Source organism: Bos grunniens, chromosome 4 (genome assembly GCF_055505025.1).
Source record: "Bos grunniens cultivar Pamir isolate PY7600 chromosome 4, Bosgru_T2T1.0, whole genome shotgun sequence".
Classification (NCBI taxonomy): Eukaryota; Metazoa; Chordata; class Mammalia; order Artiodactyla; family Bovidae; genus Bos; species Bos grunniens.
In genome coordinates this window covers 26,486,618-26,617,352 of record NC_141168.1, presented here as the reverse complement: position 1 = coordinate 26,617,352, position 130,735 = coordinate 26,486,618, and the positions used below count along the sequence as shown (strand labels likewise).

Here is a 130,735-nt window from a genome sequence, read left to right as displayed (position 1 = left end):
GACTGAAGCGACGCAGCAGCAGCAGCAGAGACGAGAATGGAACTCTAAGAATGGCTGTCTCCTCCAGGTGGCAACTGGATCCCTCCCCACCTGCCTGCCTGTCCGCCAAAGTCAAGGGGGGTATAGTGGTCACTGTGGAGCTGGGCAGAGTCCTCAAGTTCTGTTGTATTTTTTCCCCCTCCAAAGACCCTCGGTCTGTGTATCCCAGCCCAACACAGGGTATCTGCCAGGGTGCAGCATGAGGGCCTTAGGAGAGATACCAAGCAGAACTTCCTGGTGCCAGACATCTGGAATGTAAGGAAGGGGCGGCATCTCCTCCCTAAGTTCTTCTGGAAAGGCTCTTGGGCCTGGGGAATCAGAATCAAACAAAGGGGTCTTCCCCTAGGGTACCCATGAATCTTCATGATGCCCCACCCCACCGGGTAACCTGAGTTGTGAGAGTCATGCAGATATTCCTCTTTAAAGGGGCTTCTCTGCTTTCAGGACATGAACTGCCACTTTTCTAGGTTGGGGGAGGTTACCTCAGAGAAGTGTATTATCGCCCCAGTGCCTCACTAGTGACCACTTTGTGTGTGTGTTAAAAACGTCATAGCAACAGCCCTTTTTACTCCCCCAACATCGCCCTCAGCACACGCACTGTTGTTGTACCTCTCGTTGGAGATCTGAGACTCTGGCGGGTATCTGGATGGTGGGCTGCCTGGTTCTTTGTGTTTCTCAACTGCCAGCTCCTTCCCCACCTGCCTCCAGCCTCCAGCTCAGAGAGAAGCTTGGCTGAGCTGGGCCTGGGCACCCTGCCTCCCTCCGCACCGCCCTGCACATCTCGCTCAGGGCCGAGGTGCAGAGGCCTGTGTGGCTGATGTTGGGGGTGGCTAAGGGGCTCTCCCAGCCTTCTTGGGGCTCTGGAGGGGCTTGGTCTGGAGGGACTTTTCCCTGGTCAGGAGGAGGGACACCCGGAACTTGCAGGGTCTGGACACCATGTCCCTCCCTCTCCCATCCCACCCCCACCTTTGCCCCTTCTCCGCCTTCTTTTTTTCTGTATTAGCATCACCAGTATTCAGAGGCTTCTCAGGCTGGAAGCCTGTGTAAACGACACCACCTTCCTTAATGGAACAGAACCCTGACTCTCCAAGGCTCAACCCTGAGAGGAGGCTTCCAGGAGGGCAGCCCATGTGCCTCAAGGAGCCAACGATGCCCTCACTTCCTCCACGTCAGGGCCTCACTTCGATGTCTGCTGACACCACCTTGGCACAGGTAAGCTGAGTCCCATCTGTTACTCTGGTCCAGGAACCAGGTTTTGCAACACAGCCAAGATGGACTAGAACCTGCAAAAGGGACTTTGTTAAACTCCAAAGGAAATGCAGCCAAGGAGTAGAACCATCACAGCAAACAAAGTAGAATCATCTACTCCCACCTTCTCTCGTCCCCGAGGGGTCCCTCTGCAGTCTTGCTGCATCTGAGGTCCAGCCCTGCAGGGAAGCTCCCGCTCGCAGGGTTCTTGCATATTTCTTCTCCTTAAAGGATGGTGTGGTGGGTTGAATGCTGCCTCCCCTCAACCCCTCAAAAAAAAAGAGATGTGCCCATCCATGGCCTAATCCCTAGAACCTGTGAATGTTACCTTATTTGGAAAAAGGGTCTTTGCTGATGGAAGCAAGTTAAGGACTTTTGAGACAAGGGGATCATCATGGATTATCCTCGTGGGCCTTAAATCCAGTGATGAGTGTCCTTACAGGAGACACAGAGGAGACAGAAATGACAGAGGAGGCAGCAGAGAGATAACAGAGGCAGAGATGGGAGTGACGTAGATACGGGCCACGGCAGGCCAAGGGCTGCCGGCCAACCCACAGGCTGGGAGAGAGGCGCAGAGCAGGTTTCCTCCTGGAGGCAGGGACCCTACCAACTTGATTTTGGACTTCTGGCCCTAGAACTGAGAGAGAGAATGTGTTTCTATTGTTTATATTTTGGCTGCTTTGCATAGCATGTGGGATCTTAGTTCCCTGAATAGGAATCGAACCCAGGCCCCCTGCATTGGAAGTGGAGTCTTAGCCAGTGAACCATCAGGCAAGTCCGATTTCTGTTGATCTCCACCCTCCAGTTGTGGTCATTTTTTATAGCAGCCTCATGAAATAAACACAGCGGGTGTCCTAGTACATTTTACCCAGAGACCCCCACCACCCTGGAGGCTGCTGACGGCTGAATCTGTCTCTCTCTGCGGGTCTCCATCCCACTCCAGTATTCTTGCCTGGAGAATTCCATGGACAGAGGAGGCAGGTGGGCTACAAAGATTTGGACACAACTCAGCAACTAACACTCACTTTTTTTTCACTTTACCAGATCTCTATTCCGGTGGCCTTGTGGACACCATCCCCTGCCTGTCTCACAGGAACCTCAAAGCCAACATGTTAAAAAACAAAACAAAACCCTATAGCCTGCTTCTTCTCCCAGACTTCCCCTCCCAGAAATGGGAGAGCTGCCTTGCTCCACATTCAGCCAAGGAGCTCCTAGGCCTTCCAGGTCTTTCCACCTCAAGGATGGCACCCTCGTGCAGGGCACCAGCAGTTCTCCCTGGGAGTAACCGCCTTACTGACCTCTTCATTTACACTCCACCACTGCATTTAAAAATAAATATCTATTTATCTGGCTGCATTGGCTCTTAGTTTCGGCATGTGGGTCCTTTAGTCTTGGTATGCAAACTCTTAGTTGTACCATCTGGAATCTAGTACCCTGACCAGGGATGGAACCCAGGCCCCCTGCATTGGGAGTGCATAGGCTTAGCACCACTAGGGAAGTCCCAAGTCCACACCTTTAAATTAGCCCTGAGGTCTGGGGAAGGTGACCCTCAGACACCTCTTTCTCATGTAGCTTACTATGTCCCATGTGAAGGAGCCAGGTTCGATTCCCAAGATACCTGCTGGTGGGATACTACTCCTCCAGGCTCCTTTCTTTGCCCTTGGCAGACATGTTCCACTTGGTGGCTACCTGTCAGCCTGTCCCAAATGAGGTTCTAGAGGAAGCCCCAAGTGGGGGCTTACCAAGCCTCTATCCCCCTGGTATGTCACCTTGAAACTCCAGCATAATTATTTTATATTGATCCCCAAACTGCCATCAGCATACTGTCACCTGTCTTGAAGGTTATGATTCTTGTTAGCATGTCACCAGGGTGTTGGGCTTCTCTGGTGGCTCAGATAGTGAAGAATCTGTCTGCAATGCAGGAAACCCAGGTTTGGTCCCTGGGTTGGGAAGATCCCTTGGAGAAGGGAATGGCTAGTATCTACTCCAGTATTCTTGCCTGGAGAATTCCATGTTCATAGGAGGCTGGTAGGCTACAAAGATTTGGACATGACTGAGCGACTAACCAGAGAAGGCAATGGCACCCCACTCCAGTACTCTTGCCTGGAAAATCCCATGGATAGAGGAGCCTGGTAGGCTGCAGTCCATGGGATCGAGAAGAGTTGGACATGACTGAGCGACTTCACTTTCACTTTTCATTTTCATGCATTGGAGAAGGAAATGGCAACCCATTCCAGTGTTCTTGCCTGGAGAATCCCAGGGACGTGGGAGCCTGGTGGGCTGCCATCTATGGGGTCTCACAGAGTCGGACACGACTGAAGCCACTTAGCAGCAGCAGCAGCAGAGTGACTAACACTCGCTTTTTTTCACTTTACCAAGGCCTCATGCCATGTCTGACGGTTCTATAACACTGGCCAGATGTCACATGGGCACAGTCCACTGTGACCAGTGACTGTGGCCAGCTTTGGATCTGGCTGCCCCCTGCATGGCCAGGTATCAGTGGGAGGGAACATCCAGCCCTTCTTAATCACTTCCCCTCTGCAGCCAGAGCGAGCTTCCTGGAACAGAGCTGACCTCATCTCTCTCCTCTCTGGGACACACAGTCTACATGAACTGGCCCTCCCTACCCCACCTGCCCATCTCTCCCCTCCCCAGTGCTCCCCATCCACCTGCTTCACTGAACTACTGCAATTCCCTGAATGAGGATGTACCTTTTCCGGAACACTTGGTCCCAACTCTTTGCCAGGACAATTCCTGCTGATCTTTCCAAACTCAGAGCAAGCATTGTCTCTGTTAGCAGGCTTTTCCTGATTTGCCCTGTCTCAAGACCCCTTGCCTTAGCTTGGGCTGCTTTTACAAAATACTATAGACCAGGTAGCTTAAACAATGGACACTTATTTCTCACAGTTCTAGAGGCTGGAAAGTCCAGGATCAAGGTGCTGGCAGATATGGGGTCTAGTGAGGGCTGTCTGCCTGGTTTGTGGACCATCACCTTCTCTGTGTCCTCATGTGGCAGGAAGAGAGAGAGCTCTGGTCCTTCCCTCTTCTTTTAAGGACACTAGTTGCAACTTTATACTCTCATCTAAACCTAGAAAGTATGTTAGTGGCTCAGTCGTCTCCTACTCTTTGCGATCCCATGGACTGTAGCCCACCAGGCTTCTCTGTTCATGGAATTCCCCAGGCAAGAATATTGGAGTGGGTTGCTACTTCCTTCTCCAGGGGAATCTTCCCAATCCAGGAATAGAAACCCAGTCTCCTGCATCGCAGGGAGATTCTTTACCTAAGATTCATCTAAACCTAATTACCTCCCAAATGCCCCACCTCCAAATACATCACATTAAGGATGCAGGCTTCAGTATTTGAATTTGGGAGGGGGGTGGGGACACATGCATTCTGTCCATAACACTCCCTCTGTTTGAACTGGGATCCATATGTGGTCCATACCTAGTTCTTGGTTGGTATGTCTCTTATCTCTTCTAATCGATCCTAAGACAGATTCCCCTTCATTTTCTTTTAAAAAAAAAATAATGTTTAGACACTATACTAAGCAGCCTTGCCAAGGAAATATAAGTTCCAAAAAGATACCATTTTCTATCCAACAGACTGGCAAAAAAATTTTAAATATTGGTAACATCAAGTGCTGTAAGGATAAGTCGCTTTAGTCATGTTCAACTCTTTGCAACCCCATGGACTGTAGCCCACCAGGCTCCTCTGTCCATGGGATTCTCCAGACAAGAATACTGGAGTGCATTAATGGGTTACCATTTCCTTCTCCAGGGGATCTTCCTGACCCAGGGATTGAACCCACGTCTCTTGGGTCTTCTGCACTGGCAGGCTGGTTCTTCCCCACTAGCACCATGTGGGAAGCCTGCTGGAAGGACTTAGGCAAATGAATAATCAAGTATTGTTATGCCCTTTCAGAAGGCAACTTGTCCTTCTAAATTTGGTATTCTTGAAAATGTGCAGTACACAAAACCCTCTACATAGGATTCTACTTTGAGGATTGTGGCCTACAGAAATAAAAGCATCAGTCTATACTCTGTACATGAAATTGCAGCATTATTTGTGGTGCTAACAAGACTGGAAAGAGCACAGATGTCCATCACAGGAGCTATGGTTGAATAAATTATGTTACACGCGTACCATGAAATATGCAAAAAAAAAAAAACAATGTTATTGGCTGATTTTTTTGGCTGCGCTGGGTCTTCAGTGTTGTTCGGGCTTTCTCTAGTTGCGGTGAGAGGGGGCTACTCTCTAGCTGTGGATGCGGGCTTCTCATTGCCTGGAACTTCTCTTGTTATGGAGCAGAGCTCTAGGGCATGTGGGCTTCAGGTATCTATCATCCTTAATGACATTCACATCATCTCACCTGTGGTTTCAATTTGCATTTCCTTGGTAACTAATGATGCCAAACAGCTTATTCAGGCTAGCTCCTGAGTTGTTTTGACTCAGTGACCTGTTGTTCTTGAGAGCATCTTTACTTACTGGTATGATGTGTTCTGGATTCACCTTGGACATTTTCTGCCCCGCCCCCCACCCTCACCCCCAGACCTGGAATCAATCAATTTCCTCCACAGATACCTGTTTCTTTTCAGTGGGAGGTAATATTCCGAGCCTAGAATCTGGGTGTCAGGGATCTCATTGCGACTGGATTGGTCATTATATCCGGTCCTTTCCAGTCGCTGAACTTGGAAATATTATTTGTCTTAACAGTTTTTTGGTTTTTTTTTTAATATATTTATTTGGTTGTGCTGGGTCTTAGATGCCACACTCAGGATCTTTGATCATCATTGCAGCATGCAGAATCTTTAGTTGCGGCAAGTGGGATCTAGTTCTCCAACCAGGGATTGAACCCAGGCCCCCTGATTTGGGAGCATGAAGTCTTAGCCACCGGACCATCAGGAAAGTCCCACATTTTGAAGAACAATTTTTTTTAAAAATAAATTCTTTAAAATTGTCTGTTCAAATATAAGACCCAACCATATTTTAATTAACCCTATCGATCATCTGTCTGCTTTCTTCCGTGCCAACACCATATCAGTCCTCAGTGACACCAAATAATTGCTCACTTGTTTTATTCTACAGGCCACACACAACACAGCTCAGAGTGACAAAGCCAACCCCACCACCAACAGCATGATTGCTAAATTTAAGTGTTTGCAGTTCTTTAGTCTGTTGAGTATTTTCTACAAGGACTATAAAGTCAAATTACGTATTGTGATTTAAAGTCGCTCATTGTGGGTATGCCCTTTAACTAGATACACAGATTCCTTTGTTTTAGTCCATTTTTGATGTTTAGGAATTTCTTTTTTTTTAACATTTCATTTTTAAATGGCATTTTAACTAATTTTGTTTTTTAAAAGAGGACACACACAATTAAAAAACCTTTCTGGTGGTTCAGTGGTTAAGACTTAGCACAGCAGGGGTCTCAGTTTCAGTCCCTGGTTGGGGAACTAAGATCCCACATGCATGCTGTGCAGCACGGCCAAAATAAGTAAATAAATATATGATTAAAAATTTTTTAAATAAAGATTAAAGAGATAATACGTTCATATAGTCAAACCCAAGACAACAAAAAAAGATAACAAAAAATCTTCCAACCTCTTTTTCATTTTCCCCTTTCCAACCATTTTTATTGGCATCTTGAGTATCCTTTGAGAGTTTGTTGAAATGTAGGCAAATATGAATATAGATTACATTCATTATTATATAACTGTGATTTATCTATACATCGTTCAGCACAGTGTCATGCCATAAAGTAACTAAAAGTCACCTTCATTCATTTTTACAGCTGCATAGAATTCATTTTATGAATGTAGCAAAACTGTTTTAACCAGTTCACCACTGATTAACATTTTAGTTGTTTTGAGTTATTACAAATGGTTTACATTTAATTTTGTTTTATAATTTTGTAAAATGTTTTGAGTTATTACAAATGGTTTACATTTAATTTTGTTTTATAATTTTGTAAAATATTTACACAGTTCCATAGCCAAATCTAAAAAAAAAAAAAAAAAATTAAATCTGGTGTCCATTCTCTCCACCCTATATAACCACTCTGCCCCTGTAAATAACCATTTAAAATTTTTGTTTAGGTTTTTCTTTCATTTTTTTTAAATGGAAGCATGTGCATATATGCACTCCTATTTCCCTTTCTTAGATAAATGAAGCATACAACACATACTTTTCTCTACCTTGATTTAATTTTTTTTTAATGTGAAATAATTACAAACTTACAGAAAAGTTTTCAGTACAGTAAAAAGAACATTTGTTCCCATTTGAGAATAATGGATATTCTAATGGTGAATACTGTATCACCTCTGAATACTTTTTTATATTTTCTATAGAAAGACCATTCTTCTACATAGCCAGAATACAAACATTAAAATCAAGAAAATATGGCTGATAGTCACTAAATCCTCAAACCCCACTCAGTTTTATCAGTTGTCTCAATGGAGTCCTTTGTATTAATTACAAAAGGCTCCAGCTCACACTCTTGCATCATATTTACTTGTCAAATCTCTTTGGTCTCCCTTAATCCAAAAGAGTTCTTTGGTCCTTCCTTAACTTTCATGACCTTGACAATTTTGAAAATTTCATGCCCACGATTTTGCAGAATGGCTCTTAGTGGGGGTTTGTCTGCTGATGGTTCCTCATGATTGGATCCCTCAGGTGATGCATCTTCTGCATAAATATCTCAAAAGTAGCTCTGTGTCCTTTTTGTTGCATCAGGAGGTGCAATATTCTTTGCTCCGATACTGATGATGTTCACTTAGATCCTGTCTGCAGGGCTCCCCCTCCCACGCCATGAACATACTCTCTTCCCCTTTGTTATTAATAAGTATTTTGTAGGAGATTCTTTGAGCCTGTGTGAGGACCCTGTGTGTGTAGGTGTGTGCGTGTGCTGAGTTGTTCAGGTGTGGCCGCTCTTTGCAACCCTATGGACTGTAGCCTGCCCGGCTCCTCTGGCCATTGAATTTTCCAGGCAAGAATACTGGAGTGGATTGCCATGCCCTTCTCCGGGGGAGCTTCCTAATCCAGGAATAGAACCTGGGTCTCCTGCATTGCAAGCAGATTCTTTACTGCTGAGCCACTGGGAAACCATGTAAGTACCCTGTCCCTCATCAAACTTTCAATTTGTGTGTTTATATCAGTAGAGTCACAGATTGATATTTTATTCAATGGATTATAATCTTTTACTTTACTATCATTATTTTGATGCTTATTGTCTTATATTTGGCCAGTGGGAGCCCTTTCAAGAGGACTTCTGGATCCTTTTAACACATCTCTATTTTCTTTGGGCACTTCCTTGTTTTTTGGTGCAAGATGTCTCAGACTCATTTGTACATTTCTTTAAAAAAAATTTTTTTTTTGGCTGTACCACGCGGCTTGTGGGGTCTTAGTTTCCTGACCAGGGATCAAACCTGTGCCCCCTCAACTGGAAGCATGGAGTCTTGACTACAACCAGGAAGTCCCATTTGTAACTTGCCCTTGGACTAAAATCAACCATTGCTCCAAGGAGTCCCAGTTCCTTTTAGTGGAAAATGTTACTTAGAACCAGTCTGGGCACTGAGGATGGCGACTGCTCATCCTAGGAGTATCGTGGGCACATCAAGGTGCAAAGTAACTTTTGCTATCACTGTTATCACTGATCCCATGCCCTTTTGGTGGGGAGTGCTAGGAAATATGTTTACATTTATATTTATTCTTGGATCTATCGATGCAAATATATATTTACCTAGAACCATATTTCTACACTGATGTACACATGACAAAATACCACAAGTTTTCCAACTCCATAGCTTCTCCCAGCTTTCCTTCTTTCCATATTTGTAGCTTCTCCTCCAAAAGTGGGAAATCTGGTTCCTGTTAATCTCTTAAAATCTTGACTTATTTGATCAGTTCCTCTGTGCAACCAATCTCAAACTGCAGTCACTTCTCCCCTACAGGTCCTCTTAGTGGAACAGAAGCTCTATCCCTAGAGTGGGGTATCCTCTAGTCGGATACAGCACTCTAGTCCACCCGCCTATTCCCCTGGATCTCTGACACTCCACGACGGGTGGGCCTCCCACGGGAATGTCTCTCTCACCCTGTTTGGGCTTACCTGACTCAGGGGCCCACCTCCACCATGTGCTTACCTCATTCAGCCCACTTCATGGCTTTGGGAATGAATTGTTCAGAAAGGGAAGAAAAAGAAATAAGAGTAAGAAGAAGAGATCTACCTTAAATTTTTTTAAAGTTTTATTTAATATATCTGGGAGGTCACTCTATATCCATTTATGGAAGTAGAGACATTTTTCATGCCTTTTATTTTTTAACCATTGCAATATGTAAATATATCATGGTTTATTCCATTGCTCCTTTGTGGTGGCCAGTGTTTTGCCGTTACAAATAGTTGTCACGTCTGTTTCTGAGGCACCTGGAAACAGTCAAGTCTGGTATTTTTAGAGGTTCTGTACCCTTGGCCCTGTTCTGTAGAAGCCACCAGGCACTCTTTCCAGAACATGTCCCAGATTTCAGAGAAGTCCCCCTCACTAGCCTGTCCAGGGCCAAGGATAGAGGCTTGAGCCACCCACTGGACCACAGACTGGACCTCAGGGAAGCCAAGAACATTTGAGGAGTTCTGGAGACACATTGGGCTTCCCTGGCGGCCCAACTGGGGCTCTCCACGTTGAAGGTGATCAAGGATCCAATCAGAGCCTCTGTTTCAGGAAGGAATTCCTTTAGCATACACGGAGGAAGGTCACAAGTGCTCCAGCTGTACCCAAATGGCCCTGGGATTTGTTCCTTCAGAGGAGTCTCAGGACCCAGGGATCAGCTGAGGAGACACTCTCCAGTCAGCCAGTCTCCCTGCCCTGAACTCTAAGGGCAACCTTGAAGAACCTTGTGTGTGTAATTCTCGTAGGATATTAAATAAGGCTTTGCCCCCCACCTCCGCCTTCAATTATGCTACTTATTTACACAATGCTTTTTTGCATGTAGGGTACAAAGGTACATTTCCTCTTAATTCTTGTTTTCGCAAGTGTCAAATTATGAATTAGAAATGTTTTATAGTAGGCGCTCCTGCAAAGTGCTTGATGGAGAGAGTGTGTGTGTATGTGTGTGTGTGAATGTCTCGCATTTGCATGGGCCAGAACCAAATGAATGATTTTATGAATGAGATTCTTATCAGGATGACACAGGCAGCTTCAGGAGATGAGATGCTCACACGAGAAGGAAGGAGACAGTATTTGGAGGGGAAGGAAGTTAAGAATTTTTGAACTCATGGGTCCTCCAGCTCCCAGGTGTGGATGGGGAGCTGCCAGAGGGAGATCAGAGAGGCCAGTGTTGATGTTCCAGAAAAGTGAGAAGAGGGATGTGGCTGGTGACTGTCCTGCCAGCCGGGCACGAATTATTCATGGGAAGGCATAGAGCCCAGTGGAAAGAACCCCAGGCTATCTATAAGGAGGCTGGTGTGTGACACTGGATGGGTTCTGCTTGGCCTTAAGCAAGTCATTTAAACTCTGAGCTGAAGCATCAGTGGCTGCTCAAGTCCCACAGGGCAGGAATCCACCCTCTGCGTTTCTCAGGATGCAGTAACTTTGTTACTAGGTACAAAGTGTCTGTGCCTGAAATCCTTTCTCCAAGGCAGAGTATAAACAAACAGACCAAAAAAACCCAAGGCATCTGGGTGCAGGGTGGACAGTGAGGCCCAGCCCAAGGATCCCAGGAACAGCATTGTTGTTGTTTTAATTGTTATTTGTTTATTTATTTTGGTCACATGGATTCCATGTGAGATCTTAGTTCCCGGACTAGGGATCAAACCCATGCCCCCTGCAGTGGAAGTGTGGCATCTTAACTGCTAGACCACCAGGGAAGTCCCCCTGGGAACATCTTGACCCTGGCTCTAGGGGGAGAGAGCTGCCTGGAGTGTGTGGGGGTGCTCTGTGGGACAGAGTGGCCTGTGGGGTGCCAGGCACCCCAGGAAAAGCTAGGACTGTCTGTCCAGAATCGCAGGTTATTTCCCTTGCAAAACGAAATTCAAATCTCAGGTTGTATCAGTCTAGGGAAGACAGCTGGGCACAGACGTGTCCAGGGAGGCTGTGGGGACAGGTGTGGACGGTGCTGTCACATGACGGCACTGCTCAGGGACTCTACCCTCTTTCTTGCCAGTCTGAGCTCTCAGAACATGGGGGCTGGCTGTTTTCACAGACCAGTCTGGCATTTCCCCAAGGCTGTCTCTGGGGCCAGAGCCAGGTGAACACAGGCTCCTGAACCCCCAGCCCGCAGGCTCCCCGGGCCCAGCTGGAGAGGCTGAGAGGGCCGCTTGGCCGCCAGCACATGCATTAGTAATGGCCACTGATCCTGCTGGCCCCACACCCTGTTTCCAGAAGGGGACAGTAACCGGAGCCCAGGTACCCCCTGCTTTCCAGACTCCTCCCTGTGGTGGGGTTATCGGACACCTCTTCTTTTCCTGGTCTTTGATCTCCGCATCAGAATGGAAAGCAAAGACGCTATTTTTCCTCTGACATCCTGAACGTTCCGAATTCATATTGTTGCTTCTTTCAGAGGCTTCTCCAAGGTGGAAGAGTTAGGAGGTGACCTGGGAGGCCTCTTAGGGGCACCTCGGCTCGGGTACAAGTCCTTCCCAGGCTGGACCTCAGTTTCCTCACGTGGACTGTTCAGTGTTCATCTCTGTTCTGAGGCTGGGCTTCCAGGGACCCTGGGATTTGGTTCCTGCCCTAATGGGGGTCGCAGTGGGTGGTGGGAACACAGCAGGGCCACCGTCAGACCACAGCAGATAAAGTATGTGTGCCAAAGGGCAGCAGCAGCCCAGCTGTGGAGGCTCCTGAGAGGGCGTCCTAGACCAAGCAGGTCTGGAGGGTGGTAAGATTCAAGGAGAGAGGCGGGGTCCAGGAGGCACTGCTCACACACCACTGTCCTCTGGCCCAGGAGGGAGCGAGGAAGCTTTGGGGGCGCTCCTCTCACCCTGGGCCTGCAGAAAGGGCCTCCTCCATTCCCAGGGCCGAAGTTCTCCCTGCCTCTCCCCTGCACCACCCTTCACCCCCACAGCAGCTCGGGGGTGTCCCCAAGGATCCCCAGCTCTGTCCTTGGGCCCGTGGACTGGCTCTGACAGCTGTCCTTGGGTGGGGGGAGGTTCTGGCCACCCTAAAATGCCTCTTCTAGGAGTCCTGTAGTTCCCCCGTGGGAGACCAGGCATTGCTGTTCTTATTGTTGCTGTTCAGTTGCTAAGTCGTGTCTGACCTAACCTGAACACATCACACTGGGGAAAGAACACCTCCAGGAAGGAGGCCATCAGTGAGGGATGGATAGGCCTGCGTAGGAAGGGGAAACTTTGGGGGAGGAGGTGGGCAAGTTGGGGCTCGGGCAGCCCAAAGACTGAGAAAGTGCAGACAAGAGGGAAGCAGGAGGGCGGGGCCAGCCCAGGCTCCGTAGGGGACCAGCTGTGCGACCTTAATGCCACCATGACCCTCGTCGGTCCACCTCTGCTCACCCACCCGTGGCCCAGGGTGTATCTCGAGACTGCTCCAAACAGAGCTGCCTCTACGTGCGGAGGCTGATGTCTGGGTCCACTAGGGCGGAGGCTGGGGGCAGAGATGGGTGTCAGGGCAGGATGACCAGAGCGGTCTTTTCTGGTTGGAGCTTTTACAAGAGCCCAGAGCTTCAACCGACTGCCCAACACCAGGCTCTGGGGGTCAGAGGCTGTGGCACCTGCCTAGCTTTGCCCCTGTGACCACTTTACCTAGAGCTTACCTAAGTGCTACCACCCTGGGCCTGGGGGTCCTGGTGGCAGAACTAGAGGGATCAGCAGATGGATGGTGGGGCCTGAGGCCCTGGGCCAAGGTGAGGACACAACCCACCCTCGGAGCTTGGTTATCGTTGGCCCACCCAGGACACCAGGCCCCTGGGCAGGAGGGAGGGTGTCAGAGAGACAATGCCCCAGCCTGGCCAGGCTCAGAGGCCCGGCAGCAGGGGAGGTGTGCTCTCCCTGGAGACCTAGGGCACTCTTGTCCCCAACTTCCCAGGCAGCCCAGAGTAACCTGGGTTTCCAGCACCAGCCACGGCCCTGGAGGGGGCACAGTCATGGCTGAGAGGCAGCTGCTGAATAATTCAGCAACGCTGGGTATCTTGATTCCTTGTGGGAGGCCAACTGCCAGCCCCTCAGCCCTCCACCTGGGCTCCCCAGAGCTCCTCCACACCGCCGAGGTCTCATCAGCCCCCTCACTAGGTTGAAACCTGCTTCTCCAGCCCTGCTTTCCCCACAGCTGTGACCCTGCCACAGCTGCCTCCGTCCTCTCCCTCTCCTCTGTGCCTGGGGGCTCAGACAGGTAAAGAATCTGTCTGCAATGCGGGAAGCCCGGGCTTGATCCCTGGGATGGGACGATCCCCTGGAGAAGGGAATGGCAACCCACTCCAGTATTCTTGCCTGGAGAATTCCGTGGACAGAGGAGCCTGGCGGGCTACAGTCCATGGGGTCGCAAAGAGTCGGACATGACTGAGCGATTTTCAGTCACTCACTTCCTCTCCTCTGTCTCACATTATCAAATCTTTCCAATTCCATCGCAGAAACTGCTTTTTATGAGATCCATCTGCCTGGACTCCACTCTGGTCCAAGTCAACACCATCCTGAAACCTCTGACAGCCCCTGGCTGGGCTCCGGCCTGCAGAACGGCACTGTTTGCTCTGCGCTTGATTGCTCACATCCTCCCCTGCTTCAGGCGAAATCTGCATCCCACGTCTTAGGATCAAATCCTGCTTCCTACCGGGGTTCGCCCCATCCCTGGTGGTCCCACCTGTACCTCCACTCCAGGCATTTCACCCCCCCTCCAACACCCTCCTGCCCACCCCCACCTCGCCACACACAGCAGGATCAATATGCAGTATGTTACCCTCAGGCTTAAATAAATGCCTCTTCCTCAGCCTGGAACATCACCCTCACCCTCAGCCTCCTCAGCTGTCACTCAGCTCAAAAGATGCAGCTCAAGTCTTCCTCCTCCAAGGAGTCCTCCCTGATTACCATGGCCCAGGCCACCCTAGCTGTGTCTCTATCACAGCCCCTTCTGCAGAGTTTATAACTGTCCAGTCCTGGGTCTGTCTTTTCCACCAGGGTATGGAGTATATGAGAGTGTTAAAAGTGAGTGTCAGCTGCTCAGTCGTGTCTGACTCTTTGCAAATCCACAGACTGTAGCTCACCAGGCTCCTCTGTCCATGGAATTCTCCAGGCAAGAATACTGGAGTGGGTTGCCATTCCCTTCTCCAGGGGATCTTCCTGACCATGGTTCAAACTTGGGTCTCCTGCATTGCAGGCGGATTCTTTGCCATCTGAGCCACCTGTATATATACTTCTCCTTGTGTGTTTATCAGGTATCTACCTTTTCTTTCTTTTTTCGTATTTTATTCATTTGTCTGGTTAAGATACATATAAAATATACTATTTAAACAATTTTGAAGTGTTCTATGCAGTAGTATTAAGTACATTCACAAAGTTGTGAAACCATCAGTTCGGTTCAGTTCAGTTGCTCAGTCTTGTCTGACGCCAGGCTTCCTTGTCCTTCACCAACTCCCGGAGTTTGCGCAGACTTACAACCATCAAGTTGGTGATGCCATCCAGCCATCTCATCCTCTGCAATCATTGTCATGGTCCATTTCCAGACCTCATGCTCCTCTTGTCAGATGGGCCTCCTCTCCTTATCAAGTCAAATCAAGGGCCAGTTCATCCCCTTCTCCTCATCCACGCAGCCCTCCCGCACACCTTGGCCTCACGCTTCTTGCCAAAGGAACACACACAGAACAGTTTGCCACCTATCCATCTCCTATATTGGCGTGACTATGCAGTGTGGGTGCTGCTGCAATTGGCAGTGTCTGCTCAAATAAATCACAAACTGTTGAGACCGGGCCCTAGGCCTCATATGCCTTCAGTGACACCCCTATCCTCCCCGACCCATAATACAAATCTAGGTACACAGAAAGATCCAGTAAGTACCAGGCAATGGGAGTGTCTAGCAGGTGTCACGCCTGGAGGGACATTAGAGCATAAGACACGCTGGGAACTGAGCTAAGCTGTGTGTCCCCAGACCTATTCCTTACTAATAGAGCTCCAAGGGTTTAGAACCCAAATTTTTAAAATATTAATATCAATGCTTTTACCTAATAGCAAAACTTTAAAGAAATTTCTTTTTAAAAAATTTATTTATTTATTTATTTATTGGGCTGTGCCGGGTCTTAGTTACGGCACACAGGATCTTCAGTTGTGGCATGTGGTATCTAAATCCCTGACCAGGGGTCAAACTCGTGATCAAAGCCTCGTATTGAGAGCTCGGTGTCTTAGCTACTGGACCTGCAGGGAAGTCCCAGAACTTTAAAGGGACTTCTAAGTACTTAAAAGTAGAGAGGGTTTCCCTCTACTCAGCTGGTAAAGAATCCACCTGCAATGCAGGAGAGGAGACCCAGTTTGATTCCTGGGTTGGGAAGATCCCCTGGAGAAGGGATAGGCTACACACTCCAGTATTCTTGGGCTTCCCTGGTAGCTCAGCTGGTAAAGAATCTGCCTGCAATGCAGGAGTCCTGGGTTCAATCCCTGGGTTGGGAAGATCCCCTGGAGAAGGGAAAGACTATCTACTCCAGTATTCTGGCCTGGAGAATTCCATGGACTGTATATCTATGGGGTCACAAAGAGTTGGGCATGACTGAGTGACTTTCTAAAAGTAGAGAGGATGGTCTAATGAATTCCCATGTACCAATCACTCAGCTTAGCTTCAGAAGTTGTTAATAAAGGGCTAATTATGTTTCATCTACTACATGCCCTCCCATGATTGGGTTATTCTAAAACAAATTTAAAAAATCATATTATTTCACCCATAAATTCAATATGTATTTTTAAAAGGTAGGTAGTCTTTGAACAAATATATACACACAGTATTAAACAATACATTTCTCACCTATAAAAAATAATAATAATTTCCCAATATGACATCACCAGGTGATCAATACTGAAATCAGATTAATTATATTCTTTGCAGTCAAAGATGGAGAAGCTCTATACAGTCAGCAAAAACAAGACCGGGAGCTGACTGTGGCTCAGATCATCAACTCCTTATTGCCAAATTCAGACTTAAATTGAAGAAAGTAGGGAAAACCACTAGACCATTCAGGTATGACCTAAATCAAATCCCTTGTGATGATACAGTGAAGTGAGAAATAGATTCAGAGGATTACATCTGATAGACAGAGCGCCTGAAGAACTATGGGTGGGGGTTTGTAACATTGTACAGGAGGCGGTGATCGAGACCAGCCCCAAGAAAAAGAAATGTAAAAAGGGAAAATGGTTGTCTGAGTAGGCCTTAAAAATAGCTGAGAAAAGAAGAGATGCTAAAGGCAAAGGAAAAAAGGAAAGATATGCCCATCTGAATGCAGAGTTCCAAAGAATAGCAAGGAGAGATAAGAAAGTCTTCCTCAGTGATCAATGCAAAGAAATAGAGGAAAACAATAGAATGGGAAAGACTAGACAACTCTTCAAGAAAATCAGAGATACCAAGGGAACATTTCATGCAAAGATGGGCTCAGTAAAAGACAGAAATGGTAGGGACCTAAGAGAAGCAGAAGATATTAGAAGAGGTGGCAAGAATACACAGAAGAACTATACAAAAAAGATCTTCATGACCCAGATAATCATGATGGTGTGATCACTCACCTACAGTCAGACATCCTGGAATGTGAAGTCAAGTGGGCCTTACGAAGCATCACTATGAACACAAAGCTAATGGAGGTGATGGGATTCCAGCTGAGTTATTTCAAATCCTAAAAGATGATGCTGTGAAAGTGTTGCGCTCAATATGTCAGCAAATTTGGAAAACTCAGCAGTGGCCACAGGACTGGAAAAGGTCAGTTTTTATTCCAATCCCAAAGAAAGGCAATGCCAAAGAATGCTCAAACTACCACACAGTTGCATTCATCTCACACGCTAGCAAAGTAATGCTCAATATTCTCCAGGCAAGGCTCCAACAGTACGTGAACTGAGAACTTCCAGAGGTTCAAGATGGATTTAGAAAAGGCAGAGGAACCAGAGATCAAATTGCCAACATCCACTGGGTCATAGAAAAAGCAAGAGAGTTCCAGAAAAACATCTACTTCTGCTTTATTGACTATGCCAAAGCCTTTGACTTGTGTGGATCCCAACAAACTGTGGAAAATTCTTAAAGAGATGGGAATACCAGACCACCTTATCTGCCTCCTGAGAAATCTGTATGCAGGTCAAGAAGCAACAGAACCAGACATGGAACAACGGACTGGTTCCAAATTGGGAAAGGAGTACATCAAGGCTGTATATTGTCACCCTGCTTATTTAACTTATATGCAGAGTACATCATGCGAAATGCTGGGCTGGATGAAGCACAAGCTAGAATCAAGATTGCCGGGAGAAATCTCAATAACCTCAGATATGCAGATGACACCACCCTTATGGCAGAAAGAGAAGAAGAACTAAAGAGTCTCTTGATGAAAGTGAAAGAGGAGAGTGAAAAAGCTGTGTTAAAACTCAACATTCAGAAAACTAAGATCATGGCATCTGGTCCCATCATTTCATAGAAAATAGATGGGAAACAGTGGAAACAGTGATAGACTCTATTTTTGGGGGCTCCAAAATCACTGCAGAGGGTGACTGCAGCCATGAAATTAAAAGACACTTGCTCCTTGGAAGAAAAGCTATGACCAACCTAGACAGCATATTAAAAAGCAGAGACATTATTTTGCCAACAAAGGTCCATCTAGTCAAAGCTATGGTTTTTCCAGAAGTCATGTACGGATGTGAGAGTTGAACCATAAAGAAAGCTGAGTGCCAAAGAATTGATGCTTTTAAACTGTGGTGTTGGAGAAGACTCTTGAGAGTCCCTTGGACTGCAAGGAGACCCAACCAGTCCATCCTAAAGGAAATTAGTCCTGAATATTCATTGGAAGGACTGATGGTGAAGCTGAAATTCCAATACTTTGGCCACCTGATGCAAAGAACTGACTCATCTGAAAAGACCCTGATACTGGGATGAAGGCAGGAGGAGAAGGGGACGACAGAGGATGAGACGGTTGGATGGCATCACTGATGTGATGGGCATGAATTTGAGCAAGCTCTGGGAGTTGGTCATGGACAGGGAAGCCTGGCGTGCTGCAGTCCATGGGGTCGCGGAGCGTTGGACATAACTGAGCAGCTGAACTGAACTGAATATGATCACTCGTTGTTCAAACTTCCCTGATTGTTTCATAATTTTTTTTCTTTGAAAGACTTATTTATTTTTGGCTGTGGTGGGTCTGTGCTGCGTGTGGGCTTTCATAGTCGCAGCAGGCGGGCGCTGCTCTTCGTTCTGGTGCACGTGCGTCTCACTGCAGTGGCTTCTCTCGTTGCAGAGCACACGCTCTAGGGCTTTCGGGAGTGGCAGCCCGTGGGCTCAGTAGTTGTGGCACTTGGGCTTAGTTGCCTTCAGGCATGTGGCATCTTCTTGGACTAAGGATCAAGCCAGTGTCCCTTGCATTGCAAGGTGGATTCTTAACCACTGGACCACCAAGGAAGTCCCTAAGATTGTTCAAAGAGTTGTCAGGTGGGAGATAAAGACCTTTTTTCCTTCTCTCCTTCCCTCTTCCTACTGCCTAGAACTTGGGATGTGATTTCTGAAGCTCCAGCAGCTATCTTGGACTATGAGGTGACATATGAAAAGTGGAAGCCAAAGTGAGGATGACAGAGAAGAGACAAGGAACCCACTTCACTGTTATTCCTAGTCTTTATTATAGCATAATTTAACATTAGGTCCAGTTGTAAAACATAGAAAACAAAACAAAAAGTTTTAAAGCAATGGGTTAAATATGATAAAAATTACTTTCCTCTCTCATGTAACGTAAGTCTTGAACAAGCAGTCCTGTGCTAACACAGTGGTTCCACAGGGTCACAGAGTATTAGATATTGATGGCTGTGTAACTTCCACCCCAAACTTAGGAGTTTAAAACTACAAACACTGCCTCTGTCTTTCAGTTTCTGAGGGTCAGGAATCTGGGATTCATGAGGCCTGGGCTGCAGTCATTCCTAGCTTGACTGGGTCTGGAGGAGCCTCTGGTTTAGGCTTCAATTCCCAGCCACGTGAGTCTCTCCATAGCGCAGCTCAAAACACATGAGCTGACTCCCCGCTCCTCCAGAGCAAGAGGGCCAAGATGGAAAGACAGAGCAAGACAGGGCACTCAAGGCGGAGGCTGTGGTCTACTTAGTCTCAGAAGTAACATCCTCAAGCCTCTCTTATCCTCCAGCCCCCAGCGCTCCTAGCCCCACCTGCCCCTGCAGCCTGTGTCACTGTCCCTCCTTGCCCAGTCCTCTTGCTGCTGGGGAATTCTTCAGGCCCCTGTCCACTGTTCTCTGTCTCCTCTGTATTTTTGTTTTGTGCCTCTGATGGCTGACTTGGCCCCAAGCCACCATTCAATCTCCTTTCGCTCCCTACCTCAAGGCCAGCCAGAGCTCTGAGACACCTCCTCTATCTTCCCCCCATATCTATTCCCATCTCCTTAGACACCCCTGGTCACTCCTTACCTGGGCCACCCTGGGCCTTTCTCTCTTTATACAATCCCTCCCCATCCAGCCAGGATGGATCAAATCCTCTCTTCCAGGAAGTCCCCTCTTTGTGGTTCTTTGGAAAGCTTTATTCCTCCCTGCCCCAAAGGTCAGCTGGAGAGGCGGAGAGTAGCAGAGGGTTTGGAGAGTGGCTGGCACAGTGGTAGTGTAGGTACCTGGCTTTTGGTGCCTCTGTGCTGAATTCCCTGGCTGCTCTGGGGGCTCTTTCCCTACAGGGATCACGTTTGAAGAGGTTTATATCCCTACCTCTGGGCCCCCACCCACTAGCACATGGTCCTGGCTTCCGCTGGGGCTTCTCTGTCTTCCGCAGGTGATGCAGAAAGGAGGGATGGTTAGATCCAGGTCGCGTGGCCGGGCCTTTTGTTAGGGAGGACTTGTTCTGGCCGGGTTGCTCTTGAGGACCGGTCTCCAAAGTCCCTCAGCTCCTCTCATATCCCAAGCCTGGTCATACAGCCCCCCAGGAATTCTGGGGTCCCGCCTTGACATTCCAACAAGCCGCTGCTTACTTAAGCACGTTCATCTGTCGCTGACCACCAGGAGCCACGGCTAAGGCAACAGTCAGGCTTCGAGGCTCTGGCTCCTACTGAGATGGGCAGGGACGGTCCAGGCCAGGGAAGGGGAGCCAGGGGCGGCCTCTGTGGCACCAACGGGGAACACCGGGGAGTGGGGAGGGCCATATCTAAGGCTCATATTTGGTGACCTCACTGCTTTTCTTCCTGACAACCGCAGGGCACCGCGGGTCTCCCGGTCCCACCCCGGCCAGCTGGGCGGGTACAGGGCCTGAAGGGCGGGTCCGCCCGAAGCCGAGGCCGCAGCGCAAGGCTCGCGCGCCCTCTAGTGCCGGAGGCGGGACCCGCTAAAATGGCCCGGGGTGGGCCGCGCCCCTCCGCGCCGGCCTCGGACCCCCGCCCCAACCGGCCCGCGGCAGCGTCCCCTGAGTCCCCAGAGTCGAGGAGGAGGGAGGAGGCACTTCCGTCCCCGCAGGGGACACCTGCGAGCCCCCGGAGTGACTGTAGCTTGGGGTCGCAGGCTCCAGCCAGCAGCGCGCGGCGGGGCGCACGGCCAGGGGTGCCCTCACGTCCTGGAAACTACGAACCCGTGGCCGCGGGCCCGACCTCGACCCCGACCTCCACCCCGGCCGCTGCTATGATTCGCCCACGATCCCGCTGCGGGGTCCGCACGATCCCAAAACACTCTCCGCGGGTCTGGGTGTGCGGGTCTGGGTTCTGCGCCCCGTGAAGTCTCTCTTGTGATTTGTTCTCTTGTCCTAAAAATTCCTTCTCCACCCCGAGCCGTCCAGGGCTGCGCGGTCCAGTGGGTGGCCAACCAGCCACTTGTGGCTCTTGAGCCCGTGCCAGGTGGTGACTGAGAAACTGAATTTTTCGTCTTATTTGATTGTAATTAACTATTTCAAAACCAGCAGGGTCCAGGTTGAGATGTGCTGTGTAAAACACCCACTGTATTTAAAAAGAGCACCGTAATAAGAATGCAGAATATCTCATGCATTTTTAAATAGTCATTACACACTGAAATATTTTGGATATATCGAGTTAAATAAAACATTACTTTTACTTTTTTTTTTTTTTATAAAAGAAATGTGGCTACTAGAAAAATTTAAATTATTGATGTAGATGGTATTCTATTTTTATATTTCTGCTCTAGGTTTCAATCTGAGTTTCCTGACTCCACTCCAGGGCCCAGAGGTTGGGGACACTGCTATCAGTGGAAATGGGGATGTATGTGGGGAAAGGCCCTGACCCTCACGGATCAAGCCCACAGGGTCTCTGGACAGGTCAGCTAGCCTCACCAGGTCAACCAGGAGGCATCCTGAAGGAGCCCCAGGTGGCAGGATGAGGCTCACAGAGACCCAGGTGCCCACAGACCCAGTTGAGCACAGAAAGTTGTCTATGACCTGAAAATATAGGTCCATCCAGCATGGGTCATGCCACACACTGTGTGCCCAGGTCTCTTGGCACCTCACAAGGAGTTAGTGCAAAGTGGGGCCAAGGCCTGGTTTACTTTCTGAGGGGCTTCTAGGGCCAGTGTGAGGATGGCATGGGGAAGCCCCCAGGGGTCACAGCTCATGGTGGTTATCTCTGCAAGAGAGCGCTGTGGAAGACCTTCATGGGTCTCTGGAATGTCCTTTTGTTAGCAGCACAGAATTCTTTGGAGGAAATCTGTAGAAGTACATCTTTTAAAAGCTTAGCTTTACTTTAATGTACACTTTTACTTGCACATTCGCAGGTACCTGACCCACTGTTTACAGAGCTGGGGAGAACTGAATTTGGCCTGAAGCTTCTCAAAGCGAGCTGCTTGCTCAGCGCTGGCTGACCTGGGTGACAGGAACCGAGGGAAGGGGAGCTGAGTGAGATCGGAAGGCCAGAACCCACCAGCAGTCCAGCCGCCCCTTCCCAAGTTAATCATCAATGATGGGGTGGCCAGAAGGGCCAATTTTTTCTTTTAGGGAGGTCAAGTCTGTTCTTGCCACCCCGAGTCATTTGACACTAGAAGCCAAGTTTGAGCCCCAAAGTGCTCTGAGGAGCCCAGGTTCACAGAAGTGCCCCGACCCTTTTGAAAAATAAACATCCTTCATTATATGGGTCTACACCCACACTTGCACACACACACCCCACACACACAGTGAGAGGGGACATGATCCGGCTCCTTTTTGTGTAACTGCAGTTCTAAGTTCTGAGTGCACAAACCCTGTAACGTGAGGCACTGGGGGGCAGGCTTGGCCCCAGGTAGATTGTCCCAGGCTCACTGGGGTGTCTGAATCCCTGAGAAGCCTGTGAGCTCCCCCTAAACAAGGCTGCTTGGTCTGTCAAGTGGCTCCCAGGACTGCAGGACCTTGCAGATCCAACGACTGTGGGAGCCAGACAAATGCCCTTTGCTGTGGTACTAGGTGGAGAGCAGAAAACACCAGGGTCCAGTGTCACAGAAATCTATTCCCTGAGGCAGAGAGCAGCCTTTGGAGATAAGAGTTTAAAGCAAGCATAAGGGGCTCTGAGCCCATAACTTTCTGTTCCAGGACAGTATACTTCCGAAACCCAGCATTCCCTTCTCAGGAAAGGGGCAGCGCCTCAGGCAGGCACCAAGAGCCCCCTGCCACTCAGGAAGCAACTGGACTGAGGCTGAGAAGTAAGTGATGCTGGGTGAGACTATGGCGGGCAGGGACCCAGCACTGGACGCTCTGAGACTCTCCTCGTGGCGTTTTTTACAGCAGCTGCCTGTGTGGTTATCAATAGGATGCTGGTTCACATCACCCTTAATTCTTTCAGCTCGAAAATGGGTGCTCTGAACTCCTGGTCTTTAGGTCCAAAACCTCTAACCTCTGGTCTTGAAACCTTGGTGTTTTCTCAGGTCGAGACATCTTCTTCTCTCAGGATACTAAGATATGATATCATTTCAGAGCCCAGATGGAGTTGTGAGTCATAAAATGTCAAAGCCTATTAGTTTAGGGACTTGATGTTACAAATGAACCTGAGGTCCACGGAGCTCAAGGCCACAGAGCTGGTTTCAACAGACGAGATGGGACCAGGACTCACAGCTGGTCCAGTTCTTCGGTCCCCTACTCCCCTGGCTGAGAAGTTAGCGAGCTGTCAGAGCCGGCTGTCAACTGTTTTGTCTCTGAGCACTGCGGGCAGCCAGGGGAGCTGGAGATGCTTGCTGGCACCAGAGCAGGGTTCCTAGGTGGTCTTGCCCTCCTCTCTGGTAGATAAAAAGCTGTGCCTACAGTTGAATGCACTGGGATGCAGTGAAGAAAAAAAGAAGTGTGGGGGAGATGAGTAAGGAGAAAACAGTGCAAGAGAGTTGGGGGGACAAGGGCATGTCACCAAAGGAAAACTCTTCCCTTTGTCTGAAGGGTCTTCGAACTTAATCCAGCACAGGACAAATGAGGAAACATCGCCACCTGCTGGCCGACGTGGGCAAGTGCTGTAGAAAAAGAGCTGAAATGTCCGGCTAATCCACTGATCAGCTTCCGACCCAACACCCACTGCTTCCTCCCTTCCTTGTTGAGGCAGATGAGCCCTGGCAGGAAGCTGTACTGCCTGTGAACTCCAGGCCAAGGGGGTGCCTTTTGCTCAGCATGAGTTAACAGGGTCTAGAGGTCTGGGCTGAAGAGCAACACAGGAGCCACGCCTGCTGAATCACGTGGGGTTAGGCCGGGTCCTCCAGCCTACAGAATAGATGGTTTTTCAAGACGTTAGTAGAGAAGCCTCAAAGACAGCCCCGTTTATAGCCGGTAGTCACCTGACACTCCAGGCGTAGGGACAGGGCTCTGTAGGCAGTTTCTACTGTCTACACACGACCCTCCCTTCCCAAACTAACCCAGTCATCTGCCTTGTAAGAAATTCTCAGTTAAAAAAAAAAAAAAAGTCAATGTCTGCTGCTCAAAGGAGCCAGATGAACAGGGCAGATGTTTTTTAAAAAACTGGGATCAGTAATCACAGGGGCTATTATCTTATTGATCAAGGTCCAGCCATTTGCCAAGGTATATACACATTTTATTTAAAAAAAGTTTACAGTTTTTCATTATACACAACTATTAAGAGGTTATAGTCAGAAGAGGCATTTGTCCTGTTGACAGACGTGCCCACTAGATCATCACAATGCAAGGAGAAAGGTGGGAGGGAGGACAGGGGGCAAGGAAAAAATAAGTGATAAAAAGCTTAGATTTCAATTAAGGGCTGGTAAATCCCTTTTATCTCTTCAAGTATCACACAATATGTACCAAATACAATCAGTAAATAACGGCCATTTCTTCCCAAGCCCACAGCCAAGACAATTATTTGCTGACTTAAGAGAGTCCTGGCCTTTCCTCAGGTGAGTGGAGAACCTGCACCCCTTCCCCAATGGGCCTCCACTCCATCCAGTCCCTAATGGAATCTCCAAGGTGTTCAGTGGCCAGAGAAAATATGAACATGGATTCAGAAGTCCAAAGAAACGCAGGTCTGCATCCAATCAGAAATGATTTTATTTCAGTCAGTAAGGCCGTGAACCCAGGCAGGAAGATATGAGATGAATAAAACTCTTACTAACTTTTGTTAATGGCTTTTACCTTTCTGATTGAGTCCCCAGAACACAGAAGGGTCATATGCCATTTAAAAATCAAACACGAGTTCCCAGAAAGTTGGTGTCTAACAACTTCATCATGGAGGCTAGCAGAGGATCTGTTTTTCATGATTCTCAGCCACCCCAACAGGACGCCTAATAAAAAGGAAGTGTCAGGTCAAGGCCAACTAGGGCTTCTGGGAGCCTTGTGAGGGGGAAAGAAAGATTGCTTCAGAGGGAGATACTCTTCTGGAGCTTAGATCAGCCTGTTGGCAATTAGAACCGCTTTTGGAGTGGAAGAAAAATGTTAGGTACTGGAGAGATATATGGCAACTTCTGATAATTATCTCACTAATATCAAACGCTGGTAACCTGCACAGTAACCTCAAGGAGGGCGATACAATTGACGAAAACGCATAAATGCCAGTGTCTAGGTTGGCTACCATAAAATGCAGCCCGTGAGGCCCCGGTGCTGGGGAGGCTGGAGGGCAGTGGGCCGTGGTGCGGCCATCTCATTTGTTGTGTTTGGTGAGAGATGGAGCTCAGTCATTTGAACAGGGGCAAAGAATGCTTTGTGCTGATAAACCACCAGGTAGGATTTCAAAAGTGAGGGGTACTAAAGAAGGGGAGGGAAACCTGCCGGAAGCAGCTCTGATCTACCACTACCACCTTTAAAAATGTGCAGCCTTCCTGAGGGGCTCTGGATGCTTCTCAAGAGTGTTGCGATGGGACAACGTGGAAAAAAGCTTTTGGTGTCATACCACCCCTTGCTCCAGACTCACTTGACCATCTGTTATTGGGGGCCTAGAGTCCTCAGAATCACAGCCAGACCCTCTTCCAGCTTCCTCTCCTACCTCTCTCAGGCACTGGGAAGGGACAAAAGTTAGTGTAAAAAGGGAGTCTGTTCAGCTTATCAAAAGGCAGTTTCCCCGTGGAGAGAAAAAGCTTCACACAGAGCCCAACACATGCACGGGACCCAGGTTAGTGCCCAGAAAGCACAGGCTTGAACAGAAGGCGAGGGGGTTCAGCGTGACACGGGCAGCTATTCCAGGAGCTTCCAGTGCTCACAGAGAAGCCTAAGGGCACCGTCACCACACAGACTTGGGTGGGCGCGCACGCACACGTGCACACACACACACTGCAGCCATACTCGTACCAGCTTCTGAACCCCTGCAGCCGCCCCCAACAAATCTCCAACTGGGAAATTCTGCACCACCAGACTCCTAGTGCCGGTGCTCTCAAGTGCAGCGAGCTGGTGTCTTTTTGTTAGATCAACATGGATTTAAGTTGGGGAGGAGAGCTGTGGCACTGCTCGCGAACCTTCCCTAAACTTGCTTCTGCTAGTTTTGTTTCTTTGTTTTCTGACAAGATTAAAAGCAATTTTTATCTGGACATTATTTTTTTTTTTCCGAAAGGTAATTAGAACACTATTGTTTATACAATATTGAAAAAATACAATTTTTTATTGTTTGAACTCAAATCACCACCCAGCACTTTTAAGCCTACCCTAAGTCGCACCTACAGATTACGGTTATAGCACAAGCAAACTGCTAATTCAGCAGGTAAGCAAGTTAGTGCCAGCAGAGACCCTCCCTCCCCCGAAGTAATGAGAAGACGACGTGCTAGATAAGAGTTAAAGCACACCATTACATGTTAAATAGTTACTACTACCCTTCCAACAAGCCACAAATGCTAGAGAGAGCTCAGTACGTGAACAACCACAGCCCTACTTAACTGCGCTTTTTTTTTTTTAAAGAAAACCTTTTGCTTCATGCCCGTAATTAACGTAAGTAAATTATTTGCTTTTTATTCAGGAAAATAATCATGCTAAAAGCAGGTTGTACTTTATATAGATTTTCAAAGAAAAGACTGATTGTGCTTTCTGAATAAAAAAGATAGGGTATCTTCCAACCTCAATGACTCATATCTTGTGGAATATAGCACTTCTAAAACTAAAAACACACATCAAAAAGAAAGATTAAATTTTCCCAGTAGGACATTCAAAAATCATCTTTAGAAGATTTTAGGATTGGCTGATTCTGCTATTGTCCTATCGGTTGTGGCAAAAAACAAAAGTCCACAGAGCTACTGTCTGAAGTTCTCCAAATTCAGCAGGCAACACTCGGATCTGAAAGAAACTCTGCCAGCAACCTGGACACATGGTTAGCTGAGTAAACATTTGATTAGCAGGCATTGAAACTGTCTGATTTCCTTTTAACATACACAGGAGAGAAAATTCTCTTCCCTCAAAACCTGTTCTACATCGTATTTCTGAATCCTTTCCTCCTATTCAGTCTCACTCAGGGGGAAAAAAAAAAAAAAAAGCTGTTTTTCCCATGGAGAGTCACTTTGGGTACAAGAACCTTTATTTGTTCCAATTATTACTCATTATAAATTTAGAATGTGTGCTGGGTCTACAATACCCGTTTCCCATTTCCACAGGCAGATGATGACCAGGCTACTGTCAAGAGTGCCAGCAGAAGGGAACATAAAGTCAAAGCGTGAGCAAGAGGACCCAGGAGGCACAGCCGCCAGCAGGGTCTTCTCCCGAGTCTAACAGTCCGCTGAGCGGCTGTCCAAGGGGGAGGCCATCTCTTGGAAGGTGAAGATTAAATGTGCAACCTAAGCACGATGCACACACACGCACACACACCAAAATTTAAAAAAAAAAAAAAAAAAACCACCACCAACAACCCGAAACCTTGAAACAAAACCCCCCACGAGCACCCTCAAAGTTAAAGCTCTTAGTCCAGGGCAGCGGTCTGACAGTGGCCAACAGCACGATGAGGGCAGACTCTGCCGCAGGAGAGGAAACTTCTTCCCAGTCACTTTTCTCCTCCTGTCCTGTCCTCTCAAAAAATGGTCTGGAATATAAGTTCTACCCCAAAGAAAAAATAATCAGATTCAGCAAAACCATTTCCAAAAGGTTCTCCAAAGCAAAAAAACACAAAACACTTGTGGCTGCAGGGCCTGGTAGCAAGAAGGGCAGAAATCTACATATAAAAATGTACTTAAAATCCAAGTCGAAAAAAATCGTTTTAAGTTTCAATACTCCAATGAGCTCCCTGTTTTATATTGTTACTCCACAGAAGTGGGGCCACCTGGGATGCACAGGAAGGAGCAGCTCTGATCCTAACGTGGCTGGCTCTAAATGCTCCCACAGCAGGCCTTTTCCTCCCCAATTTTTTCCTTTCCGTTTTGAAAAAGCACTATTCTATCTTCACGTCCGAGAGCTGGTTGGTTTTGGTTTGTTTCTTTGGAACCATCAATAAAAGAAGCAACTTTTTCCTGTTATTTTGACTCAGGCCTATCTATCAGAGCGGCTATTCCTTTTGACAGTTCAGTAGCACACAGGCTGACTTGGCCAAATGGACTTATCAATGCATGCATTCGGACCGCATATTGCTACCAAAATGGAATGTGGGAATATGCTATGCACCTCAGGTTGAGAAATGACCAAGAAATCAAGATCTAAAGGGTGATATATAATATATATATATCAATGCTATTATTCATAAAAACCTTGTTTAGTAATAAAAAAAATTGCTTTGTTTAAATATGAATATTATAGTCTGCTTCTCATGGTTAGGAAATAATAGTCTTTCTGAAAAGCAGGTGCTTTTTCTACTACAACTCCATATCCTGGGCCTCGTCTTCCGAAAAGTCAGACATAGAACTCTCCGATGAGCTGTCTCCAGTGCCCTCTTCCTGCTCTTTCAGTGCCTCCTCCGTTGCATATTTCTGGATGTACTCTGCACAGGGGGTGGGGAAGAGAAAACACAGTAAGCGGGCGGGCACGTGCTTCAGTGACCCCCAAAGCTGCCGAGTCCAAGGGAGCCTCACGCTCTCCCTGTGCTGCAGGGGTGGGGGGACAGACAGACAAAGATGACAGTTATTATAGTCACTAGACTATAAGCAAAGGGGAAAATTGCACAGGGAGATGTCTTTGGATGTTATGCATTTTGCCCCCTTGGTGAGAGAGGCAGAGCTGAACACTTGATTTGCAGGGGAGTAGACACTGCACCACCCTCAAGTCTCCCGTGGGCCATCACCTCCCCCGTGGGCATGTAGGAGATAGCTGACCACCGCTGGCATCGGCAGCAAGGCTCAGGACAGCTGGCACACGTCCCGGACCCTGTCCTCCAGCCAGGGTGCTCTCCCTCTCTCCTTGCTGTCTACTGATATGGCTGCACTCCTCCAAACTTGGTGGACCAGGGAAATGCAAACCCCACACTTTCTTTTTACTTCCTATATTCATAAAACTATTCACCGCTCCCCCCTTCCCCGGACAGAACAGGGCTAATTATGATTTCATAGTCATGTATAAGGAAATCCCCCATCATTTTTTAGGGTTGCAGTTATGTAATTACAGTCAGCCCAAATCTATTATTTTAGAAGTAGGTTTTAGTCTAAACAGATCCTGCCTGTCAGGTTTTGAAGCAGCGGGTGAAAACAGTCTCTCGATCTGCTCAGGAATGAGCTGCTATCTGGGGACACAGAGAGCCTGAGTGTGACTTCACCACTTATTCATTTATTTACCTGAAGATTTACGTTGTTGTAGCCTAGGCTGAATCTGCTGGTTCAAAAAATGTTAAGAAGTTTGAATAAACAAACTTTTCCTAAAAGCTCCAGGTGCAGACGGTTTTCAAGTAAACAGCCTACGCATAATGTGAAAGGGCAGGACAGACTCCCACCCAGAAAAACACGTCCTCACGTCCGTATGCTGGCTGTTCCCCCTCCGGAGTAGTGGTGGTGAGGAGAGAAGGTAAATGGGCCAAGTCTGAATGATTCGGTGCAGGGCCAGGGAAAAGTATTGTTTATATTTTCAAAGGATTGTTTTAAAAAAAAAGAAAAGAAAAGAAAGAAGAGTATGTGACAGAGACCGTATGTGACCAAATCTGGGCCTTAACAGAAAAAGTTTGCAGGGTTCTGACTTACACCCCTACAGATTCATTACAATGAAATTTCATGCTGAAAACAGGATTTCAAAAGCCCCTGGCTAGGTAGGAATCTGCCTTAATTCTTCTTAGTGTGAGAGAAACGTTTACTAAAGTCTTAGAAATTTTATTTTTACTCTCTGATGGGCTGGCTATTTTGTTTCTTTGTAGAAAGAAGTTGCTGCATAGTGACATTGCTCTCGGACACTGTAATTCCACACTATCAGTGCATTCAAGGAGACCATCCTGTATTAAGGGCTTACTGGGAGGAGGCTTTTCAGGAGACAGAGAAATGCAGAGCAAGGTCACTGATGAGCAGGAGACACACAAAAAAGCAGTTAGGTAGGGGGTTCAGTGCCAGGCAAAGGGATGCGGGAGGAAGGGACTGTGGTCCTGGAGAGCCAGGAAGGCAGTATCTGCCCTGAACCTTCAAGCAGCTCCTTGAAGCAGCACAGGAGATGCCACCCCAGGGGAAAGGCGTAGACAGCCCTGCCCCAAGCATGGGGAGGAGGAAGTGGCGGGGATGTCGAGACACATTCAGACAGAACTACGTTTGTTTTTTCTTTTAAAAAATCTGAAGCAAACAAGGCAAAAGGTACAGGTTTTGCTACAGTTGGATAGTGGGTACATAGTTAAGTTATTCTGCTTTTCTGCATGGTTGAAAACTCTCTGACCAACTACGGAAGCAGATACAGTTGGGTATCCGAAACTCTTCAGAAAGCTCCAGTGGTGCCCCGTCCTACAGACAGTTCAGTATCTACAAGATAAAACAGCACCAACTAACTATGAATCATGCACACGGTAAGAAAGGTTACACTTACCTACGCTGACTGAAGCAGTAAGGGGTGAATTAGCTTCCTAATGGGTAGGTGGAGTGGAGCGGTGAACAGAGACACCGAATGGAAGTCTGGGATGGGCAAAGTTCTCAGAAAGGCAAGGGTTTGTAAAAATACCACAGCTGCACGGAGGGAAATGTGTCTTGAGAAAAACCCAAATGATTAAGAAGAGAGGAGGTCACAGATTCAGCAGAAGAGAGGAAGAGAAGCTAAAGCTAGACTCCATGAGTTTCAGGGAAGGAACCGAGAAGTTTGAAAATTAAGGGAAATAAACAGCAGGACTCTAAAGGAGTCCACAGGAGCAGAAGAAGGCTTTTGACACGGGGAGACCTCTGACAGTCTGGGGATGGGGGGGAACCAGGAGGAGGAGGAAGACTAACAGTGCTAAGAGGAAGGGGATAAATGGAGAACAAGATCATGTTGGTGGGGGGACTGGGTCTGAGAAATAAGACAGGATCTCCTATTTCCTATAGGAGGAACCAGAAAAGATGGGGATATATAAGGTAAATTTATATACCTATAAATATATATATATACCTTTAAATATATATATGTATGAAGGTACAGTAGGAAGCTGGGGTGCACTCAGGTCTGGTAGTCATGATCTTCTCAGGTTACTAAGGAACACAAAGTGAGACTAATGTTTTGGATCTAGAGCCCCCTAAGCTGGAGCTTGCTGCTCAAAGATAAAAAAAGGAAGTTAGGTTCCTATAGCAGATATGTACTAAAACAGGAAAAGTGCTAAACAGAGAGGCATAATGACTGTAAGAACTATAGAAATATGCTCTGCAGAGATATCTGTGGGTTGCAGACACTAAGTGATTCTTATGTCAAAATAATACAGTCTCGTAACAGAATTTTATCTGGTTGAAAAGGAAAAACATGTTTTCTTGAAATATATGTTTCTTTGGCTATGTCAATATTCTGGCTACATAAATTAGATATTAATTGGCAAAGCACTTGAGGCTTAGGTAAGTTAATGAGAGTAGATTTATTTGTATTTTATTTCAACACAAAGTACCAAATACCCTAAGAGACTAGGGAAGAATGAGAAAACGAAGGAAAAATACTGTTCAACAAATAGCCCCAGATGAGCCCATCTGTCTCATACTTTCACATTTGAGACTGAACACCTATGCATTCTGGGCTCTCAAATTATTTCTACTGCCATCGCTTGCAAATGTACTCAGAGGGGCTGGCCACTTTGCAGAAGCTCCTATTCTGAGCAGCTCTGCAGATGAACAAGTCAAGCTAAAAACTGGGTAAAAACCAATGCCTGCCATTTGTTAAGAGCCTGTTTTCATGGACTTTGAAGGCCTCTCCTTTCTTGTAGAACTTTATGTATCTAGACCTTCCACTACGACAGTTCTCAAACATCTAAGAGACAAAAGAATGTGATGAATGCCAGTAACCCAGTGTGTCGCTTTAGCGGCTCTCTCACAACCCCACCTTCATTCTAATGAGACTCGTGTCCCGTTCGCACGTACGCTTAAGAACGGGAAAACAGGATTCTAAGTCTTGAAGGATGAGCCACTACCACTGGCACAGATCTCAGCTTCAACAGCACATTCTCAAGTTTTGATAGAAAAATCCACAGCACCAAAGCACTGGGACAAATCCCTGCAGCAGAGAGAAAAGTACCTTAGATGTAAACTTCCCCAAATGCAAGCAAGCCAGTATGGGAACAAGAAAAGAGTTCTTGGGTAGTTGGGTAATTTTTAATCAACGGGTAAAATGATATAATAAAAAAAAAATTCTAATGATGAATTCAATAATTATTCCCCAACTCTCAAAGTTAACTGATGTCCTGAAAGGCCAAGATGATTTCATGTATTTCAAAAATGTGAGATTATGCCTTTCAATTAATACTTTACCCTCAAGTAAATTTTCTAAATTACAAGACAAGAAGAAGCAAGTGAAGGCAAAAGTTCTTTCCGATAGGGGGTCACAGGGATTTCTAGCAGGGTTATGTCTGCTTCTACCCAACTGGTAAGTCTCCACTTCCTCATCCTTTGTTACTCTGCTTTCTCCTCTTCTTTGAAACCTTCCGCTTTTTAAAGGTGTCTCAGGCCCTTGAAGCTACAGAGGGTAGTGAGCTCTGCTTCAGCCCAGAGCTGTCTCTTTTTAGGCCTGAGAAAAATTATGAGTAACTAAGAAGGGTTTTTAATGATGAACACCTAACAGACTTAAGTTCTTCTGTCTCCAGGCTAAGCTATTTGCCTTACCTTTAATTTTCTGCTTGTATTCTTCTGGTCGATGGAGGTACATAGCTGCAGCGTCACCATTGAGAGGATCTATGGGGTTGGGATAGGCCAACAACTGGGGCAAGAAGGACTCAAATATATTGGTAAGATCTGAAAAACAAACAGAAGTATGTCATGTGCGTCAAGTATGCCAAGTTCACCTAAGATTCACTTGACTTCAGTAGTCAAAGCTTCTTACCTTCCAACATATTTAACTACATGGAAATTTTCCATAAAACTGTGGTCTATTACATGTGACTTATATTACATATTCGTTTCAACACCAATTTTAAAATTTAATTTGAAGAAACAGATCAAGGTACACTTGATATTCTCTATGAAAGGCAACTGTCCCAATTCTAATTCACTCCACTCTGTAAACTGTGAATTCAGAAATACTACAAGGTTTATTAAAACTTGTACCCCAACACCGTATAAGCACTCTACATTCTTACAAAGTGAGCAGTTAATTTCTTAGCATCGACATTTTCTATGATTTTGGAAATCCCCATTCTGAAAAGTATTCAAGCACCAGGTCTTATAAAAACTGAATACAATATTATGGGCCTTGACACTTACTTCAATTCTCCTAACTTCTAATGGAGGTAAATATAATCAGTTTTTCAATTATTCTGGGCAATGAGGGTAGGAACCTATATGGACCATTTAAAATCATAAACCATTGTAAGACAGGTAAGTACCAACTTCCTCCTTTTATTAATACTCACTTAAATAAACATTATTAACTCCCTCCTTGCCAGATTCAGCATGAGGTGCTGGGTGTACACGGATGACATCTACATTCACAGCAAAAGCAACAAAACCCTGCGGTTACCTAGCGCTTTATGAAGGAAGCAGGCCTTGAAAACTTCTTAGCACAGCCACGTAACTTTAGAGATGCTCTGACTTCCATCCTGTTCGCTGCTCAGTTAGCAGACAGTGGACTGTGGAACCTTAGCACTTCCATCTCTTTGCCCACTCTAAGTTAGTCACCATGTTTTATAAAAAACATTTCTGTTTCTGGAGGGAATGCTGAAGAATAGTAGCATAAGAACTACTTTTCAATTTATTCTGCTCTTTTCATGGATTTTGTTTTAGAGTGGGCGCTCTCATGCAGTATTATAAGTGAATGTTTTGTCAAGCCATGTCACTTTAGTGATTCCCAGCCAGGGGTGATTTTGCTTCCCAGCGGCCACTTTAGCAATGTCTAGGGAAATCATTGGTTGTCACAACTGTGTGGGGGAAGAAGTAGGGGAGGCTGGGGTGCCACTAGCATCTAGTGGCCAGAGGCCGGGGATGCTGCTGAAACGTCTTACAATACAGTGCACGGGGCAGCCCTCCACGATGATTATCTGGGACCAAAATGTCAACAGTGAAACACCCTGGTCTAGATAAAAGGGGTCAGCAAACTTTCGAAAAGGGCCAGAGCAAATACTAGTTTAGGCTTGGTGGGCCACACTTGGTCAGTCATAGCTACTCAACACTCAGCTCTGCCATGTAGCGCACAAAAGAAGCCATAGATAACTGATAAACAAATGGGTGTGGCTGTGTGCCAATAAACCTTTACATACAAAATCAGGCAGCCAACGTTTGCTGACCTCTGCTCTAGAAAAATCCTACAAGAAGCAGATTGTCCTTGTCGTTATAAGGTTAAAAAGCTGAGCACTCAAAAAACTCTATGACATCATGGATGGACTGGAATGGCATTATGTTAAGTGAAATAATTCAGACAAAGAAATACTGTATGGTTTCACATGTGGAATCTCAAAAAAAAAAAAGAAAGAGGAAGAAACAAATAGCGAACAGACTGGTGGCTGCCGGAGACAGTGGAGGTGAGGCGGGCAAAATGGCGAAGGGTGTCAAAGGCATGCGTTTTCAGCTATGGAGTAAACAAGTCCTGGGAATGTAATGCACAGCACGGTGACTACAGTTAACAGTACTGGATTGCATATTTGAAAGTTGCTAAGAGAGGGGATCTTAGAAGTTCTCATCACAAGAAAAAAAATGCTTTCATTTAGTATGTATGGTGGCTGACATTAACTAGGCTTAATGCAGTCATCATTTCTCAAATGTATAAAAACATTAAATCATGTTGTACATCTGAAATGTCATATGTCAATTATACTGCAATAAAACAAGAAACAGAAAAACAAAACAAAGCCTATAACTGCACTATTCAGCAGAACTTTCTGCGATGATGACAATGTTCTGGATCTGCTACTAATATGGTAGCCACTAGAAACGTGGCTACTAAGCACGTGAAATATAGCTGGTTTGACTGTGAGGACTTAGTTTTTCATTTTATTTAATTCTCCTTAATTTAAATAACATGTGGCTAGTAGATCCCATATTGGACAACTCAGGTCTGGAGAGTGATCTATGGAGAGTCCCATGATGGCCAAGTGTATTAGTCAGACAGTCGTATCCAACTCTTTGTGACCCCATGGACCCTGCCCACCAGGCTCCTCTGTCCATGGAATTCTCCAGGCAAGAATTTTGGAGTGGGTAGCCATTCATCCCCTTTTCCAGAGCATCTTCCCAACCAGGGGTTGGCCCTGGGGTCTCCTGCACTGCAGGCGGATTCTTTACCATCTGAGCCAATAGGGAAACCCCTAGCACAGTCCTATTCTCATGTACAGACACTGACGCAGAGCAGGTTTACCTTCAACCCCAAGTTAGGGACTCGGTATTACTGATGAGGCTAACTTTCCAAAGAACCACATTACAGTACAATTCTCACATACCAGAAAACAAATGTGGATATCCTTAGTCAAAAAAGAAAACCAAAATGATCCTCCAAGATAGCCCCAACCGTCCAGCAGGATTTTTCACTGCTGTTTTATTTTTTTTTTTAAGGAAGCAACATATTTAATAAACCAACTGATGGTACGAAATCATTGAAAACTATTTGTAAAGCTCAGGGACAGAGAAAAATGCTTATGTTCTAATACTGAATAGAGAAAGTCTGTAGAATATTATGTTCTCTAGAGTTACAATGAGGTACTCAGTATGATGCACAAGAATATTTTTAAAGTTATGTCAAATTACAACAGGCTTGTAATTTCTACTTTTCACACTTCAAATAACACTTTACCTTTTTTTAACCTTTAAAAATAGCCATTTGCCTAAAATATGTACTTTCTACTTTTACATATGTTTAAAACATTTAATAAAATATGACAAGTCTGAAAAATTTTTTCCTCTCTTTATCCTTTAGTAGGTGGGTTATCAAGGCAATGGTAGAAAATGTTAAAAGGTAGGCAAATTAAGGGTAGCTTTGCGGGTAGCTCAGCTGGTAAAGAATCTGCCTGCAATGCAGGAGACCCTGGTTCGATTCCTGGAATGGGAAGATCCCCTGGAGAATGGATAGGCTACCCACTCCAGTATTCATGGGCTTCCCTGGTGGCTCAGATGGTAAAGAATCTGCCTGCAATGCGGGAGACCTGGGTTTGATCCCTGGGTTGGGAAGATCCCCTGGACTGGGCTTCCCAGGACGTGCTCTAAAGAACCCACCTGCCAATGCAGGTAGACATAAGAGATGTGAGTTTGATCCCTGGGTCAGGAAGATCCCCTGGAGGGAGGGCACCCACTCCAGTATTCTTGCCTGGAGAATCCCATTGACAGAGGAGTCAGGCAGGCTGCAGCCTATAGGGTCGTACAGAGTTGGACACAACTGAAGTGACTTAGCACCAAGCAAACTGGGAAAAAAAACAAGGGGTGTGAACCTCGAGCTTTACAGCTTAAACAAGATCCCAGCACAGTGAAGAGTTACAATAACACTAATGATAGTAACGGTAATAGTACGGGCAGTAAGAGTTCACACTTACACAGCCCTTACTACAAGCCAGGCCCTGTAAACACTTTACATACATACTCTTCGTTTCACTACAGCCAATGAGGTAGGCACCATTACCATCTCCATTTTACATACAGGGGAAATGAGGCAAAGAGGGGTTAGGTGTCCATGGGACTGGGTTTCAAACCTGGGCTTTTGCACTATGCTGCTTCTGTTAGTGGATTAAAGGAACGTTGTTCCCAACCATGATGGCACAAGCTCCCTACATCCCTGGCCATCCCCCTCCCTGAAGGTTTTCTTTCTTGTATGTTCAAGGCCAACAGGATGGTCTCTAAGCAGAGAATGTTCAGGAGCTTCTTGGTTGAACTGTCAGCTGTTTCTTCGAGTAGCCCAGCCCCAGGAAGGAGTCATGGCCACTCACAGATACACACACATAGTAAACTGGGAGCCTCTCCTGCCACATGAGCATTCTAGGCGCCGCCCCCAGAAGAGTAACAGCTGAATGTTCCTATCAAATGGGAAAAAAAAAAACCAAAACAAAACCTTGAAGATTTTACTCTTTGTAAGTTCAAAAGTGTTTCAGGACTTGAGAAATATTGCAGACAACATGTCTCATATAACTAGGTGTTTCAAGTGTTCCAGGAAAGACTTTATACCCTTCCCCACTACTTTTAAAGTTTTTCAAGCTATCAACAGATGGCTTTGCCTATGTATTTGTTCCAAACAAATAAAAGAACAATTACTGCTTTTTCCTTCTTGTGTCTGTTGTCTTCCTATATTAATATACGTTTGGTCCATTTTACAGAGGTGCTTAGTCACACCTCTAAAGACAGAAGAAAAGAAAAGGGAAAGTATGCAGCCCAGTTTTGGGGACGATGGCAGCTTCTGGAGGCCAAGATGCTGCGGCCACGGCCACTGCAAAGCAGCAAAGCACTCCTGAGAGCGGCTGTCAGAGCGGCTAACCACTGAGAGGGCCCTCCCCAAAGAAACATCTCTCAAACATGCAGATGTGCACAATATCTTCAAGAGAAATATTTTGGCAGGAGAGACGTAAACCATAAACCAAGTATCAAATAAAGATACTCATCTTTGGAAAAATCCATCATAATAAAATTTTTTTCCCCTAGTTTTTTGATCAGTTCCAAAGTCTTTCAAAAAACACTGACCTTTCACTTTTTGAAAGGGAGAGAGCCAGACATGGATCACCCAATCTAGAGATTACAGTCATCTGGCTCCATTACTGGATACCTTAATTTTTAAAGCAAGTCCCAAGATCCCTGAGAAGTATGGTTTATGATGAGCAAACAGTTTTCCTTTTCCCTTGAACTAAATCAGCACTTAACAAAATGCAGTCCATTAGGACTGAGTCTTCAGCATGATCTTACAGTATTAATGTAAACAATATTACTACCTTCATAGGCTCAGTTCTGTTGTTCAGTCACTTAGTCATGTCCAACTCTTTGTGACCCCATGGACTGCACCACACCAGGCTTCCCTGTCCTTCACTATCTCCAGGAGTTTGCTCAGACTCATGTCCATTGAGTTGATGCAAGAATACTGGAGTGGGTAGCCATTCCCTTCAGGGGATCTTCCCGAGCCAGGGACTGAACCCAGGTCTCCAGTACTGCAGGCAGATTCTTTACCATCTGAGCCACCAGGGAAGCCATATAGCTCAGTTTAGGCATATAAACTAATGGTTTATAGCCATATTTAATTATAAGCAAGAGAGTTCCAGAAAAAATCTACTTCTGCTTTATTGACTACACCAAAGCCTTTGACTGTGTGGATCACAACAAACTGTGGAAAATTCTTCAAGAGATGGGAATACCAGACCACCTGATTTGTCTCCTGAGAAATCTGTATGCAGGCCAAGAAGCAACAGGTAGAACTTGACATGGAACAAAGACTGCTTCCAAATTGGGAAAGGAGTACATCAAGGTTATATATTGTCACCCTGCTTATTTAACTTATATGCAGAGTATATCATGAGAAATGCCAGGCTGGATGAAGCACAAGCTGGAATCAAGACTGCAGGGAGAAATATCAATGACCTCAGATATGCAGATGACATCACCCTTATGGCAGAAAGTGAAAAAGAACTAAAGAGCCTCTTGATGAAAGTGAAAGAGAGCGAAACAGCTGGCTTAAAACTCATTTAGAAAACTAAGATCATGGCATCTGGTCCCATCACTTCATGGCAAATAGATGGGGAAACAATGGAAACAGTGGCAGACTTTATTTTCTTGGGCTCCAAAATCACTGTAGATGGTGACTGCAGCCATGAAATTAAAAGGTGCTTGCTCCTTGGAAGAAAAGCTATGACCAACCTAGACAGTATATTAAAAAGCAGAGACATTACTTTGCCAACAAAGGTCCATCTAGTCAAAGCTATGGTTTTTCCAGTAGTCATGTATGGATGTGAGAGTTGGACCATAAAGAAAGCTGTCCACTGAAGAACTGATGTTTTTGAACTGTGGTATTGGAGAAGACTCTTGAGAGTCTGTTGGACTGCATGAAGATCAAACCAGTCCATCCTAAAGGAAACCAGTCCTGAATATTCATTGGAAGGACTGATGCTGAAGCTGAAACTCCAATACTTTAGCCACCTGAGAACTGACTCATTGGAAAAGACCCTGATGCTGGGAAAGATTGAAGGCAGGAGGAGAAGGGGACGACAGAGGATGAGATGGTTGGATGGTATCACCAACTTGAAGGACAGACTTGAATTTGAGCAAGCTCTGGGAGTTGGTGATGAACAGGGAAGCCTGGCGTGCTGCAGTCCATGGGGTCATAAAGAGTCAGACACGACTGAGTGACTGAACCGAATTATTAAAAACACTCAAATCATACTGATCTCTCACCAAAAGCAGCAGTTACCCAACTTGGTCTAGAGCAATGATTCTTCAGCGAGTCTAGGTCCTGGATGTCCATCCATTAGAATTACCCATGGAGTTTTTCCTATGTACCCTAGGGATTCTGATTTAGGATTGGTTGGCATCAGCATGTGTGATATGTGTACAGAAATGCACCACCTACCCTACCCGCAATGACCAAATGAAAACAGTTATGTGCTGGTGGGTTCTTCAGCTCAAGAAAATGTTTAGGTCTTGGCAGCTAAGCTGCTGCAGAGGCTCTAATTTAGCGGCCCTCCCTGACCCTCTCATCATTTTTTTTTTCCCTGCACACTGCTATCACCATCACTTCCTCCAAGTGGAAGCACTCCAAAAACTATAAGTAGGAAAGGCAGGTCTCTTCCTCTCTGCATCTCAATTTCTTCATCTGCAAAAAGAGAAGTATAATACCACAATTCCTTACAAGAAATATATATCTGCGGGGAGCGAGCTCCGCCCCTGGCAAAGGTCTTGAGGAAGGAGGCTTGGCATACGCAAAGGCGGGATCAAGCCTCAGGAGTCTCCCTGGAAATTCTCGAGCATCTACCCCCAAAACCAGAGTCTGCCTACTTTCTGCTTTGTGCTTTCACCTACACCCTCAGACTGTACGGGGGCTGTCCCCCACTACCTCTCTCTGAAACAAGAGTTAGCTTACAGCTCCAGTTAATTCCTGGGTGTGACAGTGTTTCAACCTACAAACTCCTTTGGAAATCCTCTAGCCTGCCTGAATAGGTTTTTCCAGCCACATGTGATTGCTCAGAGCCTCCCAACTGTGAGAGGCATGAGATGTTCTAAACTGTCTAAACACAGATTCCTTTGAGTAGTTAAAAGATTGATTAGAAATTGTATTGGTGAAGGATTTTCACTTTTTGGGCCAATGTTTGCTGCTAAGTTTCCATATCCCTTACCTGCTGTGTCCCTGGCAGTGTATTGATTAATATAATTGGTGTAAATAGTAGCTTTAATGTTTGTAACCTGGGACACTTGAGTTAATTCTTTTTCTTGTTATAGCCCACCACACCTTTGCTCTGTAGGAATGCAACTTTATCTAATGCTTTTGGAGGGTGGCGCTTGACTTATCACCTTTAGAGAAAAAAAAGTTTTCTGAAGAAAGGGTCTTAAAATGTTAACAGGCCTCTGGGCCAGAAGATGATGCAAATCACCTAAGCTTTTGCATATGATAAGTTTGCAGGAAGAAAGCCTGGCTTGCTGCATGACTCTACCCCTTCCCCCATTATCCTCTATGCATAACTTAAGGTATAAAAACTATTTCGGAAAATAAAGTGCGGGCCTTGTTCACCGAAACTTGGTCTCCCCATGTCATTCTTTCTCTCACCTTCTGGCTGAATTATTCAGCCTCTTTTCTCCACTGAATTTCCTCACTGAGCTATCCTTATTCTATTACTCTTTATATCCTTAATTAACATTTAATTAAGCAGTTGTTTCCTGATCCTCGCTGACGCCGTCCCCGCTTCGAATTCCCTGGATCCACCAGGGCTGGACCCCAGCACATCTCTAAAAATGACTGTAAAATAGTCTTTGAACTGCACCAAAATATTAATTTAGACTAAAATATTAATACAAATATGCTATCTTCCCAGAAGAAGTTTCAGTTACCTGCATCCCTCAAGTGATACGTATTAAAAATCAAAATGAATCACACGCACAAAAATGTACCAATTCTTAAAGTAAAGCCACCCTACTCCAGGTGACTCACAAAAAGATGGGTACGTGGCTTAAGGCAGAAGACACACAGGAGAGGATGAATCACGTATCTCACGTTTTATTCTTGGCTGTTTATGAACCAATGACCATAAGTTATTTCTTCTGCCTCTATTTCCTTTGAACATTAAAATGGAAACTTTTGTAAAGCATGCTGCTATCTTCAGGTTAAAACCCTGTGGATGCCAAAGCTTGACGTGGTCAGCCCCACCAGGAACCACAATTACCAAGCAGGCAGTCCTCTTAGAGACCTAAACATCATAATCTTCGTCTGTTTTTCATATTTAACATCCAAAATGCTGTGACTCAGAAAATACCACCACTGTACAGCACAGTCATGGACAGGTACCACCAACCGTAAGAGCCCGCCTCCATTCTCCAATGCCACCTCTCATGCCCGCTTTTCTCACCATCCTTCAGATGCCCAAGGCCCTGGGTTCCTTCTTATTCAAGCTAAACAAACAACACACAGAAAAACTTGTTTGGAAAGACATCAGCCACCTGCACAGCAATGTGAATTCTGTGGTCTTTGTATTAATATAAAGAGTGTATTTTACACTCTTATTCCAGGAAGTTCATCATCTCACAATTTTAAAGAAATTAAGTCTATGCTGATAACTACCAAACCATCTTTTACATTTCTGGTCTTAAACTCGACATGGCCTACAATTATTTCCCTGAATATGCCTTTCTCCTAATACCTACGTTGACTGCTCTAAACCTCTGGAAGGACCTTGGTTAGCTTTTTCCCCTTTATTCCATGTATTCAATCAATTTTCCAGACTCACTATTTACCTTAATGAAATGCCTCTAGTTCCTCTTCTATTTCCCCTGGCATGTAACCATATCAAGTCCAATATATCTCTCTGGCCACACCACGCAGTTTTGGGATCTTAATTCCCTTATCAGGGATTGAACCCGGGCCATGGTAGTGAAAGCGCCAAGTCCTAACCACTAGACCCCCAGGGAAGTCTCCCAGTCTATCTTTCTAGATCTGCATCAGGACAACCATCTCTGGCTTCAACCTTCCAGTCTCCAAACGCTAGCCTTTGGAACCAGAGAACATGTCCTTAAAACAATCACTCAGGTTATTTCCCATCAAGAGCAAGTTCCTCTCATTTTTCCTACAGTAATTTGTATTCCAGAAGCATGTTATCCAAACAAACTTATATTTTACTGACCCTCTCCCTCCAAGAGAAGGACCCCTGGCTTCCCAAGCTGAGAGTCACTGAGTTAGCCACAACTCCCTAAGGTGTTTAACTGTTTTGTAATTCAATAGGAAGCAGGGCTAAAAGAAGAGTCAAAAAGGAAAAGTACCCCTTACAATCAGAGAGGTAAAAAGATGGGCAAAAGCAACAGGGAATAGATTCTGGTGGCTTAGGACTCTCGACTCTGTGACCTCCTCTTTCCATGGCTTTAGGCCATTATAGTTGAAGCTGATGGCTAAATAAGTTGAGATCACCAGGGAATTAAAGCTATGTTATCCTTGATTTGCCAGAGAAAATCAGCAGCTGACCTTTTAAAACCCCACTGACTGACTCTGCTTATCTTATGAAGAATTAATTCAACATATTGCTAAGTAAGCTATGGATTTACAGTTATATGCTCAAAAAAAAGCCAACCATAAAATTCCATTTTGCTTACTCAAGTTTTTTTCTTTGGGGGGGAGGGGGTAGGTGGGTGGTATCTGTATGTATAAAAACACACTAACATACAGATAGTCAACATTTGTAAGATTGAATCAGGGCAAATACAATTTCCAGGTTTCCTCAGGTTATTTAAGAATTTGGGGTTAATTAATAGATCTTTACTTTTCTACTCTTGTCAGCTCCTAAGAAGCTGTACTACTAATGATGGATTTGAGTTTTTTTAAACTTTTCCTTCTGCTTACAGTCTGTGAATACTAATGCCAATCAGGAGGAATGCCCTCAGATAGGTAGGAGGACTTGAAAAAAGAAGTGGCTTTAAGATGAAACATTCTCTAACTAACACGAACCTAACTTAATATGGAAAGCCTATTTCTATAGCTGTTTGAGGGCACATATGTGGCAAACTGAAGCAGATTACTATGAAGACCTGCTGTGGTACTGTGGCACAGAACCAGCTGGCCACAAGGTTTGTATTTAGTACACCAAATGCTAACATGCTTTAATGGAATACTATATCCGGCACACCAAAATGCTAGATGACATACTCAAGAATGTATCCAATCACTTTACTGAGAGGGTCTCCTGTGTGGATAAATAGGAAAGGTCTGAACTCATTAGATTTATGCGTGTTCTCGTGTTAGACCATGAAAATGAAAGTCACTCAGTCATGTTTGACTCTTTGCAACCCCATGGACTGCAGCCCGTCAGGCTCCTCTGTCCATGGAATTCTCCAGGCCACAATACTGGAGAGGGTAGCTGTTCTCTTCTCTTGGGAATATTCCCAAACTCCTGCACTGCAGGCAGATTCTTTACCAGCTAAGCTACCAGGGAAACCCATGTTAGTCCATGGGGATATTTTAAAGATAGAATAAGGTCTCATGCATGCAAAAAAGCAACTTCCCTCCTCATACCTTCTACACAGAATTAGTAGGAATTAGTAAGAATTAATAAACACTTGAAGAATTTTTGAAATATTCATGATATACTTAATCTCATTATTGAAAGCATTACACTTTTTCAGTATTCCAAGCTAAAAACAAGTATTCCTGTCATATGTGGGAAAGAGCAATGTCAAGGACACAGGGTGCTAATTAAAACCTGGAGGAATACCAGATACATTCTGCCAAGTGTCAGATCACCAGGTCACTGATCAGAGGTGTAGTTTTATAACATGGAATGTTTTAAAACATTCTGCTATCTTAGAAAATCATCTTTCATCCACTGCCTAATTACATCCCTTCCCAATAATGTCTTTAAACTGCAGAGATCTGCAGAATGAAATGAATGCTACTACACAGATCAGAAGGAATAAAAGAGACCCTCGTTCAACAAAAACATTCCCCTTGTTGTCATATCAATCTCGAAACACTTTCCACCTTACCTGGGTGTTCTTTAGAGGTCATTCATCCTAGTTTAAACCTGGCATGACCCTGCTTGCCTTAAAAGATTGCAAGCTAAAACATGGTAATAGGATTTGTTATTAGCCTTCTAGAAATGAGGGCAGTTAATGTATAATTAGCTAGTTGGATTGGAAAAGGCAATGGCAACCCACTCCAGTACTCTTGCCTGGAAAATCCCATGGATGGAGGAGCCTAGTAGGCTGCAGTCCATGGGCTCGCTAAGAGTTAGGCACGACTGAGCGACTTCACTTTCACTTTTCACTTTCATGCATTGGAGAAGGAAATGGCAACCCACTCCAGTATTCTTGCCTGGAGATCTCAGGGACAGAAGAGCCTAGTGGGCTGCCGTCTATGGGGTCGCACAGAGTCGGACACGACTGAACCGACTTAGCAGTAGCAGCAGCTAGTTGGATATTCTTACAGTCATACTAAAACTCATTTTTAAAGTTTTAAATTACTAGGCAATAATTTAGTTTGTCTTTAATGTCAGAAAAGAACAAGATAACTTCATGGAATTATAAGGTAAGTGGCCATGGATGGGGAAAAATTTTACCTAGACAAAGTGATCACAAGCAAAGAAAGAGAAAACAAATCTATAAAGTCACAGTCACTTTCTTTGCAGCTATAGCCCCAAAGAAAGAAGAACATGGCTGTGGCTATCTTTCAGGACCATAGCCTGGTTCATGTCCCACGATCCACAAAGCCTGGACTACTCCATGGTTCTAATGCTGACCGTCAGCAGATGTGAATGTGGTGTTTTTAATGAATTTCTGCTAAGTTGTTCAACCCAAGAAGGCCCCATTTTTCTGTGCATAGCTAATTAAATTCTTGGGCCACAGGCCAACACCAAATCTAAATATCTACAAGCACACAAAGGAGGTGGATCATGAAGCTAGCACTGTAGAAACCATCAAATCCCAAACTCCAGCATATTTCTTTTATATCTGTTGCAGGTGACATTTCTCCCTTAGTCTAAGAAACAAACTGTTCTACCTGGCCTCAGTCTAGGAGACTCATTATGAAATCCAGCTGCTCCAAAAGCAGGATGACATTTGTGATTCCAACACGGATCAATACTGAGCTCTCAAGCCTGTTCAAACAGTAGTTGTTGGTGAGTCAATCATCCATGCAGACAGATAAATGTATCTCTTATCTCTACAACTACACTAAAATGTCTAGAAACATACCAAGCAAAACTCTAAAGCAGCCTAAAGCATCATTGTAAGATACAGTTACCCTCAGGTACAATCTGAGTAGTTTGGAAAGATTCACAGACTACCTGATTGAAAACAGGGGTGTAACAACAATGTATGTCCAATATGGAAAGGCTTAAATTCACTTAGCAGCTTAAAGTCCTTAAGTTATAGCACAGTACTATTAAGTAAATTTATGACTTAAAACTTTTCTAAATGCCTAGTAAAAGAAGCATTGTTTCTTCTGCCTAATTCCAATCTCAAAGTCCCCGAAGTACTCCTTTCATTGTAGTCAACTTCATTTGTCTGTTATTGACTCTCCAAATGACTCCAGGGGAAGTAATTTCCCAAATGTTGATTATTCTCACCAGCAAAATAAGAGGAGTATCCAGTCCATTGGCTAGCAACCCTAAGGGTGAGAATAAAATTATAAACTGCCCAATTTTATAAGAAAATTGTCTTCCACATTACTTGTTCACACTTAATCCACAAATAAGTAATTTATCAAGTCAGTCGAAAAATGAGTAAAAGGAAGGCTAGAGACTGAAACATAATTTGCGAGGATCAGGTATGCATGGGCCAGAAGAGTGAGAGAGAAACTCAAGTTGTATAATGCAGTAAAGGTACCTGACCTTCCAGGAGTGTGGGTTAAAAATACAATGATGGATAAAATATATTTTGGAGTAAAAAGGAAGACTGGACAACAGAAGAGGAGCTAAGAAAGCTACCTACGGCTTAATGAACTTTCCTTTCACCAGTCTTTAAAATTACAGTTGTTTTTCAAACTGAAATCCAGATTCCCTTGGCTGAATTGTAAGTTTTCCAAGCTTTTATCACTGCTGCCTGCAAGAGCAGAAAGGGATATAAAAAAAGGATGCTATCATACCGGACGCCAAAATGAAATCAATCTTGTGATGGCATATGCTACTTTCCTTTTGATGTTGCAAAGAGTGACAATAGTAACTCCAAACTCGTCAGATAACTTCATATTGATGACAAGCAGCATCTTTAGAAAATTAACCATATTACCTACTATAATTCGTTCTCTGGTGAGGTACATAAAATTCAAAATTACTGCGTGATTCAACTACAATTATACCAATTTTGAGCTTCTGAATGAACAAACTGCATGTACACTCGGTAAAGGAAAAGCAGGAGGAGAACAGAGGCAGTAAGTCAAATGGGCTGCCAGAAATCAGTTTTCTTTTGCAGGGTTGCAGGTGGTAGTCACGGTGGTAGAGGAATAAAGGACTAAATTTGCTACCAACATAAACACTGTTTATTATTAGGTAATGATGAGTATAAATCTGAAATTTCAACTAGAAATTGCCATTACAATAAAAATATGTATACATATTGCACAGTACATACCCAAGGCAGAGTTAATTGCAGGAAATTTCACAAGTACCTCCCTGCTCCTTACCATATTATACAGTAGAGGTGCTGAAACAAGTTTTGGTTACCAAGCTAAGCCTTTTGCTTTTCAGTTGAACATCCATGTTAACTTGCCAACTTTCTCCTATTAGTTGTTTCATATTCGATTAGATTTTTTTTGTCCTTTGAACTAGAATAAGAATCACAGCAGGAGACTGAGTGATTCAGAATTTACCAATTATGAACTAACCTTCAGCCAGAGGGTTTAGCAGTTTGTAATACAAATTCAGTTCAGATCTCAAGGTCAGATAAGTCTAAAAGAAACTTCAAGGTCACCTGAACCAATCCTTTCTACCAGTACTTTTATTAAATACATAAATTGTAGTTACCTGCTCCTAATAAGACTTTTCATAGAAGAAATGCTGGATTTTCTTGAGGAATAGTTTGGATTTGAGCAAAATATCAAAACAATTCTCCCGTGATAAGTATAATTTTGACTGTACTCTAAAAATATTTCCTTCCTGGTTTCCTACACTTACCTATGTGTTCATGTTCTTGTATTATGGAACACTTAAAGGTAACTCATACACATGTGATTGGGAAATCAAAATTTGCTTTGATCAATGTGGTTTAATCCTTGTTACTAAGTGCTTTGCAAGTTAATACAAGAACATATTCTAAAATTTTGTAGATGTGATGAAACCTTAGTCATATTGGCCTTATGCTTGAAACTCTATTATTAACCTCATATATTATGACTGTTGGTGGGAATCTAACATGGTACTATTTCGGAAAATAGTTCCTCAAATGGTTAAACAAAGTTATTGTATCACCCTAGACATATCCACATAGACTATGTGTGGACAAATATTTATGGAGGCATTATTCATAATAGCTAAAGGGCATAAACAACTAAAATGTCTATCATCTGACAAATAAAAATGGTATCTGTGCTGTAGAATATTACTTGGCCATAAAAAGGAATGAAATACTGATACATGCTACAATATAGATGAATCCTGAAAACACTGCAAGAAGTGAAAAAGCCAGTCACAAAACACCATATATTATATTAATATAATTCCATTTATAAGAAATTTCCAGAATAGGCAAATCTATACAAACAACAAGTAGGTTAGTTGTTGCCTAGGGCTGGGGGAGGGGCTAGGAAATGAGGGGGTGATAGCTAAAGGGTACAGGATTGCCTTTTGAAGTGATGGAAATATTCTATGATAAAAACGTGGCAGTGGTGTAGTGAATAATTGTGAATATACTAAAAACTATCAAATTATACACTTTACATGTGTGTATTTTACATATGTGAATTAAAGTTCAATAAAACAGTTATTTAAAAAAATCTATTCTGAGATGTGAGATGCTTGAGAATCAGCGAACCTCTTCCCCAAAGCTCCTCTGGTCAATAGTAAAAGAATTAGTCAAACTGAAGTCCAATTTACTTTATTGTAATTGGAACCAGCTTGCAGTATTTAGTTATGTACATTTCTAAAATGTGAATGCAGTTTAAGACAACACATCATTACATCAGATATTCCAGGCAGCCTGCCATGAGACATTTTTACCAAAAAATCCATCTTGAAGGGAATTCATTTAATAAACCTCAGAGTGTATGTTCTTTCCTGTTGCCTCATCTCCTTATAAGCTGCCGTTTCCCTAAACTCTCATGTTAGACAGTACTGGGCATGGTTAAGTCACTGACTAATTCAACAAATATTTGAACCCTTACTGTACACGAGGTACTGCTTTAGGCACTTGTACCTATGTGCATACACACACGAGACGAAGTCCCTGGTCTGGTGGAGCTTACAGTCTGATAGGACAAGATGAACAATAAACAAATTTTAAGGTTTTTAAAATAGAGGGTGCTGCACTATGGAGGGACGTTATTTTAGGTGAAGTGGCCAGGAAAGGAGGCTTCTCTAAGGAAGCATGTTTGAGATGAGAAAAGAAGGTGCCAACCACACAGAGATCAGGGAGGACAACTCCAGGGAGAGGAAATTATTTCTGAAAGAATCGGGAGGAGGGAAAAAGAAGGATTAACTGTGCTGCTGATGACCAACCTCTGTGGTTCTTATCACCAGGTCATTGCAAGCTGACTCACAGATGGAGTCACCAAAACCCCTGGAATAAGGGGTCTTGTGCACCTTCAGACCACCAGAAGGTCTCATAACAAGAGGCGGCCGTCTCTGCTTAACCCATGCCTGATGTGATCTTTCCCTCTCTGCACCTCTCAGTAAGTGTTTGCTGTCTGGACCATTCATTCTTACAAACACACTGGTGCGAGGCGCTGTGCTAGGCATGCCAGGACTTAAAAGACCAATCGGACGGGTGCCTTGCCAGCCCTTAGGGCAGCAAATAATCCAGTAGCACAGACAATGTCGGGGCAAACAACAAACACTAAGTAGAAAGCAAAAGCCAGCACCACCGCCCTCCCCCGCCCCCAAAAAAGAGCTGTAAAATTGAGCCATGTCCAAAGATTACTTCCAGCTGGAGCATCAGGGGATGCTGATGAAGTGGGGGCATGAGAACAGGGAGACTCTGGGAAGCCTGAGAACTTGGTCATGTGGGGAGAACACACAGACTGATTTGTTGTCTCCCTAATTAGCTTTAAATATATTTTAAAATATTTTTAGCTCCCCAACCAAGTTATAAGCTCAGGGAAATAAGACCTGATACTCTCTCTCTGTGACCTCAATTTACGTGCAGATTCACTGTGAGAGATGTCAGTTTCAGCAATGAAGGTAAGGCTAAATGATTCTTTGCTTCATAACAAAGTTTTGATTTTTGAAACAGATGATCTCCCAAACCTCCTAATTACATCATTTCATTTCAAAGGGACATTCCTAAGGGTTTTTCCAAAACTAAGGCATCAGATAAACATGTATACAATGTGCTTCAGAATAACACATATATGTTTCTGTTTGTATTTGTGTGTCTACATGTGAGTATCAGTATACCTTCACTTCAGAATCTTAAAGATTATTTCAAACTTTCACTGCTAAACCAAGTCTGTACTCATGAGAAAATATGTTTTTTCACTGATTAAACTTTCCCACCAGGCCTTCAAAATCCCTTCACATTCCCAACAAAACATCTTAAACCAGAGAAGAAAATCCAAACAATTTTTTTTAGGCATTGTCTCAACATCTCTAAAAAATATTCCATGGCCAAACTCACCATAGAGAGCTGTCCAAGTTTGATTAATTACATCTAGACACACAGTTCCTGACCTGAAACAGATGGAAAGAATGGCATTAAAAAAAAAAAATCAGAAAGTTAGTTGCATGTATCAGACAACTAATTTTATCATCAGAAATATTTTTAATAGATCATTGGAAAAAAAAAAACAAAAACAACTCCAAAGAATCCCAATTGGTAAAAACAAGATGAGGAGCAGAATATACATAAAGTCTTAAGTGTCTCTTTGCAGACTGAAAGGGAAAACCAGTAACTATACAGTGGAGAAACCAGACAACACCATAACCAGGTGATGAGAATTAACACTGTAATCAGGGTAGACAGACTTGTGTGCCGCCAAATGGAATACCCTGGGGAGGACACAATCTTATCTTTCGGTTTTCCGGTCTTAAGAGCATACTCTGAACCTAATAAGGGAAAATCAGACAATCCCAAATTGAGGGACAGTCTATGACATAACTGGTCTTTATTCTTCCAAAATGTCAATTCTGTACAAATCTGAGGAATGGTTTCAGATGGAACTACTTTAAAGAAACATGAAAACTAAATGCAGTAGATGATACTAGACTGGATCCTTTAATGAATGAAAAAGGTGCTAAAAAGTACATTACCAGAATATGGCAGTAGATGAAAAAGTACTGCATTAATATTCATATTCCTGAATCTTATGACTATATTGCAGTTACATAAGAGACTATCCCTATTAGGATGATTGACAGTTTTAAAAGACAATGGGGCATGATACACACACACACACACATATATATACATACAACCTCTCAGAGTTCAGAATACTTCACATGTATACACGTGTGTATATACGTAATATCAAAATTTAATGCTATGACAAGGAAAAACTGTGGGACAAACAGTACTCTAAATTGCCCTGGAAGTAGAAAATAGGAGGCACTTTTAGCACATTTTAAAATACCACTAAGAAAATATTGGGAAGAAAGGGGTAATTGTGATTGATTAATTGTTTGCTTTACTCTCAAGAACTGAGAAATACTTCAGGGGCTGAAAATAATACACTCTGTACAATGAAGACCAATCTCTGGACTGTGTCTATACAAAGAGATGGAGATGTGAAATAGTACAAATGTTAGCTGGATATCAAGGGAAATGAAGGACTCGTTTGTGACAATGGAAAAAACCAAGGAGTCCAATAGCAGACTTTGAACTAAGTGGTTTAGAATATCATATTCTTGGATTCTATAGTGTCAGTGACTTTTCTGACAGTCCTATCTGTTGATAAAATCCAAAAAGATAATTGAGACTTTTTTACAATACATAAACTCTAATCAAGAGCAGTTGCTGCTAAGATTTAAATATTTTAAAATAGTTACTTACGCTTCATCAATGTTGGGATGGAAAATTTTATTCATGAATCCTGTAAAAAGAGATGTTAATTAGCAGCAAAAAGTATCCAGAGAACAATTAAAGTATTTCAGTGTTGGAAATAATTTCAGTATTAGGATAACTCATTACTTTCAATCTTAGATCTTTGGTTACTGATTAGACTATATTCTCCTGACAGTGTCAATAACTTAAAATATATCAGTGTTCTATTAATCAAATGGGCAAACTTTGAGAGCAATGAAGCTTCTAATAATCATTAGATTATTAGAATAATCTAGTGAAGCTTCTAATAATCATTAAAAGAATTTTCTGAGTTATGATGATACTTGCCAAGAAAATGTATAGTATTAAATGATTTATAACTAGTGCCATGATAAAAGTTAAGAAAGCTACTCTGACTTTCCTCTCCGAAAGTTTTATTGTTCAATTTCTAAATGTGGAGGTTCTGCATTTGAACTTCTCCTTCTGAAGCTCAGTTACTGGCATCATTGTGCTACAGTGTGCGGAACATGAATGAAGCTGTTGAAACACTGAAGGAGTACTGCTTCCAAACCACAAAGGATTTCATAAGAACAGTGACCAAAATATTGCCTTTAACTTTAGTCTACTCATTCCAGGAAACCCAGTTTTGATTAAAATTGGGGCAACCAAGAAATTGGGCAAGGTGTTTAAAAAAATTCTGTAAGATGGCTATATTTGTCGGGGATTCAAGCTTTTTGATTTATTCCTAGAAAAACAAGTAGGTATAGACTTTTAAACAAATGTATTGGTATTTAACTTCTGAAAAGAAATTATTTTCTAACATAAAACCAGTGATTTAATAAATATGTATACAAGCAAATGACAGTCCTCTAGAGCAGAGAGCCACTGTCAAAGCTGTCATTTTGTCATCTTTACCGCCTAACTTCCTTTTAAGACTTCCTTATTCAGTTCCCTAGTTTCAATAAATTGAAGTTCCTTATTAAGGTGAGCATCACCACGTCCCAATCCCACCCTGCCTCACCCCATAGCTCACATTCACCTCTTTCATTCATTCAAAATATATTTGTTCAACATCTGTGTATCAGGCACTGTGCTTATTTAGGGTACAAAACCAAATAAAGACAGTACACTATTCTTGAGGAGGTCACGAGACAGGAGCAATGGGACAGGAGACATGAAGAATAATTGCAAGATGCACAAAGAGGTGACAGGGAAGCATGCATGAGGAGAGGAAGATTACAGGAAAGAGGAAGACAAGCGGAATCAAAGGAGGATTCTCAAGGATGAGGAGTGACAGAGGTCAGCGCCAAAAATCTAAGAAATTTCTCTAGACTTAGAAAATGGGGATTAGACTATATGAAGTTCCAGGCCTTCCAACCCTTACTTGCTCAAGCCACTCCAAGTACTAATCACGGTTCCGATTTTTGTTCTTTAATCTTTGGTATTAAAATAGCTTAATGCTTTATCTACCTACTATGAAGAAAGTCCATGCAATCTTTAAATTACTCTGATGCAAAAGGATTTGTGTCCAATTACTATGTCATATTAATTTTTCATTAAAGATGTCTCAAAGTCTAGATTCACAAAGTATGTGTTTATACGGAGATTACAGTAAGCCGATGGAAACATTCATGCTTTAATGTTAAGAGAAGAAAAGGCAGGATAGAAGTTCTACCTAACCTTAGAAAAACACTAATACATGTATACAACAAGACTCGTGAGGATATCTTTTGCTGTAGTATAAAAACCAAGAACTAAGTCCAACCCCATCACCCAGGGACTGGAGAGATGTTGCACATCCTTGTACTGGGAGTCCTATACAGCTGAGGTAATGAACTAGGTCGGTATGTATCAATTAGGATCGAGCCAAGGCTGAGGGGAAACAAAAAAACTGCAGGATGATATATATACGCATCATGACACCGTTCAGATAAATGAAAACAAAGCAACACTGCATATTCTCTATGGTAACAACAACAGAAAACTCTACTGGACCAGCATATACCACATTTACAAGAGCGATTATTTTAGTGAGGGTGCAGGGTCAAGGTCATGGTGGAAATGGGGAACAAAATGGGGAACAGTGATCAAGGATGAATTTAATTTATAGAACTACACTCCTTTAAAAAGGAGATGGTGCTTGCTTTGGCAGCACATATACTAAAAAGAGATAATGTGCTTACATATTATTTGCTCTTTTTTTTTTTTAAGTGTGCATACTGAAAAGAAAACTGGAAACAAAAATGTACAAATATTAACAGTGCTTCATTCTCAGGGGTGAGGATATTTTCTCCACAAGTTCTAGTGAGGTGGACACACCCAGAGCCTGTTACACAGAGTGAGTAAGCCAGAAAGAGGAAAACAAATATCGTATATTAACACACATATATGAAATCTAGAAAAGTGGTACTGATAAACCTATTAGTGGGGCAGGAATAGACACGGAGACACAGACAACAGACTTGTGGACACAGCAGAGGACAGAAGAGGGTGGGACAAATTGCGAGAGTAAAACAGCTAGCTAATGACAAACTAGAGGGTGTGGGATGGGATGGGGAGTGGGAGGGAGACTCTAGAGGGAGGCGACATATGTACACTTATGGCTAACTCCTGCTGTTGTATGGCGGAAACCAACACAACACCGTAAAGCAATTATCCACCAACTAAAAAAAAAAAAACCACCTCCACCTCTGTACCAGAAGTAGGACTACAGCAATGGAAATGGGCTAGAAGGAATGAACCTTCAGAAAACTAAATAAAGCATCACTGTTTAATCCAGGAACCCCACTCCTGGCTTATACCCAGACAAAACTCTTAATTCAAAAAGACACACGCACCCCCCATGTTCACAGCAGCATATTCACAGCAGTCAAGACACGAGACAACCTAAATGTGCACTGGCAGATGAAGCAATAAAGAAGATGTGGCACATATACAATGGAATACTGCTTAGCCATAAAAAAGAACAAAACAATGCCATTTGAAGCAGCATGGATGCAACTCGAGATTATCATATTAAGTGAGGTAAGTCAGAAAGAGAAAGACAAATAGATACCACATGATATCCCTTATATGTGAAATCTAAAATATGAACAAATGAGTCCATCTATGAAGCAGAAACAGAATTATGGATGTAGAGAACAGATAGGTGGTTGCCAAAGGAAGGCTGGGGTCAGCAGATGTAAGCTTTTATACACAGGATGGAGAGTAACAAGGTCCTATTGTATAGGATAGCAAACTATATTCAATATCCTATAAGCCACAATGGAAAAGTGTATTAAAAAAAGAAAATATATGTATAACTGAATCACTTGGTACAGTAGAAATTAACACCACATTGTAAATTAACTATATTTCCATAATAAAAATAAAAGAATGAAGCTTCAATAATGTGATGTCACCAGGGACCTCAAAAGTGTAAGTCAAGGAAACAGCCATGGTGAAACAAGCCTGAATTGTTTATCAAAACTATCTCTAAAAGAATAAGGTGCCTGACTCCTTGTACAAGGTCTGGAGATGACATTTGGCATCAATACAGTTTCCACACTATTTTTCAATTAAATCTAATTTTTGGTTTGGTTGAGTTCAAAACTACATAAAAAAGAGAACCAAAAAGGGCTCAGTAAACATATTCTTCAGTAACAAATGGGTTGGAGCCCAGTCCCCATTGTCCCTGCTGAACCCCATCTAGGTGTGATGTGGAGAGCAGAACCTGCCTGGAAGGGTCAAAGTGCTAATAGGGGCTTGGCTTCTAGTCCCAACTCTGCCTTTTAACTGCAGGCCTTGATCAGGTCACTACACTTCTGTGGGCCTGTTTATTTACCTGCAAAGACAGAAAGCTGGACGACATGATCTCCAAACCCCCTACTCTTATTTCTGTTTGTAAAAGGACGATCAGTTCTAAAATCTAGGATTTAATAACAATGGCCAGAGCTCTGAGAACAGAGAACTTAAAGAGAAATGGCCAATGGTTAAGTCCATTAAGGAAATTAATTCTGTGAGGGCACATTTTAGGTACAGAAGTATTCTGGAGAATGTAATACAAAGCTTCTAACATGCTAAAATACCACAAAGAGATACAAAAATCTGCTGACTATTCCAAAGTAGGCAGAAATGGCGTTTATAACCCTGCCACTGAGAAACAAGCACAGCCAGACCAACTCTACCAAAAAAACAATTTCCACAGTACAGTCATCTCCTCCTACACCAGTTTTTTCTATTGTTAGAAAAATTACCCGATGCAAATAAATGGAAAGGGGTATGTGTGTGTGTCTATATATACACACACACACACACATATACACACATATATATACACACACGTCCTTTACATTTGTTCTTGGACAAGCTGTGGGAAGCATTTCTGGCAAAGCTATTTACATTCTGGATAATGATGGCAACAGTGGAACTTTTGCACAAGGAGGGGAGGAGACGGATAAAGAATAAGCTAGGAATTCAGGGAAGGAACGTTCTCAGGACTGAGCGTGTTTGCCCTGGCACGTTTTCCTTCCTTTTGGCAAAGCTATCACCACCCTAATGAATTTGTCTGCAACAACAGAATTTTCCCAACACTTGTTTCCATTCGACCAGGAACTATTTTGAAGATATTTTAAGAGAACATGTTTTGAAAACTGCTTTTATGGAAACATGACAAGTGGAAGCAGCAAGTCATTTTTAATCCACGTAAGATTTTATTCACTACCAGACATGTTCTAATGGTACATTTCAGTGATTTGTTCAGATAAAATTCAGAACTCGTTCCAATTTTTTGGACAGTTATTCTCTGGTATGGCTCAAGCACTTATAAAAAGGGGGACAACAGGTACAAACGTTTAGCTGAACAGCTTACCCCCTCTGTCCTCTTATCTTTTATCAGAAGGAAATCAGATTTGTAATTCTGGAGGAGGAAGCCAAACCATGCTAAGCTGATGCAAAACTACACATCTTAGAAAATAAAAGCACAGATTATTAAAACAGAAAAATATGCCATGCTTTTGCTTGTTTCACTCACTCCAACACTCAACTGCTCTAGAGTTGACCCACAGGCTAATAAGCAGAGAAAGTAAATAATACCGTGCCGAGTCATGCTGAAAACGTTTTTTTTTTTGTTAATTTCAGACTGTTTCTGTATCCAATCCCAGGAGGGGATCTGTACAAAGTTGTACACACTTTCAAATAACTGATACTGGATCAATATGTAAATAAAGGAGGCAGAAATTAACCAAATTTCCATCTTTGTTCCTTTTATTCGTGGGGATATTTTTAGTGATCAAATTTGTGGATAGAATGAAATACCAAGGGCCAATCACCTATTCAGAAATTGCATCCAGAATAATCTTGAAATGAGAGGTCAAACAAGGTGACTCATGAAACAAGGTAAATCCACCCTAAGGTAAATGGGTGAAAAGCACGAAAGGCAGAAATGAGAATTTTATCCTAGAGAAGAAATGAACCTGGACTTCAGATGGGCAGCTGTGGCTGATACAATTTAATTATAAGCTTATGAATCTCTGTGAGAAAGTATTAAGTTACTCTGGTGTTCCATCTTCAGGACAAATACCCACATAAAGTAGACCATTCAGAATAAAAATGATCAATTCTCTATTTTTAAAGTAGATAGAATTATTTAAAATATATTTATTAAAGATTAAATCCTATCTTCCCTAGCAGTGTCTCAGACTATAAATTTTTAAGGGCAATAACTTGGGTCTTCATTCCTAGCGTGCAGGAGGTAACTGGAATTAGGATGCTCCAGCTGAAAAAGGGGTGTGGATGCTGCCAGCTTCATGGCGACAGCTCTGCTGCCAGCTTTGTGCATCAGTGCATCCTCAGATAGATTTTTCAGCTTACCTCAGACAGCCAGGCCCAGCCCGTGGCAGCCTGCACCCAGGCAGAAGTCTCTTCCGAGAGCTGAGCCTTTCCTACTCAGGACAGCTGGACCTGGGCCGGTCTCTTCTTGGGTGAGGAACCAAGCAAGGAGCTCACTCTCATTGCCCTGTGTCATGGGAAATTCTGAACTGATCTTGTGTGTGTTCAGGAGATCTAAACTCAACAAGGGGTCCTCTTTTCTGTTTCTTCCTTTCTCTCTGATAATATAGAATCTGAGGAATGGGCTGGATGGATAAGAAAAGTTTATTTATAACTAAGAAAAGGTGAAGTGTTATCCTTCAACAGTACAACTCTTCTACCAGCCTAGTAGATTACCAAAACCTACTCTCTGGCAGTTCCATTTTTTGGAAGATCGCCTTCTCTTTCCTGTCTCCACAGTTTATCTTTCACTCTCCTGGTCACTCATAACCACACTGACTCAATCAGGCAGGATTTATTTTCATGGTCAGAGGCAGGGGAGTATGAGCAGAACATCCTGGACATGAAATTTCAAGACTTAATTTCAAGTCTCTGCCACTTACTATACAAAGTTGGGGTTAAAATATCAGGCTCCAGTCAGGCTGCCTAAGTTCCACTTAGACCTACTGAATCTCTTAGCCTTTCTGTCTCCTTGTTCATAAAGCTGGGTTAAGTAATGGTATCCACACATCATAGGAGTGTCACCAAGATTTAATGAATATATGCAGAGCATGTGACCAGTAACTGGCACACAGTAAGTACTCAGTAATGTTACTATTAGCTGACAGAGTTCAGGCACATAATTTCATATCACTTTCCTCATCCTAAAAATGAAAGTATCTGCCCCAATATAACCTTCTCTTAATCCTTCAGGAATTGTCAAGCGCATTAGAAGGTATTTTGATTATGGGATATTAGTTTGTTTTTTTTTAATAACCCTATCACACTGGAAATGGAAAATACATCTACTCTAACATTTATTATTAAAAAGACTGTTCTGATTGCATTGGCATATGGCAAGAACACTGGAATGGAAGCTAGAAGGCAGACTCTGCAACTAGTCAGCAATTCTGTATCTCTGCCTTCCTAGGTCTCATTTTTATCATCTTTCAAATAAGGGAACTGGATGGTATAAAACACCAAAGTTCCTTCTAGCAATATGGTTTTCACCAACCATGGTATTCACAAGAATATGAACAAAATCTTCAACTGCATGAACAAGCTTTCCCAAGGGAACCAAGATATTATTTAGTTTTTAAAGTTTTAAATGAATTTCATTTAACTAAAGAAAAATGAAGCTAAGAATATATGTTTTCATTAGACCACCAGTCCTAAAGGGAAAGTGAATTTTATGCCCAGAAAATGTCAGAATAACTAATCAGCTCTAAAGCTAGAGGTTATCTACTATAGTTAAAGTAGGACCTGACCTAAACAGTGAGTGAGGTAGGATTTCTATGCAGCAAATGGAAAGACTATATAATCATAAATTGCCAAAGGTAGAATTAAAACTGACATCAGCCAGCTTCAGGAAGGAAATGGGTGAATCTTCTCACAGAGGCAAGCAAGAATAAAAGCAAAGCTACCCCTCAGAGGTGACATGGGAAAGGGAAATGAAACCGACTACTATTTTTACTCTGGCTATACAGCAAGATGAAGCTAAGTGGACTTAGATATTGCAAACTGTGCACAACAGGTTTTTCAATGAAAGGGCCAATTTGGCAACTGACTTCTGCCATCACTGAGAACTTCAGCACTTGGCCCCCAAGTTTCTCCCCCATCAACTCCTATCATTTTTAGTGATACAACTGCCTATACAGAGCATCCTCATCATACCCTAGCCTTTCAGTTATCTCAGCTTCTCCTCAATGATCTTTCCTCAGTTCTATCTCATTCACACTCCCAGGACATGCTTTTGAAGTCTGTCATCCCTACAGACGGCTTCACTTTCAAAATCACAAATTCAGACATCCCCTCTCCAATGACAGTCTCCTATCCTTGTCAAAGCGCTTCCCACCCCCATGAACAATTCTTTGGCCTGTGAACTCTAATCCACTGGCCCTCCCCTTTTTCTACCTGTGTATGTGCACGCATGCACATGTGCTCAGTCATCTCTGACTCTTTGCAACCCTATGGATTGTAGCCTTCTTCCTACCTACCACCCTATTTTCACTCCTTCTCCATACTAAGTCTAAAAGCTATCACCATCATCATTCTCTAGCACTCTACTAATTCCCTGCCCTCTCCCCTCCAAAATGCCCGTCTACAATGGAAGGACACCAATCATTCACAACTGTCTATACTTGGACTTGAGGATGCCACTAAATAGGCATTCACTCACTGACTCAAACAATATTCTTCTGCAGAACAGGCAATGCACCAAGTCCTGAGTTGGGGAGATAGATTTTTAGTGAACCATACCCAGGGACTGTCTTCATGGAGTTTGTATCTACTGGGTTGGCAGGGAGAAGAGATGTTAAGTAAACAAATGTACCAGTTTTTAAAAATACACTCTATAATCTCTTGTGGACTCAACATTCCCTATAATTTTCCTCTCTCCTTTTTGTAGTAGCTTGCTCCCCCATCCTCCAATGACTTGTACATTTTACCAGTAGGTTTCAAATCTCTCCTTCCCTTTGGTCCTCCATTTCTCACTTAATAGGACTTAATAGCCCTGTGTATTTTTCATGCGAAAGTGGGTGCTAATCAGCAGGACCCCTCATTGTCCCCAACAACCCCCCATGCTAATTTCTCCTGTCTGAACAGCTTGCTCATATGTCCATGGTCTTCTCAAGTACCAGTCCTATCTTGTCCCTTCCTACAGTGTCAAAGGCACCACTCCTTCATCCTCCTCCTGACCTCAAACATCACCAAGCTTTCCCTCTCTTCTAGACAACTCCCTACAATGAGCATATAAACATCCTTTGAAAACTCCAAGAAATAGAAAGCAAAGCCTTCCTTTTATCTTCCTCTAGGTACTAGCCTCCTTTGTATGCTTTACTTAATACAGACGGATTTCTTCAAAGTAACGTGGATCTACATCACAGATTTTCAACCTTGGCACCTTGATCCAACCCACTAGTACCTCTACTATTTCCCCACAACAGCAGAGTGGTCACTGAACCTGTTTAAAACACTGCAATGATCTTTTCCATTACATTAAAAATATAACTCAACCCTTTAATCTGGCCTACGAAGTCCTAATAGGGCCTCGCCCTGCCTACAATTTGGACCCTTTCTCGTATCTCGCTCTCTATCCAGCCTTCCAGCCTCATCTCTCTTCCCTGAGCATGCCAGCTAAGTTCCTGCCTTAGTGTCTTTGTCTTCACAGTTTTTCTGCCTAAAATGCTCTATCTCTGACCTTGGAAGATTAGGGCTGGCTTTTTTCCCCTTTTCATTTAAACCCCGGCTTAAATTTATTTTGTCAAAGATCCCTTTCCTGAACACCTAATCTAAGACAGCTATCATGACTGTCAATTCTATTACATCAATTCTCTAAATAAACCTATCAAGACATTAAAAATTTTGCTTTATCAGCCCCCCATCCTCATTTTCCCCAAAAGGATTTAAGGGTCAAGAGACCAATCTGTTCACTTCTGTGTCCCTAGCACCTAGAATAATGCCCTGCACATAGCTGGTAGCTGACAAATTTGTGGAGCTGATTTGAAGAAATAATATAAGCTGTATCCATTTTATGAGAAAGTAGGTTCTACCTCAGATGCCAAACATAATCTTTTCAAAATCATATCCCCAAAAATTTCATTTTCACAACACCAGTAAAAAGAGAGCTTTTAACAATGGCTTATGGTCTCATAGCATTAACATTTTTTTTAAGGAAATTCTTCTACTAGAACCTTGTTTCTATTGGAATTCAAAAAATATAGATCACTACACAGTAGCACTTAAGTAACTATTTTTAAACAGGAACTACATTCAAACCCAAAGTTATAAAAGTAGAGAAGTATACTGGTGATCTTAATGGACTTTAGCTTCCTCAGTCTAAGAATTCATTCTATTTGTGGAAATACAGTGGTTCAAATCAGTCTTTGTTAAATGACTGACCCCAAACCTCTCATGAATGACACTCCTCTCTATTTCAAATCCTGGTCCACTCCTGACTAAACATCACTCACTTAAAGTCACTCACACTAGTTCCTGAGGAAGTAACTATACAATGTTTCCAACCAGGAAGATGCAAAGGAAAATGCTAAGTATTCTAAGCTCTAGAGTTAGTCATACACCATATTACAGAACTCCATTCCAAAAATACTGTGAGGTAATTTCTGGCCATGGTGAAATAAAAAGTGTATTATGCCAGAAGAGTCTCCTAAATCTGTCAATGAAAAAGGTGAAACCATTTCCCTTAACCACTGGCACAAGTAAAAAGAACATGGTACACTGATCATCAGAATACCTTTTTAATTAAGAACTGGCAGCAGACTGGGAAATTCAGAAGGAAGTCTGAGAGGTTATCTAGTCTAGTTTCCTTTTGGAACAGAATGACCTAAAACCATTCTATTTAGATGATAGTCTGAACTAGTAAAGGCCACTGGTGTGGCTCAAAATAGCATTCTAATTTTTGTTATTGCCCATGACTTTCATTTTGTTTCTATTTACTTAAATGGATTTGACTACCTCCTGCCATATGCTATTGACATCAATTATACTGTGGAATGAGCTTGGTTTTCCCCTAGCCATTCTATCAACACTTGGCAAACCATGATGTGGTCTCTCCAGAATCTTGCTCTCAACCAACCACTCCTTTTACACAGTCAGCTTTGGTATCATCAAATTACAGTCCAGACACACAGTGCATGTAGCCTGCTCCTGGGAGAAGGTCCTCCTCACTGTTCACATGGAGATACACACATGTAGTACTTCGTACTCAGTTTCTAGACTTGTTAGCTGGCTCTTACAACAGTTTTCCATTTTAAGAAAGTATCAATGGTGACAGAGTTCTTGAGCTTGTCTTAAGGTTACTTACAAAAGATTCTGTAATACTCTATAGTTCTATCTGAAATCAGTAGAATGCATGTCTCTTAATATATTAGCCAGTAGTCATTTAAAAATAAGGTTCAATCACAACTTTAAAATATTCTCTAGAATGCTATTGTTCAAGTAACATAGGTAGATCTGATGGATACTAAGGTAGATCTTGAAGTGACCTTTTCAAGACCTTTAGAGGCTAAAAGCCTTAAATCCAATATTTTATGTCATATTTTATTAAAGACATAATTTTTACCCCTTGGGTTAGGTTTATCAAAGGATTACTGTTATTAATAGCTACAAAGGGGTCTTTTTGGTTCACATGAAGAGAAAAATGGAACAAAGGAGAACAAGTGGAAGAGTCAGACTGAAAAAAGCAGGTAAGAACTGCTCAAAGTAACAGGACAGGACAAGGGAAAAGGGGAAGGCCAAAAGGAGAGGAAAGGAGTGGAGAATGGTTACATGGAAAGGTGCAAAGATGCTCCAAGAGGGAGTAAACCAAACTGAAGCGAGAGAGACAAAGGACACAGCATGTACACTTACACGCTGCTGCTGCTAAGTCGCTTCAGTTGTGTCACACTTACATGCACAAGGAATTAAAACTGAAGGAAAAAAATTAAGGGGAGTGGTGGGAAACATGGGGGCCAGGAGGCCCTTAGCAAACTGAGAATTCTGACCAAGGACTGCTTGATGGCTTTCTGGAACAACAGACAGGTAAAGCACAGACTCAGACAAAGATGCAGACAGGACATCCGAAAGACACACACTTGCCCTAAGTTTCTTAAATACTTACTTTTATAATAAAAGGGAACTTCGTATAGACTATTTGGGAATTACAGGAAAATGGCTTTAATTCCTTTAACAGCAATGGATAACTATAGCCAAAATTTGGCATTCAAACTTGGTGTTTGCATAGAAAAAAATTATAGTTACACTATTTTATCTTTTTTTTTTCGTTGTGCTGTGTGCAACTTGCAGGATCTTAGTTCCCTGACCTGGGCCCCTGGCAGTGAGAGTACCAAGTCCTAACCACTGGACCACCAGAGGATTCCCTCTTGTGTGTTCTTTCATTAAAGATGGTGTTAACTATTTACAATAGCTAGAACATGGAAGCAACCAGACGTCCACTGACAGATGAATGGATAAAGAAGTAGTGGTACATATACATAATGGAATATTTCTCAGCCATAAAAAGGAACGCATCTGCGTCCTAATAAAGTAGATGAACCTAGAACCTATTATACAGAGTGAAGTCAGTCAGAAAGAGAAAGATAACTATTGTATTCTAACACATATACGGAATCTAGAAAAATGGTACTGAAGAATTTACTTACAGGGCAGCAATGGAGAAACAGAGAATAGACTTATAGACATGGGGAGAGGGGAGGAGAGGGTGAGATGTATGGAAAGAGTAACATGGAAACTTACATTACCATATGTAAAATAGATAGCCAACAGGAATTTGCTGTATGGCTCAGGAAACTCAAACAGGGGCTCTGTATCAACCTAGAGGGGTGGGATGGGGAGGGAGATGGCGGGGGAGGTTCAAAAGGGAGGGGATGTATGTATATCTATGACTGATTCATGTTGAGATTTGACAGAAGATGACAAAATTCTGTAAAGCAATTATCCTTCAATTAAAAAATAAATAAAAAATAAACATAGTGGTAAAAATATTAAAATATAAGTAATGGCTGTAAAACATTTTGTCCATTAAAATGTACTGTAATTTGGACATTCCTGGCAGTACCCAGTGGTTAAGATTCCATGCTTCCACTGCAGGGAGCATGGGTTCTCTCCTTTGTTGGGGAACTAAAGGTCCTACATGCTATGTGGCCTAAGAAAGGGGGGGGATAAAAGGAACCAAAATTTAACTACTTTATTTATCAACTGAGTCGTTAGGTTGCTTACAACTTTTAAGTTTTAAAAATAACACTGCAATTTACATACTCTTGTGCATTAATCTTAGTGTACAGGTCTGAATATTTCCTTATTTTAAGTAAAATCATTCAAAGGATATAAAATTCTATCAATATGTACTGCTAGGTTGGCTGTATCATAATACCTTTGCCAACAGTGTTTAACTTGCCAATTTACAAAGTCATATATTTTCTCATTTTTCAATCTTTGCATTCTTTGGATTGGATACAAAACTATTTTGTATCCTATGCTAATTGGTTATTTTTCATTTTTAGGAAAACATTGCTGTATGTGACGTCTTTATACATGGGATCACTCATCTTTATTTCCCCCCAGGCAGCAACTGCAAGTCTGTTTCCTTAGATGGGTAAAAGCTTTTTCTTAGTTGAGCACATGTGTAATGACTGAAAAGTGTGAATCTAGAGAAGTACGGAATATGACAGTCTCCGCAGCAATTTCTTTGGATAGAACAAAATCTTCATGGACTGGGCATTACTTGCGGTTTTGAAAGAGTATTTATAAAGTCCTTATGTTCACCTTCACCTCTCTGAAGCTTTGTAAAGACTCTATTCTCAATACATTAGATACAACTTGTGTAAACATCTATCTCCTCCATATATTCTCTTCCTCAATTGAGGTGCTGAGTCACACTTCTAAAAAGCAATGAAATGCTATCATTAGAGCAAATGCAATATTTTAAATACATTGATATTTTTTCCCTCCCATCTGGTGAAAGCCGTATATACAGCCTTCCTAAGTATCTGGTGGAATGCCATATATCATATATCCTGAATATTTAATACACCGATCAATACCAAACATGCACAGTCCATTTAATTACATTATCTCATTTTCTAGAAGAGGAAACAAAAAGCTAAGTATCACCAGAGTCAAGGAGAACTGGGGCCAGAACCATTCTTTCCTGATAACCCGTCCACTGACCAATCAGACCCTCCTAACTACACGGGGACACGCCCAGCAGTGCTGCTCTCACTCTAGTTTCTGAATGAGGAGAGCAAAGTCTGGACCTTCAAACAGACCAGAACTCAGTGATTCAAACATGATTTATATCAAAGCAGTCTCTCTGGAAAACGATGCAAATATTTCAATGATGTTACAACTGATTAAAGGAGTTTTAGAATTTCTTTCTGAAAGAGCCCAAAGGGCCAGTTTAAAAAGTAAATCATAACTCTTAAACTTCAGTCAGTTTCATAATCATATATCATTATAGACTTCAACTGATGTTACTCAGTTTTTCAATTCATCTTATTCTCTGGAATTAAATGACCTTTAGCCATTTCAAAAATTTATATCCAGCTTCAAAGCATCAAGACTTGCCATCACTCATGATATTCAAAGAGAATGTAAAATTCCAAAAGATGAGCTTATTAAGATGTTTGGAACAATGACGGCTTTGTAAGAGTAAGCTGGTAACTTCCCCAGGAGGCTGTTAATATTCCTTCTCTTTCCAAAGAGGAGTTAAGATGTAAGTAAATTAAGGAGTTAATTTACTTACTTAAGGATGAAAATTGTTTTTAAAAGGACTTTTTCAGTTACACGTCAAGCAGTCAGGTAACTATTGAAAACTCCCTTAAACTGTGTTTGGAGTTTACAGTCTACCTGTAAAAGTACATTGCATATACACTTAAATATTTAGAGAAAAATGTTTTAAAATACATTTTTACGTACTTTATGTAAATAATAATATCCACTGAGGGACAGGATTATAAGACATTTTAGTTTTTCTTTAGTTTTGCTCACCTGGACCTTCTTACATTCTTATAGATAAGGAGCATTTATACAACTAAAAAATATACATAGCAACATGAAACAAAAAAGTATACATAGATATATATTTAAAAACCCCAAGCAAGACCTAATCATCAAAACACTTAATCTATGGAGGCAGGGTTTAGAAAGAACAGTGAGGTTGGATTTATCTTATCTCCTCTTCTGTATAGTTCTGCAGCTATCTATACAATTCAAAAACAAACCCTTGCCTACTCTGCAGGACCCACTACCTCTCAAAATGTTTAAAGCACATTGCAACAGTAATTACATTGTTGATGACCTGAAAATGGGTCACCCCACATGACTGATTAAAACTCTTACACAATCTTCCTCTGGAGGAAACAAGGATAGCTTGTAAAATATTTCAACTAGATCTACTTCCCTAAGAGAAGATGGTACATACACATTTGTAGGTATCATCAAGGTCTAAAAGCACACAGAAAGGGAAAGGAAAAATTATCAAGAAGTTAAGTTAGCCTAGTCATTTGTCCTAACCAATTTCATGTTACATCATTAACTTAAGAAAGTACAGAGGCTTCTGTTGCATCACTAGTTAACAAACAATGTCTGAAGTTCAGATAGTTTTGCTTTGAAAGTTATGATGAAATAACTGTTACCTGGAAACAGGCTAAGATTTGAGAATCTTACATTTCTGTAGGATATGTAATTGCACTTCTCGGTTCATTGTCAGTTTCATCAAGCTATACTGTTTCCTTTCTGACTAGGAATCTAGGGTAACAAAACTAAATTTACTGCTAGATTTAGCAAGCAAAATTTCAGTTCTATAGGTAAATAGTTACTTATGAAATATACCTGAATGAATTTATATGGTTTGGATATTCTGTTTATAAAGGTTTAAAGATTCTACCTACATTCCACCACACTAGGAACTGAGAAACAGCTGCTGTCCCACCTGTGCTAAGGTATTAAGTCAGATACACTCAGGAATTGTCTCAAAGATTCAACACCTCAGAGTACCCTTCCTATATCACCATCTGATAACTCTACAGTTTGCAGGTTCTGATAGCAATGGGAGATTTCCAATTCAATTATCCATAAACTATCTCCTCAACTGTTGTTTAGTTGCTAAGTCATGTTTGATTCTTTTGCGACCCCATGGACTGCAGCTCGCCAGGCTTCTCTGTCCATGGGATTTTCCGGGTGTGAATACTGCTGTGCATTGCCATTTCCTTCTCCAGGGAATCTTCCCGACCCAGGGACTGAACCTGTGTCTCCTGCATTGGCAGGTAGATTCTTTACCACTGAGCCATCAGAGAGGCAAGCCCATCTTGTTAATTACCAAGTTTAAAACTCAGCTAAGGGCCCTTCAGAGGAAATCACCAGTTTATTCTTAAAATGAACATTAAGAGTTCCCAGACTAAAAAGGAATTATAGATGCTCTATAGTATTTTTATAGCCTTAAATTGTAAAACATATAAAGTAGCTAGATGCTAGGGGGACAGGTCACTGCATTTGATTGGGAATTACTAACATTTTCACATTATTTATCCCAGACAGAAATATGGGGGCTTAGAATTAAAACACAAAGCTCGGAATGTCTTTGGTTCACCTCTTTTAAAAAACCCTTTTTCGGGGGCAAGGGAGAAGTGTAAATTCCAAGAGTTTTGGCATTAGCTCTGACAATTCTGAATAAGTGATTCACTGTGACAGAGAACGCTCTAAACATACTCCAATTTTATTTTCTTCTTCCTTCTTAAAATTGGCCAGTTCTTTGTAATATCTAAAAATCATCTACAGAATGAAAATTTTTAAAGCTGGCTTAAGTTAGCTAAGTTACTACCATTCTACAGTCTCAAAATATTTAAAGGTATCAAGCTCAACCAAAATATATCCCCGCAGCATCTGATGCTAATACCTAAAGTGTTAATGCCTTAATGGGGGTGATAAGTTAATATCACTAACTATGGCACAAGATGAAGGTGAGGAAAAACTGCCCCACTGAGGGTATTTTATGTAACCCTACTGAGGTTTGTTTCTATTCTACTTTCTTCAGCCGTTTAGAGGGTTAAAAAGATTTGGAGTGGAAAGAATGGAAAAAGGTACACAGAGTTGGAGTGAACAAAAACAAAAGTAGGGAATAAGGAGGATTTTTAAATGACAGAACTAGAATAGGCACTATATAATATTCATTTCAACAATCTGGCATTTAAAATGAGATTTAAGATGTTTATTATTTTACTGCTAATAGCCTGAATGGACAGTGGGTCTTAAAATTATTTAATCTGACCCTAAAAGACAGAAAAATCTAGAGTTACAGTCATTATAAGCATGCAAAGGATATATTTAAACACCTTTTATCACACTATGGAAGTCCCTCCTTAAAATTACTAAATAACCTAAGCCAAAAAAAGGGGGAAAATTCAGTTGAGCAAATACTTCTGGAATTAACTAACTCCCATAAAATGTAGGCTTGTTGTTTTTTTTTTTCCCTCCATTTCAAAATTCTCTAAGGAAAGAAAATGGGTAGTTACATACCTATAGAAGGAGATTTGAAAGGGTATTTATCAGGAAGATCCACTCTAACTTTCCATACTCCGCCTTCATACGGTGCTGAAATAAAAGCAAAAATGTTAAAACATCAGAATTGTCTCCAAATTAGAAAACAGAATCCAACTGTAAGTTAAACATTAAATTCTAATCTCTTTTGAGAATCTTGCAAATTAATTCCTTCAAAAGTCAGGGAACTCTTATAACTAGTAGGTACTCTATGTTCAAAGGTAATACTTTCCTTTAAAAAAAAATCTAGAATTAGCATAGATTCATTTTCTCTCTCAAATTTACCTGATTCTTCAAACACTGTTCAATTATTTGGTAAGTAATAGCTAACTATCTCAGTCTATCCTGTGCCTAACCCACCTCTCCCCCCAAACAACAAAAACATTTCCACAAAACCCAGAATTCACAATTTATGTTTAATACTGTCTCATAGGGCTTCCCTAGTGGCTCAGATGGTAAAGAATCCACCTGCAATGCAGGAGACCCAGGTTTGATCCCGGGGTTGGGAAGACCCCTGTAGAAGGGAATGGCTACCCACTCCAGCATTCTTGCCTAGAGAATTCCAAGGACAGACGAGCCTGGCAGATTACAGTCCATAGGGTCGCAAAGAGTTGGACATGACTAAGTGACTAAGTCACACTAACACAGAGATAAGAGAAAAAGCATATAGAATATTTATCCTAATAGCAAGATTTCCTTACTGGTTCTAGAATTCAATTAAATTTACTTTTCAAGAACTATACATATCACCATCTATCTTGATATTCACATTGTCTATTAAGGAATATAAGTAAAATAGAAAAACACATACCAACACATATACTTACTTCCTTGTGGTCCATAAAACTTCACTACAAATTCATTGAGTCCTCCTAGGATAGTAACCTCATGCTTACTCTCAATACTAAGGTGGAAGGTAAAGGAAATTACACAGGCTTTATGTTACCCAAAACTAAAGATGGTACCCCTAAGATATGCCAATGAAAGTGTTACCAACATTCTACAAGAAACCAATAAAATATAAAATATGATAATAATTCTGGTAGTTTAAAAGGCAATATATAATCCTGTGAAAAGAATATGAATGAGCTTTAGATTCAGAGAGATTGGTGCTCAAATCCCAGGACTGCCATTTGGTGGGTTTGAGGCTAGACAAAATAATGTAAACTCACTCCCTGAGCCTTTTGTTTTTGGCAAATCAGGAAAACACCATTTTACAGACCTCTGTGAAGAATAAATGGGTTAAGTATGTAATATGTGTAAGACTACATTGTGTATGTAAGTAAATGAAAAACAGGAACTTAATTTTAGCTTTTCTCCCCTCTGTTCTCTCCCTACCCCAACCTCTCCCCAATGATCCTTTAATATAAACCCAGTGTTCCCTTTAGTCAAATTCAAGCATTCAGCAAAACGCTGATTTTCTTGAACTGGAAATGCGTGCCTAAAATTACAGATTTTCTAAGGAAGTCCTGATAATTTCCTCCTGGCTTAGAGAATAATTGAAATGACTAGTGATGTAACTGTGCTATAAGTAGCACTGCCAAATGCAAAAAAAACAGCAAAAAAAAAAAAAAAATATATATATATATTTTAAACTTTGTCTGTAGTATTTATTTTCAGCTATTCTTTTCCTCACTCACAAAACTCTATCCTCCTTAGGCTGGCCTCTAGTTCTGTGTGTGTTTGGGGGCTCGAATCACAGAGCACCGGCACTTCTGTGTTCTCTTCCTCGTCAATTTTATGTGTCCTGAGACTCATTCTTTTAAGCTCCTAAGATTCAATTACAGAAACCAAAACAACCCATTTCCAGATGATAGGGCTTCTGGTCTAATTTCTGTTTTGTCTCTGCTTTGTGGTCTACCCCAATAATGACTTTAGTGATAAAAATTTTAGGTGGTGGGGGGCTTTGGGGAACTCTCAAATCCCACTGGAACATTAAAAAAAAAAAAAACAACCCACCACAAGAAGATATGGCCTCATCTTTCTCAATCAGAAGTACAAATTACATTTTAATTATGTGTACTATTATACAAAAAGAAAAATGCTAAATAAAATTTAAGTGATCTCTTAAATAGAGAAAAATGTTATTTTTTAAGGCTTGAAATTTGACTCTCCAAATCCTCTGTCCTGTAGGTCACAGAACAGAGGTCAGGTGTATTTTTGGCAAAGTCCTTGCTTAAGAGCAACTAGAGATATTAAGTAAGATAATGTAGTCTATTTGATCTCATTCTTTTCTAAACAAAAACTACTTTTAATAACATGCACATTGAAAGGATTCAAATAGCAACCACATTGGAAAATTGGCTTCATTTCTCATGGTCAGATGACACATGAATGTAAGTTTTGGTGTACTAACTTCTTCCTGGCCAGTCACACTCTTACACCCCTCTACAAATATTTCAAAGCTAATGCTAATGTAGTAAGTTAAAGTAAGTGCTTGCTTTAAAACAAAAACAACCAAAAAAGCTCCCTTGCATTAGTGAAAGAAAAAGTCAAATCTAGTTACAATAAACAAAATTAAATACAAACAATTACATTCTCAAAGAAAACAAACCAAAAAATTTTGGAGATAAAAAGGTTTAAGAATGACACCAAAGGCAGAAACCACAGGGGGAAAAACTAGCAGATGCAAGCACACATACACATTTAAACTTCTTTATTATAAAAAACCAAGGACAAAGCACAAACTAGGAAGAAAAGGCCAGAACAGCCAAGTTAAGAAAACTGAAATTAAGCTATAAAAAGCCCAAGTCATCAAAGTAGTTTAAAAATGAGATATTTTCCATTATTAATTGATAGAGATGAAGGAGCTGGATAAAACCCAGTGTTCAGTGGAATATAAATTAGCATTCCTGAGAACAAATTTAAACACTATACTCTAAAACTTAAAATGAATTTACTCTTTCACTTAAATTTCACTTCTCTGAAATTATTAAAAAAAAAAAAAACAAAACACAACACTGCTGGCAGGAGTGACACAGTTTCAACCACGTGAAAACTGCTGGCACGGTGAGCTGCACACAGATACACCCTATATCCATCAGCACTATTGGTAGTAGACAGGAAGAGCTATGTTCACCAAAATACATGTTTAAGAATGTTCATAAAAGGCCTCCCTGGTGGCTTAGTCAAAGGTAGAGAATCTGCCTGTCAGTGCAGGAGACAGAGGTTCGATCTCTGGTCCAGGAAGATCCCACATGCCTCAGGGCAACCAAGCCCATAAACCAAGATCATGGAGCCTGTGCTCTAGAGCCCAGGAACCAAAAAGCTACCAAAGCCCAGGTGTCCTGGAGACTGTGCTCAGCAACAGTGAGAAGCCCTTGCACTCAACTAGAGAGGAGCCCCCACTTGCCGCAACTAGAAAAAAGCCTGCGAGGCAGTAAACACTCAGCCCAGTCAATAAATTTAAAAAATTTAAAAAAGAATGTTCATATAGCCCTATGTGTAATATCCAAAAGTTAGGTCACAACCCGAAAGTTCATCAACAATAAAAAGAATAAATTATGGTACAGCTGGGCTTCTCTGGTGGCTCAGTGGGAGAGAATCTGCCTGCGAGTGAAGGAGACCTGGGTTCAATCTCTGGGTCAGGAATATCCCCTGGAGAAGGAAACGGCAACCCACTCCAATATTCTTGCTTGGGAAATCCCCAGGGACAGAAGAGCCTGGTGGCCTACAATCCGTGGGGTCACAAAGGAATCAGACACGACTTAGCGACTAAACAACAGTGGTACAGTCACCCAGCAGAGTATTACACAGCAATAAAACTGAACCTGGAACTTCCCTGGTGGTCCGGTGGCTAAGACTCTATACTTCCAGCGGAAGGGGTGAGGGTCTGACCCCTGCTGGGGGAACTAAGATCCCACATGCCCTACAGTATAATCAGAAAAAAACAAAAATAAAAACCACCACTACAAGTAAATGGATGAACTCTCACAGACATTACAGTTGAGTAAAAGAAGCCAGATACTAAAGAGCACATACAGTGTGATTCCATTTACACACAGTTCAAACAGGCTAAATCAATCAAGATGCTAGAAATTAGGACAGTTACCCACTAGTGGGGTCTGTGGTCATTGTAAAGGGGTTTGAAGGGGATTTCCAGAGTGCAGATTACACGTTTACACTTCCATTTATCAGTGAGTTACAAAAATGATTTGTGCACTTTCTGTATATCTATTTAATTAAAAAGTTTACTAAAAGTAAGACTATCTGATGCATGTATAATTTTTTTTACCATAAATTTTAAAAATGAAAATAATTTGAATATTTTGAGTATTTTTTTGTCTTGAATTTTTCTTTTGGCCATGCCACGAGGCTTGTGGGATCTCAGTTCCCCAACCAGGGATCGAACCCAGGCCTTCAGCAGTGAAAGAATTCTAACCACTGGACTGAAAGGGAAGTCCATAATTTAAGTATTTATGACTAGGAAACTGGTTGAAGAATTACAAGCCATTTATACAACAGGCTGTTATTAGTGTCTATTAGTGTATACTAGTGCCTTCTCACCATCTAGAGCTCCTCTAATATATGCTTCTGTTTAATTGGGAGGCATCCAGAAATAGTCAAAATGAATATACTGTAGTGCCACATAAGATATCCCAGATCTTCAACTAAAAAAACTGCAAGGATAATAATGGAGTAAGGTAGAGGATTAAATTGGAGAAGGCACTGGCACCCCACTCCAATACTCCTGCCTGGGGAATCCCATGGATGGGGGAGCCTGGTGGGCTGCAGTTCATGGGGTCACAAAGAGTAGGACGCGACTGAGCGACTTCACTTTCGCTTTTCACTTTCCTGCATCGGAGAGGGAAATGGCAACCCACTCCAGTGTTCTTGCCTGGAGAATCCCAGGGACGGGGGAGCCTGGTGGGCTGCCGTCTATGGGGTCACACAGAGTCGGACACGACTGAAGTGACTTAGCAGCAGCAGCAGAGGATTAAATGAGTTTAATAAAAGAAGTCAAACTAATTTTACAATATAAAAATCTGTAGAAGCAGCATTCCCTATCAGACCTAATTTGCTATGAATGACATTGATCTATAGCAATTAGTTAATTAATTATTTAAAAGTATGTTATCTACATGAATGTCCCCTCTAGAAACTTGAAGATATCTTTTCTATCCTTTAGGTGGATGCAGTAAATGTGAGTTTCTTTCATTTTGTGATCTGTCTGGGATTAGTTCATGCTTTTATCTATTTTCCAAAGATTCTCCTTTCGAAAAGGTCATATTAAAACGAGATTAGAAATTAATGCTCCAAATCTCCTCTTTCCCAGGATCCCAGGTATAACCCACATTCCAGAAACACTGGGTCTGTCTTTAATTACACTTATACTGTAAATTAAAGAGTTCTTATAGTCCATTTCGTATGAAAAGCTAAAAGTAAACTGAAAGAAACCTTTAAACACTTCTACAAAGTTGGTAAAACGAAGAAGCTGTGCTAAATTTATGCTACCTTGCAATGGCACAGACACTAAATCAGATGGGAAAAAAATTTTTTTTAAGTTTAGTTGAAAGAAAAACACTGCATTAAAAATAAGTCATTCCATCACCATGAATGAATGACTTACCCAGAAAAACTATAAAATTACTTGACTACTGTTACCATGTGTATTTACGGTACAGGCCATGAGTTTCTTTCTGCTCTCTGCTGTAAAGTCAAGGGCGAGGAAGGCAAATGAGAAGGCAGGTTACAATGACAAAAATAATGATCTATTTTGGATATGTGCTGGTCAGACTAGTAGCCTGGCGGGAACTCACTAGAAGGTTCCTTCATTACTGTCTCACTTTCAAAGTCTGAAAATATAAGACACCCTTCAGATACTGGTCTGGTAAAAATATGTTAAATCCATAAAACCCGCATTTTACTCACCTCTAAGTTATTTGTAAAATACTGCTTTTTACTTACTTAGTGTTTCACTATTAAGGAATATCAGCATTTTCAGTAGAATAATGATCAACATTCCCAGGAACCCAAGTTCATTTCACTTTTAAAATGCCAGCCACCCACCACTTTATTTTCCCTGAATGGCACTATGATTACACAATCTAATATTTAAAGGTTAATGCCAAACTGTCAAGAGACAATTGACATTCTTAAAGAAAAAAAAAAAGAGACAATTGACATTCTTGGCAAAACGTGTCTATTGGGATTTTAGAAATGATTTTTAGTAGTTCTGGGATTTTCCAGAAAGCGAGTCAAGGGCTAAGTCTGTTAAACAGGTCAAGGATTCAGACGGCATGGTTTCCTAAATTTGCTGATAATGAGTTATTAAGATAAAAGATGGTGACCTCCCTGAGCTGTGTCCATGGCAGTAAGTGACCAGGATAAATAATGGGCTTCTTTTGTGAAGAAGGTAAAAGCTATTTGCATGGCTTTCTATCTACATGTTCAGATCAGTCTGCTTCCAACTCTCCTTGAGATTAACTACATTCCGAAAGTTCAAGAAACTAAGCAACTTTCTCTACCTAGCTTTCTTGATAAAAATATGGTATGTCTATTAATCCAGTAATGTTCAAAAATAACAAAGATAATACTTTGGGCATTATGTTTACAAAGAATCCTTCTCCTTCAGAGATATAAACTGAAATATTTATTAATTAAAACATATGTGTAGGATTTATTTCAAAATAACTCATTTAGGAGAGAGAGGTACAGAAGACAGGACACTGACCTTAAGTCAACAATTACTGTATCTGATGATCAGTACATGGGGGTTCATTATGCGTTCTCTCGCATTTGAAATTTTGTTATAAGTTCTGAAAACTTAATGTAGTCAGTTATCAGAACTTTAGTATTTAACAAGCATGACAATTTAGAAGAACTTAGCTACTGTAGCTCTTTTAAGGGCTTACAAAATAATCCAATATTTTCCTGAGGTCCAATATTTAGTTTGAGGAAGAAAAAAATTAGCAAATGATCAGGTCTTCCCTGGTAGTCCAGTGGTTAGGTTTCCATGCTTCCACTGCAGGGAGCACAGGCTGGATCCCTGGTCAAGGAACTAAGATCCTGAGTGCCATGTGGTGTGGCCCAAAAACAAAAAATTTAGCAAGTGATCTAGTACTTAAGGAAACAAAGACTTCATACTGAAAGAGAAGAATACTGTGTCAAGATGGCCAAATTCTAGAAGAATCAAATTTAAGTGGATTCAAAAGGATGTCTAAGAAAAATCTAACCACAATGAAGGAAGATGAGCATGGCTTCTGCATATTCATGACAAATAGCCTCTGGGCAAAATAATAATTACAGACATGGCTTTGCTTAAATTATAAGAAAAAAACGGGTCATGTGTAATATCAAAGGCTCCTTGTTGAGATGAAAGTTTAAATTTTTTTAAAAAGTTTTCAAATGTTTGTGTTCTTTGTGTTAAGAGGAAGGGAGACTTCTATTCAAAGGAGAAATAAAAATAGCAGAAATAAAAGCTACTGAGAAAATAAGCATAGGGCAAAAAAGATGAAAGGTAGTAAGAGGGAAATATACACACACCATGTACAATACAATGTGTAATACAATGTCAAGAGGAATCACCAGAACAATGTATTTGGGCCTTATCTCTTAAGTTCAGCAGTTTTATTCCTTGTATTTCCCACCCCCCATGAAATACTTACACTTTCTACATGACTTAACAGAAATCTATAAGCTGGGCTATGGAGAGTATAATGTTAGCATCTATTAAATTCACAAAGATCACAGGCTTTAATTTCTACTGAAAGTTATGCTACACATTTCCCACACATATACTACAAGGCAAATAAAAACCACTCTGAAACTGAACCTGCCTTCAAGAAGCTTAAATTTTAGCAAAAGAACGTAAGATCTGTACAAGTAAACGCAAAAAAAAGTTTGCATAAAGTGTATTAGAGTTTAGAGTAGAAACAGTGCAGCTAGGTAGACAGAGAGATGGTTTGCTATGGAAACAAAGGATTGCTGCTATACAGTACTACAAAATACAATGATGCCCTTTAAGAAATATACTTCTTTCCTGAAATAGAAATTTCCCATACTCTTAGGCTGAAGAGATTGGCAGGTTCTTTTCCTAGTTTCTCTTCCTCCTTTAGCCACGTTTGAGAGCTGTCACTGGGCTACCATTCCTTAAAATGGATCTATGGTAGCTTACAAAAATCAGATAACCAAAGTTCATGAAATTTTATTTTTTAAAAAAGGGTAAGTAATTCTAAGTAAGACATTCTCCAATACATAATTTTTAGCTGTTATGTTTTCAGGTTTAAAGCAAGCCAAACAACTCTGGAGGGAAATGTGCGCTCAGTTGTGTCTGACTCTATAACCCCACGGATTGGAACCCACCAGGCTCCTCAGCCCACGGGATTTTACAGGCAACAACACTGGAGTGGGTTGCCATTCCTTTCTCCAGGAGATCTTCTCAATTCAGGGATCGAACCCACATCTCTTGTGTCTCCCGCATTGACAGGCGGGTTCTCTACCATTAGTGCCAGGTGGGAAGCCCAATGTGTGGTTATCGGAGGGGATGTGACTTACTTTAAAATAGTCTCTTCAGGGAATTCCCTGGCAGCCCAGTGGTTAGGTCTCTGTGTTTCCTGTGCAGGGGGCACAAGTTTGATCCCCTGGTTGAGGAACTAAGATCCTACAAGGCACATGGTACAGCCAGAATTAAAAAAATAATAAAAACACCTTCTTCAAAGTAAATATGTACTGTCCGGAAGTAAGTAGAGCAAAAAATTTGACAACTTACTATGATATACTGAACACTGAAAGCCTCATTATCTAAGTGGTAAAAAGTAACATGAATGATTTCTTAAATTTAACAAAGATAGTCCAAAAATTAAGTTAAAAACCAAGCATGTTCATTACCACCCAGCACTCTATAAATTACATTATCCTTTGGAGTTTTTCTGTGTGTGGGTATTTTTTTCTTCTCAAGTTTATGCTTTTACTTAAAGCTTCCATGTCAGACACCAAAGCAAACACTGGCAAGACCTAAGTAAACATTATTTTTTTAAATGGGAAAATCATTATAACTTAGCTCTTCCCTAGAAGCATTATTCCGCTACTAAGTTCACAAATAATAAAGAAAAAAACTCAAAAGAAAAATTAAGAGTCATATGTTATGGAAAATAATTTTTTTGAGGTAGGTTTTAGAAAAAGGAAGTGTATCAGAAAGACACGTAAGAAATCTAAGCCCCACTCCAACTCCACAAAAATTTTTATACAGCAGGTTTACAAAGTCAAATAGTCAGAGATGACCCAGATGCAGAAGTGAGAGAAAGCAAAGGGAAATATGGAAAAACAATGATACCATCTTGAGACCAAGAAAATATAGTCAAAACAGAAATAAGATTTACATTTTCTAAAAAGCTGTAAAAACTAGAAACTTTTCTAAAAAGTGAAAATTCAGGTTAACCACCTAAAAATATTTAGAAGGCTACTGATAAAATTGCAACAGCACTTTATTTTACAAATTTTGATGCTTTGCTATTTTATGGCAACAACACATTGTTCATTATTAACTAAAAATGTATAAATCCATGTACACAAATTAATAATGTATTACCTAATAGTATATTACTCTTGCTTGTTGCTGTTGCTAAGTCGCATTAGTCGTGTCCGACTCTGTGTGACCCCATAGACGGCAGCCCACCAGGCTCCCCCATCCCTGGGATTATCCAGGCAAGAACACTGGAGTGGGTTGCCAATTCCTTCCCCAACGCATGAAAGTGAAAAGTGAAAGTGAAGTCGCTCAGTTGTGTCTGACTCTTAGCGACTCCATGGACTATAGCCTACCAGGCTCCTCCATCCATGGGATTCTCAATAAGTCATAAAATTTTTCGTACTTTGGTTTGTTACAGCTTGATTCACAGCATGTTAAAAATAAATCACTGCCCTAGTGTGATAATGTTATTATGGTTATTTAAGAAAATATTAGTATTTTTAAGAGGGGCCTACTGATAGATGCAGGTAACAATGTCTGGGATTTGCCCTAAAATATTTCAGAAAGAAGAGAAACAGATGTGGGAGAAAATATTGATAATTAACAAAATTTCAATTTGGGTAATGCGCATTCATTAAACCTTTAGTTTTGTGTACACTTGAACATCTTAATTAAATTATTTTTTATTTAATATCCAATACTTATCATTTTTTTAAATCAGAAGCCTATATATATATTTAACTACACTATACTTCTGTGGAAAGGGGACCCTTACTGTCAACTAAATCAACTGGTCAAATGTCCAATTTAAATCTGCAAACTTGGAATACACCTTTGAACTGCAGAGAAAAAAATAAGACTGGCAAGATTCTCAAGTCACAGAACATTCCTGAGACATCAAGTCCACAATGAAAATCAAAACCAATGATCTAGATAAATTGTTAAAAAAAAAAAAATCTGGGGAAAATTTTAGAGATAGGACACATTGAAAGATTGCTATTGTTGTAGTTTAGTCACTAAGTTGTACCTGAATCTTTGATCCCATGGACTGTAGCCCAGCAGGCTCCTCTGTCCATGGGATTTCCCAGCCAAGAATACTGGAGTGGGTTGCCATTTCCTTCTCCAGGGTATCTTCCCGACCCAAGGATTGAACCCACATTTTCTGCTTGGCAGAAATATAGTACTGAAAGATGCCAGTACTTAATTACAATCTCCAGTTCTCCTGTCCTCAGTATGGAGGTACATGAAACCATGCTTCACATGCCACAGAAGGAAACAGAAAAAAGAACCCCGTCATTTCAAAGGCATACTACCTAATCACAGCAGGCTGGAAAAAAACACATGAATTACAACCTTACAGATGACAATAATACCTGAAAACTTCAGAGTTACAGGCAATGTATAATTTCCCCAGAGATGATAAAGAAACATGAGTGGTCATCTGCAAAATCTTAATGGAAACATCTATTTAAAACACATTCTACCTCCTCTTCTGTGATGCATGCTACTTCACCAAGCCATCCACAGTGCAGGGCAATGTACATCATGAAGCAACTTCTCAATAAGAAGCTGATATGGATTTATGGAATATCTATGCAGTATATTTATATTCGTATTTCCAGCATTCTTCTCTTCTCAGAAAATCCTTGACAACCTACTTCCTGTTGGTTTTAAATGTAGCAGAGCAGTTTTTACCCTAACACCTGACATATAGGTACAATGCCAATCAATGAAAATAAAATTAAGTTATGTGTTTCATAACACATAACAGATATTCTAATCAAGGCATATTCATTCGCAGTAAGCAGTGACATTTTAAAGGAAATATTTTCTCTGTACTCTAAAAGTGACATATAGTATATTACAACTGCAAAGTGATGTGCAGAAATTAATAAATACTGAGCAGTGGTACCCATTCAGGAGATGAAGATTATGGACAAGTGAAAAACAAATGGATCACAGAAATGAGGAGAAGATCTTAGGTATCAATGTACAGTCAGTCATCTCTTAAAAAGAAAAGAAGAACAGTCAACACATCCTGAGGTCATGGAGCTACAGATGGAAAGATCTAGATGTGCAACCCGGTCATGGCTCTTCCTCCTTCCCTCTCGGCACTGGCTAATTACGAGCTTGTGTCTCTGGAGACCAGTTTTTCCCCATCATAATTTTATGACTTCAATAATCTCAAGGAAAATTTCTTAAAGCAAGCTCTTTAAAATTAAAACAAATGCCTGTAAACCCAGATGAAAGAGGGGAAGATAACAACTGGCTTGCTCTTACAAATCACTGCTCCATGGCCCTGGTCTCAGAGCCTCCTCACCCCATGCTGCTTTCCCAGAACATGAATGACCAACGCCTGCCATTCCCTTTACTCCTCCACCACGTCCACTGGGCAAAGCGGACGTCAAGCATTAACAACAACCTTGATTTCATGAAAATTATAAGTTGGAAGTGAGCAGCACAGACTCAGGCTTTTTAAAGCAATATATGTAACAAAGGAATAAGTAACAGGTTCAAGATCATTGTCAAGACTTTACACTGAAAAAGGCAGAACTACAGATACATACACTGGATAGGATGCTAAATTAAAGTGCAATCCACCATGTAGAGAACTCTGCATTCCAAAACAAATGAATGTGCCTTCGTTCAGTTGAGCCCAGTCTCCATTACCCATTTGGAAGACTTATGAGAGGTAATAGCTCTGTTGGAAATTTAATAAAGGCCTGGATAAAGTATGGGGAAGAAAAGGATTAAAAAGTAATCTAAAGTGATATAGAAAATAGCATTGTTTTCTCGACTGAAATTCTGCTTAAAAACCATAGTATATAAAAGGGTATTGAGTAGGCAAATGTCCTATTTGATAGGATCAAGTAGCTAGCTGCCTTCATTTATTACCTTTATACACAATTAGAATGAAAAAACTCGGATAAAAAATTTCAACAGAAACTGGACTGTTGCTTTAAAAAAAAGTCCATACTGAAAAGAAGCAAAAGAAACTTTAAAATGGTGGTGGGGGTGGGTGGGGGGGAGCTGCTTTTAGAGAAACATCCTACCATAAGAAAATAACCCCAATATGACTGAACAGTAGAAAACCCTGGAAAGTCAAGAGACGTGAGGTGAAAGTGAACTGTACACTAGGTGTGCAATGCGATACAACCACAGGGAGGCTGCCGCTATTTAAAGCACCGTCCAAGGAGCAGGTGACAGAGCTGCGAGAGGAAGCTTTCTTGCCATGCTAGTGAGCTTGCTAGCTTGAGACCAACAGAAATGGTTAGCGCATAGGAAGAAATGGGTTGTTGGGTACAATGAAGAAACATGGGAATGCTAAGTAAGTGATATGGAAGCTAGCTTAATAATAATTTAAACAGAGGTTTGACATTTAAATATATACAAACAGTAAATAGAAGAAAGGCTGTATTGCTATGAGTCATTGCTAGGAAATTTTAAAAAATCAAGGTTCTCACAAGGATTACTTACTGAATAATCAAACAATGTGGAAAAAAATCAAGTTATTTAGCAAAACAAGAAAAAATAAACCCAGACATACACAACAGTGGGTGTATATATAGTAAGAAAACCTGGCACTGAAAAGGTGACAAATCTATTAGGTTTCCCTCTCCTGTGTTTACACCATGGGGACAGGGAGGATTGACAGGCTCAGGTGCCACTAAGTGAGACAGTGTTCCGGGCCCAAAATCACAGGGCAGAGCGCAGTTCTGAGAACACCTTATAGTACGACCAAATGATCTCTGGCGGTGAAGCACTGAGTTTTAGGCTTTTAAAAAATTGTCTTTTAAAATGTGACTGGGGCATAAAGCAGCATCCCCATTCCTCTCTCTAATCCCACTTGCCCAGATATTACTACTGTTTATACTAAGGCTTATATATACACACATTAACATCATCATGCACACCCAGACACACAGGTGTAAACTCTTCTGCAAACACCTTTCTTTGGGTTATACACAGAAAACGTCTTTATTAGTACATACAGACCTAAGCTCCCTTAAAAAAATGCCTGTGAAATATCTCTGTACTATAAATTAAATAAATAAGCATCCATTAGTGAACAGTAGGTCGTTGCTGGTATTTTGCTATTGCAATGTTACAATGAACATCTCAGTACATGAATCTTGCTGTACTTTTGACAGTGCCTAAATGTCCTTCAAAAAAGGTTGTGTACAATCACTTTATAACACTGTCATATGAGCCAACCTGTTTTCCTGATACTCTCACCAGAATTGGCACTCAAGCTTTTAAAGTGAAACAAAGTTAATCTTTAAAAACTACCCCAATTGCCATCTGCGCTTCAAACTGGCCAGTGCTCTTTCTCACCAACTCAAGTGTGGCCCTGGCTGGGTCACCCAGAAGAAAAGGATCCACTATGTTGGGCAAAAAAAACTGAAAACAAGGCAAGTTTAGTCTAACATGGCATCACTCAGTTAAATGACCGGAGTAGTATCTTACTTATTTCTCTAAATACTTAAATCATTTATACTTTTACTTATCCCCTCAAGTAGAATGTTAACTTCTTATTTCTTGGGTGCTTCTGATATTTTAAATAGCTCTCCTTAGACCGAACTACTTTTGCTGTTACAGCATACAAAGTAATGAATTCTCACAAAAGAATTACAGAACTGAATCCCTCAACAACAGATAGTCAACATTTAAAGAACTATGTTAGTCTCCAAATTACTAAATGACACAGTTTACCCGACTACAGAAAACAAAAGAAAGATCTTGTAATAATGGGCATATAAATATTACTCACTGCTAAGCCAAGTATCAATAGCCTCAGATATGCAGGTGACACCACCCTTATGGCAGAAAGTGAAGAAGAACTAAAAAGCCTCTTGATGAAAGTGAAAGAGGAGAGTGAAAAAGTTGGCTTAAAGCTCAACATTCAGAAAACGAAGATATGGCATCTGATCCCATCACTTCATGGCACATAGATGGGGAAACAGTGGAAACAGTGGCTGACTTTATTTTTTGGGGCTCCAAAATCACTACAGATGGTGACTGCAGCCATGAAATTAAAAGAAGCTTAGTCTTTGGAAGGAAAGTTATGACCAACCTAGGTAGCATATTAAAAAGCAGAGACATTACTTTGCCAACCAAGGTCCATCTAGTCAAGGCTATGGTTTTTCCAGTAGTCATGTATGGATGTGAGAGTTGGACTATAAAGAATGCTGATAGCCGAAGAATTGATGCTTTTGAACTGTGGTGTTGGAGAAGACTCTTGAGAGTCCCTTGGACTGCAAGGAGATCCAACCAGTCCATCCTAAAGGAGATGAGTCCTGGGTTCATTGGAAGGACTGATGTTGAAGCTGAAACTCCAATACTTTGGCCACCTGATGCGAAGAGCTGACTCATCTGAAAAGACCCTGATGCTGGGAAAGATTGAGGGCAGGAGGAGAAGGGGACGACAGAGGATGAGATGGTTGGATGGCATCACCTACTCAACAGACATGGGTTTGGGTGAACTCCAGGAGTTGGTTAATGACAGGGATGCATGGTGTGCTGAGGTTCATGGGGCCACAAAGAGTCGGACACGACTGAGGGACTGAACTGAACTGAAGTCACAAAGTACTATAAGATTTTTTCAGGATTTTTTTTTTCCAAAGAAATAATCACCACCCTAAAAAAACTAAGCAAACAAAGAAATAAATGTATCTATCATTATTTGTCCTTCAACTGCAACAGACTGTCTCCTGATGCTTAAACCCATCAAGATGAGTATCTGAGTATCTGCATTTGAATGTTTTCCCTCAAAAACTTACCTTCCCCACTCTTCAGGCTTGATCAGGTGGCATGTGTTCCCCAAGTATACGCTGGCTAGACAGCCAAGGAAGGTGACTCACGAATCCCAGCTGACAGAAAGGAAGCCGCCCAGGGACCAATACCTGACTACTCTGCTGAGTGTAATGAAGAATTTTTCTATTAAAACCACTACAATCACTTTAACAGCAAAAGACAATATCCAGCATCGGCATTATTCAGACAGTAAAATCCAGGGCTGCATAGGCAGGGGCTGGAGACTGACAGGGTGGCAGAAAATTCGTACCAATCCCTGCCACTCAGTTTCACCACATCACTGGGTTGCAGAGTTCCGGTTCCCCAAAGGAACAGGGCTCTTTTCCAGGAATAGAGATCTCACAATAATACTGTCTGGAGTTCTAGTGGTTAGAGAGGGGGTTCATTAGTGTGAATCTCAAGATGCCACACGGGTCTTGGGCAGGCCACTTAACCTCCCCGTGCCTTCGTTTCCCTCAATGCACAAAGGAGGCAACAGTAAATATTGTAGGATTAAGGTTAAGGCTCAGTATTTGCTATTATCATGAATACTTCCAAGACAGTAACCTCAGATTTAACAAGGTACATCCATTCATCTAATCTACCTTAGTTACTAACCAACAAAGCTGAAATTACAGCTCTTCAATCTTGAGAAGAGTTAAGCACATAATGACTTTTTACCTTTAATATGCCCAGGTCCTTAATCATATTGATGTTAGCAACTGCTAATGAGGGGATAATTAACCTATAATTTGTTCCAAAGATAGCATTCAGCCCAATTTCTATGCTGGTGCAGCCCCTCCCCAATTTAAGAAATTGCTACTTCCCCTTTAGTCACAAATATTAACAGCTAGCCCTTTCAACACTTACAATGCCCTGAGCACCATTCTAAGCCTTTTGTACTTACAACCCTCACAACAGCCCAGGGAGACGAGTTGTTATTACAAAGACAGGCTAAGTAACCCTCTCAGGCTCCTGCAACCAGCAAGTTGTAGAGCTGGGGCTGAAACCCAGGCAGCCTAATTCAAGTCAGTGCTCTTAGCCACTCAGCATATAGACCAGAGCTTTTGGAGAAGGGTGGAGTATGCTCAGTCTTGTCTTGATTTAGGAAGATTAACTCCACTGAGGCTGCAGAGCTGTCTGGGAGCCAGTGATGGGAAGGCCAGCTGGGATCTGATCAGCAAGAACAGGGAGGAGCTTGACTGGGAGCAGAAGGACAGAAAGGAAGCCACGTTTCAAAGAGATTTCTAAGAGCTGAATGAACTTTATGACAAATTATATGTGAGGGGAGAGAGGACTTGGTGCTGAAATAGTAGGTGGACCAGCAGAAAATAATGATGGTCAGTAAGACTAAGAGAAAAATTCTCAATGATACAGAAGGCTAAACTGGCTGTATTATAGGTTCCTAGGGAGATAAATTTAGGCATAAAAAGGCACTTCCTATGAGTGTCTGGCCAACTGTAAGCTATGTTTCACACATTAAGACTGAAATTCTCAGTTCTCTTCCAATCATTATTTGTGAAAACTATCTTTCCAGAAAAGAATACACAAAAAGAACATCTAGAATCACAAGTTCTAACAAATAATGCTGAATCCAGTTGCAAACAAATCTTAACCTGTGTGAATCACCATATCAACAGCTGTCTTATTTTACTCATCCAAACCCGTAATATAACTGACACATTCATGCCCTACTCTGCCTCCCTTTCAAGCTATGCTGGTCCTTCATTTCCCTGCAATACCAGTTCTGGCCCTTCTCAGCGCCTCTGCAATGGCTACTTCTGGCTAGCCTTAACCTCCCTGTTTCTACAGATACTTTGCTTCTTCTTATCCTTTATGTTGTGTCTTAAATGCCACTGACTCACTGATCTTTCTCATCACTTGGAGTGTATACCCCAACAGACCCCCAACTATTCTTTACTTCAGCCTAAGGTCTGTTTCCTTCTAGGTCTTACTATAGTACTATTTTGTCTAATCTCATTCTCCCTAACCTCCAGAAAATTTAAGTTCCAAGATGGCAGGGAACCTAATATCTGACTTATTCTTTGTCTGGAGTATGGTGGGTGCTCAACAAACACTGGTTAAAGTAAATAAAGTGAGCGCCAGGCACCATGGCTACAAAGTGGGATCTGCTCTCAGACAGCTCAAGTTCTTGTGGGGAAATAGGCAACCAACTACCAAGTAGTGAAATAAGTGAATGTTACGGTAAGGGTTACCCAGAAGTGCTACAGAGGAGCACAGAGGATGCTCTAGATTCAGGAGGGTGGGGAACGGAGAAGGTGTTTTCAGGAGGTAATGATGCTAGCTAAACCCAAGGGGAGATGAGCCTTTTGCTCTTGGCAGCTACAGTGAAGTTTTCTCTAAACATAAGAAATAAGAAGGCCCTCAAAGTTCCACTCAAGATCAACTCATAATGGCTAATAAGAGAGAGGCACAAGCCATCTAAAACAGAAAGCCTGGTTTGCTGCGTAACAAGATTCAAGCAGAGCCAGAAAGAAACTTATATATGTAAAGAATATATATATATTTTTTACATATATTATGTACTTATATACTATATATATATATTATGTACTTATATACTTATATACTTTACATATATATATGTACTTATATATGTAAAGAAACGAGGTATTCAGTGACTTCCCTGGGGGTCCAGTGGCTAAAACTCCCCATTCCCAATGCAGGGGGCCCAGTTCAACCACCGGTCTAGGAACTAGATCTCACATGCTACAACTAAGACCCAGCAAGGCCAAATAAATAAGTAAATATTTTTTTAAAAAAGAAAGAAAGAAACAAGGTATTCAGCAACAAGGGTCTGCCCTGCAAGCACTGAAGAACAATGGAAAAGAGAAAGGCTGGTAGGGGCCACTGAAGTAAGTGGGCAGGAGAGGAGGACCTTTTGCTCACGGATGAGTTTTCTGGTCACAAAGGATCTCCCTGTTTGTTACAAGACGGACGGTAGCATCATTTGATCATGACAAGCCATTAAATACTTGATTCATCGCATCGCTTTTGTTCTGATTCCTTCTCGGATAACATTCTAATTATGGTATAGGCTTCTAGCTATGTCTAGGAGAGAATACACTGAAAATTATATACTAGCTTTCCAATTTCAGACTCACGAGTTTGGTTAGTTTGAGGCCAGGGAAATGGATCTGCTCTTAGTTCACCCCCCAATTAAAGACTCTCCCAACAAAGCATGAGGTTAGCCTATCTTCAAACAGAGTTAAGGAAAAGGATTTAAGGAAAATGTTTGAGGTGGATCTGACTGATTGGGAAGGTGAGGGAAAAGGGACATGCTAAGGATGAGTCCAAGGTTTTAGCTTCAGTTATCTGGGGATGGTTGATACCATTCAGCAAGAAAGCAACAGCATGAGAGTGGGCAGAAGACTTATAGACGATGTACCATTTAGGACGTGTTGAATCTGTAGTCTCTGAAGGGTAGGTAACTGGAGATGTCCATAGGCATTTGGCTATCCGAGACTGGAACGCGAGAGACACGGAATTTTTTAAATTTGGAGACATTTGTATTTGAGCAATCATAGATGAAAGCACCCAAGAAAGGCATGCCAACTACCAAAAGATGAGGAACCTGAATACATCCATTATTTAAAGGATGGAAGAAAAGAAATCTGCAAGGTAGGCTGTGAAACAGAGAAAGGCACCTATAATTGTCCTAAATATTTGTTAGGTTATCTTCAATGTCAGATTTCAACAAGCACATCTGCAATTTTTTTTTTTAAACAGATAAAGTAAAACAAATTGCTTATAGTAAAGTCACTAAAAAAGACACAAAAGTTCTTTCAGAATACCATAATATGGCTTCCTGGAACAGGAAGGAAATCAATGAGATACACCCTACTGACTTCTTACTAGGACTTGAAAAAGTGAAATAAGGCTGGTTGAAAGGAACAAAGGCTTTTCTTTTGGGACCTACTTTAAATGTTTAAGTCTTGCCAAGAGTTCAAAGTCCATGATGCTAACCACCTTTGGATGAATGTGTGAGGCAGAGATAAAAGCGCCAATGTGCATCTTAATGACTAACACTGGTTTTGAGAAACTTGACTGTCCATTTATACATTTTTTTTTCACTCTGTGACAAATCAAACTTTCATCCCCTAAGAGATCTATAATACAGCACAGTACTATTCACCCCAACAGTGTCACTGAGCTGGTGACTGATTTTGAAGAGCCACTGAAAAGTTTACTGTCAACAAGAACAATTTATTGTCTTTTTTTTTTTTTTTTAAAAGCAAAGCCATGTGCTGAAAATTGAGCTATACAACATTTTCTACCCTATTGCAGTTAACAAGTTTACTAGACAAGACCAAATTACTCCATAAAAAACCTGAGATTTCAATATAGATCGCAAAGTTAAAAGGCCGAACAGCAGTACACTCAGTCAGATGACGGCATAATTACTCAAGACCTGATTGTATAAGAAGAAAATGGGGTCTAAGCCAGATTTACAGAAAGGCAAGACAGTCAAGAAAAAAGGCAAAGTGAAGTTACAGCACTGCTACGAGCACAGTACAGATATAAGCAACGGGACGGATGCAGGAACCGTGCCAGGAATCAGCTGAACAGGTTTTGTTTGGTTCTGGTTTTTTTGAATAAGAGATTCCTGTAGTTGAGCCGTAATAAACAAGGCCAGAGAAGCCAACAAGTGGCAAGACAGCTGAGCATAAGGCCATGTCCTTTATCCTATGGACAGTATATGGCCAGTGGTGGTTTTATGCACAGATGGGTGGTGGATGCAAAGCAAGATTTTTGGAAAAACCAATCTGGCAATTGCGTGGAGAAGAGGTAGACGGTAACAAGACTGCGGTGTGTTATACATTACGGCAACCCACTCCAGTACTCTTGCCTGAAAAATTCCATGGACTGAGGAGCCTGGTAGGCTACAGTCCACAGCGTCGCAAAGAGTCGGACGTGACTGAGCGAATTCACTAGCTCACTAGCTATACATTTGTCAAAACTCACCAAATCTACACTTGAAATTGCCAAATTTTATTGTATGTATTAATACATTATACATCCCCGATGCTAATTTTTGGAAAGCAAAGGACAATCGCCAAGTCAGGAATGAGACAAGCATTAAAAGTACAGGCTGTAAAACCAAACGTTTAGTGACTGAGGTGAATTCAACAGTGTGCTGAAGCCTGCTGATCACATGCATCTCTTCTCAAGTTCAGTGACCTCCCATCTGTAGTCTAAAATCAGGCATGATGGAGTATTTATACCTCAAAAATCAGTAACTGCTACAAATAAGGGCTTTATCCCCCCATGGGTGGTTGTTCAGCATTCACCAGCACACCACTGTGTCAATTCTACACAAGGTCTCCTATGAATATGGCACTAAATGAAGAGTCCCTTGACACTTTTGTCTAATTCAAAATAATGACATTGTTCTGAAGCACCATTTCTTAATCTTACCATCGACAGATGGTTACCAAAAAAGTATTAAGATTTTAAAAGCCTAACATTTATTTAGTTTCAAGAACTAAAGCATGCCTATGAGTAAGACAGAAACCTTTGTCTGCATCTCTCAATCAAGGTTTTATAGCTATTATGTGGTTGCCCTGGGACTAACACCAATTGATGATGATAATACACAAAAAATTCCAGCATTCACTCCAATATAGTAGAGGCTAATTGCATGGGCCTATTATTGGAATATGCTTTCCAAGTTCAAACTAGTTGCATTTCAATAGAGTTCAGAGGGTTTTCTGGGGAAACCCTACTGTGAAAAGATGAACTTTGTCTTAACAACTTTAGTTTCAAAAACTATTCACTTATAGATGCCTATTTCACATCTCTGAAGCAAAATGGCTCATTTGTTATGTAGATTACTAAGCAGTCACTTAGGAATAAAGAGATTTTTTCTTTAGAGGCTCCAGCTAACTATCTGCATAGGCTTACATTCAAAACGAGCAAAGTGTACTCTAAATATGACAGCAAATAATTGTTTGAACCTTTCTGATTTAACTGCAGAAAGTACAAACATGCACCTCCTTCCTATTTTCCAACCCACCTTCCAGGGGCCAACCTGGAGTTCCTCCCAAGAAAGGCTGCCTTTCTATAGAGCCCCTAGTGAATGTGCAAGTGAAAGTCGCTCAGTCATGTCCGACTCTTTGCGACCCCATGGACTATACAGTTCATGGAATTCTCCAGGCCGGAATACTGGAGTGGGTAGCCTGTGCCTTCTCCAGGGGACCTTCCCAACCCAGGAATCACACCCAGGTCTCCTGCGTTGCAGGCGGATTCTTTACCAGCTGAGCCACAAGGGAAGCCCAAGAATACTGGAGCGGGTAGCCTATCCCTTCTCCAGGGGATCTTCCTGACCCAGGAATTGAACTGGGGTCTCGTGCATTGCAGGCAGATTCTTTACCAACCGAGCTATGAGGGAAGCCCCATAGAGCCCCTAGGTCACCTGCAAAGCTAAGCAATCAGGGTCCACAAAGAGCTGGGGTACAACAAAGGGCAAAGGTTGATGTTCGCCAAGCAGGCAAGCCCTTAGTGAACAGACAAGTTTTGTTTCAAAAGTTCTTTAGTTCATTACTTAAAACTCAGAATGTTAATTTCTCACAAATAAAAGCCAATTAAACTCATCTTTATTTTCTTGGGCTCCAAAATCATTGCAGATGGTGACTGCAGCCATGAAATTGAAAAGATGCTTGCTCCTTGAAAGAAAAGCTATGACCCATCTAGACAGCATATTAAAAAGCAGCGACATTACTTTGCCAACAAAGGTCTGTTTAGTCAAAGCTATGGTTTTTCTAGCAGTCATATACAGATGTGAGAGCTGGACTATAAAGAAAGCTGAGCACTGAAGAATTGATGCTTTTTTTGTTTTTATCTTTATTTTTTTAATTTATTTTTTACTTTACAATATTGTATTGGTTTTGCCATACATTGACTTGAATCCGCCATGGATGTACATGTGTTCCCCATCCTGAACTCCACTCCCACCTCCCTCCCCATCCCATCCCTCTGGGTCATCCCAGTGCACCAGCCCCAAGCACCTATATCATGCATCAAACCTGGACTGGCAATTCTTTTCACATATGATATTTTACATGTTTCAATGCCATTCTCCCATATCATCCCACCCTCGCCCTCTCCCACAGAGTCCAAAAGACTGTTCACTACATCTGTGTCTCTTTTGCTGTCTCGCACACAAGGTTATCGTTACCTTCTTTCTAAATTCCATATATATGCATTAGTATATTGTATTGGTGTTCTTCTTTCTGGATTACTTCACTCTGTATAATAGGCTCCAGTTTCATCCACCTCATTAGAACTGATTCAAATGTGTTCTTTTTAATGGCTGAGTAATATTCCGTTGTGTGTATGTACCACAGCTTTCTTATCCATTCATCTGGTGATGGACATCTAGGTTGCTTCCATGTCCTGGCTATTATAAACAGTGCTATGATGAACACTGGGGTACACGTGTCTCTTTCAATTCTGGTTTCCTCAGTTTGTATGCCCAGCAATGGGATTGCTGGGTCATATGGCAGTTCTATTTCCAGTTTTTTAAGGAATCTCCACACTGTTCTCCATAGTGGCTTACTAGTTTGCATTCCCACCAACAGTGTAAGAGGGTTCCCTTTTCTCCACACAAGAATTGATGCTTTTGAACTGTGGTGTTAGAGAAGACTCTTGAGAGTCTCATGGACTGCAAGGAGATCCAACCAGTCCATCTTAAAGGAAACCAGTCCTGAATATTCATTGAAAGGAACTGATGCTGAAGCTGAAACTCTAATACTCTGGCCACCTGATGCAAAGAACTGACTCACTGGAAAAGACCCTGATGCTGGGAAAGATTGAAGGTGGGAGGAGAAGGAGACAACAGAGGATGAGATGGATGGATGGCATCACTGATTTGATGGACATGAGTGAGTAAGCTCCAGGAGACGATGACGGACAGGGAAGCCTGGCATGCTGCAGTCCATGGGGTCACAAAGAGTCAGACAAAACTGAGCGACTGAACTGAACTGAAACTCTGAAGTATACTATTTTACTTTGAATTGTTAATCCTCATCTATACCAACATTTCTATTGGAAAGTACACACACATCCATACTAAGATGCTAACATCATTATTTGAACCTCACTGTATCTAGAGCCCCTCTGTCAGAAAAAGAGAAGTAGGATATAGAACCATCATCATGAAGAACTCTGAAATGGAAGGAGCAGGGAGAAAACATCAGGTGGGAGAAATAACAATTACCAGGATATTAACATCCCCTGCCCCTACTGATAACTGAGTGGGGACAGTGGGGGCTAGGGATTCATCAGACGTGTGCACACACTCCTTGAAGCTCCACTGCTCTAGGGAGTGAGCTGCCAGGCCATGAAGAGTACACAAGGGGATGGTTCTAAGCCCCAGGCCTGTTCACTGAGCATTCTTTGTACCACAGACCCTAGCCGAAACTTTCCTTTTGACACTTTCCTTAGGCTTTTAATTCCCTTGGAAGAGTAGAAATAAGAACTCCCCAAAAAGGAAAGAAAAACGTACATGTGTCCCTACCTCTTTATTAATGAACATTTACCATTCTTCAAAATGTCCAAGCCCAGGTGTACCAGCTACAGTTCTAGCAGCGGGGGACAAAGGTATAAAAGATTCAGGATCTGTTCTCCAAGGAGCAGCTTAAAGAGATGGGAGTTGGATATACAAGCACAAACTGATTATAAACTGAAGGGAACACAAAGGATGCTATTAAAATAATGCAGAAGGCAGGAAAGCATCTAAGGCAAATACAGAGATGCGGCGTTTGAAGAAGAACCAAGACTTGAGGAGTGGAAATTGACAGCAAAGGACTTCTTAGTAAAGATATAAGAATTCATAGACTGGATCATTTTTGAGAGAATATTAAGGAAAAAAATCCTGGGGGGGGGGAAGATTAGTCATTACAATAAAAATTCAAAGAAAAAAAAAAGAATAAACCAAAGTTAGCCAAAAGAAGAGAAAGGAACTACATAGATAAGTTAGGAACTGTCCTCTCCAAAGGCTGGTGTACTGCAAAGCGGGTGCAGCACTGCATCTCAGACTCTCACAGCAGGAAGGCAATACCTCTCTACTGAAATGACCTTTACACCAAGGGCAGGCTTTAAACCACAGGGACTGAAGAACAACCGAAGGTTTTTAAGCAGAAAGTGGTATGATCAGACGTAATACTAAAAACAGGATCACTCTAGCAGCAAAATGAAAGGCAGACTGGAAGGAGACAGAGGCTAGACACAGGGAGCCCTGAAGTGAGGTGATTCGCAATAGTCCAGGGAGATGACGTGAGGCTGAATAAAGCAGTGGTGGTACGGATGGGGAGAAGCGGGGGAGTAAAGATTTCAAGGGGGGCAGAATAAACAGGACGAGGGAGGAGTTAAGGGAACATTCCGGTTTCCCACTTGGAAACAGATGACTGACCACACATAAAAAGACTACAGTCTGACTTTGAAGCATACAGTACTAAAATCAGTATCAGAAATGTTAAGGGGCTTGTTGGGATATTTATTCTTGGAGAGAAGTTGGAAGGCAGGCAGCTATACTAATCTAGAGTTTGGGAAACAATTCAGCTGAAGGTGTGTGTGTGCACGCGCATGGATTTCCCATTTAGGGTATTTTCCCAACCCAGGGACTGAACCCGTGTCTCCTGCACTGGTATATTCTTTACTGCTGAGCCACCAGAGAAGCCCAATGCGTTATATATATGAATCATTTTATGGAAGGGAAAGTTATGTGAAGAGAAGAATGAGGATCAAGCCCATGGGAAAACCAACATTTAAAAAATCTACATCAACCTACAAAGAGAGATGTAGGACCAAGACAGGGCTTTAAAATGAGACTGAACCAAGCATTTTTGTTTAGTCCAGGTGTCCACAAACCATGAACCATCATCTGTTACTACAAATATAATTTGACTCTACCATGCCAAGCCTAGCCACTTATAAATAGCTGATGGCGGCTTCTGTGCTGCAACAGCAGAGTTGAGCAGAGTTGCAAAAAAAGACTGTATGGTTGACAAAGCCTAAAATATTTACTATTTGGTTCTTTACAGAATATTTCTATTTGGCCTATCCCTGTTTTAGTTAACAGCCCTTCGGCAAGAGTCCATCCCTACTTCGTACCTCAGTTTCTCCATTTGAAAAAAGTACATTATGTTTTTAAATGCAGCAAAAACTTAAAAGGCTCATAAAAGTTGTTAATATCAAAGCCTTTCATCAACCAATGTATTTCCAGTTAAAATCAAGGTTTTAAAGTATATAAAAATTTACAACACATAATTTAAGAATGCAGTATTTAAATTACAAAGCAATTTACTGATTCCCATGACTACAAAATAAACGGAATCCCAAACTGTACCTTAAATCCAATTCAGGTTACAGCACAGTCTACTCCAGAAAGTATTCACCGCTACAAAAGCCTTTGGTAACAGAAGAGACGGTAACAGAAGCAGAATAAAACAGCATCATCTCCATCACCACTGCCATCATTTCCAGAACACCGTTCATGTTCAGACGTTACGCTGAGCACTCAATGCCTGTTCGTCTCTCATTCCAGCACTACAGCGATGGTACCCATCCATCTTCCAGATGAGGAAACTCAGCCTGAGGAAGGGTAAAAGCCTCATCTCAGTCTCCTAGTGGAGAGTAGGTGGAACCGGTCACTAGTGCGGCCAGTCAGAACCAGGTCTGACCTCAGAGGCTCTGGACTTATCCTAAAACCCATTCTTTTTAGTCTGTTACCCACACCAAGGGAGATAAAATCTGTAAAGGGACAAACGGAACCTGGAAACAACCAGGAACACATACCTATCTGCTTCTCTTACTCTCTTGAAACTCAAAGATCTTAGAACCCAGGTTGGTATCACAGGCATAAAAAGGTGAAATGTATCGATTGCCCTAAGGGGCTATGGCCTTGGAAAGACAACCAGGTACAACACTTGTTGCCAGAAGACAACGTACTCTGAGTTCCAAACTACCATCTCACAAATGAACTTTTTAATCAACTCTCTGTGTAAACTGAGGGCAGCCAACACAAGAAATAAAAAGATCTCAGTAAATCAGATATAATAATAATAATAATAATAATCAGATATTATAATGTACTCTAAGAAGTAATACAATACACTTAATGGAAAGAACATGGGTATTCCCTTTAAACTGACCCAGGTTTGAATTCTTGTTTCAACACCAGCCTCATGACAGTAAACTACTTATCTTTTCTGAGTAGACAACCTCCGGGAAATAAGACCATCCATCTCTCCACGTGGTCTGGGGTAATACCGGTACTACAGAATTGAGTGGCTCAGAGTCAGAGAGACTGGGTTTATCATCCAGCTCTGCAACTTAACTTGGCATAAGCTGTTTAGTCGCTAAGTCATGTCAGACTCTTTCGAGACCTCATGGACTACAGTCCACCAGGCTCCTCTGTTCGTGGGATTCTCCAGGCAAGAACACTGGAGTGGGTTGCCATTTCCTCTTCTCCAGGGGATCAAACCTGCATCTACTGCATTGCACGTAGATTCTTTACCACTGAGCCACCAGGGAAGCCTGCAGCCTAAACCTCAGGTCTCTCGGCAGTGACAGGAAAAATGACAGTAGGATTTCCTTCTGGGGTTATTTTGAGGACTATGATATCGAAAGCGCCACAGGCACAATGCCCGGCATGTAGTAAACACTCAAAAAAACCAAAACCCCACTTTTTATCACTTTAAGTTACCTAATGACAAGTCAGCTTCCAACCCTCCTAGAACAGATCTCTAAGGGAGGCAACATCTTTCCCTAAGGATATGACATTAACTTTTATAGCTTTAAAGGAGTCACAGAAAAAACACTGCCACCCCCCCTCCCCCAAGAACAACCACCAAAAAAAAAACCAAACGATGGCTTGGCTCCATTTTGTTAAATGTGAGAAGTTTTCTTCATCTCTTGCCTCAAACCTTAAAATAAATATTAAATAATACTACTGGTGCTTTCAGGAGGGCAACGCCCTTAACCTTTAAACAGAACAAGACTCTTCCCCCACATATGGTTTTCAGAGCACCAGGAAGAAACACTGGAAAGGCATCTGTTAGAAGCAGAACTTTAACTCTTTGTAAAACAGTCTGCGTGCACCTGTGGCCAGAGCAGAAGCACAGGCTGAGTGGGCCACGACCCCTGCCCAGAACTCCCCTCGCCCTAACACGCAGTACCCTTTAAGCCCCACCCCATCTCAAAAGCCATAAAAATACTGAGTTCCACAGATTTTTCTTTCAATCATTAGCTCAAGATACAGAAACAGATCAAAGAAACTGCAAAGATAAACTATAATTTTAAAAAATTCCTTGTCCTTTACCAGTCTTGTAAGTCCATCCAGCTAAAATATATCTTTCACACCAAGTTCAATTATTAATGGCAAGACAGAAGAAATCCATAAAACATTCTGACTCTCAGAAGGCTTTCTCAGATGCACTTTACATTTTCAAATGGCTTATAGCGCTGCACCTGTTCATTTTCCTTCAAATGACTTCTGCTTTTTCTTTTTTTTAAGGACTCTCATTCTTTGAACATAAAGTTTCAATGGGCACTATAACTGGCTTAACATAGAAATCCTCTGCCATTAAATATATCCAATTCCAAATAGATCTAAGAAAAATGGGAAAACAGTCTTCAGATACAGCACTGGTTTTATCTAACACAGAAATCAACGAGCTCAGCCTTTACAGCTCTCAACAGATTTGGTTTATATTTCTCAGCCATTTTCTACAGAATATGCACAGTGATTAAGTCCGTGGCTTTCCTTTCACTCTTCCAAAACCATTTATCTGTGCTCAAGTTCTAACAGAATTTTTTAAAAAGAGAAATCCTCCCCAAAAATCAACTCCAAGACCAGAGCCATCATCTCCAGCACTAAGCAAATAGTCTAGTTCAGATTATTAACCTGATTTTTGTTTTGAAAGCTAAAGGGAAGTAGCTTTTCTGTTTTAGATTTCATTCCTGGGGAAATGGAAATAGATGCAAGATTTCAAGGTTATACAGTACACACAGAGAACATCCTGTCCACTTGCCTAACATACTCCCAGCATGCTTACAGTTAATGGCCAAACCATCTGCAAAAGTCTCCTTTGCTCAGTCTCACATGTTGCCCACAAATTCAAGATTACACTGTTTCATTTTGTTTATTTTAGAACAGTCACCTTGTATCCAACTGATCCAGCCTACTTCTGCTGCCAAGGTGTTAACATGTATTATACTTGCTAAAGGCAGAAAGTAAATAGGACAGGCCCAGCTCCCATCCTGAGGACAGACCCTCACACCCCTCTCTTCCCTCGCTCAATGAACTGTGTGTATTTGTGTGCGCATGTGTGTGTGTTCACGCGTGTGTTACAGGCTGGGTGGGTGATAGGAGGATGAGGCTGAGAGAATCAACACTGTGGGGGGTTTTGAGACGAAAGACACAGGCAGGATAACTGGGCAACACAAACTTCTGTCTAGTTCTTTTAATCCCAAGTATGATTCCCTCAATTATAGCTCTCCCTGGATTAAGTCCTAAACTAATAAAAAGCATTTTTTAGAGATCTCATGGAGGGAAATGGGTATTTTTAGGGTATCAAGTAGCTAGGAAAAACAACAAAGACTTTGCACTGTAAAGTTTAGAAAAGTTATTTTAGGTATCTACTTGCATATGATTTTCCTAAATTAAAAATAACATCTATGCAATAGTCAGTGTTGACCCAGCATCTCAAAGAACATACCTCTACTTAAAACAAATGCCAAGTGTGACATTTATTATGAGTGCTAACTGTTCTGTGCTAGATGTTTAACATTTATTCTTTTAAGGCATGGAGAATTTCAAAACACATTTGGTATCTCCAACCTGGTCTCTAAAATTGTCCTATTTAAATTAGGTGCTGGCAGGCCTCAACTTTCACGCCTTAAAGCAAGACGAATGCTCCTATGAAATGCTACTATGAAAAAGAACTGGCAGCTGAGGGATGCCAAAAGCAGACAGGACCTCAGAAAGACCTCTCATATCATCTATACTACACACAGAGTTGACTGACAGAAAACACTCAAGCTTTCTTAAGGAAATTCTTTCAACTACACTCATATTTGCTATGAAGCAGTGAAAGAGATGAAGACTGAAAATATCACCATGAAAGATTGTCCAGAACCACAAATTCCTAAAGTTACCAATTCTATGCAAACCTATACCCATTTGACGATAGAAAGAAAATACCATGAAGACCGTTTGCTGTCCCACTTAAAACCAAGCAGCGTGGATGAGAGCAAATGCATCACATGCAAAGCTACAGATATTTCTGTTTTGGAAAGCAAATGACCAATTCCAGTTCAGAGGAAAAATATCACTTTCTATCATCCGTTTCAAAAGGCAGTAATAAATAAAGAGCCAAGCTAATGAGCCTGAAACCGAAATTAAAAACAAAAACTAGATTAACTTTTAAAATACAAAAAATTCATTTTTAGACTAAAAAAAAAAAAACACAATTCCTGTTTAATACCCTGCTTAAAACTTTCACTGACGACTGTGAATGCAGGCAGTGCTCAGCTCCTTCAGCCTGCCCACACGTCCACAGCTTCTCCTCTCCCTCGGCCGCCCAATTCTGGGACTCTCCACGATCATGAACACTCAGTCAATCCTTGGAATGATTGGTTTTACACCTCTGTGTCTTTGCCTAGCTCCCTCCTCTCCACCTGGAATGTCCTTCAACTTTTATGTGCTGTCTGAAAATGCCTGCTCATCTTTCAAGACCAAGGTCAGACTTCTTCAAGATCATGCCAACTGTTGTACTGCAACAACAGTACACTGTGGGCTGCATACTGCTCCTTCCTCTGCGCCTCTGCCAGTCATAGGCTGGCAAAGTTCACCCCTCTCTCCCAGAACAGAGAAGCCATGTCTTTTCTTTTGGTAGCATCTTTACTGCTTTGCAAAGGGTCTGACAGAAAAGGCACTCAAAATATTTGATTAGAAAACAGGCTGAGAAAACCCTGGGATACCATTTCACATCCAGTAGACTGGCAAATGTTAGAAAGCTAGACAAGTGCTGGTGTGGGTATGAATAAACAGGAAGTCTCACAGGCTGCTGAAATGTAAAGTTTGGTACAACCACTTTCAAGAACAATTTTTTCATGTCTATCAAAGCTGAAGATGTGCACCGTTAAGAGCAGCAATTCTGCTTCAAGTTATATACACTGAGCCATTATCTGTCAAATGTAGAGCCTGATTAGCATTTTTTGAGAGAGGTATCTCAAGGGTTTATGAGTAATCACTTTTTCAGGGTAAATATTATTACAAAAGGAAAGTTTCTGTTTTATATATATGTATACATATATACATTTTATTTATATACATGCTGCATCTCATTGTAAAGTACATTTCTTATTGTGTTCGATAAGCAAAAAAGCCTGATAAACAGTGACCTAGAGAAACATATGTGGTCAAAAAGATTTTCACAAATGTTCTTTACAGCACTATATATAGTGGTGAAAAACTAGAAATAACCTAAATGTACATTAACAAAATGAATAAGTAAAATATGGTAAATGCATGCAACTTTTACAAATGAGTTACCGGAGACCACCAAAAATGCCTGCCTCTCCCTGCCCACTGCAACAGCAGTAAAAGTACCAAAAATGAGAATGATGATTTGTAATAAATATTATAATGGAAAAAAAATGAGTTACAAATGAAGTAGATCTACTCCTGTCAACATCAAATCTCAAAAGTAGTAAATACTGATATCATTTAAACATGCAAGATAATGCTACATATTTATGGACATACACATATTAGAAAGTCTTTTAAAATGATTGGAAAGATAATTCAAGAAAGTTGCTACCTCTACTTCATGAAGAGAGAGAGGGAAGTGAAATCCAGGAGGATTCCAAGGGGGAGTGAAAGTAATCAGATCTTATTTCTTTTTTAAAAATAAATTTTCTGGGGAATTACCTGGCAGTCCAATGGTTAGGACTCTGTGCTTCCAATGCAAGGGCACAAGTTCAATCCCTGGTCAAGGAAACTAAGAACCCGCAAGTTATCAATCAACCTTCTGAAGCAGTAAGGCAAAATGTTAAGATCAGACAAAATTGGGTAACGGATTCTCTTTTACTATCATTCCCTTATTCCTCATATTTGTTGTGGTGCTCAAAAAATTTCATCATTTCAAAAACATTCTTAAATAAGCAAATAAATAGAATACATTAAAAGGAAAAAAAAAAAGGCAATCTTGTAAATGTCCTGGTTTACAGCTTCAAATCAATACACATTCCACATTTTTCCTTCAATTTGAATGCTTATAGATCAGACACTGCGATAAGCCTTAAGAATACAGTCTCACTTAACTGATTCAATGGCCTCTGTGCCAGTCACTATTATTTTTTATTAGGATGACTGCATCGCTGCCTCTGGTCTTTAATCTTGAGGGTCCAACTGTACTTACCATTCCACATTTTCTGAGGGCAGAAAAATGGATTAATCTATTTTTTAAAGATTTTAATATATCTAATAAAGGGTTCCTTCTGCTCAACTTTCAATTAATTCAAAGAATCTACTCCAAAATCATACACAACTGAAAATTTACTAAAATGTATCCTACCTTTGCAGCTTTTTGTAAAAAATAAATATATGTACAATGAATGAATGCTAATCTAGGCTCCATTTGGTTGCTTTGCTTTAAAAAATCAATTCAATGAATATAGGTACACGTCAAGTTCATTCTATGTAAATTGCTAAATGTTTAGAAGATAAGCAGCTGTAACAGCTAATTTAAATTCTAATTTAAATGCTGAATTTACAAATTATTAGAATGTGTGAAAAGTATTTTCTTTACTAGGATAGCATTGATTTTAAAGTACTCTTTTGGTACTTTGTCTTTTTAATACTGTTAAATTATTTAAAGAAAAAAGAAAATATGCTTTCTTACTCTGAAAATGAATAAACAGTCTCATCACTTGAATATTTCCTCCGTGGAAGTTACATGATTTAAGTGCAATTATTGTTAAAAGTATTTGATGTGATAATGGTTCTATGGTTATATAGGAAAAGTCCTGACTCTCTGAGGATGTATATTAAAAGTAATTAAGCTAAAATGCCATTATTTTTGCAACTTAGAAATGATTCAACCAAATATATATAATTACATGCTGCTCCCGCTGCTGCTAAGTCGCTTCAGTTGTGTCCAACTCTGTTTGGACCCCATAGACGACAGCCCACCAAGCTCCCCCGTCCTTGGGATTCTCCAGGCAAGAACAATGGAGTGGGTTGCCATTTCCTTCTCCAATAATTACATATTTATATATAAATATATTTTTATAAAATGTTATCTATCTATATTAAATATATAATTATATATTTATTAGTTATAAATATATAATTAAGCAAATATGGCAAAACACTTACTATTGAGTCTAGCAGGAAGATATACAGAATTTATTTATATTCTTCCCACCCTTGTTTATCTGAAATTTTTCATAGTAAACTACAATGAAAAATTTCTGGTCAATACCTGCTGTGCAAATTTAATACTGCCAACATCATGCAATTCTATCTGAATTACCCTTATCAATTAACAACCAGAATATAATGAAGTTTTACCTGCTTTTGTAGTTTTATTCATAAAAATGTATAGCTGAAAGAAAAAATATTTACAATGTAGCCAAATTCAAGGCATACCAATATATTTTAACCAGTAAGTATTACTGAGAACCTAGAATTGGTTCCTTAGTATTATTAGTCATAATTTAAGGCAGCGTGGACAAGCTTAGACTCTTTTTATGTGATTAGAAGTTATGTAGCAATTTAGAAAAATCATAAAACTGACAACCAATTTTCTCAATCACAACATTTCCAATAAGCCAAAATTTGGTAAAAGGATCTATAATTTAATACCTTGGTTTCATCTATCAGTGAAAATATCCATAAAAGCAGTTACAGATATCTGAGTTGATTTATATTAGATAGGACTGGTTCTAAAACACGGCTGCATTCTCAAATATTGTTCATAATGCCAAGGATCAGAGAACAAAGATGAAAGAAATTTACTGATTGAAATTACATTATTTCAAGAAATTCTAACACAGGCCTTCTCCCATCTACTATACCATACCGCTTCTCAAAACATACTCTACACAAAAAACAAAACTGAAACAAGACATGAGGTAACCACAAGCTTCTCTCTCCTAAAACATACAATGAACAGACACACTCACCCCCTGGACAAAATCAGAGTGTATTCTTAACTTGGCTGCTCCCCATTATCAATGAAGGACCATAACATCTTGCCTCAATTTCATCATCTACAATAATGATAACAGCTGCTTCATTCACAGAGTTGGTCAAAATTTGACCTAAACATGGTAAACAAAGCACTTGTATTCTCAGGTAAATAGGTGATGAGTTAACACTGAAGAGAGTCTGAATAATTATACCTTCATAATACTTCAACTAATTCCAAGGATCCATTTTTAGAAATGAAAGAGCATTTAACAGGCTTTTCCTACACAAACTTAACATTAATGCAGGTTTATAAATATGAAGCAACATTTTACTACCATATTTCAGAGTCAGAAATGAAGATGTCGGGGTTTCCTACTTTATACTTCTAAAAGCCCTAGTAAAAATTCATACCAAGAAAGTACTAAACTGCAAAAACTTACTTATTTTTGCTACCCCTATCTGCAAAAATAGTAAGATTCAAAATAAGATTTTAAATTTATGCTATAAAGCTATTTTCAACTCTCTAGTCCCTAGAAGGCAATGCCAGGTATACATATGGCTGTGAAGGTCTTTCACTTCCTTTACATATATATACATACATACATATATAATTAAGAGTTATATACAAAATGCCTTCAGATAAAATCAAAATATTCAAGTTGCAAAGACTCAAAATGTCTAAGCCAACTCCTTCTTTGATAGGTGAGGAAACAGATATACCCCAGAAGAACACGAAAGGTACACTTCACAGCAAGCAGCAGCATAGCCAAGGGCAAGCCTTTCAGGGAGTCCTCCTTCACACTAACGTGCTGCCTCTCCACCAACCTCCCGTGACCGAACTCCCAAATTAGGTCCTCTGAGTTACAGTTTGAAGATACCAGCTACATTATAAATGAAAAGTGCCAAGTGAACGCTCTTCCTTCTCCTTTAATGCCCAAGTAAATAATTTATCATACAATCCCAGTCCCCCAACAAAGCAGAACCTAGAAGACATGGAATAAGGGTTAAAAGATCAATTTTTGTGAGCCAAAACTCAAGGCATGGAAAACCAAGCCTAAAATGATAATGCTCTCAAATATGTATGAAAGAGAAAAAAAAAAAAAACAACTTAGCATTCACTGTGGCAAATACTGCTGGTTTCTCAGCCCAATACCTGTTCTCCCCTTCTTTCTTACTAATAAAATTCTGACTTTATTAAGGGTAGTCAAAAAGCAGTGTTTCCCAGCCTCCCTTGCAGCTAAGGTTGGTCAGTTGACATTTCGTGCCTGGGATATAAGAAGTGCAATTTGTAGGAAAGGATGCTCAGAAAATCTCCTTAGAAGTCGAGGGAAGGGGAAGGGCTGTCTTAGCTAGTTCATATCCCTTTCACCTTACTCACTCCTTTCTTCTTCCTCTTGCATGAAACATTAATGTGATGATAGGAAAGACCTCTTAAGGAAGTGAGCCACACACAAAGACGGTTGGGGAAAAAAAACAGAAGAAAGCTGGGTCCTTGCCAACATCAATCCTGTCCTTATCTGCCAACCTGCTAACTCTATGTTACAGATATATTATTTTAGATCTTTTACTAGCGTGCGACATCACTTTAATTGTGTCTGACTCTGTGCAACCCTAGGGAATGTAGCCTGTCAGGCTCCTCTGTTCATGGGATTCTCCAGGCAAGAATACTGGAGTGGGTTACCATGCGCTTCTCCAGGGAATCTTCCAGACCCAGGGATCGAACCTGCATCTCTTATGTCTCCTGCACTGGCAGGTGGGTTCTTTACCACTAGCACCACCTTGCTGCTACTGCTGCTAAGTCCCTTCAGTCGTGTCCAACTCTGTGTGACCCCATAGATGGCAGCCCACCAGGCTCCCCCGTCCCTGGGATTCTCCAGGCAAGAATACTGGAGTGGGTTGCCATTTCCTTCTCCAATGCATGAAAGTGAAAAGTGAAAGTGAAGTCGCTCAGTCGTGTCCAACTTTTAGCGACCCCATGGACTGTAGCCCACCAGGCTCCTCCATCCATGGGATTTTCCAGGCAAGAGTACTGGAAAGCGCCACCTTAGCCAACTACAATTTCTGAGTTAACTAAGCAAATACATAGTAACGCATTTATAAACATTATTTCAAATAATCCTTCACGCAATTCTATAATGTGGTATTTTATTCATTTTTTGGATAAGGAAACCAAATGCAGATGCAAATCCAAGTATGTCACTGAAACCACAGTCATCCCACTGTAATTTTTCAAAAGTAGTACATATCTAGAAAAGTATATGCATTTCAAAACATTACCTTAATCATTCTCATGTAACATGCCATAAAATCCATGCATTCCCTTCTACTAACACCATTAAAATCCTGCCAATTCACGATCAGATTTCAACAACCTATGTGTGTAAATTCTTTTTACCAAGAGTCCTTCTTTGGTTGACTAAAGATGAGAGATCATACCTCTAGCAAATATCAGGTGTACACTACTGGTTCCATAGTGTCCATTAGATGATAAAAGGTAAAAAAAAAAAAAAAGAAAAAGCTCAGCCTATTCACCTTATAGCAACCATATAATCCTGATCACACACACTGCACTCTAATATATACATATTTACAGTGACAAATGTACAGCCTCTGATCCTTTCATCAATCTAAGCCACCAACCACCTGCCGTCCCCACAGGCGCCTTTTTGCTTATTTACCTCCGGTCTCTATGACATTCAGCTTCCTCCTTCTCTAACAGACTTAACTCCTCACTTTTCCAGGCTCTCTCTTTTTAAACTTATTTTTAAGGATACCTATTTCTACAATATCTTTATATCTTCATATTAGGGTCCTATTCATTATTTATAGACACAGAATTAAACAGAGGCACTGGAGAAGGAAATGGCAACCTACTCCAGTATTCCTGCCTGAGAAAGCCCTTGGACAGAAGAGTCTGGCAGGCTGCAGTCCATGGGGTCTCAGAGTCAGACACAACTTAGCAACGAAACCACCACAAACAGAGGCACAAGGTTAATAATAGAACCTAGTAATTTATCTTTTACTAGAATTATTTAACAGAACAGAAAATGCTCTAAAGATGAAGAAACAAGCATCTGTACCTCGCAGGTCCTCATGAAATCATGCAGAATACATATTAACAGTCTTCAGACTTAGAGTAACAGATGCTAGGGCTTCCCTTGTGGTCCAGTGGTCACTAAGAATCTGCCTTGCAACGCGGGGGACACTGGTTCAATCCCTGGTCCAGGAAAATTCCACATGCTGAGGAGCAACCAAGTCCATGAGCCACAACTACTGAAGCCCGTGCTCTAGAGCCTGTGCTCTGCAACAAGAGAAGCCACAGAAATGAAAGTCTGTGCATGGCAACTAGAGAGTAGCCCTTGCTCACAGCAACTAGAGAAAGCCCAAGCAGCAACAAAGACCCAGCATAGCCAATAAATAAATAAATGTCGATTAAAAAAAAAAAAAGGTGCCAAAAGTAAACTTGTAAATTTCCTCAAGCTTCAGTAAATAGATTAAAATTTTTAATTAGAAGAAAAAAATTTTTAAAAAAAACCTCAATTCTGCTACTCTCCTTCATTCATTTTCTAAGAGCTACACAGTAAAACCTTCCAAAGCCTGCTTTACAACAGAAATGGAAATAACTCACTACTCACCACTGTGGTCCAACATTATGATTAAATAGAAAAACAAAAAGCTTTATATATAAAAAACAAAATTAACATCATGTCTTACATTTTATTTTAAAAGCCTGAATTCAAGGATTATAATCTTCCAGCCTGGAATAAAGATACGTGCTTTACGAATGGAACATTCTGACAATGGACCCACTGTCAACTGCCCATTGTCAACTTGGTGCCTGATAAAAAACATTTAATGCATCATACCCTGAAGCCCAAGAAGTAAACTGCTATCCAGTGTGTTTCCTCATCCCCACACAAGCTCTATCTTATTTCATGACATCTATGACACACCAAGAGAGAAAAGAGCTGACAAACTGACTCACAACCAACTCTAAGACGTCTCAGAGATGTTAAGGGGAAAAAAATGCCTTAGAATCTATGAAACATGGTGTAAACCTGGCATTCTTTACTAATATAAAAACACCTGCAATCTTCACACACCTATTTTCCTTCTTGGGTAAATGTGTATTTACATGGTTTACTGTATAATTCAATTCAATCTGATTCAAACATGTTATTAAAGAACCTACTATTTTGCCAACGCTATGCTAGGTACAAATAAAGCGCATCCTAGGCTTTATAATAACATGACAACTTCTCTATTGACACACGTTTGTTAGAGTGGCAGTTCTCAAACTTTTTGGTCTTAGCACCCTTTTCACTTATAAAATTGATGACCCTGGACTTCCCTGGTGGTTCAGTGTCAAGAATCTGCCTGCCAAAGCAGGGGATACAGGTTTGATCCCTGGTCCCAGAAAATTTCACATGCCACAGAGCAACTAAGCCTGTGTGCCACAACTACTGAGCCTGCCTGATGCAAATACGAACGTCTGTGCACCCCAGAGCCCATGCTCTGCAACAAGAGAAGCCCATGTAACACAACTCGAAAAAGCCTGTGTACAGCAACGAAGACTCAGCGCAGGCAAGAAACTGAAAAATTTTTTTTAATTAAAAAAAGATTGATGACCCCAAAGAGCTTTTTTGGTATATATATCTATTGATATTTATCACTGAAAAATGCTTAAACATTAATCCATTTAAAAGTACTAATAAATCTTATGCATGTTAACATGTTTATGGAAAAACATTTCAAAAAAAACCAATTTAGCAAATCTCTTTAATGTCTGGCTTAATAGAAGTGAGCTGGATTCTCAAATTTGCTTCTGCATTCAACTTGGTACAATATGTTTCAAATGTAGTTAGGAGACAGAAGAGTAGTTTAACAGATTTTTCAGAAAATTCTGAACATTCTGGTATCACACCGAAACTTGACAAGTGGTAGATTCCTAAAGGCTACCTGCAATGTGGAATCTGAAATAGTACAAATGAAATTTTCATAGTTACATTAAAACCCACTGCTCTACCTTGTATTTTAAACAAATCTTTTACCCAACACATGACTTCCTATCATGCCATTTAGAAAATACTAGTTTACTGACTTCTATAAATCTTCCCAACACTGACACATTTCATTACACAACATCAAAAAAATCACATTACTATCATCACTGATCTCATCAGAAATGTCTAGGTATTAGACAACTGTCAAGCATGTGGTGCAGATAAAAGTTTTTCCAAATTCTGATATTCACTTTAAAGCTTATATTATTATCACTGGCAACATACATTATCAGTTTTGCTTAAAGTGATGGGCTCACTTTGTTCCTTTCTGAGAAAACATCTGCCACACATCAAAGTCTGAATAACCAGTTTGTCAGCCAGTCACACTTTCAAGTTCAAATGGTGTTCCATTAATAAAAAAAAAAAAAAGCAGCTAGTTTGGCCAGCAAGTCACCTATGTGCTTTTTCTGGAAACCACCACCATACTTTCAGTATGCAGGAAAAGTGCTCCCCATTTTAACACACAGAATATAGTAAGGAGACAGGTACTTGAGAATTAAAATTCTGAGTAATTGTCAAAATTTCGAGTACCTGTCTTGATAAGTTACTCCTTATCAAGAGCATGTTCAAGTGAAACTGCCTTTTTTAAAAACTGTAGATGTATGGTGGCAAAAAATATGACAACCACTAATATGGTTTTGGTGTGCTACGGGTTCGATGGTGTACTTTGTGGTGGGGTGGGGGGCTGGTGGCTTGTGGACTGCAAGATCTTAGTTTCTCCACCAGGGACTGAATCTGCGCCCCACTGGATCGCTAGAGAAGTCCCAAGGCTTTCATAGTTTAATCCATTATTGGTTTTGGCCTTGCATCATCAGTACAAAACATCACTACTGAAAAAAAGCAGAAAAGGGGAAAAAAGTTAATGTAACTATGAAACAAGTTTTTGCTTTATCATCTCCCTAAAAGTATCCTGGGGATCCCCAGGGGCCTGCAGGCAACTCTGGAACCTCTGCATTAGAGAATTCAAACGACTGAAGAACTTACCAAAAACCTAAGGAGCAAAAATTTGTTCTTCCCTAAGAGCCTGTGCATGCACACAGAAAGAAAAAAGTATACTCATGTGTATATACAGTTTAAACATATCATTAAAGTTCTGCATTTGCAAAATGAGATTTTAAATATCTCACTATAACAAAGACATGGAAGCAAACACCCAGTGACAGATGAATGGATAAAGATGTGGCACACATAATACACTACTACTCAGCCACAAAAAAGAATGGAATGACATTTGCAACAACATGGATGGACCTAGGGATCATCATACAGAAGAAGAATGACACTAAGACATGTACGCATACATGACATCACTTAACAGGTGGAATCCAAAGTGTGACACAAACAAACTTATTTCCAAAACAGAAACAGACTCACAGACATAGAAAACAAGGTTACCCAAGGGGAAAGGGACAGATTAGGAGCTTGGGATTAGCAGATACAAACTACCATATCAATATATAGTATGGATAAACAACGAGGTTCTATGTAGAGCATGGAAAACTATATTCAGTACCTTGGGATAAACCATAACGGAAAAGAATATGAAAAAGCACACACACACATAATATGTAACTGAATCACTCTGCTGTATAACAGAAACTAACACAACATTTTAAATCAACTATACTTCAATAAAAAGTATTCTTTTAAAATCCACCTATTACAAAGTATTCCTTCCATGATTCTGCCTAACTAAAAATAGGCCACGTATAACTTTTATAGCATGTGTGAGCTGTTAAAGCACTTCTTAAAATCTTCTCTTTCCTTACAGAGTATGGGTAAAAGGTAAAAATAAATACAAAATGAAGGTCCTCAATGAAATCCTGAACAGACCAATAAGTTCACGGTATCAAATATTAAGACAGTAAAAGTCATCTCTAGAACTACTAATTTGTAAGGGAGAACGTGAAACAGTTTATAAAGTACAAAATAAGAGTATTAATAAGCTAAATGATATGATGAGTTTAAGGTATTCAATTTTACAAATGGAATAACCAAAGTTTCAGCTGTTTCTTTTCCCAATCTTAAAAATTTCCCTTGATCTTAAATAAAACCAGCAATCAAAGAATCTTTAAGAAGAACTCCCCTGAAAATGCCATTTAATAAACGAAAGTATTACCATTTGGGACAATCTAAGAACACAAATACATATTACATGTGGACAAATGAACAATGTGCAGAAACGGCAGATGGCTCCTGCACATAAAGGAACTCCAGTCCTCTTCAAGTTAGGGGGATCCGCCTCTCTCCTCGAGATTTCCATACTGCTTCTTTGGAGAAACAATGTTTAGTCTAAAACTGATCTAAGCGAGGACTTGGTGGAAACCTGTGGTATATTATTTATCAGAATTCATTGAGCAGGTGTTTCCTGAGCACCTACTTCATATGCAAAGCTGAATATGTGCTAGAAGGGACGGAAGCATGAGAAACTCTCACAGGCTCCAGACCTGTCACTAGAAGGACTTAATGCTATCATCTCAGCACTTTCAACCAATCTGTGCAGCTCATAAAAAGTGGGTCATAACATCTCAAAACACAAGGCTTCTAACAGACTAAATGTGAAATAGACTAGAATGAGAAGTAGCCCATTATAAAACAAGTATCAGGGGATAAGAAAGGTAGAACTGAGGATAGAACAGGGCAGCTGTATAAAATTCAGCTACTTGCTACTAATTTTTTGTTGTTATTGTTTTTAAGCACAAAAGCAAATCTGGAAAAACAATTAAAAGAGTTATTATTAGCTCTGGTCACAAAAAAATGGCTCACCAAGGTGAATGGATAAACTGTGGCACATCTAGACAACGGATTATTATTCACCTCTAAAAAGAAACGGTTATTGGGCCAAAAAAAGACATGAAGGAAACTTAAATGCAAATTGTTAGGTGAAATAAGCCAATCTGAAAAGCCTACCTACTGTATGATTCTGGAAAAGATAAAACTAAGACTGTAAAAAAGATAAGGACTTGCCAGGGGCTGTGATAGGGAAGGGAAGAGTGAACAGGAAGAGCACAGAGAATTTTTCAGTTCAGTTCAGTTCAGTCGCTCAGTCGTGTCCGACTCTTTGCGACCCCATGAATCACAGCACGCCAGGCCTCCCCGTCCATCACCAACTCCCGGAGTTCACCCAGACTCACATTCATCGAGTCGGTGATGCCATCCAGCCATCTCATCCTCTGTTGTCCCCTTCTCCTCCTGCCCTCAATCCCTCCCTGCATCAGAGTCTTTTCCAATGAGTCAACTCTTTGCATGAGGTGGCCAAGGTAAGAGAATTTTTAGGACAGTGCAAATACTCTGTATGATACCACAGTGACAGATACATGTTGTTATACACATGTCCAAACCCACAGATGCACAACACTGAGTGCACCCTAGTATAAACTTTGGACTCCGGGTGATAATGATGTGTCAGTGTAGGCTCATCAACTGTAACAAATGCCCCACTCTGGAAGGGGATACTGGTAGAGGGGAGGCTGTTTATGAGTGGGGCAAGGGGATACAGGAAATCTTTGTACCTTCCCTTCAATTTTGCTGTGAACCTAAAACTGCTCTAAAAAAGTATTCTTGGGAATTCCCTGCTGGTCCAGTGGTTAGGACTCTGCACCTTCACTGCCAAGGGTGAGGGTTCAATTCCTGGTCAGGAAACTAAGATCCCACAAGCCACTCAGCATGACCAAAATGAATGAATAAACAAACAAACTAACTTAAAAAAAAAAAAAAAGGCCTTCCAGGGTACTCAAACTTGAGAAAGTGAGCAAAGAAAAAAGGAGTACAAAAGAAAAAACCAGCTGAACATCTGCCCAGAGTCATCAAACCAGTAAGATGTCACTAAGCGCTACACCACTGACTCTTAGCACTGGCGTGACAAGCAGGTGCTGGCGTGAGGTCAAAGGTCTAAAAATGCACCACCAGAGTTACTAAAACAATAAACAGCTGGTTACAAACACTTCTGACTTACATACCAAAAACCCAGGTGTCCTCATGAGTTGAAAACACAAATTCTGAACTATTCCCTACAGTCTTAATTTATTACCACTACAAATATTATAATATTTATAACTAGCAAGATATTTACCATTAACATTCAGTTTCTACTGTTCTTCCTCACTATCTTCAAGGAAGCCCCTGAGAGCTAAATATTTTAGCTTAACTTTTGAGCCTAGAAATCAAATGGGTTTGGTCAAATTTTAATATCTCATTATTACTTTTTCAGAAGTCACCTACCCAATAACCTCAACTATAAATATACTCTGCTCAAGAAAACAATGTATTGTAAATACTTTAAGACTTTTATCATATGAAAATCAGTGTTATTCCTAGGGAGAAAGGAGAAAACAGCAAAAAAAGAAGAGTCAAAATAAAATACACCAAAAACTGTCAGAGTAAACAAGTTCTCTTAATTAAAGAAGACTTGCTTTGAAAATTCTCAAGAAGTTCTATGCAGTTTATCTTTCCATAATAATTGAATTCCTGGGTTAAAACTGTCAACTATAATTATATCAAAGTTTTCATTGAAACTACAAATAGAACTGCCAAAAAAACAAGAGAAAAAGATATTGAAATGGTGAAAAATACACCCCTTTAAGATAGAATAAAATGTTTCAATGGGTCAAAATAAGGACCCTTTGCTAGAATTCACAGCTAATAATATATTTTTTTCTGTTATAAGTTAACTACATAACTAGTTAATAACAGAAAGATATACAGAATGTAATAACTTTTATCACTATCTCACACCCAAGTTCTCTTTCTGCTCTAAAACTCAAGATGATAGAATTTCTTGAACTATAAGGTTTTAACTAACACTAAGGTTGCAACTCATCCTAAGTTTATCTTCATTTCCACATGTTATTCTAGATCTAAAAACAGCCAAATGCTGAAAGGTAAATTTGCCATGCAAATTGCTAAATAACCAAACACACTAAATCTGTGTGCTCCAAGACCACATTCTCATATATCTACATCCCATTTTTAAAAAAAGGCAGTACCATTTACACTCAAGAGTAAGTTCTGTACAAAATCCACTAATAACTAAGATTAATGCACTACTGTGTTACAATCAGAAGTCAAAAACAATTACTCCCTCCGGGAGGTGAAGCCTACCTCCTCTGGCCTCCTTGACAGTCAGCTGCTGCTGCTGCTACGTCGCTTCAGTCATGTCCGACTCTGTGCGACTCCACAGACAGCAGCCCACCAGGCTCCCCCGTCCCTGGGATTCTTCAGGCAAGCACAATGGAGTGGGTTGCCATTTCCTTCTCCAATGCATGAAACTGAAAAGTGAAAGTGAAATCACTCAGTCGTGTCCGACTCTTTGCGACCCCATGGACTGCAGCCTACCAGGCTCCTCCGTCCATGGGATTTTCCAGGCAAGAGTACTGGAGTGGGGTGCCATTGCTTTCTCCATGCAAGTCAGCTAACACTTGGTAAAGAATCTGCCTGCAATGCAGGAGACCCTGGTTCAATTCCTGGGTTGAGAAGACCAGCTGGAGAAGGGATAGGCTATCCACTCCAGTATTCTTGGGCTTCCCTTGTGGTTCAGCTGGTAAAGAATCAACCTGCAATGCGGGAGACCTGGTTCGATCCCTGGGTTGGGAAGATCCCCTGGAGAAGGGAAAGGCTGCCCACTCCAGTATTCTGGCCTGGAGAATTCCATGCATTGCATTCTCCATGGGGTCGCAAAAAGTCAGACACGGCTGAGCAACTTTCACTTTCACACTTGATGACTAGCTTTTGAAGAACAGAACACAGAAGGGAAAAACAGTAACTTTACAGTGGAGAAACTTGGCAAGTGCAACCTAAGCCAAGTGGATCAAAGTTAACATCACCAGTGAGGTTACGAGGACATAGGTACTCCCCCCAATACACACCCCACTTGTGATAAAAAGGGCACTTCATCTCTGCAGTATTCTTTCCAAAACCCACAAGAAGTTTGGCTAAATTTTAATACCTCACTATTATGAGGCCTAATCATGAGGGGGAAAAAATCAGATAGACTGGAATTGAGCACTCCAAAAACTGCCTGACCAGTGCTCCAGAACAGTCAAGGTCACGCAAAACAAAGAGAAACTGTCACAGACTAGAGAAGGCTAAGGAGACGTGACCACTAACACGGAAAACCTGCAACAGAAAAAACATGTTCATGGAAAAACCGGTGAAATCTGAATAAAGCCTGGAGTTTAGTTTATAGTAACATACCAACACTGATTTCTTAGTTTTGAAACACGTGCCTCAGTAACATAAATAACACAGGGGTAATGAGAATTAGGTGGGGCATAAGAACTCTCTGATCTTTGCAGTACCTGTAAAGTACTGTAAATCTAAAATTATAAGTTTATCTTTAAAAATAAAAGCTATCAAAACATTAAGGCAAATCAGTAGAAAATAAGAAGGGCAGCTTACATCCCAAGCCTTCTGTTAAAATCACCCCAACTTTTAAAAAATTAAGCATCTAAAGTGTTTGTACATCCTTGACCATCTTGAGACTAATAATTAAAATTACCATAACACAAAGCAAAACTGAATCACTACAGACACTCAGTTTAAATATCAATAAAAATGCTGGCAATTAAATTTTCTTCAACAGATATATCTTCAATATCTGGAGAGTATTAAGACATAAAGGTGTCTAAGCACTATTATTTCCACTTCATGATTTTGCAGAATGCAAGGTATTTCAGTAATGCATTTGTGGCATTATAACAGAAATATCTGTGTCAAAATTTAAACTATGATCTGAAAAAAAAAAAGGACAAAGGTAAAAAAATATTTAGATGCTTAAATACTGAACTGTCTCAAACTCTTATGGGATCCTGTTGTGGCTGGGCATATTCTTTTACTCAATTATACCCACATTCCCTAAGTTTACCTTTTAAAACCTGAAATATAATTCAGGTAATTAAATACATAAAATTTTGAAAGGAACAGCATGCTGCCATTCTATCTTGATAAAAGCTTCCATAAATCAGGTACTTTTACAAGGCTTACTTTCTTCTAAAATTATTGACAGGGCACATACAATTCAGACATCTCAAGAATACCAAATTCAATGCCATCTAATCTACTGTTATAAAGAGATATCAGAACATTTATATTAAAAGCTATTTAAGTCAATTTTTTTCTTTATGATACATTCATAAATAGGATTAACTGACGCATTGGGCTATATACAGCTTTAACTCTATTTTTCACGTAATAAATGTGACTATAAGTAGCAAAACTGATTTTATAAGTCACAGATGAAAAACAGATTCCTATATCAACTTTGGGTTCTATTTTTTCTATCAATAACAAAAACAAAGTTACCAGAGTTTACTCTCCAAATCTGAAGTAGTACAGCCAAGCATTAGTATTTCTCAAAGTGTTACCTAAGGCCACAAATGATATTCCCTAAAAAGAATACAATTGTTACTTTCAACTTTCAATTACAAGGAGCCCTCATATTTAAAAAGGGCTCTGTAATACTATTATCTGCATTCCAAGTTTACTCCAAGTAGAACAACAGGTTAAAATATCTATGAAAGTGTAACATCTACTAAAATTTAACTTCAAATAATAAAATGCCATCAAACTTCATCAGAGCTGACAAAACACTCTAAGAATGACATGTGAGAACTAAACCAGCCAGAACTGACAGACTAAAACTGTTACATTTTTCCCAATTCTTTCAAATAATAAGCCCCAATTTAAAAGCATAAATCATACACTAATTTTTGATTCTATAAAAAAGATTTCTATTTCCCATTAAGCAGAAAGATAAGACATGTATCTCTTGTCAACTAAGATAATCCAGTTCAAAGGCTTAAGCACACAGATCAGATCAACCCCCAAAATGGAGAATAAGCACAAGTAGATAGGTATTTTGTTAGTCATTCTTTGAGTTACAAGATGCAAAGGGGGGAACCCCCTGGAGGTTCAGTGGTTAGGATTCCATGCTTTCACTGCATGGGGCATGGGTTTGATCCCTGGTTGGGGAACTAAGGTCCTGCATGTCTGTGTGGTGTGGCCAAAAAAGAAAAAAATGTAAAAGGGCTAAAATTTAAACCTGGGAGTAAGCTCCCAAGGGGCAGGAGACTCCCATTTACCCTGCCTGAAGAGCACAGGAGGATGCTGAGAGAGACCTCTAGACTCCCTACCTTGAGGACTTAAAGAAAATAGCAGCTCTTCAATCTCCAACACTGGCCAGATTGCATAAAACCAGTTAGAAAAACCAAATTCTCTATAGCGATGAGAGATGAAGATCTTTAAAGTGTAAGAACTCAAGATTCAGGTGCCAAGTTCCACCATGTCTCAACTTCACTGAACAGAGTTAGGGCAAATCTAAGGCACAGCCTATTTTTACCTTTGGAGAATGGGTATCAAAGTTGTAAACTACTACTATATGTTTTTAGCATAAGTAAGTTCAAGTTTGATAAATAAATGCCAAATTGCACAAAGTGAAATAGGCCAAGCATATTCTGAGTTTCTAACTTCTAGAAAAAATAATCTGACTTTACTTCTACTTTTAATTAAGGAAATACCTTCTCTCCAAAGGTTTATTTGTGTATTTTCCTGCCAGTAAATTCAACTCTTTTGTCTGATTTCTAGAAATTAGTCACAGTATAAGAGAGGCACACTAATAGAAAACAGACATACAGAATGAAATATATGAAAAGAATTTAGTCTTTCTGAGTCACCAATAGTCTTCCCGATATGTCATTGTTAACATATTATAAAACTCTTGGCTAAAACTCAAACAAAGGAAAAGCCACGTTAATTACTCAAAGATTGATAGAATCTGTCTACTCTAAGAGCCTATAGAAAGAAAAAAGCAAGTAAATGTTCACAAGAAGGTGAATGAGTCAATACAGGTATACTCAAATATACATCTTTTGATAATCAAAGGCAGCATTCAAGGGTGGCCTTTCTTCACTACCAGAAGAAATGGGCAGCAATCCAGGTAATTAGACTAAAGAACACACTTAAAGGTCTACTTCCTCTCCTTCTTCCATTCATAAAATAAACCTGACTTAAAAGAAAAGTATTTTGTTTTTTAATTTCTGAGGATACAAATGAATAGAAAAGCAAAATACAGGGTTTGTTTTTTTCTTATTATCAAGATGGTGGTGGCTCTGGTGAACTGAATGAATTAATTGGTAAAATCAACAGATGCTAATAATGCCAAAATCAAGTTGTCAAGATCAGTGATTCTGTTATCAAATACACATTATGTTCTACATTTTAATATACTTACTTAAATATACTCAAAAGCAACACTGAGATGGGTCACCAAATTAAGATAAACAGTTAAAACTCCTCTCATAAGAAAACACCACAAGCATTTAAAATGCATTTCCCTTCTGTGTTTATCCATTTCATCTAAGTTTGTAATAAAGACCCAAAATGTACAAGAAATTCATGGGATGATTTCATTGTCGGAGCCTTAATCTGCATTAACAATGTGACCAAGTTCCAAATCCCACTTGTAGGACTCTCAAGATGACCATTTGTTAGTGAAAAAAGCAAATTCAGTCTCTTTCCTTTGGAATGAAATAAAAAGTATGACCTAGTTTCAAGCTTTGTTGCCAAGGAGACTTATTAATTTATTTACAGATTTAGATTAATAGATTAGCAAAAGGGTACTAAACATTCAGTAGTCTGTAAAACCATAAAACAATGTATCTAACTATATTATACCTAGTGATCTCTTATGAACACAGTTCTCACCAAGTCAACTTTCTACAGACAGACACTACAACAGAAAGGTTTACTCAAATCTTTGAACTAATCAATCCTTCAAATTAATCTACACAACAGAAAGTCAACTGATTAAAAAGCAAAATTCAGATAACCAAAGTTATACTGAACCATCTGAATGAAACAATTAAATCTATATTCACTAAGCTGAGTAGTAACCCAATTGCTTCTGAAGTAACATGAACCAGGCACACACTGTATCTAATTTTCTGTTTATATTACTGATCAACTAAGATTTTATCATCCAAGAAGCCTTGAAAAGCATGCATGATAAAAACATAATACACAGAAAAAGAAACATTTTGCCTAATACTAAAGCCAAAATGCACAATTTACAATATTAATAACAATTTCTCATATAGGGAGTATCTCTTACTCTGATACATAATGCCTTCTTAAAAGTGGTTTACAAGTTGGAAACCAGGAAGCTGAACAAAGCCATTCCATTTCCTATCAATTCAATTTCCTATCAATTAAATAATATTCTGAATCCCTAAATATGCAACAGCCCAGGTATCTTTTGAGAGCCCAAAGACAGACCCACCAGTCATGCCTGTCCTGACAAAGTGCAGCCAAGCGTCTTCACATCACATGGCTTTCCTATGCCTCCTGGCTGCTCTGCGGGACAGGTCAAAAGATCAGTAAGCACCTATTCAAACCACCCACTTGATGCCCCAGATACCTAAAAGGCAGGGTAAGGCGGAAAGGATCCTTCACCCCTCATGAGCATGTAACTGCCCCGTGGGACTTTCCACCACCTGGGTCTTAAGGATTTGGGTTCTGTCGGGCATGGGCAGGTGCCACCACAGGCACCAGCCTGCGAACAACCTGCCAGGTTCCCAAGCATCCGATGAGGTACAGAGAAGAAATTATAATAACCATGAAGTGCAGTGAAGTGAAGTCGCTCAGTCGTGTCCAACTCTTTGCGACCCTGGGGACTGTAGCCCGCCAGGCTCCTCTGTCCATGGGATTCTCCAAGCAAGAATACTGGAGTGGGTTGCCATTTCCACCCCCATAAAAATATAACAATTCTTCTCATACACCTGAGAATTACCAAGGTAACAATAGCCTATCAAAAGTACACACTGACTTGCCTGTGTTTCCATAGATTTCTACATTGCACTTAAATTACACTTTGGCAATCTGGAAATAATACTAACATATATGCTCAGAGCACCATCCTCATGTTTGAGGACTGAACCAAAGTCCACCCAGTGAATAAACTGTCACTGACTCCAACATAAAACAGGCTGTCTTTATTCTTGTTAGCCAAGCTAAAAATTCCAGTTGTCAGTAGCTAAGATGTTAATTTTTTAAGCAACATGCATATAAACTAGTATACATTCAAACGTTGGTAATGTATAAAAATGTGATAGTAAAGCAACATTTGATTTATTATTATAGCAATGTCCATTAATTAACTTATCAAATCACTTATATAGGATGCCAGAAGTTAAAAAGCAAAACAAGAAACCCCACTATTTTGCTAAATATTAATTTTTTAAAAAAAGATTCCAGGAAAACATATTAAGGGATACCCTCTTAGAATCTGTTTCCAGTTCTGCCACTGGGTTCCTCTTGGTTCTTTTTATCTGAGTTTTTAGTCCATAGGAAGGGGCTTCCCAGGTGGCGCTACTGGTAAAGAATCCACCTGCCAATGCAGGAGATGGAGGTTCAATCCCTGGGTCCGAGGTCTCCTGGAGTAGGAAATGGTAACCCACTCCAGTATTCTTGCCTGGAAAAGTTCGTGGACAGAGGAGCCTGGTGAGGTGCTGTCCATGCAGCCACAAAGAGTCTGACGCCACTGAGCGACTAAACGCATACATAGTCCATATGACCAATTTAGACCTTAACAGGGTCCTATGTGATTATTTGTAAACTGGAGGTGCTAAGTAAAACTAATGTTAAAAAAATTCTTATCAATACTTTACAAAAAGCAAGAAAAAGGTACCATCAACAAAGAGGGTGCTTACCATCTCACAAAAATACAGTCTTATTAGCAAATGCAAAAATAAAAGTTATTTGTGACCATATTTCTTGAAGTACCATTTCAAAGGGCCACAAAACAAAAATATTTCACAACGAAAATTTAACTAACTTTGAATGAGGGAAAGGGAAGGGCAGCCACAGAACTAGCTTTGACAGTTAGGTCAGAAGTCAGTGTTTAGACTTATGTTATTTAATGGGACTCCTTTAAAACACACAACTGAAACAAGAGTTCAATGCCACAACCATCCTCATTTACGTTTTTAAATTCAAGCAACCTATTATAAAGTTAAATCTGTATCTACCACATGATCCAGCTATTCCACTCTAATATATTTACCCAAAAGAAAAGGAAGCATATGTCCAGAGCAGCTTTACTTGTAATAACCCCAAGCGGAAAACAACCCAAATGTCCACAAAGGGGTGAACGCATAAACAAATTATGGTACAGCCATACAGTGAAATACTACTCAGTGGTTTAAAAAAAAAACTACATGATAACAAGGGGGGATCTAAAAAATATGAGGAAAGAATTCACACAATACAGTATATGATTCCATTCATATAAAATTCTAGAAAATGCAAAATAATCTACAGTGACAAGAGAAACTGTGGGAAAATGAGTATGTTCACGATCTTGACTGTGTCAATGGGCTTCATGAGTGATACTTATGTGAAAACCTACCAAATCTATCACTTTAAACATGTATAGTTATTTTATGTCAATTATACCTCAATAAAAAAAGGAAAAATAATCAAGTCACCAAAACTCTACAGCTCTTACCACTCAGACAGCTCATGAATATATTATGTGCAACCTACCAACTCAGAGAAGGCACTTTGAGAAGTACAAAAGTATCCCTAATGTAAGAATCACTATTTTCAAACACACACAAAACAACATGAAGGTTTAAACAAAGAGATCAGAACTCATTTTTCATTACTATCCCAGGCTGACTGCTTCAGTGCTGTAAGGACACCAGCCAAAACACAATATAACAAAGTGAGAATCCACTGGGTGTGGGACCTCAAGATTTTTAAATAAATATTCTAACTCAAAAGCTTACCTTCTCTGATCTAGAATATCATTTCTAGAAAAGAGAAATAATCCAAAAATGTAAGAAAAGCCTTATGCATGTTAATTTCAATCTTATTTATCACAGGAAAAAGGCAAAGAATTAAATCAATGGCACAGGCATGCTTTAGGTCATGGTTTAGCTCTTGTAATAGCCCATTACATGAACTATTATATCTGATATTTATAAATGGGAAAAACAGCTGCAAAAATATTAAGCAAAAACATGGCACATACAATATGATCAACAGATTGAAAATAATATATCCTGGGTGTGGGGGGAAGCACTGATAAGAAAAAACTATATAATGTTAACATTTCAGGACAATGGTTCTCAAACTGTGGTTGCTGGACAGAACAGCATCACCATCATCTGGGAACTTCTCAGAAATGTACGTTCACAGGCCCCACTCTAGACTGAGTGAATCACACTATTTCAGGGGTGGGACCCATTTTAACAAACCCTCCAAGTAGGCTTCTCCCATGGCTCAGTCGGTAAAGAATCTGCCTGCAATGCAGGAGACCTGAGCTTGATTCCTGGGTCAGGAAGATCTCCTGGAGAAGGAAATGGCAACACACTCCAGTTTTCTTGCCTGGAGAATGCCATGGACAGAGGAGCCTGGCGGGCTACAATCCATGGGATCCCAAGAGTCAGATGCGACCTAGCGACTAAACCACCACCACCACCAAGTCGTTAAGATCACACTGAAGTTTGAGAACCAGTATTTATTTAAAGGATAGGCTTATGGGAGATGGTTTTCTTTCCCTTTTTGTAACCTATATTTTCCTCAATTATCTTACTACTCGTATAATCCAATTAAAGTTTTTTCATTTAAGTATTTTACTAAAATGTACACTGCAGGTCTACAGTTAAAAAGCTATTCCACTATAAGCACTTTCGCAGGTCTGAATCATATGCCAAAAAAATCCAGTGATTCTTGGAACCATTAAAATCTGGTAAGACTGAAACAAGATACTAAATTACATATAATTATATATCTATAATATATGTAGATATGTACAGGTCAAGGTGCTGGGGAAACTGCACAATACTAGAAAACCAACAAATCCAGGTTCCTTTAACACACTCATACACACACACGCAAACAGGTAAGGGATTTTTATGGGTCACATCTGCAAAGATTGTTTTCCCCTAAAAGCTGAATTTTTAGGCTTGTGTGTAATTTACTAGAACTGCAGTGCAGGAATCAGATGTTCTGAAGCTGTGAATGCTTACTCATGCAGGTTCCTGCTTAACCAAAGTGCCAGTATGTTATATTTGTCACCAAAATCTAGGCAGAGAAGACAAATTCAGAACACTGAGAGTTGCCAAAGCTTTAACTTTTAGCTTGAAGACCATAAAACTGTTCCACCTTCCATCTTTTCATCTCACTAAAACAGAGATCACAGGAAGTAAAAGGCAAACCACACTTTTCCAATGACACTGGAGTTAGTTAAAAGATAATAGAACCATCTACACTTTCAGCACAAATAAAAGAGCAACAAACACTACTAACTTAGGGACAGAATAACTATGGATCAACAGCAAAACACCCAAGTTGAAGACAAATGGCTACACATTTTAATATTTGTTTTTCAGTTTTTAACATCAATCTTTTAAATAACAGGGAGAGAGATCCCCATATATCCCATCATATAAAATTCGCTTTAAACTTTCTATTCCTTGAAAAGTCAATTCTGAAAGTAAATATGAGTTATTAAAATAAAAAAAAAAAGGTGACACATACAGTCCTCACTTGCTATAACACAACACGTACTTTGACTTTTTTTGTTTTAGTTACATAAGCACACACCAAATTTTTCACTACGAAACCCCCAGCATCTAGCCCCAAGGCTGGCATGAGAAGAGTGCAGAAATGACTGAGAGGATGAACCTGTTACTGAAAGCTTCTGAAACCCTAAGGCAGACAACTAGGATTCTATAAGATTCACTAATGCTGATAATGAATTTAGTATAGGACACTGGCCCTCTCTGATCACTGCTCTTAAAGCTTTTACAAGGGAAGCTTACTTTTCTACCATACTTTTGAATCCCTGCAGGAGTCGGTTAATTACATTTAAAGTCGTGACTATCCGTTTTTAGCTACCACACTCCCTCTGAAAAAGGGACTCTTTGAAAACTCTTGGTATTATAAAATTAAGTTCCAAAATTTCACACCAATAACACAGTGCTTGCCAAGTTCTCGTTACCATCAATCCACTTTTCTGATTTAACCCTGAATATTTCTTGTACTCTTAACAGGTCAGGTTTTCCTCTCCTCTTTCTACCCCTTGAAAATACACTTGATCCTGTGACACCACTCACAAGGCCTCCCCAGCCCCAACTTCTTTTGTATATAAACACACTGGTCACACATTCCCATCAGCTGTTTGGTAGCTCCGCCCCTCCTCCTTTTCCGGGTAGTAACAGAGCAGCCAATAAGCTGTGAGGAGCTGTGCCTACGGCCTTTTGCCTGCATAGGCTTTTCCAAAACAAGCAGTTCCAGCCTTCAGCAGGGGCCACTGGTTCACAGATAAAAGGATCACCAGGCTGTGCAACAGGGTGAGACGAGTAACCCCCACCAACAAGGAAACCCGTGTAATCTGAGCTTGTTTGTTCCTCTACCCAGGAGAACTTAAACCGATATTCCTTTAGGGCAAATCACGCTTTAAGGTCACCAGAGTCCCAGGTCTCAGACAATCTAAATAATCAGCTGGTTCGAGATAGAAACCTCAAAGCTTGCCAGGCTGAGAACAGCACAGTATCACCCACCCACCTCACTTTGCAAAACAAATGGCAACACTATTATTCAACCACCATTCCACAGGATTTGGGCTTTTTGCAAGTTTTTTGATTGGGACACATTCCTACAGGGCCCAAGTCATGTACATCAGTTTCTAGGCTCCTGGAGAGGTTTGCACAACCCTCAGCAAAGGATCAGAAGAGAAACAATGAATGAGTCAGAGTTTCAGAACATAATCGCCCAGCAGACTATTAAGTGCATTGGTGCAAAACACTCACTCCCTCCATAACTTGGAAGTCAGCTCTCCTCCTACCAACCCGTCACAAAAGAAATATCACCGACTCCAAACAACAACCAGAGACGGTGTCTCTGAAAGGACCTAACGAGGTGCTGGAAGGCAGTGGCCAATTAGTTACACATCCTCTTCTTTCCCTACCCCCACGCACTACTTTCCTACTATATAGATTCCCTGCCAGGCTGTAAATCCTGGTGGCATAATTATGCTCAGGAGACATCCAAAAATGGGCTGAAACAGGAGATTTCAACAAAACCAGCTATCAGCCTACACACCAAAGAAATCAAGGGGGCACTGAGGGGCAAAAAGCAAGTACATTCCTCCAGACCTTTCCTACTTCCTCCACACCATCTTTCATTTTCAACCCTCGACTGTTTCACACAATTGTATTCATTTTAGCAGTGTCCTGGTAAATACACCTTGCTTAAATTTCATGGTAAATATACCTTGCTCAAAAAACTGTTGTCTCCATTTGGGCCTACTAATGTGAATTCAACAGAGAAACGAGGCCACAAAATCTCTCACACACCCACCCCAACACACATGCACAACAAAAGGAAATACAAAAAATTTAACTCAGACCAGAAAATAACAAACATGAAACAAAGATAACCTCTGGCTTTTAAATCCCGAGACTGTTGTCCTCCTATCTCAGACATGTACAATTCTAAAGCGCCTCTGCTTTCTTTTGTCAGAAAGGAGGAAGGTGGGGAAAGAACAGAAGGCCAATGCATCTTTGCCTTTCTTCATCTTCTACTAAAAATAAGCTATGAAATAAGCCACTTAGGGGAAGAAAAAAAAGAAAGACACCCTGCTGTTCTTTGTCTGTTTTCTTCCCCCTCTCCACCCCCCACACCCCGACTCCTAAATACGGTAATCATTCTAGATGCCACAACTACTAAATGAACAAAAGGCACTGTATGGAAAAGGCATCAGGTCAAGTAAGGCCTCACCCTCTTTATCCTCAGCCTTCTAAAAAAATATATGGAAGTATATAATCTGAGAATCTGACACTGATCAAAGACAGCTGGAATTCTCTCTCACCCCCATCCCAATTAAACATTAGGCAGAAATTTGCATTAGGTGTGACAGTAAGTCTCAATTCAAGATAAAAATAACTCAAGATTCTGCCACCATGTCATTTCCTAGTTTCTAAACAAAAATAAAACCCGAAACTGCTTTGTGTAAAATGTACACACAGCCATAGTTACAAGTTTTCCTGCCACCTTATGAAAAGCCAACATTACGGCTATCATTCACACATTTACAAAACTCAATCATAGCCACAAACAGCTCATAAAGAGTCAGTTTCACTTGTGCCTAAACATATATTTGGTACATAATACATACTTTATTACTTGCTCCTCTAATTCCCACTCCCACCTCCCCCAAATTCTAAACTTCTAACCCTAAACTGAGACGTTCATGTACTGTTTCTAATTTCTAATCAAGTTTTCCTGAGTGAAGAGAAAAACATCTTATTCCTGAAAAGATTATGGAGTTGGGGGGGGGGGGGTGGGGGAGAAGAATCACTTGCCCAGGCAACTTCCCTTCCATCCCCCACTTCTAAACCAAATGAAAAAAACTACTTTTTTAAAACTTCAGCGAATTGTTTAAGTGACTGTTCAACAATAATCATCGATCTCTACAAACGGGTAAAACATCCAATCAAAAACAGTAACAATAAAAGGAAGAAAGAAGGAATTCACCTGAAGAATCTAGCCAAACAACTTGAGTTATATAAACAAAACCCAGCAACAGGGGGAAATGGTGGGGGGATGGGGGTAAAGGAGAAACAGAAGCAGGAGACAGGACTTTTTAAACTGCGTTTCACACACTACCACTCTCCAGCCCCGGGTTCCCCCTCTTCCGAGGGATTTAGTCTTTTGGAACCCTGGGCTCCTCTCTCTCATCACTCTCTAAATTACCCCTCAAAATATGTCTCGATTTATCACAGGAACCTTCGCGAATTTCTCTAGCTGGTCATGAAATAATCGGTCTGGACTCCAACCAAAACCACTGCCTGAAGGACTCTTATCAGTTAGAGCTTTCCCACTGCTACCTCCAAAGTACATAAAGTTGGGGGTGGGGGGAGTAGGAAAATAAAGGGTGTCACTTGGCAAGAACAGGGCAGTTATTATGAGCACCTTATTCTCATACAGGGAGTTTGCTTAACTGGCTAGTGCAGGGGCTATTTGGTCAAGGAGATCCTCTTTTCTCCTTCCCCCTCAGCTGTCATAGCCACAATATGGAGGGTGGCTTGCTGGAGGGCCTGGGGGTCCTCACCACATACTATGGGTGGGATAGGCTTTGTCGGTAGGAAGAAAAGAGTGGGGTTCTTCTAAGGACCAGAAAGCTTAATAGGGGTAGCTGATCTAAAATATTCAGAGCTCTTTAATACAAGAGGGGGGCACTGAGCAGACTACTCTCTTCCTAATATAGAAAGGAATTAGGGATAAAGGAGGTCACTTGAGTTACCCCAGTTCAAGAAGCACTGTGAGAGGAGGGAATGAAAGCATCTCAAGAAAAGGAGAAAGGCTTCGCTCTAGGGAATTTCTATCTCGAGTCCCCAAATTCAGAGCGAGCAAACAGGAAAAAGAAGGTGGGCTTGGTGGTGAAGAGAGAGGGCTGGTACTGCAAAAAAAAAAAAAAAAAAAAGACCCATTTGGGAGTCCAAACGTCGTGGAGAAAAGTCACGGGGACTAGGGGTGCGGAAAGAGCGTGGAACAACGCACATTTCGGGGTGCTGCAGATAAAGGGGGAGCTGAGAAGGATCTCGGCTCCTGGGAGGTGCCAAGGAGCCTCCGTAGGCACTGGGAGGAGGGAGGGGTGGGAGGAAGCCTTGGACAGTGGGCTGGAGTGCCACTGGGCCCCTGCTTAGGTTTCAGGGGGTGCCCCGGGCATCCCCATATCGTCCCCCACGTAGAACCCGAATTCCGCCCCCTCCACGAAGGATACAGCTTGACCACGTCCGTGTCCATCCGCCTCTTGCCCGGACTAGGGGATGACATGGTGTCGCCGCTGCCTCCCCGTCGCCTGCGCCGCCGCCGCCTCTCGCCCTTCCTCAGCCCGCCTGTCACGGGCCCCGGGCCCCGGCTCTGAGGAGCCCGCGGCCGCGCCGGCTCCTCGATGGAGGTGGCAACACCCCCGCGGTCCTGTTTGGTCCCGTCAGCCGCCGCCGCCGCCGCCGCCCCCCGCACGGGGGGGAACACCGGGCACTGTCCGGCCGAGTGGGGGTGGGGACCCCGCGGCGCACGGCTCGGGCTGCCCCTCTCCGGCTGTGGGTTCCGCCGCGGCCCGGACCTGGCGCTCCTCTGCGCCGCGCGTCGCTCCCTCCTGCCTGCTCTAGCTCTCTCGCCTGCTCGCCCGCTCACCCTCTCGCCGGCTCCCAAGCCGCCTCCACGACAAGCGGACGACTCCTGCTCAATCGGCCTCTCTACCCCAGCCTCGCTCTGGGCGCCGTGACGTCACCTCTGTGACGTCATCGGCGGGGCGGGCCCAGCTGGCGAAAGGGGTGGGGTGCCGCGGCGGCGGAGGCGTGGGCTTTAGCTGGGGATTCTGGGAGTTGTAGTTCCTCTTTTTCCTGCCTGCCCAGCTTTCTGCCCCCTCCCCCAACTCCCTCACACACTTAATCGCTCAACTGTCAGCGTCGTTGTCATCATCAAAAACGATAATGGTTAAATAATGGCAGTATCATCATATTCATGTTTCAGGGTAATGAACCTCCTTCCCACATACACTGTTAAAAAGTCTGTTTATTTGATTTAAGGAAGCCAAGGTGGCAATTAACCCAAACAGGCACCAAAATCTAGAAATTCCTAAACCAGCAGGTTCCCTGCCCTCTGCTCCCACCTTGAAAGGAGAGAATAGCCAGGCTTCTTCAAGCTTGCAAATCAGGGTTTGCTATCCTTCATGTGTATAGGGTCATTTTTTCAAGGATTAGAGTTGAGACAGCATGATGGCAATTTGGTTGTAACATCTCTGATCTACACAGTATGAGGTGATTTCACAAAGTGAATGACTGAAAGAAGCAGAAGTACCCCAAATATACTGTTGTTTAGGACAGTTTGTTCTGCCTTCCAAACTCCTAGAGCAAACCTATAACTTCATCATTCATTCAGTAAGCATTTATTGATCACCCATTGTGTGGTAATCACTCTGGTGGACATGAGGATATCATGGTGAACTTTAAATTTACACAGCCCTCCCAGTGTGGTCTAGATCTAGACTGTCAGCATCACCTGGGAACTTGTTAGAAACACAGGCTAGAGCTTCACCTCAGACCTACTGAATTAGAATTTGCAGTTTAACAAGGTCCCCCGGTGATTCCTTTGTGCAGTAAAGTTTGAGAGACACAGCTCTACAAGGCGGAGAAGGCAATGGCAACCCACTCTAGTACTATTGCCTGGAAAATCCCATGGACAGAGGGGCCTGGTGGGCTGCAGTCCATGGGATCGCTAGGAGTCGGACACGACTAAGCGACTTGACTTTCACTTTTCACTTTCATGCATTGGAGAAGGAAATGGCAACCCACTCCAGTGTTCTTGCCTGGAGAATCCCAGGGACGGGGGAGTCTATGGGGTCGCACAGAGTCGGACACGACTGAAGCGACTTAGCAGCAGCAGCAGCAGCAGCAGCAGCTCTACAAGGCACTCCAAAAGAACTGATGTGGAATCCTGGAGTCAACCAGGCAAAGGGGCCAGGAAGGAGTGTTCCAGGCAGCTCCTGTATTTATATCACATTTTCGCTGCCATCTATTTTCAAAATTTTTATCTATTCCCTTGTCCCCATGAACACGCTTGTTGTCTGTCAAACCACGTGCTGTGAGTTGGGTCCCCTTATGTAACCTCCTATGCACGCTCGAATGCACACACACATAAACATACACACACACACGTGAACCTGGAGCAGCAGCACTTAAAATTGAATGTTGTGTGTGCCTATCATTTCATCCCCCAAAAGACCCGTTATTGTTGCGTGTGTGTGTTAATTATACATAACACAAAATTTGCCATTTTAACCATTTTAAAAAGTAAAATTCAATGGTATTAAGTACATTCACAGTGTACTACAATCATCATCACTACCTATCTCCAGAACTATCACTCTAAACAGAAACTCTGTATCCATCAAACAATCATTTCTTACTTATTTCTCACTCTCCGCAGTGCCTGGTCACCTCTATTCTGTCTGACAAATACAGGCTATTTTAATTGCTTTTAAAAGGGCTGTATTGCTCTTTCCTATTGCACATTGCAGTTCTGTCAGAAGGAACACATGTTTGAATGACGAGATTTCTAACCCCCTTTATTTGACCACTTTGTTAAAGGGAGATAAGGCTAGAGCAGGGAATTGTTCATGACTGTGTCTCCTTCAGGCTCTCCAGGCTCCCATTGCTGCTCCCTCCCCTCCCCGCCTGGTTCCCTGTTCCCCTTCACCTGAGTGATTCCCAAGCTTTGGTGTGCTTCAGAATCACCTGGGGAGCTTGTTAAGCTCACAAATGTCCAGAGCCCACCCATGGGGATTCTGATTCCAAAGGTCTGGGATGGGGCTTGGACATCCAAGTCTTTAACAATCTCCCCAGATGATGCTGATGCAGGCCAAAGTTTGAGAACCACTGCTGGAAGATTCCAATAGGCATCAGCACTATCAAAACACCTGCCTGACCCTCTAGGTGGGTCCTGTGCTTCCATAATGTCCTATGTAAATAAGGATGTTTTCTTCCCCACCTGAGATCAAGTTAGCAAGCTTATAGAGGACCCGAAGGTATTTTTTCCTAAGAGCTGGTCAAAGGTAGAACATTTGAGAAAGAAGGGCATAGGGTGGATCTAGACATTTTCCCTGATGCTTTAATCTTCACAGATGTTATGCTGCTGTGACCTAAGTACTAAGCAAAAATCATCAGGGGAGTGATTAGAGAGGCTTGCTCTGGATCACTCTAGGGAAGGTGGGGCTGCTCTACCTAAGAATGCATTTAGCCTCTGAGCAATCCTTGAAAAGGAATCACCCTTCATAGTAAGCATCTTAGCTCTGGGTTACTTAGGACAAACCTGCCCCTCCCCAGACCATAATTATGCCTCAGTTAATTGCTTATATCCTCCCTGAGCCTCAGTTTTCTCATCTGTAAAATGTGGCTCATAATGCCCTACCCACTTGAGTGGGTTGGTGGAATCAATGGAAAAGATTAATGTGAAAGCCACTTGTAAACTATAAATTGCTTTTCATGATTATAAGTGTGACGATATTACTGGTGGTATTATTAATATCAGTCTCCCATTGCCCCACTCCTTATATGCTGTAAGTCATATAAGAAGAAAAGCATTCACTTTCGGGGGTATTTTTAATTTTATTAATATTTATTTATTTATTTGGTCATGCATGGCATGCAGGATCTTAGTTCCCCAACCAGTGATGGAAACTGTGGCCCCTGCAGTGGAAGCATGGAGTTCTAACCACTGGATCGCCAGGGAATTCCCTTTTCTGGTATTGTTTTAAGGATGTCATAGGGTCCATCTTTGCGGTGAAGGTATGTTCACATTTTTACTGAGTTTCTCTCTGGGCATTTTGCCATCTGCTCCTTCATAAATCCACCGCTCCCTTTCTGACTTCTTCTCCATTCCCTCCTCCTTCTGGAGCTTCAGAGGGCTTCTGAACCCGCCCCTGACCACATAGGTTCAAAAAGTGGCTCCAAAATGGTGCCAAGTGACAGCCCTGGTTTGACATCTTTTGGCTTCTGGACCTGGAGCTCCTCTTGAGCAGAGTAAGTTTATGCTCACCTTTCCCCCCAAGGTTTCAGCTATTCAGAATGTCAATAATTTACTCTAAAATAACACCAGGGCCTGGGAGTGTCTGTTTATGTGTGTGCACTCATGGCAGTGCGCTAGAATGAGCCATGTTCTTCCTTATCAGGGACAACCAGTGGCGCTACGAGGGCACAGCTGTTCAGCCCTGACTGACTCGCCACTTTTGCAATCTGGGAAATGTATTCAGGCCTGTTTATCTCTCCCCAGGGCAGGGCCAAGCTTGACCAAAGGAGCCTCTGATCTAAGGAGCAGCTTCTCAAAGGCAAGAAAACAAGTTTGCAGAGAATATACTGCTTTGAGCAAGACATTCAGACGGAGTAAGATGAACCCATCATTCAGCGGAGTATGTAAAAGAACCTAGCCCAGAAGCTTCTCTATCTCCGAAGGACCCTACTAACACAATGGCCCTAAAACTAAAGTGGATTTATCACTGTCCCCACCAGATGTGAAAGTCCCCCAGATAAGGCCTTCTGATTCTGTTTGACCATTTCTGTCGTGAAATAGTCTCATTTTTAGTTTGGAGCTCTTTGTATCAGAGATCACAGATCCAGAGCCCTCAAGAGGGCAATAAATTCAGCAGTTTTCTTGCTGCCAGGAAATGAAAGCTTAAAACTCATTTCAAGTCTCCTCCGTGTAACCCTGTTACAACTTGTCCCCACAGAAGCAGTCAGTAGGGCTCCAATAGCCAGCAGTGGCCAGGATGGCAAGATTGCATCTCCTACACTGCTGTCATTCCCTTGGGATTCTCTGCACACTCCCTCTGACAGCAGGCCCCCTGGGGAAACACCAACACGCCCCCACCTACACCAAACAAGCATGATTCAATGAGAATGTGGAACTTGGAGACAGAAATGTAACTTGGGCAAGAAACCTAATCTTCATGTCCCAGTTTACTCATCTGTAAAATGGGATGATAGCACCTGCATTACTTTCGCCTGGATCAAATAGAAGAAGAGATGCTGTAATCTCTAAAGATCTAGCCTTGGATAAGATATTACCATGTCCTTCTTACACACACA

The 130,735-nt window shown here is 41.3% G+C and overlaps 1 protein-coding gene and 1 long non-coding RNA gene across 8 annotated transcripts; one reads left to right on the top strand and one right to left on the bottom strand.

The window, feature by feature from the left end:
- Nucleotides 1-24,374: 24,374 nt before the first annotated feature.
- On the bottom strand, nt 24,375-126,367 carry UBE2H (ubiquitin conjugating enzyme E2 H). 6 transcript variants are annotated; one of them, XM_086395679.1, is made up of 8 exons: nt 125,872-126,367; nt 83,786-91,326; nt 77,096-77,201; nt 68,579-68,653; nt 51,551-51,590; nt 50,180-50,232; nt 32,942-33,070; nt 24,375-28,695 (listed from the first exon to the last, which is right to left on the bottom strand). In XM_086395679.1, exons 5-8 carry the CDS (start codon nt 51,583-51,585, stop codon nt 28,571-28,573), a joined length of 342 nt encoding a protein of 113 aa, XP_086251805.1. In that variant the 5' UTR covers nt 51,586-51,590; nt 68,579-68,653; nt 77,096-77,201; nt 83,786-91,326; nt 125,872-126,367; the 3' UTR covers nt 24,375-28,570. The 6 variants fall into 6 exon arrangements, with proteins under 6 accessions (XP_086251805.1, XP_086251804.1, XP_086251801.1 ...); XM_086395678.1 differs by having other exon boundaries at nt 77,096-91,326; XM_086395675.1 differs by lacking the exons at nt 77,096-77,201; nt 83,786-91,326 and adding an exon at nt 69,427-69,503.
- A 2,935-nt stretch (nt 126,368-129,302) lies between these two features.
- LOC147373819 (uncharacterized) lies at nt 129,303-130,320 on the top strand. Of its 2 annotated transcripts, none has more exons than XR_015162153.1 (2): nt 129,303-129,439; nt 129,924-130,320. It is a non-coding gene; the product is annotated as an uncharacterized LOC147373819 (long non-coding RNA). The 2 variants fall into 2 exon arrangements; XR_015162154.1 differs by having other exon boundaries at nt 129,303-129,673.
- Nucleotides 130,321-130,735: the final 415 nt, after the last annotated feature.

Bases quoted from the DNA above. Each gene is read 5' to 3' on its own strand.
- UBE2H (XM_086395675.1), bottom strand. From the start codon at position 125,924: ATGTCATCCCCTAGTCCGGGCAAGAGGCGGATGGACACGGACGTGGTC. The intron at 68,654-69,426 runs GTAAGTATATGT...CTTTTATTTCAG, and splicing joins GTTTTATGGACCACAAGGAA to CACCGTATGAAGGCGGAGTA. The intron at 50,233-51,550 runs GTAAGTAACTAT...CATCTGTTTCAG, and splicing joins CATCCCAACATTGATGAAGC to GTCAGGAACTGTGTGTCTAG.